Source organism: Melanotaenia boesemani, chromosome 5, assembly GCF_017639745.1.
Source record: "Melanotaenia boesemani isolate fMelBoe1 chromosome 5, fMelBoe1.pri, whole genome shotgun sequence".
Classification (NCBI taxonomy): Eukaryota; Metazoa; Chordata; class Actinopteri; order Atheriniformes; family Melanotaeniidae; genus Melanotaenia; species Melanotaenia boesemani.
In genome coordinates, this window is record NC_055686.1 from 14,144,335 (window position 1) to 14,288,513 (window position 144,179).

General features: G+C 40.3%; 1 protein-coding gene across 1 annotated transcript; it reads left to right on the forward strand.

Annotated features, from left to right (window-relative positions):
• The first annotated feature begins 2,511 nt into the window (after window positions 1-2,511).
• efnb3b (ephrin-B3b) lies at window positions 2,512-82,356 on the forward strand. Its single transcript, XM_041985404.1, has 5 exons — window positions 2,512-4,031; window positions 39,799-40,088; window positions 71,914-72,006; window positions 75,412-75,477; window positions 78,744-82,356. Exons 1-5 carry the CDS (start codon window positions 3,883-3,885, stop codon window positions 79,166-79,168), a joined length of 1,023 nt encoding a protein of 340 aa, XP_041841338.1. The 5' UTR covers window positions 2,512-3,882; the 3' UTR covers window positions 79,169-82,356.
• Window positions 82,357-144,179: the final 61,823 nt, after the last annotated feature.

The window sequence follows — 144,179 nt, forward strand, 5'->3', positions numbered from 1 at the left end:
GGTAAGTAATGTGAGAGTATGTGTGTGGAGTCTGGCAGCTGGTGCAGACTGTAACTACAGTCACCAGGGAGAGGATGTGGTTATGAAGAAGAGTTGAAGGTCGGTGCAATAAATGAGGTCAGCCTGAATAAATGAGCACTAATAAACCCCAACATACCAGCAATGAGTGAATATCAAACAGAGGACTCCACTGTCCTCTCACATATCGCTGCTCGCGGTGCGTTAAGGTATCCCAACAGGACTGCAGATCTGGTGCTTGTGGTTTCTTGAAGCTCAGCGGTTTTTAAAACAGAAAACCACAAGCCAGTTAGTTTTCCCACACAGATAGATTCCCAGACAGAGCAGAAGGTTTGTTTTCCATGCCAGCTCCACCTCTGAACTGCTGTTGTCTCTAAACCGGTCTATCCTCCTCCACTACATTTAGCTCTGTCATCTGCCCTGCCAAGGTTTCTGGAGGTCAGAGAAACAGAAACAGCTCCATCTCTGCTCTCTTTTTTCTTTCCTTCTCCTTTCTTTCTCTCTGTCCATCTCTTTAAAACCTCCTCCCTGTGTTTGTTTCTTGTTTAGATGTCAGAGTCTGCAATTACAATCCTTGACAAAAGCATGCTGTAATTTTGCCAGGCGGAGGAAATGCCTGAGCTTTCGTCTTTTTCTTGCAAATTATTCATCCGTCTGCAGACTCTAGTTTGCTCCCCCTGCATGATCACTCATCTGTTTTGCCGCAGTGCCCTTGAGCATGACACCAAATCAGCTTTAGGCGTGCTATTTTCTTTAGACATAATTTCCTCTTACTTCTTGATACTTTCCTCTGTCTCTGAGTCACTTTCATTTCCCTGGTTGTGCAGGAACAGCAGGAGGTGTTGGTGGCGCGACAAGCTTTTTCCCATCTCCGTTGATGTGAAGGGAAATACTTTCAATGACAAAGAATAAAAGTCTCTTCCTCTCCTTGTTTCTGTCTCTCAGTGGGTAGCTGTAGCTGTGTTGCACTTATCTACAGTTTGGGGAGCTGATGGATCACTACACTAAAGCATTGCTGGCAGGAGTGGGAGTCATGTGGATCAAAGTCCTCATGAAGGATAGGTTTCTTGGATAGAAATGTCATTTAAGCACTACGGTGTTGACAGTGAAATTCCTAAGTCAGAAAAAGAGGGTGACATATTAAATTATGTTGTTAAACGTCATATTAGTCGACAGAAAAATGTCAATTTCTGCAAAAATTTTCAAATCTCAGCTTTTAAGAGGACTTAATGTTCTGCACAGTGACCAATACTTTATTCTTTTAGATGTGAACTGTTGCTGTCTAAAATTTAAGTTGTTTTTCAGGTAAAAGTTAAAAGAAGAAGAAAAAAAAAGCACATATGAGGTTCCGGTACTTTAGTGGAAAAAAAGAGGTTATAAATGAACAGTTCATGCTAGCGAAGTATGGGCTTAGACTGCATGAGTTTTTAACCAAAGTCCCTTCAAATAATTCAACAGACTGCAATACTAAGATGCTGAAATCATATAAAATAATAACATAATTTTGAGGGGAATTTTGATCCCATGGCCCCTTTCCCAATTTCTATGCCCCCGTTTTCATTCCTTTTTCTTTTGGAGATCAAAGAGTAGTGGTCATCTAGCCATCCAAATGGCCACCAGCACCCCAGTTCAAAGGCTAGAAGAGCACTACTCCTTGATCCGTAAAGAAAAAGGGGCACCATTATTTTACAAAACCGAGTGGTAGAGCCAAGAGGAGGATTGGGCCTTTGTTTCTCCAACAACTCTGAGGCTCATGCACCTGAACCACCACATGAGGGCAGTACAGCCACAGCTTTGAAAGCCCTTCAGTCTCTTTCTCTGTGTAAAGTGGTATTAGTGGCTAGACAGGGGCCTCAGTGTAAACATTGGTGTGTGTGGCCCTCAGCAGAGCATGTCATCCAGCTCCTCACTGCTACTCATCAAGCTAAACTGCCCGCTTTGAAGTGGATGTCAGGACTCTTCCCTCTGTGCTGTCAACTGGTGGGCAGACAAAAAAGACCACATGCTCCCACACAGGCAGAAAGGATTCTTTTTGTTTAGACTGGGCTGTAGATGTATGAGGTGAGGTCAGTCCAGTGATTCCCAACATAGTCTTCTAGAGGAGACATTTACCCCACCTCCCCTCTTCTGAAATATGCAAGTAACTCAAGTTGTGAGTATGTAATTGCACTTTTTCCAAAATGATGTTATAGCTTTCCTTTAATTCAGCCACAGGGAGTCATGGTGGGAGCTCATGCTGTTCTTTGAGACACATTTCTTCTGTAAGTGCTGCTACAGAATATGGCTTCATTGTGATATTTGCATAATATCCTTCTAAAATTGCATCTGGAGCTTTTTTTTCTGTTCAACCTTCCTGTGACGCTCAGAAAATGCATTGAGGGCGCTGTTGCTCTTCCATTAGCAGATTTGAGAGCGCACGTTGGTGAGCGTCAGTGGTGGTGTGGGGGGTGTTCTTTTTTAGTGTTTGAAAGAAGGCAGAATAGAGCGCCGGGGAGTCCAAGTGTCCGAGTCGGGGTCCCCCTGAAACTTCTTAGAGGAGGAGGAGAGAGGAGGCGCTGAAAAGGGACTCGATACCGCCCCCCACTCCGCAAAAGCCTGGAAGAATTGCGCTCCGCCAGTGCGCCCTGCCTGCTAGTCGGAGGATGGGGATTTTTTTCCCATTCATCCACGTCCCCTTTTCCCTCCTCCTCCTCTCAAACAAACCAGTCGGTCTGTCAATGCGCTACGAGCATTAGGGCAAGTCAAACCAGTGGGATTTTGAGGCAGAGAGACGGATGAGATAGCGCACGAAGCGCGTTCCTCTTGCCGAGAAGCGACACGTTCAGCTCTCCAAATGACGCGCTACATCAGATAGACGTCCATTTCCATCTGGACTAATGCGCACAGCTCGCATCTTATTTTTATTTTGGTTTTAAATTACTTAACAAGTTTCACATCTGCCTGTGTGTGGCTTTATAAGAGTGCACACGCTTTTCTAGCTCTTTGGTTTGTTTCTTTCAGTTTTTCTTGTGTTATTGTTTGAATTGATTTTCGGATTTATCATCGATTTGGATCTCTATCTTTTCATTTGACCTATTTTCAACGAATGTATTTTGAAGGATTTACAGTCCGTATAAATCTATTTTTTAAACAAAGAGGCAGAATAAGGATTGTAATGCGCATAGACTGATCCCGCCGAGCATCAACATGTCTATGAGGATGGAGCTGTGGACACGAGTGACATCTTTTTCGTTGTAGACGTTTTACCTTCACAGTTTTGGCCTCACATCGACTGTGTTCCAACAAAAGACTAACAATATTCCTTTTCAGACCAGCCTGTGTTTGGAGGACGATTCTTGCAAGCAAACGAGGTAATGGGAGAGAAATCAGACAGAGTCGGCAAAGAGAACAAGGGAACATTGTTCGGAAAAAAGACAATTAGGGTGCACCATAAGGCAACAGAAATTGCTCTTTGGAAGCAATAATTTTCTTCTTTTTTTCTTTTTTTTGTCCCTTTTTTGTTTTTAGTAATTCTGATTCTGTGGAGTTGAACTTGCGCATAGGAGTACTGCTTTGGAGAATGGACGGCTAATGACAAATTAATGGGAAAGTCATGGGATTGGGACTGAAATAGTACGGCCGTGGACGCGCAGTAAACCCGTCGTTTCTGGAGCTCCAGACGCACGGATTTGAGCAAGTTTCTCCTTTATATTCAAGTGTTTCTTATTGCGATCCCGCACACTTTCACCCATTTCTTTTTGGATCCATGTGGTTTTGTGTAGCAGGCGCTCTCTTCACACTTTGACTATCTACCCATAGCCTGCTCGGCTGTTACGCATCCATTGTTTTGAGAGTCTCCTTGCAACAAGCGCAGCACATTATTAGATGGGGATGCATATGCTGGGTGTCAGGGTTGAAATGGCGTTTCGAAGAAGTGGGAATGGATTGTGGATCCTGCTGGTATTCTTACTGGATTTACTGGGGACGACGGCCAGCAATATGGAACCCATCTACTGGAATTCCTTGAACGAGAGGTAAGAGCGATGCAGACCTTGAATATTTGACTCCTAAACTAATAACTTCAAATTTGTGATCCAGAAACAACTCATGAGTGTGAAAAAGAACTTGACTGAGGAGATGATGTAATGGATTCAAGCAACTCCATTAATAAGTAAAGCAACATGGCATGAAGTTAAGCAAAGGGCAGCAGTTGACACAGTGCATGTGCAAACCTACTTAAACCTCTTTGAACGCATCATTGTATTTTTTTTTTTTTTAAAGATTTTCAAGCGACCAGTTTGTTGCACAGTCCTTCCAAAAATAACATCATCCTATCATAATTGTTTTCTAATGGAATCTAAACAGAGTAATCTAATAAATGTATAGATCTTGAACTGGAACTGGCCGCTCTGTAACAGCTGCTCTGAATTCGTCACACTCACATTGATTATTGTGGATAATCCAGCTGCAGTTTTTCTTACTGGAAAAGTCACCGGGCCAAAGAAAAGGTGGAAGCTGTGTTTAGTACAATAAAGACTCATGTGATGCTCTAATTGCTGTTGCTGGATGACCTTGATTAAAGTACAGGCCCCGGCCCTCAGGCCTCTGAAACACCCAGTGTGCCCACTCCGCAATGCTCATTTGCATTTTTTTCTTCTTCTTTTTTCCTCTGGTGAAGGTGTCAGGCATTAGCTGAGGAAATGCCATTTAAAACACCTCCAGCCCTAACGGCTGACACCACTTTTCTCACACCTCTGCCAATTTCCCCATGTCTTGAATTGACCTGGTGGCCTTAAGGGGGGAGCTTTAGAGTAATGAGGCAGCTTGTATGGAAGTAAAGAGATTCATTTCTGAGGATAAATTGGAACAAAGATATTTTCCAGCTTGATAAAACTGTCGAAACTGAACACTGTTTTTGAATAGCTTGTATTTCGTATTATGGCTACATTACACTTAACTATAAGGAAGAAAAGAGATATTTTGGGCTCAAGCCCCCAGGCCATCCTCAGCTCACACCCCTGCCAGAGGCTCTTACAGGGACTAGCTTGTTTCCAGTGCGTCCATGTGCTGTAGGCTGCCTGCCTTGTCCCTTCACCTCTCCACAGATGTGACTACGTAGACCCCTGCTGTGGAGCGAGCCGTGAAGCCCTTAATGAGGGCTTTTTGTCAGCAGCGGGTGGATTCACCCAACAGGGAGTAGAGTTGGACACGGAAGGGTAATTTCCACTGAGAAGCTAAAACTCAGACCTCTGAGGCCTTACAGGTGATTCCACAGTATTGTCTCCTAATGGAGTTTAGTGTTAGGTGTATGTTGGGGCTTAGTGAATGGGCCTGGCTGGCAATTAGATGGGTGGTGGCTTTGACGCCAGACTTCACAGTCATTCCCACCGATTTGCTCACTCATATATTCAAAGTACAAAGCCTTTTGTATACTATGAAGCTTATTCATGGAGCTTACTATTCATAGTTAATCAGCTTAGTCATTCCTTGAGTTTATTTTCTTAGTCCTTTTACATACTTTCTTGTACTTGTTTCTCCTTGCTCTCAACTTGACTAGAGCTTTACTTTACTTTCAGTCGCCTCAGGGCCAAATAGCTTTTGGCTCTGGGCTGAAATATGCTCAAAGCTTGTTCAAATAGGGTGCATCTTCCAATGATAAGCTCCTAAAGCCCACACACATTTGGTTTGTACTTCTGAAATGAGGCAAAAAGTAAGCAGAAGGAGTAGTCTGTATCAGTCAGGTGCTGGAGAGCAGGCATGGTTCACATCTTGTCTGGGCAGCAAATGGACGGTCACGTTGTTAACCTGTAGAACTCTGCTGGATACACTGCTTTGAAGTTCAGACCGTCCACCTGCAGCCTTGCTCCCACCTTCCCTTCCTGTCTCTCTTTTCACCATTGTGAGCCCTCATCTCCTTTTCGCTGTCCTTTTTAATATTTTCTCCCTCCACTGCTGTCTTTATTTCCTGTACGCTCCCCCTCTCTCCACCCTGTCTCCATTACTCTCTCTGTCTTTTTCCCCCTGTCAGTTTCCGTCTGTCTCTATCTCTTCTTCGCTCCGTCACTCCCTCGCTTCACTGCAGTGACCAGACGTAGCAAATTGGAAACATGTGTCACATCCAGCCACTAATTATGGCGCTACAGCAGCCACTGATGCACCCAAAAAATGTGTTAGGGATGACAGAAGTGAGCCGAAAAAAGAAAGGCTGGGGTGCGCTTGTGTGCATGATAAATAAAAGCTAAAAGTTTTAGGTTAATCATGTGCTGCATTGACACTTTTATTGACTCCTCCATCAGCTGAAATGACTATGGCCTGACGGAAAGAAAAGGAAACAGGTTTGGGGGGAGGAATATAAACAAAGACAGGTGTTGTGAGATGAAATAGAAAACAGAAGAAGGGAGAGGGGAGAGCAAAGAGGAGGTAAAGACACTCAGAACCCTAAGTAAATCAATACCAGTTAAGTCTCAAGTGCCAATACAGTTTCTGCTCGAGGAAGAGGGAACTGAACTGGAACGATCACCTTGGGAAGAACTCCCAACACCCACACATACATTATCCTTATCTCAGCATCTTCCATTATTGGTCTTACATGGCTGCCCTAATGAAAGATCGAATCTTACATTACTGCTCAGGAGTCTGGGGCATGGGGATGGAGCATGCGATGGGGTGCCAGGTCACTAACACAGGTCACATTGCTGGACACACATTTTCAAACACATGCATGAACAGAATATAAACTCAGATCAAGAGAATGTTGGCTTTTGTCACTCCTCTGATCACAGCTTATGGAATTTTGTAGGTTTTTGCCCTTTTGCAAGTTTGATATCAGCACCTGCTCTAAAGGCCAAAAATCTCTCAATTGCCTCCTTTTTGCTTGCAGCCTCTCCTCTTCTTATCTCTTTTCATACTTTAATAAACGATTGTAGATTATTGTAAACGGCTGCTGAGGGTGGGCGTCTCCTTGCTCGTGCTTGCGGTGGCTTGTAATACAACTATTCCCCCTAAGATCCACATTAAAATTTAATCCCCCCTTCCTGGTTCTCAATAATTCATTAATCGCAGACTAATTGGCGCCGGATAAAAGACTAGCTAACTAGGCTAAGTGTTTCAACTAAAAAAAAAAAAGAGGAGAAAAAAAACTGGAATTACTGGAAATCTTCATGGTAAGGGCATGGGACTGAGCGCAGAGAGTGCAATAAGTGTTAGTAGGTCAAACAGGATGTCATATCCAAGGAGCGGCATTCCATTGCCCAAAACTCCACACCCGTTTTCACCTGTGTGAAAAACGCCCTTTCATGAATAATGCATGCATCCGCACTATTTGGATAAGCCTACAGCCTACATCCTTAGGCAAAATGATTAGACAGTATCCACTGAGTAGTTTTCCATTTTAGCCAAGAGTATAAAAACAAGAAAAGGGAATGTTGTGGAGAGAAGATGAGAATATGAACCACACTGCTCAAGCCGCCCGTTAGCCCAAGCAGGCAACAGCTTCCCCCTCACTCTCTTTTTCTTCCTACCTCCCTCTCCCATTGGTGAAAAAGAGGAGTGTGCACGAGTTTACGAGCTGAGAGCAACAGGAGCTGTGAAAAGGAGGTTCAGCTGATGTGGCAGGATGGAAAGGCCAGGGGAAGGAGAAAAAGAAAGCAGCCAACCAACCCAGAGGCTGAAATCGTTTTACCCCGTTTTTCTTTCTTTCTTTGGGCATTGTGGGCAGGCAGATGCACACACAGGTATGCAGTTGGACTATAAAAAATCCAGACACGTGATCAGACTGATCTGTTGCAGCCACTCATGCTCGACAGATGCCTGTGCACAAGCACATAAATGAGCCTCACGGGGCTTGACCCTCCCCTCCCTCCCACCTCTGTTGGACACATGTGTAAAGACTGTGTGGTCCTAATGTATCTCCTTTGTTGCATGTGCAAGTGAGCATTAAACACACAGTAAAAGGCTGTAAACATGGGGGCAGATGCTCACGCACTTACACCGGGGAGGTGAGGTTAATGTCAGGCTTCACGCGGAATTCATTCATTATTTCATCACTCAATTACGTGTTTACTTGGCAGGGGCAGTGCACATTCATCAACATCATAAGAGCTGTAAAGCACTGTTGTAAATGTGCTGGGGTTAGCTTCAGAACTAATTTACTCCCCCCTTTCCCCTGAGCTTCAGAAATGACTTTGGGATTTTGGTAATTGTTAAAAGTGCTGATGATTAGGATGAAGGATATTAACAGCGTGCAGCTGGCTGAGCTAGTTCAAAAGTTGAACCACACAAAGAAACTAGCAACTTTTTTTTCCCATGGAAAAGTATGTATGGACAAAAACAAACAGGCTTACATGGAGTGGTAGTGGTAGCAACAGTAATCCAGGCCGCAGGTCTTAAGGGGGGGGTCACATGTGTCCCTCCATCACTGGGCAGATTGCCCTGGGTGGCTGAACCCAGAGCCCCTTAGCAAGGCCAGCCAACACACACACACACACACACACACACACACACACACACACACACACACACACACACACACACACACACCCACACACACACAGGCCTCTCATTAGCTTGCTTCACAGCACACCCTGCCTAAGCAGGATCATCCAATCCTCCTGGCAGCATTTGGACTGGGCCAGGTCAACTCCCCCCCACCATGGGTGACATGGAGAGTCAAACTGGTGGACTGGGAAGTTAAGACTTTATAGACTGGGGTATGAAATTATAAGTGCAACCTCTGTCCCAGTGTTCATCACCTTCTCTGTTTATTCTTTCACTTTCTTCTTTTGTCTCTTAGCTCTTTATTTAACCCATTTTTCCTTCATGCCCCGTCCTCTTTCATCTATCTTCTCCCTCTTTTTTTGCTCCTTTGCTTAGTTTAGACTCTGTATCACGAGACTCCCAGCTCTACTGCTGCTCGGCACATCTCCACAACGCTAGGTTGGGCTCATATCGCAGCAGTGGCTCCGGCATCATCCCAGATAAACAGCATAACAGCAGGAGGGAGTTAGAAACTGTTGTTTCTTTGCGTGCCTGGATTCTGGTTTGTGACAGAAGATGTGCTGGCGTGTGTGTGTTTGTACCACTAATACCAACCTGCGTGTTAAGAGTTACAAGTTCTCAGTTGTTCTGTATAATTTGCTTCAAGCAATATCTGGATTTTTTTTAAATTAAAATAAAGAAAATTAGTCATACAATCCTGGTAAATTATTTAAAAAACATAAACATTTTGTGAAAATAAATATTTTAGTCTTGGAATGAACTTGTTAAAAAGACGATTTTCTCTTCGTGTTTTACATTCTTACACCCGTTTCCCCCCTAATCTACATCAAGGTGGAGTTTTCATTTGCATATCCCAGTGTACAGTTATGCATAACTCGAAAATGCAAAACAAAGGCAAATGTTTTTGTGCTTTTATCTTCCAGCCAACTCTTCATTCCTGCCAAAATTCATACCGTTGTCAGCCTTTACATTCTGTCAATTTCATCAACATCAAAACTCCATCAGCCCCTTCTTGCCGTCTGCCAATGGACATCAACGCAGCGCTATGCTTGGACACAGGCCTAAAATGGTTTTGTAACTGAATGTTAAGACGAGAGCTTGTGTGTGTGTGTCTACACAAGAGAGACAAATGAGCGGGTCTGCCGGCAGACAGCTGTGCCTTGTCACAGCTGAAGTTTTGGCAAACATCTTCGACTGATATGAGCAAGAGGGCAAAAATAGAAGAAGTGGGTGTCGTCAGGGTGAGATGAGGCAAAGATAGAGGAGAACAGAGAGCTGACAGTTTCAGAAAGGAGAACAAAAAGCACGAAACAACGCGAGGGAAGGGAACTGAAGAGAGAGATGGATGGCTTGGAAGCATGGCCGGGTTTGACAAAAGTACTGGTTGATGTGACGCAGCTCAGACAGAGAGTGACTGATGATCTGTAGGTCACTAGCATGACTAGCTGCTTCCTGCTCAGCTACAACTGAGCTGGCCCCTCATTCCTCATTACTGACACGTCCCATAATATTTATCCCTGTGAAGTCCAGCATGAAACCTGGTAAGCTTTGAAGGAATTCACTGGCTTTTAGGGCAGAGTGAGCTCTTTGATCAATTTATCATGGAGAGATGGAGAGACTAGCAGTTTCCCCAATTTCTATCTACTACCTTTCATATTAGAAGATGATACATGCAAACACATATTGTGCTTAAACTCTGCATAGAGTATGCATGACACAGACTGAAATCTGCCACGTTGCAGAGCAGTGTGTTGATAGACTTGATTTGTCGAAAACTAAATCAATCCCTGTAACAGAAGAACTGCTGTTCGACTCAATAATCAATTTTTAAGTTTATTTCATTCCAAGATGAAATGCTGTAATTTACATTTAATGGGTTGAGCCAACATTGTCTTCTCTTCCTGTTTTTCTGCATGTTACCCACCAATATGGTTCAACCAGTGCAGAAAAGTCAAAACAGGGATGATAATAATGCAGCAAATGTTTGACATAGAGTTTTTTTGAGCTGTTCTTGAGGATCATGTTTCTTTTTCAAAACTCAACTTTCATCGTGGTCCATTGCCACTACAATCAAAGGGTGTGATGGATTTCACCCTGTTATATTGTTTGTGAGTCTTGGAACCCTTACTCTTTGATGCGCTTTGATTTGATGCTCCAAAACCTGATGCTCGCCAGGATCTTTTCCTTTTATTCTACTCCATTGTAGCTGAGGTGGAACACAATCTCAATAAGTCATGTCAAGGATAACACAAATATGCTGTCAAACAACAACATGGACCTAGAAATGCAAAGCCCACAGCCAGAAGCTGCATTTGCAAGTGATGAAGTGGTTACAGGTGGTATTTTCTTTAAATAACTCATTTTGCTCTTATATTTATGGCATAAGAAGCTGTTTCCATGAGATTTGCAGAAATAAACTCAGCTGCAAAAGTAAGCATACATGAATCACCCTGTAAGGAGCCTGGTAACAGAGCAGAACAGCTATACTCAGCCATGTAATGATGCATGGTTTTTATGTGTGCGTGCATGTGTGTGTGAGTCCATGGTGATGGCAGGGGGGTCCCTCTGGCTGTGTAATGGATGTCTGGTCTTTTGTGTGGGATATGTGGAGACCTGTTACTCCCAAGCATCTTAGCTTCAACATAATCTTTACCATTTACTTACAATGGGTCAGAGATGATCCTCATGCTAAGAGGCTTTGGTGGGAAACCCTGTCCTGGTCTACCCCATGTCAGTAACAACCAGTCATCTTGAAACTTGGCTTCCTAATAAACGAACACATTTATTGGCACATGTATTTGCAGGCCTAAGTCTCTACCTCAGATCTTTTGCAATATTCTCCATGCCTGACTCTCAGCACCTTGATTATTTTTCCAGGCTTCACGCTTTCTTTTCCTCAGATGCTTGAGTGTGTGCACGTATGCATAGTTCTAATTAGGAGTTAAAAGACCGTACAGTGAGTATAGAGCATCTGGCTTCGGCATTAGCCCATCATTGTTATAGTCTGTGGGGAAACTGACCTTGGCTTGCTTTGAGGGGAAAACTCATGCTTCATTTCCTGGGTTCTGCATAAGATATAATTTAAGTGGAACTGACATGAAAAAAAAAATGCAATCTTGTGATGGGAATGTCAGATTAAGATGAACTCTCATGTTTTGTAGGCACAGGTTTGGTCTTCATATGAGGGAAGTTTAGCCACCACTAAAAATCTTCTTTGTAGAAATAATGTATTGAGATGGAAGATAGCTCATGACAGATTTTTCTGTTTAAGTTGCTGGTTTTAAATATCATTTGTGACAGAAAGGTTTAGTCTCAAGATATTGAGAAGAAGAACAGTGGATTAAGCTGTGGTCACAGTTCATATTAATTTCAGTCTAAGTTTAATAATATTCTAGGATATGTGGTACTTACCTATATGAAAAGACCCATTGCATCTGAGCTCTATACCCATAATTTTAGCCTAGCATCAGAAATGGAAGCATGGTGAAACAGCAAGCCAGACTTCCCCCAAAATGTTTATCCAAGGAAATTTCCAGAGTAGGTATGCAATCATCATATTTTATGACTGCAGATGTCCCTGGGCTACAATACGAGGAGCTGTAACAAGAGGCTTAGCCATTTCCACTAAAACTAATATTTTCTGAAATTAAGTTGAACAAAAATACTGGCAATCATCAACAAATATAATGCCCTACATCCCTACCCAAATATTCTGTTATTAATTTAAGTTATTATATTTTGATTTTAGAAGTTTTGTTTAAGAACTTTAAAAGTGTCTACATTTATGGCTAATGGATAAGCTAATAGCTGCCTTGTCCCAGCTGCATACTATAAAGTTAGTTTAGCTAGATTTAATGTAATTGTTTCAAGTATTACCATTAAAATAACATAAAATGTGGCAGTTGCAATACATACGATAGAGTAGACCTTGGACAAATAGTGGTCTGCAGCTACTAAATGGAAAAGCATAGTAGCTAGCAAATTCTGACATGTTTGTAACAGAAGCAAAGAAGCATTCACTTTAAAGCTAGTTTATTAGACAGGTGTTAAAGGAGATTTAGAAATTATATTGCAGAAAAATTCAAGAGTATATTAGATGAGCAAGGGTTCATAAAATAGCCTCTATAGCCTACTTGACTTTTCATTTTGTTTTCCTAAAGTTGCATAGAGTTTCATGCCTGTTAAAGAGCTTTATTGTTCTCAAAAGCTGAGATTATTAGCCAAGCTATGAAACCTTTTCAGATGTGCAATAGATAATCTCAAAAATTCATGGTTGTCAGCCCAAAATGACTTTTCCCACTTCCTGAAAGCAGACATTTTGCTGATGAAAGTATTTCAGTCTGAAGCAATGATTTAAGTGTCAAATAGCTGAAGTCAAATAGCTGAGAGCTTCCAAGTGTTTTCTTTCTTTTTTTTATTTGCAGCATGAGAAGTCCACTGTGGTGCTTTGTTGTATAGAAAGAGCGATGCAGTAGATTGTTGTTGGCTCTTCCATATCCCTCATAAAATGTGACCGTGTGTGCTTTTGAAATGTCACTTTTTAGCAGCTTTAGCATTCTCTCTTCTTTCTTTCTCTTGCTTTTGTCCTCATGTCTTGCAGTCAACATTAACACACACCATTGTTAATATACACATGCATACACACATCCAGGCATGCATACACACAGTAGAAAGCTTGTATATACACACACATACTCATGCATGCACAGATGAAAAATGTTATTGCTTCCAGTGCTGGAATAAGTCCAAACAGAGGGGTTGAATTTCCTCAGAGGTACGCTCCACCTCCCCCTCTCTTTTCGTCAGTAGCATATCCCTCACTCCCTTCTTCCACTCCTTCATCTCTACTCTCCCTCCTTCACTTCTCCCTCCTCATGCTGCTTCCAATGAACAAAAGAGCTCCCCTCCCAGAGCTTCCACTGAAAGCCCTCACACACACTCGACTCTCTGGCTTCACACTCTCCCACACGCACTCTTAGCCCTCTCGTCGTCTGCAAAACCAGTCCACTTCTCTGCGCTAATCCCCCTTTCATTTTCTTTGTCTTTTCCTTTGCTTTCTTTCTCATTGCCTGACTCACCAGCAGTGTAAGTTTCCTTCGCTACATATCCAAGCCGTTATCATGTTACAGCTGGCTGGCAGAGAGTAAAATTTATTCCCACTTCTTCTTCTTCTTTTTTTTTAATTGCGCTCATCTCCTCCTCCTCCTCTATTCCTTTTTGTTCTTTTGTTACTCTATGTCTTTGTGGGTGGTTCCTGATCTGTGCTCTCTGTTTTTCCTCATTTGCTCATCACTGTCCAGCAGTAAAAAGAACCTCTGTACTAAAGACAGATTGAATAATCAAGATTGCCTATCACAGTGGTGTCAAAGCAATTTAAGCCTGGCTGTCAACACGAGCTCTCCGTTCACACACACACACACACACACACACACACTCATGCAAAAAGGTGTACCCCGCACCCTATTGCAAAGTTCTCCACAAATCAGGAAGCCATACCCTCATTAACTACCCTATCTTCTAACTTCCCAACCAAAAGTTGTTCTTTCTTTCCTCCTCTTTATCAGGCTTGCTCTCCATTGAAGTGCAGCTGTATTGCAGGTCCCCATCCACAGGAGGGGAGGGGGCAACAGATGGAGCGCTCTCCTTTCTTATTTTCTTTCATCCTTCCATTCTTTCCTCCCTCTCTCTTTCCTTCCCCACAAAGAAAATCAAGTCAGAAGAATGCTGGTGCTCACGGGGGAAAAGGGGTAGATGGGACAAAAGCCTTCCCTTTTGGACAGTCGCTCTCTTGTATTCTTTGGCTTTCATTTGATGGATGAGTGACATGACTGAGGGTCAATCTGCCGAACATGTTCCATCCCATGCCTTTTGGGGCTGTTTGTGCACCCTTATATGTATGTATGTGATGCTTGTGGCATGGATAATCATTCGGGTGTGTGGGTTTTCCAGAGAGTGCGTCTGCCTAACACACACAACTGTTTGCGTTTGGTTGCCCATTTTGCATGTCTCAGTAAAGCCACTGGTCCCTGCTAGGCCTAGCCCATCTGGAGCCTTAGTCCTGGGTGGCCGTTGTATATGTGTGCACTGTTTGTGTACACAGCTGAGCACTGCAACTCGTCCAGTCTCTGAGGTGCATTCTGGCACTTGGTAAATCATACACATTATCCGATTTCTCAAAGCCTTAATGCAGCTGCTGTAGAGCAGCCAAACGACGCCACTATCGTGCAAAAGTGCTGTAATTCAAAAGTATTTTTTAATGTTATCTCTTTTTAATCAAAACCTTAGCTTTCTCCTTGTGTCTAATCATTTTTGCAATGGGTGAGCTAACTCTATTATGGTGGTATTTAGCTTAAGCAAAATAATTCACTCAAGGTCTTGTTTAAGTGCCTGTGCAGCCTCATGATGCCCTTACATGCTGAATAGACTTGAGTTTTATGTGTGTGTGTGCCTGTTTGTGTTGTGTGGATGTCAGGCATGCGTCATGCGTGGGTGGGTGCTCTTGTGTACATGCCCTGCGTGGGCTTGTGTACAACCTCCCCCTCCTGCTGCTTATTGTCCCCCCTCCCTACCCTCCATCAACACATTAAGCATTATTTGCAAAACAACACAATCATGGGAGACAAAGCGAGGTTTTTTGAACGTGCATTAAAAAAGAGAGTGAAAACAACAAAAACTGGCCTGTACCACTTGACCCTATTGAGAGGGAGGTGATGAGGTGATGATGAGGTGGTGTTTAGAAGAAGGGGGATGCTAGCAAGGGGGAGAGATAATCCCTCCAGTCATGGTGGGCCCCCCCTGTACTCTAGCTCTAATGTGGCGCACTGGGCCGTCAATCACTCAACAAAGCTGTCTGTAAGGGGATTATGAACCCATGGACCCTCCCTTCTCTCCCTCATCCATCTCTTTTTCTCTCCTCCTTTTGCATTTTTTGCCTCTCTCTTCTCATGTCCTGCCCCTGTTTTCTACCTTCAAACTTTCCTGACGGTCCCCTTGTCCACTGTCCTCCTACAACAAAGTGCTTTGCTGTCTGAAGCTCAGTTTATCTTCAGCTTTCCATCCGTACCACCTCTGTCCTTCATAAGCCCCATTTCGCTCTTTCCAAAGCCCTTGACACTCTTTCTCTATCTCTTCCTCCCACCTGCAGATTATTCCTTACCTAGACAAGGGACAGGTGTTTGTTTGTGTGTTTCTGTGTCTGACTTGAAGAGTGTGACAGGTGTCCCGTGCTTAGATGGAGGAATTTCCTTTGCAAGCACACACAGGAAAAATGACTTGTGCAGAAATAATCCAATGATTTTGACAGTTCTAGACATAAAATAGCTACGACTTTAAGACTACAAGGGAAGTCGGACTTAGGTCAAATATAAGAACATGATACCGAAAATTACCAATACAAGCCTTCATTTTGCACCATTTTTTACACATTTTTGGCCACACAGAAATATTCTCTCTATACAGAAATACCAAGCTGTCATCTGGCTAAATGTCATTTTTACTTCAAATGTGATGAATAGCTTGCAGTCCTATCTTATCACTGTGTCTTTAACTGTGCTGTTTAAAATCCAAGCGCTGCCTCCTGCGGCTGCTGCAGGTGGTGACAGAAGCCTCTCTTCCTGTAGTCACCCTCCATTAATTCACTGTTTTCTGCACTATCTCTCCATCTATCTGTCTGTTAAATGTCTGTTAAGCTTAAGCGTCTATCACTGCTGAGACGAGCCTTCACTCTTCACCTCCCTTAACCGGTTGGCCCACCTTTACTCCTGTTGTATCTCTTGCTGTCGTGTCTGCTTTTGTTTTTAAATTGACTCTGTTTTGCATGGTTTGTGTCTAGTTGTTTGGTGCTCTGCTCCCTGATAGATAATCTGTGGAGTTTGGCTAGCAGGTCACTGTTTGTTGCACGAGTTCAGCTGGTTAATCTGCCTCAATCCCTTGAATAATCTCGTCGCTTTAATCCAACAATCGGCTGTTGGGTCTGCATGGGAGAAATGAAGATTTGTCTTTGTGCTAGCTGTGAAAAGGGGATTGAAAAGGTCAAGGCTCTTACAGTGCCACCGCAGTGTTTAATTAACGCTCAGTTTCATTACAGGTTGTAATCAAGTTCCCATCTTTTGCTCATTTAATATTTTTCTTAAGGGTTTATTTGATTTAAGCCTATTTTTTCTTTAAATTGCCATATTTTAAAGGTATTTTTGTGTGCAAAAACATGATAAAGTAACCTCTCTCTCTTTGGCATTTCCTCACCAGCTAAAGGCTGCAGCTTTTTAGTTAAGATTTATTGTGCCATAATCTTAAATCTCATTTCAATTTATCCATTTGAAATGGTTAGATTCAGACTTCTTGTTAACAATAATCACCCCGAAGGAGACTATAATTCAAAGTGACTTAAATGAAAAAAAAGAAGAAAATTGATGAAAAGATGGAGAAATTTAACAACCATTTATTTTACCATTAACAGAGTAAGATTAGACAACGATGAAGAGTGGAAGTGATGGAGAGGAGAGAAACTTAATGTGGGTGACAGGGTTGTTATCTGGCAGACAGTTGATGGTTTTAACAGCTGTGTTATCTTGTGTATCTTGTATTAGATTTAACTTCATTCTCTTACACGTGTTGTTCTCTGATTGATGCTTTGATTAAAGACATCCACTGGCAGAGATGCAGAAACAAAGCAAGGGGAGGCAGAGAAAAATCGAGGGGTGAGGAAGTGTGGAAAGGAGACTGAGTAACAGTGTTTTACTGGGCCAGCATCCAGTCTTACAGAGTACTGGGCAGAGGTTCATCACTTATCAGTTAATATTATTAAATCCTAGTGGAAAAATATTATTTCATTCACCTCACAACATGACAAATGTTGATGTTCTCCACAAGTCTGTCCTGCATTCACTCCTATTATATTAAAATCTGAATAGCTGATCAAATAACATGGAAATGCATGTCGTGTTTTTATTTGGCAAAATTACTGCCCTTTTCTGCTCATTTTCTTCTATGTGTGACGAATTGTCGTCTCAAAAAATGCAGGTACCATCACAAAAAACAACCAGGCTCATCTGGTTAAAAAGTTGAATCCGGTTCAGCTGAACCACAAGCCATAAAAAAGATCCTGCACCCATTACTAACCTTGCTGGAATCACACATTAATGCACTATTGCTCATCTGTAAGAAAGCTCTTTCTCTTCAGATTACCCAGACAAATGATAATGATTGCCTTTGTGATAACTCATAAACCATATGACGTATTATAAACCTTAATAATTCACAGATCTGTTACTTAAATTTGACTCACTGGACTAAAATTCACAAATGAACAAACTTTCACCTTGTTGGACTGATTTTAGTCTGAGCATTTACTAACTTACTTTATACAAATACAAATAGTGCCACAGTTACCAGTAACAATAAACACATAACAATAAAATCCTCCCTCTGGTGCAATCATGTACAGTTAAAATGGAAAGCGGCAACAAAAAGCCGCACTGATATTCCTGAAAGCAGTCAGAAAGTGATGTAACTCATGGCTGATATTAAAACCAATGAAATGGAGATTCATGTAGAAAGTATAGAAATACTGACAGCCGAATCTAAAGGCTGGATACAGACACAGGGGCAAAGCACAGCTCATTTATGTGTGAGTCATTACACATTGAAAACAACCGGGGACTGTAGGGCTATGGTTTACATTTACAGTTCTACATTTGTCATGCTTTAGTGCTATTAAAGTATAACCATGTAAGTTTGTTGCTCAAACGTATGAGGAGCTGTGGCCAAGCTCTGAAAAAAGGAGCAGAAGCAAAAGCTAAGATTTCCACAAGTGAGTCCAAAATCCATAAATGGTCTGCACAGAAGCCAGCGGGTAATCTGTGTGCACAAGGCTGCACTGATATTTTGTATTTCTAATCATTTGATCATAAATTCAATTAATAATTCTGTCCACGATTAGTTTTCATTGAATGATGCGATAGAGGCTGCTGGTTTTTCAGAGTTGTCCAAAACAGAATAGAGAGGAGGGAAAACAGAGGGTGGAATGGTGGAAGATGAGAATGTGTCATAGCTCTTATTAGAAACTGTGACTCTGATCTATTTGGTCTCATCTCACACCTCCTCGCTTTCATCACTTTCTCTTCCCCCATTCTCACCCTACTTTCTCCATTGCTCTTGAGTTTCTTACTCCATCTCTCTTTCATACTCTTCAGTCTATCACCACCAAGGAAAAAAAAAAAATCTCATGCTCCGTTTGGTGTAGCTTCCTTTGAATACATGCTCACATGCACACACCAGCATCTACTCCTGTAACTCAAACATACAGCCAAGAGAATAATAGAATCAAGGAATACTCTGAAATAAAGAGGAGATGGGGGGCAAACACAGGGATAAAGCAGACTGAGAGGGATCAAGAGCTTCATATTATTAATTTACCAGAAGAAAAAGAGGGAATTTCTTCTATAGAGCTCTACACAGACACACAATGGGGAGATTGGAGCAGGACGGTGGGTGGGGTGGGGGTGGGGGCAACAGAGGTAGAGATAATCCATCCTGCTGTATGAACCTTGGTATTAACTCTTTCATTGCACCAGCTTGGCCTGCTTTTATTCCTCCCTCACCATGCTTCTGCATCTAATTTTCTAATTTTACTTAAACTTCACTTTTTTCTCCTCTTTTCCTTCTTCATCTGCCCATCCCTCCTCCATCTACCTCTCTGCGGGCTCTCTCCCTAATCCTCCCCAACATTTCTTCCAGACCTATAGACAAGAATAAACCTTTGCACATCCAGCCAAGAGAGTGTGTTTGCGTGTCTGTGCGCACACAGACACACATATACAGAAGCTCTTTGTGTCCTATATGCATGTGTGACATGCCAATGTATGATTTTCGATGTGTGGCTAAGAGACTCATTTGCCCATCGAATTTGGCAGAATCTCTCGTCATCTGGCACAGAAAGAAAGAAGTGCATCCCACTGCGAAGGATTACATTGATTTACACACATACACACACTGACTAGTACATATTTGCGCTTTAAGAAATGGGGACACTTCTTCATACAGACAATAAAACTTAAGTCTATGTACAAAAGTAGTTTGACTTGAAGAAGAAGTTCAAAAGACCATTGAAAGATGAGGTTTAATCCATTACAGAAGAGACACATGGGGAGAAAACTTGTTGCTTCTTTGTTACTATAACCCATCTCTGCAGGATGTGTGTGGTGTTGTGAGGCAGCTTTCAAGCCTCTCTGCTCAACAAGAAGTGAAATGCCAGTGGAATGCATTTCTGTGATGGGCCTGCTGACAGCGCAGCAGCTACAAGTCCTCGGAGGAAATATTCTCCAGAAGCCTGTTACTGTAAAGTGTTCCTTTGTCTCTATAGAGAGACAGAAGGAGAGGCAAAGAGGTGTCTGGGGGGGTCAGACTTGTGTCTTTGTATGAACCTGATTGATAGGTGTGTCTGACCTTAAGCACCTCTTGAGAAATCCAACAAGTCATTTTCTCACCTTATATTTAGTCCCCTCTGTATCTTCCCACACATGCTCTCAGATAGGGCCTGGATGGAAACCTAATTCTGTCCTTTCTTTTTCTCCTTTTCAAAAACCTCCCAATTACAGCCACTCCATTTTCCACCCCCCAACCTCCCTCCTTTCTTAACGAGCAATCTCGTTAATGTCAGAGCGCCTCTTTCTCTCCTCCTTATTTCTCTCATTCAGGCTCCTGGCCCATAGAGAGAGAGAGATAGAGAAGGAGACAGAGATATGAAGAAGAGGGGATAGAGAAATCAGAGCTCGGCTGAAAGGGCAGGTTGTGCATGAGAGAGGTGGAGGGGGAGGCACTGAGAGGGTGTGGGCAGAAAAGAAGCCAGAGCCTGACGGAATAATGACCCAGACAAGTGTGTGAGATAACTGCCCTGGTTTCAGAGGGGACATAATTACATGCTGCACAGCCTGTCAGAAAGAATGAGATGAGGGGACTGTATTTAGTGATGCACCAGTGAGAGATTGGTGAGGCGAGGGGGACAACTAAATCTGCACCACAACCTGGGCGGCTGCAGACCTGTGTGTGGGTGTGTGTGTGTGTGTGTGTGTGTGTGTGGGATGAGTAATGTTAAGCCATTCAATGTTGTAAATTATTCAGAGGCTTCATGCATGGAAACATTATAATTCCATGTCTCAGTGTGAATTACCCTCTATTTTACCCTGAGGCACATATCCCACTCTAGCCCAAGGCCTCATGGGAGATTAAAGGGAGTAAATACTGTGGAGGCTGGACCAGCATATAAACCACATAGTGGCCAGAAATCCCAGCAGGATGCAGCACTTTTTCTGTACTCCAAAACAGGATGGGTCTGAATCGATATTATTGAATCTTTACCTACTTCTACTCTCATTTGTCCATAATTATGAAACTGAAAAGAAAAGTCCCCAAAATATGAACCATGTAATTAAAATTTGTGATCAGTGTGAGGTGCTTGAGGCCTCATCTTCCTGCAGAGCAAAGATTGCAAAAGTTCTCATTCAGATTAAGTTCTTTGGGATCTGTAAGCAAGGTGTTTTTGGAAGTAAATCGGCTTAAATACATCTGCAGAGGCCTTTAATCAACATTTTTTCATTACAACAAGCAAACTTCAAAACATAGAGTCTGGCTGAAATATTCCTTTTATCTCTGTGTAATGTTCCTTACTGAATGATTGAAGTATATCAGAGACAGCCATGATCTGAAGTGATCATGTTCTCTAAATGCAAAGGAAAGCAATTTCAGTCCTTCCTTTATTATCTCCTTTAATATAGGAAACACTGGTCCTCAACTCAGGTCCTCAAGGGTCACTGTTCTGTAGAGAGCTTCACAAGCCTCTTAGAGACCCATTGATCTGAGTCAGTTGTTTTACAGCAGGAAAACATCTAAAACATGCAAAACGGTGGCCCTCAAGGACTGTAGTTGGGGATCCCTACTCTGGACCATCCTTTGTGATTTACAAAGGGCAATAATTCAGTCTCCTGGTTTCTTGTGGTTGAAGCTTTTGAGTTATGATCTGTGGGATTCAGTTCTGCTTTTGGTCCAGTTCTTGTTAGATTTTAATTTCTCATGTGTTTTTGTGTGTGTGTGTGTGTGTGTGTTAAGATTCCTTGTTCTGGTTTAATTTATAGTCAAGCTGGTCATACTGCCTGTTTTTTTTATTTTTTTTTTTTTATTTTAGTCTATCCCCTTGTGTATTTGGTTCAGTTTATTTCTAACTCTTCTGTTGCACCTGGTTTCTGTTTCCTAATTACCACACTTGCACCTCATTAGTAATTAACCCCTTCTGTATTTCTGTATAAATCCTCCTTGGTTTTTTTCCTTTCTTGTTATCATTCATGTTCTAGGTTGTGTCTCTCCAGCTTTTCTCACATATACAGTCAGTCTTGTGTTTAATCCAAACTGTTAAAACATATTATTAGTTTTGAGTTGTATAACTTTTTCATATTATCATACTGTGATGTAAACTAGGTCAAAAAATATAAGGAAAAGAGGGCTATGAGGCGCCTTGTAGTCAATAATGAGAGATAGAAACATCTTTTGTAAAATAATGTTATGACTTTTCTGTTTCCATTAAAAGAAGATCAATTAGTATTCTTTCCTATGTGACCTAGGTGACTTGCTATGTTGATGTCAGCCACATCTTGTTTATTACAACTTTTATAACCAGAAAACATTCAGCTCTGCCATTTTCAGACATCACAGTGCAGCCTTGTTTCTTTTTTCTTTGCTCCTAACCAGCTAAAGGGAAACATGTCTCATTTGCATTTTCTTTTCTGCCACATTTGAGAAGTGAAAAAAAACAGCTATTGAAGGCATGTAAATTAATTCGGTAATGCCACAACAGAACATTGCTCACTAACACAGTCATTTATAAAGCAAAATACCAATCATGTAAAATAAGTTGCGTCTGTTTGAAGACACTATGGGATTTTCATTAAGCATGCATCAGGGTTATAAGCTAGCGGACTGCTATCCCTTCCTGTGTGTAGTGACAAATACAGTTTGTGTCCATTCACTAAGGGCTTGTCGAAAGAAATTCTGGGAAATAAACTGGAGCAAAACACTAAAATGACATGACAACAGGAGCAAATGTAGCTTCAGCAAAGATGTAAATTACAACAGAAAATACTAACCATGCACAGCGAATAGAGAGCTGAATTCTCCTGCAGTCTGCAGCTTGCGGTCTGTCTCGATGCCCCTTGCCTTTTCCTGAACTTTTTTGTCAGATTAATCGTTTTTCTCATGAGTTGGATTCTTCCTTGCAGCTGACGGTAACTAAAGTTTGATAGAGGCAGGGGTTGGAGTTGGTTTGTAGGGTGTGTGTGTATGTGGGAAGGGGAATGTTGGGTGTGAGTGGGAGGTGAACTTGCATGCAGCATTAGTTCTGCTTGAGCTGATGTGTTAATTAGCCAGCCGGGTGCATAGATAATTAATGAGAATCATGATTAATGACTGTACAGTATGCATGGCTAAGGCGGAACGCGACTCACTGATAAGGCGAAAAGCAGAGGAGGATCACTGGCTATTTACCCTCTGCTGAGTGCCCGACGGGTAATGTGTGTCAGTGTGAAACATGTTTGTCTGTAAGTGTTTGCACGTGTGTGTTTGTGGACCGATTTGTGACTGTTGCCAGGCGTGGGCATTGATGCCAGTGCGAGTTAGCAGGCCTGGCAGTCGGAGGGTCTAATAACAGACTGCAGCAGGTCAGGGGGCATTTAGCACTTCTAAACACGCTAGCAGAGCTGCCCACTGATGCCAGATCAGAAGGAGGACCTCACACACAGATCAACTGTGGAATGAAGGAATCAAAACAGATCTGTTGTTGTTTTACATTCTTTTCTTGGGTATTTTCTTGCTTTCTTTTTTTATGCTCTCAAATCTTTTTCTATCTGTAGTAAGTTGATTGTAAAGTGCTGCAAGTTCGATAAACTTTAAAAAGTTTTATTCTTTTGCCTAAATCAAGTCAGTTTTCTTGATTCTGGTGCATTAGAAAATCAGCCACCTCAAGTTGAATTTCATTTCACTGCTTTGACATTGGTGCAGGTCTCTTCAACTCTGGCCCTCGTGGGCCACCATCCTGCAGGCTTTAGATGCTTCCCTGCTCCAACACACCTTATTCAAATTAAATGGATCCATCAACCAGATGTCAAGTTCTGTACAATGATCCGTTAATTTGAGTCAGGTGTTGAAGCAAGGCATAATCTAAGATTACGTTGACACTGCAGGTCTTAAGTCTCAAATCTGATTTTTGGAGAAATCCCTTGTTGTGTGTGTGTGTGCGCTTGTTCACAATATCATTTAAACATCACACCTAAGTGTGAACTGTACATGGCCCTGAAGTGACCTGCATGCACAGAGGAAAACGTGACGTCACAGACGGCGCGCTGTGTTTATAGAAGTAAATATTGATGCTACACTTGTTAACGTGTGTGTATCAGTTTAGAAGTTGTTCTGCATTCAGAGCCGGAAAGTTCCGTCCATTGTTTGCATTAGATCTTCCTGGATTTTGTCTCTTTCAGTATGGAATTGTAATGTTTGTCTCACTTCAATGATGTGGAAGTCAGATGAAATGCGACACGACCGTTCACACTGAGGTCGCTTTGAAAAAGATTGGATATATATTACTGGATTAGATACCTTGCCTGGGTCAGATAAGAAAAAATTGGATTTGTGTTGTTCAATCTTTAATAAAAGATCAGATATGGGTCACATATATGGAAAAAAAACTTGGATCACTTTTACCTGAAGTGTGAACAGGGCCTAAAACCTGGAGGACAGTGGTTCTTTAGGACCGGAGTCCTGAAGTAGTCAGATATTTTCCTTTTCTGCTTTTTTATTTTTATTTAAGAGCATACAGTCATCATCATTCTGAAACAACAACAATAATAAAAACAACAGCAAACATAAACACATTTTAACCCCTCATGGATTAGAAATCCTTAGCGGTGAGGATTTTGATGTGATCAAAATCTTCACAAAAGCAACAAAATCCCTTTTGAGGTCAAAGGGGAAAAGAAAAAATGATCAACAATTAATGATTAACTAATTTCTGCAGAAATTTTGATTCCTTGCAGCTTGAGAAACTATATTGGTGTTGAAGAGATCTCGGGTTGGCAAAGCTATAATCACAGTTTCTCACTAAATGACCAAGCAATCTTAATCTTTCATTTAAATATGACACCACAGAGTAATCAGTCTTAATGGGGTGATTAAGTTCATTTAAACCCTGCTCAGATAACTTGCTGTGAACAGAAACAGGTGATCGGAGAAACATCCAGAGTTAAGGCCTCATGTTGAAGTGCTTTGGATCTGAATTATAATTCAGATTGTGGATCATAATTTTACAATAAAATATGTCTCCCACTCTTACTTCTAGCATGCTGCAGATTCTTCCTGAGTTAAACTTTTTGCCTTAATGGATCAGTGCAGAACGAATGGCACCAGCAAAGGGTTCAATGCTACATTAAATAAGGATAATAAGATAAAGGTGTGTTTAGCACACAGAAATATCCACTAAGTGACAAACATGCTGATCTATGATAGCGGGAGAATGCAATGAACAAACCAAATGATGCTCTTTGTTAATCTGTTTGCTTTGAATACTAACTCTGAGCTGACATCACTGCCCGTTGTAAGATGGAGTTTGACCACTGACACAATTGGGGCATTGACCTCCCATTGGTGCAAATTGCAACATATGATACCATCTCACCCAATGAGATAGGGGAACCCAGGGACAAGCCAGGAGGAGGGGGGAGGGGGGAGGTCAAGGGGCTGACATACCACTGCCCGCTCTGTATGTGTGTGTGTTAATCTGCTTTGTCTGGCTGGATGCACAATCAGCACTCAAGCATGACCCTTAACCTCCAACCTCAAATATAGCAGACGGGTGGGGAAGGTGTTTTCCTGCACCCACTCACTCTCAACTGCACTGCTTTTAACAGAGATTTGGAGCTGTTCACGTCGGGTTGCGGGAGAGAACAGAATTAAAAGGTGCTTTTAGATTTGTAAGAATGATGGGGAGGAGGTTGGAAGAAGAAGCAAGACTAAGGAGGACAAAGATAAGAAGCGAGTGAGAAGGAGCAGACATGAAGAACAGTGTGTTCGGTACTTTCTTCTCCCTCCTTTTTCTGATGAGGAGACAAATGCCTATTGTCATCTAAGAGATGCTGGAAAAAGCAGATCGCGCTGACGCTCCCTTTGTCTTCCGGTGCTGTGCTTGAGAAAGGATGACAAAGGCCATTTTCATGCTCAGCGTCTATCTCTGTCACCTCCTCCTTCTCTCCTTCTCCTTTTTCTCTCCTCACTTTTAAACCCCTGTGCTCCAGGCTGCCCTCCTCTCCTTTCTTCTGTCTTTCTCTCACACTGAGCCTGCCATCTCTTTAGTCATGCCTTCGCTCTCTCTGTCTTTTTCCCTTTCCTCTGCTATGTCACCGTGTCCTTGCCTTCGACCGGTCCCTCCTTCATCTCCCCACCACCCATCCATCTTTCCCTTTCATTTTCCCTCCAATCGTCCTTTCACCTGCCACCTTCCTCAGCGGGGGGTGGGACTAATTATTCCTTACTCGTGCTTTTCCCTTCTCCTTCTCCCCTTTTCCTCCCCTGTCACTCACACCTGTAGCTCCTTCTTTTCGTGCCTCATCTTAGTTTCCCTCACACTAAAATTATTTTTCTAACTTTAACACAAACTTACTTAAGTGAATTCTCCGTGTTTTTCTCTTATTTTTTCCACTTTTCTAATGTTTTTCCGCTCCGTATCTGATGTTGCACCTGTTTACGCGCCAGCTGCTTCTCCTTCTCCTCATCTTCGTCTGACTTTAAACTGTCAATCAACAAGTCACCAAGGCGTCTTCTTTTTTTCTTTTCTTATTCGTGCCAAGAACATAAACATGTCGACTACCCAAATTGAACCAGTTGCACTCAATTCAGTTTTTCTTCTTTGAAGCAAGCTGAGTGTTGCAAACCAGAGATTTGGGCGTCTGCGGAGGGATATGTTCATGGAAAAGCAGTTAGGAGGAAAAAACAAAACCACCTCTCTTTTTCTTTATCTCATGATTTTCTTGCTCATCACCAGCCAGTGGTCTCTCTGGAGTTTCCTGAAACAAAGGATGGAATATCAAAAGTATTTTTAGACCCTTTCATTTTTCATTACCATAATGACTTGTGCTCTGTTGAATCCTTTCATTTATATTTGACTCTGTGTGTGTTTGTATGTGTGTTCAACAGGGTGTGCAGGGTGTTTCTCTTGCTGCTCTGCTGCTCTCCTCACTTGGGAGCCCAGAGGTTCAAAAAGAGAGCACACACATACACACATATACACACACATTCTGCAAATCAGTCACACTCATCCCCAGCCGTGCCTCCTGTCTATTTATTCCTCGATTCATCCGATTCTTTATTTATTTTACACACCGCTTCCTAATGCAAATAGGTTTGCCTGCTCCCTGCCGAACTGCACAAGCAGCATGGGACCCACAGTGTGTTTCTGCCAGTGTGCACGCTTGTAAGTGAATCCATGTGCACGTGGGAGGATGGGTGAGAGTTTATATATGTGCGTGAATGTTTGTGTGTGTGTGTGTGTGTGTGTGTGTGTGTGTCTATGGGACCCAGTGAGTAATAGAGCCAAAGTCCTTATCTGTCACCAGAGAGCTGCCTGGCTCTCTCTCAGCTGTCAATCATCCAGCCCTAGAGACAAACACTCTGCTTCAAACACTATGAGAAGCAAAGAGAAGGGGGGGGGGGGGTGAGCTATGGATGAGGTAAAAAGAAAGCAAGAGAGGTGGGGAGTGAAGGAGAGATGGGGAAAAGATGGAAAGAAAGAGAAGAGGTGCAGGAGGCAGGTGTGGAGCGACAGGAGAGAAGTGAAGGACAAATGGGATAGAAGTTGGAATAAAAGTAAAGGAGAGGAGGAGGAGGAATAGGAGGGGGGAGTGTTGTGGGTTTTTTAGGCCCTGCAGGTAAATGGGGAATGGAACTTTAAAACACTTCACCTGCATGAATTAGACAGGCCCCTTGAAAATACCCAGGTGACTTTTGAAAAAGGCTCTCTTTAGACAATAAAGAGGGATAGAAGTGGTGTGGTATGCACATGGACGTGCTCAAGCACACACCCACGCACAGCAATGCACACACAATCTGATACACACACATTCTGGCTAAGCTATCAGCAATGAAATATTGGCATGACACTCTTCAATTTCCTGACGGGAGTGAATAGGATTTTTGACGACCCTGAAGGTCTCTCTTTCAGGTATGTGTGTGTGTGTGCATGTTAGGTGTATAAGTTTGGCATTTTTAGACCCCGCACACCCCTCTCTTTTGGATGCAGCTTTCCTGACTGACTTCTCTTACAGCAGGCTAACTGTTGATTTTACCACACGGCTCTGCCCCGGGTCGAGCCGGGACTGTCGCTCCAGCGCTTTCCCCTAAGCCCTTAAATCTGTCTTCAGACGTTTGGGCGGTAATAAGTGGAGAGGAAGATAACAAAAAAAAAAGAGGGTTTGAGCCCTAAATCGCTTTAAGATGCTTTCCACGGGAGTTGGAGGAGGATTCTGGGAGTCTGGTGGTGCTTCTAGCAGCCGTGGGGAAACAGAATGGAAGCTAGACTCCCATTTCCAGCGGTGGGTTAAGTGTTGCTTCAGACTTCTTTGCAATGCAGCAAAAACACACAGATGTCATTGATCTGCTCCTTATTAATGTTCCCCTGACATAAACCAACTTGTTTTCAATGAGGATGTGCCCACATGTTTTTAAAAGTGTCTGTTTAAGATAATCTACACATCTGTGGCAAATACAGAAAAAGCTAAACAGTGAGAAATTCACCATTTGTTTGTTTTCATGAGATTTTCTGACAATAGAAGTTATTGAATAACCGCAGCCTGATTCTTTAAACTGAACAAAACCCAAAATGTGTCCCCACACAGATAAACATTCAAAAATTACTTCCATGCCCTTTGACTTGCCTTGTAAAAGAAAGAAACGCTATGTCCCAGGAGTCCTGCATACTTGGTGGCCCCCAGGGGCCCCCTATGGATTACATTGCACTCCTGACACTGTGGCCTGACTGAGCTTAAGCTGAGTCGCCTTTAGCTAAAGTTTCAGACTCCCTGCACCCTGTGGCCTCTGTGGAGCAAAGTTGAAACTCCACACACATATTCACATGCACACACATTCACACACAACTAGTCCTCTGAGGTCACAGATGGGGAGTGTGGCCCCTCGGGAGAGTTGGCTACATGCATGAACGCATGTGGATGCCCTCAAATACACACAGGGAGCTCTGGAAATGTAGGTGACCCACTCTGTGCCAGGTCAGCATCTCACCTCACTCCTTTACTCCCAGTGGGACGAATAGTAGATGTTTCTCTTTCTGTGTGTGAGTAAAGTGCAGAGAATGAGAATGAAAGGCACTGCATGCATTAGAACCGTCATTCCTCCAGAGCCCAGGGTGACCTAATTAAATTAGTGAGGTGGTTGGAGTGAATGAGTGGAAGACCTTTCTCACACCATGCGTAAACACCAGCTGCCACTATCCATGGATGTATAGGTGTGTGTATATATGTATGTAATCATAAGCTATATACTTAAACACACTGAAGACCGCAGTGGGAGTAGTAGGGGGTCTGCACTGTATCTCAAGAGTCTCCTTTAGGGTCTGTTAAAAGGCTACATATATGAAGGTGAATCTATTTGTGGACTGTGTGGGTCTTCAATTCCTTTTTTCCACCCTTACATATTTGCACACACACGCAGAGACACATGTGGACACACACTAAGCTGTCAGGGCCTGCAGTGCTCCATCACCATACACCTCCACTAGACCACCTTAATGGGACCAATGCAGACTGCTGCAAATCATCTGGAGGACGTGCTAAAAAAAATAACAGGGCACGTGAGAGGGGAGGAGATATAGGAGTAGGAAAGGAACGGTGGTTCGAGATGGTTTAGGAGTGAAGACGATGTGAAAACATGAAAAAGGATGTTAAAAGTCTGACATTCATGTGATCACCCAGAGGGATGGTTAGGTTTCCTTTTAGAAACAAACAAAAAAAAGGGTCTCTGTGGCTTTATGGTTGCTGGTAAGTCATCAAGTTAATTTTCAGACATGTAAAATACAGCCAGCGGTAACTGATACTGTTATTCAAGGAGGAAATCTGTCTTTTTGTATGAGTTGAAAAAATTGTCCAGTTTCCTAGCCTGGGAAAAAAAAGTCAAAACCTATAAAACAATCATTGCTACGAAGCTGAGAACTTTTATCTTGATGTAATGTTTTCACATGTAGTGTCCTAATTTGATCTGGTGAGATCAAAATTGAGATTTTATCTAATTTAATAGTGAAGTTAGTTCAATTTCCCTTCAAAACAGCTTGTGAAATCATATTTGCCCACACATTTTTATGTGTTTCTTTAAAAAAAACAAAAAAAAACAAATGCTAAGGAGTTTGGCAAACCATTTTCTCTGGTCAGCTCTGGTGGCCTTATCAGTCACTGCTTACTCCTGAAAGAATAGAAAAAAATCATTTCATTGGAGGCAAAGTTAATATACGCCCCCGAGTGTAGGATGAGTCATGAACATTTTTTCCCAAATGCCATTAGTAATAGCTTTAAAATGAGTTTTCGCCATATGGGACCAGATAATGGTGTATGACACATACTACAAATGATATAAAAAAAAATCTGATTTGATCTCATGGGCACTTTAAATAAGAATAATGGGAAAGATAATAATCAGAAATCCATTCTGCACATTAAATAAGTTCTCTTAGGACAGAAAGATGTTCACTTATTAACTCAATGTGCAAATGAGCCTAATCACATTGTATTGATTATGCGTTATATATAGCAGTTTTTATTATAGAGCTTTAGTATTGCTTTAGCACTTTTAAGGACGATAATGCCAAAGAAAAGCATTTAAAAGTGAGCTGGCTTGTAGTTTGTTGTAAAGAAAAGAAAGATGCAATTGAAGAAAGATATGGAGAAGTGGAGGAATAAGAAATAGAGCAAAGAAGGGGCTTGCAGAGACATAAGAGACAGAATATAGAGCATTTTCTAGAACTCACTTATAGTTTGCAGGAGTCAGAAGAAGCAGTGAAGTAAAGTTCTGAGATGAAGATGCAGAAGTAGCAACATAAAAAACAGGATGCAAATGAGAAAGAGATGAGGAAGAAAAGAAAGAAGGATGTTTGCTTGAGAAAAGTTTCTCTTGACCTGAATATGGCTGCGTTGTTCAGCTTTGTTCAAAGAGGAGAAGTCTCTCTCTCTCTCTCTCTCTCTCTCTCTCGCTCTCTCTCTCTCTCTCTCTCTCTCTCTCTCCAGTTGGTTAGTTATCTCTAGTTTCTCTTCATGATACAGCTACAAGTTTCAACTTAATGTGATACGCTTATCTGCTGCATTGTATTGAACAGAATGTATTGAACACAGCATGAGCAGAGAGTTGAAGGGCGTGTGTGCGTGTGTGTTTATGAGAGAGACACACACAATGTGTGCTGCATTTGTGTGTGTGTGCGTACGTGGTCTTTTCAAATGCCAAGGCATCCAGTGTGCCTCCATCCCGTGTCTCTGTGGTTATCCGGAGTGTGATATGTACTGGATGTGACATCGACGCTGCAGCATGCTGGACCGCCTCCGGACAGCAAGATGAGTGTGTGTGTGTGCGTGTGTGTGAGCAATGACAAGGGCACAGTTACCTTCAAAGTCCCATGATGCCAACTAACTATTCAAACAAGGCTGCGCATCCCTTCCTGCTGACTGCTACCTCCCGTCTCTGTCTGCTTCTCCCTCCTGCTGGAAGACTCATCAGCATGGCTTTACCTTTTCTTTTCACCCCCGCTTTTTCTGTCGCCCCTCTCTTCTCCTCTCTCTCGCCATATGGAAGCCATTAGAGCCGTTGTTGTTTCTCACTAGCAACATTCCTGAGGGCTTTTCAACGCTCACTGACTTTACATCAACCTTGTGCTCCTGTCTACTTGTTCACACTGCTTCTTATGTCTTATCTATCATCTTCCATTTTCTATTTCTCCCTTTAACATCCATTTCACCTCATTGTATTTCCTTACATGTTGCCTGTAAATTATTTTGGAGACTGGTTCATATTCCTCATGAGGCCTGTGTGAAGCCATTTTTTCTTTCATTTCAACTCCACTGGGCACATTTAGGTAGCAAACTGGCTTGGTAAGAGTTAGAAAATGATGACGGGACTTAAAATTCACTTTGAAAACAGAAGCTTAAGGGTTATGCGACTCATGAGGAGTAAGATCATGGGCGTTCATCCGCTCAGTATAAATCTGACATTGACTCTCCTTTTCAGCTTTGTTTTTGACTCCACCAGCTAGTCAACGAATAACTTTCATTCTATCACTTCCAGTCCTCGTCGAACTCACATTCATTCCAGCGTTTCATCTATAATAGAAATGTTCAGAGGTATCTGGGCCATGGCTTCTAGAGAGACTCAAACTCTCATCAATTTACATTATGGCTCTCTCTCGCCCCTCTCTGTCCCTTCCTAACTCTTCTCTGTCTCCCTTTATCTCATACAAATGTGTCTCCATCTCTCTGCAGCTCTATACACACAGTCAAAGACCACTTTCTGCAGCTCTTCTCCAGGGTATATGGTTCTTTAATGAAGACAGTAATAATGATTATGGATATTTTAAAACCATCTGACGGGCCTATGCACTTATGGAAGCAGAAGCCACCGACTCTGCAGCTAAAAGATGTCAGATGATGCCGAATTAAATAGCTGAATTTTACCAGTTGATTGTTGCATCCTGCAACAGTTTAAGATAACAAATGATGTGTCAAAGTGCAGGAATGTTCCTGCTGCTTCCTTCTGTTTAAGAAGCTACAGGTCCTTTTCCTTTTATCTGAAACATGAATACAGTATTAATTCTGTAATATTTTACAGGATGACCCTACACAGTCACGCACCTGCAGATGATAATAGTATTTTTCTTTATGCAAGGCCTCAGGTTCAACTTGCAAAATGGGTTTCAGACAGCTTCCACAGTCATACAAGTGATCAAAGCTAAGGTCAAGATGAAAGAGCACAACATGAGTATAACTGAAAAGCTCCTGAATCTTTTATTGTAAACCTATCAGATGAAGGGGCAGGGAAAAGATGTAGGTGAGATGTGCAGAGCATGACGGGTCAGCGGGATGGAAGTGCTGTTCCAACAAATCCTGTTTCAAAAGACAGATTGAGCGTTTGGTGAATTCATGTTTTATATACACTGGAGCACATGTTTCAAATTAAATATTGTTGGTGTTTCTGAGCTGGGGAGCATATAGAGCTACTGATTGCTCCAGCAGAAGAGTGGAAAATGATAGTCTCCTCTCCTTCGTGGCAAGTGATTTAATCCAGCACCGAGGCTTGAAATAATATTTTTCTTAAAGCGGCTAAAGCCGTCCGTCAGTGGAGTGAGATAATTTAACTTTTCCAAATCTTTTCAATCATTGTATTCATACCGGAGGAGCCATTTGTCAACCTTTCTAGACTTCAACGCGTGTCTGATTGGACGTTCATTAAAGCTCATTGGAAGAAAACAGATTTTGGTGGAGGATTGGTTGAAAGTCTCATTTGTTTCATCAAATATTCCATGTGAGCTCAAATGACAAGTTTAAAATGGACGTTTTCCGCTGTGAGAGTGTGTGTGTTTGCTCATTGTGGCATTCTTTGGAAAGCACCACTCCAGCAAATGAGACCCAGCGGATTTGCTTTAGACAGCTACTAGATGGCCTGCAGGTGTTGCAGCTCAGCGGGTGTGTGTGCGTGCACGCCTGTCTTGCAGAGCATGTATTCCTCCCATGGCCGATCGGTTTGCCGCTCTTTAGAGTGCGTGCTCCCCTGCCGTGCATTTGACAGCGTGTGTACATTAAAAAGGGGGGAGGGAAAGGTCACTCAGGGCCCCAGTGTGTGTGTGATTACGCTGTGTATACCATGAGATTTGTGCAGACAGCTTTATGCGCAGGGCCCGCCATAAATCTCCCCCCGCCACAGAACTGAATACTGCCGTCGTTTTTTATCCTCTAATAGATCGGTCATTTGGTGTCTCTGCTTGGCTTCCCTCTCACACCAGGTTGTGGTTAGCTCAGCAACAAACCCCTTTAGAAGATGAGTTCCCGATAAAGTCAGCATAGATTTTTTTTTCTTGTTCTTTTTGCATCAGACATTTGTGCACGTGCCCAATTTCATTCTTTTTGTGTATGTTTGAAACTTTTATCACTTCTATCTCTTTTTCCTCCTGCTTCTTTTTCTCTCTCTTTGTACCCACTCTCTCACGGACTTTGGGCTCATATTCAGCTGACTATCAAACAAACCGCCTTCCCGTCAAATTCTCATGTTCGCACACCCCATCCCTTGTCTTACCTCGGCCCCACTGCACCTGCACACATAGATCTGGTCTGGACATGGCTCGGGTTGCCGCTGTGGAATCTGGGAAATGCTTAAGCGGTCCGATATGCTGCCCAGAGCAGGTAGACAACATTCAGATGTAGAGAGCAATGCATGCACCACTACTGTTGCACATTTAGTGAAGCTTACTGGAACTGGCAATGATAAGAGACAAACTCCTTGTCGTGCAAAATTGAAGAAGTTTCTGATTTGAAAGAGTGGGTGAGGAATGGAGGATGATGATCAGGAGGTGTAAGAGGTCGAGGCAGGGTGGGGGGTTTAGAGAGAGTGACACTTGAGTCTTCTCAGCTCAGCTCGGGGTCGTGGTAGGGCGACACTCGGGTTGAGAAAATGATGTTTCTGCCCTCATAAAAGAGCACAGAGAAGAAAAGGTTTGAAAGCTCACCCCCGCCGCCTCCCTCCATCTCCTCTTCCTCCGCCTTCCCTCTCTGCTCTCCCCCCTCAGTGTCACCTCTGGCCTCCTCCAACCTCCCACGCCATGTTTCAAAGTGTGGCCACATGAATGGCTCTATTGTTAACGGCTGAGAAAAAGGGAAGGGGAGACGGAGCGAGGCAGAGTGGACAGCAAGAGAGATGAGAGGGAGCGAAAGGATTAAAAAAAAAAAAAATCTACAGACACTCAGAGTGAAATGTGCCTAAAAAGAAAAGAGCAAAGAGAAAATGTAATGTTGCTCAGGGCTGTTTCTGAATGGGATGATTTATTTAGATGTGGCCATAGAGGAACTCTATAAAGCTGTTTATAGGTTCACCTCATTTCACTTTTTCCTCTCTGCTCTCTGACTCTTCCTCCTCTGGTCTTTACGTCCTTAGTGAAAGTGAGTTTTACAACATTGCTGCATCTCTCAGGTTCAGAAGACTCACAAACTATCCTGCAGTTTCTAACTGGACTTTCGATTAAAAAAAAGAAAAAAAACTACACATAAATGGTGATATATTACCCCACTTGATGCTTAAATGCAGTCTAGGTCTGTTGACACTAAAGTCACACACGAGGGAAAGTGTGAAAATGTGAGGTAAATACGTGCTGTTTTTCTTCCTGTACATCCTGATTAGATTGGGCCATGGTCTCAACAGTCCATTCTGTTTACAGTGCATACAGATGCTATCATTTAGTTACACACATGACAGGTAGGTTAACCTGAGTTAACTCAACAAACCTAACACTGAAGGTGGAGCCCATCAGAAAATCCAGCTCCGTCTCAGGAATGTGCTGGAAGTCACACTGACTTAAATCTCTCTTTTATTCTTTCTCTGTCTTTCTTACATGTCTTTACTTCCTCCTGTGTGGTGTATTTTAAGATATCTATCAGTATTTTTTCCTTTTTGTTGCTACGTAACTCTGTTCAATATTTTTCCACACCCTCCTGCTCTCTCCCGTTTTACTTCTTCCTTTCATTTACAAGCACTACCTGCCCAGTAGCATTTTACCTCTGAACATATCTCTTTCTTTGTGTGTGTGTGTGTGTGTGTTTGCGCTGCCATTCTGCATTGCAGCTAGGCTGTGACTCAGATAAACCTCACACAATGCGTCATGCAGGAAGCAAAAGGTGCTTGTTTTTCCTAAAAGTGTATGTGTCAGTTGATTTTGTTGTTCATGTTTGGGGCAAACTAAATCTGTGTTTTTGGATGTGGGTGGATGTGCATGGGCAAACCTTTTGTGTTTAGATCAGGGGGCATTTGTTTGGGCTTGTGTGTGAAACAGATTTTTCTGTGAAGGCTTTACTGCTGAAGCCTGAGGAACTACCACCATGTTTACATTTAATACTCTATAAATGGTGTGAATACCAGTCTGAAGCCAACAGGAAGGGGAGATATGTGTGTGTTTATAAGTGTTGAGTGAAGCTGAGCGCCTGCCTTTCCAGTCTAAGTATGGCCTGATAACCCCAAGTGACCTGGGTAATGAGAAGTGGAACAGTGGCTTCCCAGCAGGCCTCTGAGCCAGTCTGAGCTCCTCTGCCATTCAGTCTACATTTTCAAGTTTTCCTTCAGTGTAGGCTGTCAGCCAAACATGCCAACAGATAAAGCTCACATCTCATTTTAAAGCAAGAGGAGCTTACAAAGCTGAGAGGTAGATGTACAGTGGCTTGCAAAGACTTTTGTTGTGAAAGTATTCACTGCAAAGGTATACATTGCCCATCTCTTTTTCCATTACAACCTATAATTTAAATTGATTTTAGGAGCATGTATGTACATGTGTTCATTCCCCTTGATATAAAGCCCCTAAATAAGCTCAGGTGCTACTAATTACCTTCAGAAATCCCATTATAAGTTAAATAAAGTCCACCTGTGTGCAATCTAAGTGTCACATGAGCTCATTATATAAATACACACACCTGTGCTGTAACACCACTAATTAAGAGGCACCATCAAGAAAGTGACACCATGAAGACCAAGGAGCTCTCTATAGAAAAGGGAAATTTAGGCTTAGGTTATAAAAGAAAGTTCTCATGGAGCACCACATCCATCATCAAATTTTAGAAGCCACTTTCCCTGCATGGTGGTGTAGGATGTGTTAGAACCTTGTTTGATAGTTTAAATAGTGCTGTGGCTCCTACTCCTCCTTTTTGGGCAAATATGTTAACTTTAAATAAAATAAAACAAAAGTGGGTGAAGCTAATAAGTACAATGATAGTTCTCAGACTGTTAGGCAACTTCAAAAAGATCAAGTTTATAAATACGTTTAGCTAGCTCACATAGCCTGAAATATGTTCGAAATAATTTACTGAGAATTTTTAATAAAATAATGTTAGCAGGCTAAACTTTAAAGTTGGTGTTATGCCTGCTAAACATAAGCATATTAGCATAGCTAACTGATGTTAGCATTTAGCTCAATGCTCATGCTACAACAGCCTCAAGGGGCTTTTAGCATAGACAATTAGCCTTGTCAAGTTTTATTGAGGCCAGTAGTCAATTCTTCTGGAGGAGAGGTAGTGCTGCTCAGAGAGGGATAAAAAATAAAAAAAACTGTCAAGCCCAATTTAATTTATGTGGTTTTGGGCAGCAAAATCTGCTCATTTGGCAAGCTCCCTGAAAATAGAGCAGGAAATACAATTTTGTGTTTGAACATATGAATTGGTTTGAAGAGTTTATTTCTATTTTAATACATATTGTCAGTAAAATTCAGCTATAGTAAAAATATGAGACAAGTCACCTATCTCATCTTTTGCATTTGTATGCGTTTCTAATAGAGACACCATCGAGTTTCATTAAAAGAAATGTAGAATTCTTCTAACTTGACCCCAATGTTAAAAAACAAAACAAAAAACAAGTCACTTTACCTGTTAGAGCAGAATTAAATTACTGGTTTACTTTTCCTGTCAGTGCTAATGAGAAGCATTCTGGATGTAAAAGAAGTTCTTCCTTTTCTAGCTAACTTCATTACCAAAAATCAAATTGTCTTATTTTCAGTGCTTCCTAATATTATCATTTCAAAAGGGTTATGAAAGAAAAAAAAAAAAAACTTAAGTAACCTTCGATTTAGACACTAGATGTTTTATTTTAGTTGATAGTTGTCATTAAAATGATCTCACAAATAGTTCTTTTTTGTTGCATATGCAAAAAATAAATATATTTTTTAAATTTTGTGGTATTTACACTTTCACCATCATATTTTTACATAAAACCTGACAAATCTGCTGCTCCAAGCTACTGGATTGTCCTTTTCATTTTGGCTTCAAACCAAAACTGCCCACTCGGTTGGTTTTACAGCAAAAACCAATAACTGCCAACAGATGCTGGAATAAATACAGTTGGTCAAATATACAAGCTAAACACTCTGAGATGAATAGAACAGGATATGATAATAAGCTAAAACAAATTATTTTTTTTTACAGGCAAATGGAAACAGCTCCAGGAGTTACGGAAGTTAATTGATGCAAGCTTAAATCATTGTGATCAGCAAATCATGTAACAACTGTGACAGGCCTAGCTGAAAAGTGATTTTTTTTAATGTAACAAATGAAACTGTCAGTGTTTGCTTATCGACACTTGCACGATTAGTCTATTTTGACAGTGCTGTTATGTAACATCCTTCATTGTCCTTGTGTGCTTTGATTCCAGTATTGTTTATTCCTAATACTCAAATGGTTGTCTGACAGGAGAACAGTGAGAATAATTAAGCATGTCTTAATGGTGTAAATTTGTTGGAAAGAGAAACAGCATCTGAGGTAGAGGTAGCAAAAAACAGGCCCCTTAACTTCACAGACATTTGCTGCCTCCCACTTCCACATCAAAGTGTCACTTAAGATTCTGCGCAAATACTAAAACGTTCAAACCTCTGCTGCTATAAACAGACCAGTCTTCCAGTCAGTAGTAATTCTCCTTTCAAAATGTGATAATATCATAATGGTAGTGTATATCTTACTTTCTGTTTCCCACTGCTCACAAACAATATAAGCAAGGTGCATTAAAATAATCAAAAATCCCCAGGAGTTAAGTTTATACCTCAAAGCATTTGACCTTATTATCATCCAGAGATGACAGATGTGCTGTGAGGGAGATGACAGTGTCTGAGTCATTTGCTGAGTTTATGTCCTCCTGATGCCTATGTTTCACATTTTCAACTCTGGAAAGACCTCTGCAAGCTGTAGTCACACTGAGCAAAATGCTCCCCATGTCAGTAGATTAAATTCAAATGTACTTGTGAAAGAGCTCCTGACAACAAAGTGAATGACATGTAAGATCAAAGCTGTTCGCTGAAACCCACAAGAATTCTGCGCTAATAATAATAAACTGTACTAAAGCCAAGAATTATGGAATGAAATCATGTGATGCTGTAGATGACTAGCATCAAAGCACCAAACAAACAAACTAAATGTTCTTCATACCAAACTAGATGACAGAGTGAAACCAAGACAGCTAATTACCAAATTAATTAACTTTGCATACCTGAGGTTTGGCATTGGCAGCTTTGCTCTTTGTTCTGCCGATCTGCTGAGATAGCTGTCTGCCTGTTTCTTTCTCCATGGACATGCCTCAGTTCTCACTTCCAAATATAAATGCTGCGAAAAAAAAAAAAAAAAAAGAGCTCAGAGAGAAATGTTCTTTGCAAAGAAAAGTATTTAAAAAATGTAAATGCTTTAAACATGTGTTTTCATCTGTGTGTTGCCAAAATTTAAAGCTGGCCATGCAGTTTAAGTACAAAATTGTTTCTTCTTCTTTTCCTTTCCTGATATTTGTTATGAAATGTATAGTTTAAATAGAACCATATGCATCATTTCACATCCATGTGGACTTTGACATTAGCTTTACTGTTAGATATGTTTTGTGGAAAATATATTTAAATGACACTTTGTCATCTGCTGGTTGTCTCAAATCACCCATAAGAATAAACTCCATTAAATGAAGATACAGAAAGGTCAGCTTTGTATAAACCCAGAGACTGCATGATAAAAATTTATCATTCTTGGCTGCCAATGGCTCATTTTCAGTTATTTTTTTAGACAAAAAACCTACCATCCTATTTTAACAAAAACAAACAAACAAAGCATGAGTTCAACAAAGCCTCATTGCATCTTTTCCTCTTGAAGTTTTCATATATTTGATTGCTTACATACATGTTTTATTGCTGTCTTTTATCACACCTCTGAACTCAACGTTATTTATAAAGAGAAAATACTAGTCTTTGTTGGTTTTTGTGGTGGTTATTTTCAGTGTGTGGATCATTATATTTGTGCTGCTGGCGGCACAGCTCTTCCTCTGTATAGACACCTGTTTTCCATGAGGGAGGAAAATAAGAAAGTAGGAGAAATGAGCGCACTAAAGCCCATCTGTTGCTTGTTCAGCAGCAAGGACAGGTGGCTCTAAACTGGTTTATAAAGACTTTAATCAATGATTCCTGCCTTTCTTACTCCCCTGACTAATTTTTTTCTTCCTATTTTCTTGCTTCCTTCCACCCAGGTTCAGGGATGACAAGGGTTATGTGCTCTACCCTCAGATTGGGGACCGGCTGGACCTCATCTGCCCCCCTTTGGACACTGCTAGGTCCACCCCAGAGTACGAGTTCTACAAACTTTACCTCGTGTCGTCACGGGAACAAGCAGACCGCTGTGAGGTGATGGGACCGCCCAACATCGTGCTCACCTGTGACGAACCCACGCGAGAGCGTCGCTTCACCATCAAGTTCCAGGAGTTCTCTCCTAACCTCTGGGGCCACGAGTTCAAGAGCATGCACGACTACTACATCATCGGTGAGTTGAGGAAGCAGAGGGAATGTTAGGGAGTGGAGAGACCGCATGTGTGTGTTTACAAGTGGGTGTGTTGATCCTTATTGCAGGGTGTGGGTGGTGATGGGGGGGTTGTTATGATTGCATGGTTGATTTTGATTGTGCCTGAGTGTGTTTGTTTATTTTGATGATGATGATGCTGATTGGGCGGGTGTGTTTAGAGTAATTGGGTTTGAGGATTGTGTGTGATCCAGTTCGCAGATGGATGCACTGCCAAAAATGACCAGTGTGGGCTCCAGGAGATTTAAGGGTATTTCTTCCAAATAAATAATTTAATTTAAATGTCACATTTCTGTTGTATTTTAAATTTGAGTTTTTTCCCATTTGATTTCTTGCAGTGACTCTTAGTTTGCCACTTGTGTGGGATTTGTGTTTACATGTGTGCCCCCGTGTCGCCTCTAAGGGAGTCTATCATTACCATGTCTTTGTCCTGTGTGGCTGCTGTGCAGGCCACAGGTCTGTTTATTGTTAATGGCAGCCGTGCAGTGACCGCAGATAGCAATGCAGGGTTTTGTTTTGGTTTATTCAAAATGTTTGTTTGGAGTTAGACTTTGTAAAGACCTGATGAGGTCATCAAGTCGAGCCAGACCAAGTGTTTGTATCAGATGGAACAATCTGCAAGTAAAAGGTCGCGTCAGATGAAAGCTGGAGGTTGTTTTTAAACACAGACCAAGAGCCAAGAGCGTTTAACGCTCACAACTAGAGTAATGCATGCACACACACAGAGCTCGTGCGTGCATGCGCATACTCCCGCCGCCCACAAGTTTCCAATACAAACACCAGTACTGTAAAAACACCTCAGGAGCATCAGTTTGAGCAGGATAGACAAAGAGAGAGACCCTGTTTTATTCCCACAACTCTACGCCCACGCACCTGCAAGCTCTATTCACTCAGGTGTGCAAATGCTCTCGTCGTTTCTTTTTGTCTGCTGTTGGGGGGAAAGAACTGAAAGGATAGGATAGGAGGAGTGGCGCCAGGAGGAGGAAGCTGGGACATAGATAGAAAGAAACAAAGAGAATATAAGATCTTTCGAAGTCTGTCTAGTCCCTCGTGCCTCTTTGTGTTCTATATTTATTCGCTAGTTTTTGGTACACTTGGCTTTCACTATCAGTCCTCCTACCCGGCATGCTTGTAAAAAGAGGTGAGGCACTCAGCATGCTTATCCTGCACCCTGCTTCAATATCTGTAAACAAATATTTCTCTTACATTAGATGTGGAAGTGGCGCAATGTTGTCTGTATGTGCGTTTCACTGTATTGAATGTGCACCCAGGCAACCAAAAATACCAGAAGATGGTCCTGATAAGCCGGGATGAAGGTGAATACAGTTATATATCTACTGATTTTCTTTACTCAGTGACTCACAGATGTTTAACAGCAGAACCAGAACAAACCATCAAATATGGCTGCAAGCTGACACTTAGAGGGTGCATAAAACAGAGTCTCAGATAGCTAAATTTAACTATGTTCCTGATTTAAAATCCCTTGGTGCACTATTAAATACTGCATCTTTTGAAGTCCAATATGCGCTCACTACTGTGTAGAAGTTCACAAAACATCCTACTTGACAAGATGGCAGCCCACAGTGTTTATGGTATAGACTGACTGTATGAATCATAGATATTTTTGTGATTTAAGTGCTGCCTTTATTCAGAAGTCCAACAACTCATAGCTTCAGAAAACACAAGTTTACATAGGTTCTTCTTCTGCACTGTGTTAAACAGAATCTTGGGCGTAAAATCGAACGACAGGATCTTTTTCCAGAAGAAGATTGAGCTAAACCATAACAATGAAGCTGTTGTTTTTCTTTGCCAATTTTTCCTTGTTACAGGAGTTACAGGAGTGGCAGTAGTAGAGTGGCTTGTTCCACCATCACTTAGACACACACAATGATTTGGTTTTGCAACTACATCTGCTAATAGTTCAGAAGTGCACCAGCTTTTACTCCCCAGTCTGCTTCCATACCTTACATACAAAGGCGCAGCATCATGTTAAAGATTATTGGTAGGGTAAAGAACTGTTTTCGAATATTTTCATTCAGGTCCTCATGTTCTCAGGTGTTTACCAGCTACACACCATTCACCATAGATTTTTAGTTTTCGAGAACAAGGCTGCTTTGTTTTCTTTTAATCTTCCGCATTTCACAAATGTCGAAACCGTCCACGGTTCAGATCTCATCTTTACACGATTCAGCGGATAGCGACTATGTGTCGAACACACCCTGTTGGCTGCTTTTTGTGCATAAAGCCATAACAAAACTCTCTTGCCTTGAAGCTAATGCACTTGTATAACGTGTTGGAAAAGCAACAGAAGCGCAGGGCCACATTCGTGCTGTTTTGTTTGCCTCTCTTCTCACAATCAGTAGTCTTGAGACAGAAACACCTTTATCTCCACACTCACAGACCAGACTGATCGATTGACAGCTCTGGCTCGATCAATTGACGGCTGCGACACAAGGTCACACACACACGCTCACACACAAAGAAAGATGTTTACTTGCGCGTTTGAGAAGGGAGGCTAGGAGAGGTGATGAGATGGGGGGGGGGAGTTGCTGGTCGGTGAGAGCATTTGGTAGTGATAAGTATTGATAACATCTGTAGATTGTGTGTGTATAGTGAGCAGGGATCCTTTTGATAGTTTATCATTAATGGGTTGTTGTGAGTCTTTCACAAGAGGTTTATGTGCGCTTAATGAGGGTGTGAGATAATTAATGACACTTAATCCAACTGCTGATTTAGAGCTATATATCTGTTGTGCCTTTTGTGTGCTAACTGGCCATGTCAGTGGATATTACAAAACACCAAAAACTCTATAAAACCTGGTTAGTCAATAAGTGTAGCTAGAGCAAGTATGTTTGTTCATGAATGTTAAAGCAGTGGAAGCCTCAGGGTAATCTTATTTTAATTAAGACCTACACCATACTGTAATTTCATTTGCACACTGAAGAGTGGGCAGCATGATTAATGCATAGACAGAGATGTGAGGGTGTCTGGTGGAGCAGCAGGAGGAAGCAGGTCAGTGGAGGTTCATTTTAAAGTTAAACTCATTACCGATTACCTGTAACTTGCTTAAATCCCACCGGATGAACAGTTTCCTGTGAATATAGTAAACACGTAACGTCAGAACAAAACTCTGTGTTCTGATTTCCACTTAGAGATCATCAGTAAAAAGCATCACTGATTATTGAAAGAGAAACCAATTTGATTTGATAAAATCTATCCAGTAGTCTGAGAAAATCTAAATTTGACATGTTTTTATAGTCTCTAATGCATCACAGATGCCACTGTTTTGTAATCAGATTACTTGAATCTCATTAAGTGTTATTCTCTACTTCCGCATCCTGGCGAGAGGAGAGAAAGAGTTGGGAATTGATTTGTCATACTTATTGATTGATGTTTTCATTCTTAACATGAGGTCAGAGTTTATGTAAACCCATCTCTCTCCCTCCGTCTTTCACCCACTGTTTTGTCTGTTGCTTCCTCAGCTTCTCCACCCTCATGTCTTTCACCATTCAAATCCTTCCACACACACACACACACACACATATACACACTTGCTCAACGCATCATTCTTACTGCAGATCATGCCTTTCACTGCTTTTAAAGAATCTTTTGACAACAGGCAGCCTTGTGTAACAAACTCGGTGTGTGCATGCTCATACGCACACACACAAACACATGCACTGTTGGAGAGGCGTCTTGATGACACATCTGCTTAATGAGAACTTCAACTCAAAGCCATCTCCTTGCAGCTTACTGTGTTGGCAGCAGAAGATGAGAACAGGAGAGATTCTTTTAAAGATGAGATTGATTCAAAAGGTCAATTTATCCAAATTACACAGAAACATCTGTTCATGCAGTGCAGTCTCACTCCAGAAAGTTTTACAATAAACACTCAAAAAAGTTGTTTAACCAATTCCCCCAACTGGGAAAGCTGAGAACAGATGGTAAAAGTGAGCCAAACTGGGCTATAATGACCATTTTGGAGGCATTGCCTGAGGTAATCGTACTAAAACCTCTAATTTTGTTCTGCCTCACTTTATTTATCAGAGTTTAACTTTGGAGAGATTATGTTCACATATTTTACTCTGATTTGATAGAGGTTTGTAGTTACAGCTGCATCAGTCCAAAGGAATATTCATCTTGAAAGATGTTTTTTGGTGAGTTTGAAGCTTTTTTTATTTGCGCTTTGTGCCATTTATCCTTCACCAGTACAACAAATCCTGATATTTACTAGAGATGCACGATAATGTTTGTAATTTTTTTTAACATAGAGGTATCAGTCTGATAAGTAAAACTGAGCCAATATGAACAACTGATATTTATTTACATCTGTTTTTTGTTTGTTTGTGTATGTGAGTCGGGAGGAGGAGGTATTTGTTTGGACATGTGACAGTGATAATGATGCAGCACAGCATTGTGGGGCGTTTAACTGCAGCAGACAAGCAACGTCAGCAGTGTGGTCATTTTTCACGGTGTCGAAAGAAGATAACAAAAAAAGCAGAATGCAATACTTGCAAAGTCAAAACAATGTGAGGAGGAAGCCGCATCAAATCATTCAACACCACTAATTTCATATGTCATCTAAAAAACCACCATTCAGAGGTTCTCACACAATGGTGGGAAGCTAACACTGCCAACATTAGCTTTCATTTTGTACAGAATTTGAACATCGTAATCTTTTTAAAAAAGATATAGATATTGGTAAGCAACATTTATCTGCCATAACAAGTAAATTAATATTGGATATCAGTATTGGCAAAAATGTTCATGTTCCCTAATAAACACATTTTAACAAATCTTTCTTCACTTTTCATTACAATGCAAATAATTAGATTCATGCAATGTTTTGCATTACATAAAGCTCTCATGCGTGATAAAAATTGTAGTTACTAAATAGTTAGGGCATAAAAAACATCATATTCCTTTGTTTTTCCTTTACAAATTGTTACACTCTTACCTTTTCATTACTCTAAACTATCACATGCGAAATTGCACAGATATTAGGTGTTTGAGATGTTTCTAAGGAGGTAGGAGAGTGTGGATACTGGTGTTTTACTGACTGTAGGACTCTCTGTAAACTGTTTTTATTTGAAGCAGTTGCCCCGTGAAACCTGATGACAACTCATATTATGGATTATCCAGAGGTTTTCTTTTTGTAATTTGGTCAAACATATCCTGAAGCGTGGAGCTTTTCAGATTAATTTTCAGTGACAATGTGCAGCTTGTGTGCAACATTTATCCACAACAGAGCCTTATGTTATATAAAGATGGATTTGTAAACCAAGACACAGGGAAAAAATGATCAGAAGGGTGCATGCACTTCAAACCAAAAAGCCAAAAGTGTTACTTGAGTGCACTGAATCACTTTTCTTTAATTCTGCAGTAAAAATCACTTTTACTTTATGATCCGATGTGGAAAACACCACCCATTTTGTAATAAAACTGGCTAGAATAAATCACAAAAACTGTGCTTTGCTAGCAGTCAAACAAGATGCAGTTAGCTTTGGAGACTGAGTAATGAAAGCAAGGAGTGGAAAGATGCAGACAGGCTGACTCACATTAAGGAAAGGAAGAAGGGAAGAGAAGTTTGAATACTGTGTACATGTTTAAGGATGAAAGGATTGAAGTAAGATGGAAAGAAAAAAAGCAAGAGAGATATGAGATGACAACAGACAAGCCGAGGTTTGTCATTGTGCGCGTGGCTGTTGAGCCACTGCATCTCCTCTGTAGGGTGACACTGAAACAGCGCGGTCACTTTCAATCACCACTGCTGCTGTCAGGGGAATGGGAAACACACACATGCATGTTATCGTGCACACCAACTTGCAGCGAATGATTGCAGGCTTGCAGTCAACTTGCATATGACCTCAAATGTGAATGATCTGTTTCATTCCCTTTCTCTCTCACGCACATACACTTTGTCAGTAATCTTTGGTGCTCACACTAACATATGCGTGCTCACATCACCATACACTTGGGCTTTCTCATAAATATATGCAGTCACACACACACATTGGCATACAAGCAGATCTGTGGCTGTAAATACACACAAAATAACTTCAAAATATCTCTCTGTCTCTTTCACTCACACACACACACACACTCACACACAACTATCCCAAAAGACTGACATATGTTCACATACACACAAAGTTTAGTCAGATCTGTCGTGGTGAGCGGGTCAGTTGTTGTGGGACTTCAGCGTTGATGTTATTGCATTCTGTGACAGATGGCAGTGTTTGTATAAGCGTGTGTGTGTGTGTGCATATTTGGGGCAGATACAGGTATGTTTTGTGTGTGAGTATGCGGCCAGCAGGTGCATGCATGGATGTGCAGGACAGACACAAAGGTGCTTTACTGTCTTGATGTGTGTGCATGGATGACTCCCCATGGTGTGCTTATGGAGCAGGGCCCCCGGGGCTTTGCACAGCTCTGGTTATTGCAGTCACACAATGACAGAGATAAACAACCCCACACCGTTAATATGAATAATAGAGAAGCTGACTGGATCCTGCAATCCAAGTAATAATTGTGTGCTTGTACATATGTGTAACTCTTTGGGGAAGTTTTTGACTGGTGTTGTAAGGTCTCTTGGTGCACGTGGTTTTTATTTGCATACAGTAGCATCTCACTCTCTTTTCAGGTCATTTTATTTCTTGCAGTTTTGTGCTCTTGCTCTTGTTCTTCTCTACCCATCTGTCTGTCACATGTATTTGTTTAGTCTATTTAACCCTTTCAGCCAGAAATGTGGAGCAGATTGTGGCTAAGAGTGTGTGTGTGTGTGTGGTCTAATTGCTGGACACTCAGGGGCAGACGTAGAGAGTGCAGACAGCAATGTTAAAGTGCTCAATAATGCAGAGGTACTCACTGGTTTATTTATCAGGGTTAAGCTGAAGTAAATGACACAGAATCCAGATGGGGGAAAAGAAGGGAGGACAGCGAGAGAGAGAGGAGAGAATGATAAGGAGTGAGGCACAGATGAAACGATAAAGATGGAAAACAACAGCAAAACAGGGAGTGAAATAGACAGCAGAGGACAGGAGACAATAAGGGAGAGGAAGCGTAGAGAAACGCTGCACTGCAGTCTAAATGAGCTACACCTCTTTGCCACTCTCCTTTATGATTTCCCATGTACGTACAAGCATGGCTGCATGGGTTTTGTGCACAACTTGCCTATGACTAGTGAGAGGACCAAAAGAATGAAAGAAAGGATGGAGGGATGGAAAAAAGTTGAGTGGAGGAGGTGGAGGATCGAGGGACTCAGGGAAATCTATATCTGTTGAATATTTGATCAAGTTTAAGCTCTCTGATTTGAGCCTCCTGCCAGGCTCTAAAGCAAGCACAGACACAGGGGAGAGGAAAGCAAGAGATGTTCCAAGGAGGGAGATCAAAGGGTGAAGGAAATAAGATGACCACATGAAGTGAGCAGGGAGGATTTCTGGTTCTTTTTTACTTGTCTGTTGACAAATGAAAGAACAAACCTGAACCTTTGACTTTACATTTGCCGATTTTAGTCATTGAACGACAAAATTATGTTGTCAAGGCAGCTCCATAACCATTTGTACCAGTGCTTGAGATATGCAGGGCTCAGTGCAGTCATCATCCCAAACAGTATGTGCCACTGTTGAGAAAATGACACTGTTACATCGCAGGTATAAAACTGAAGTTGCATGTGAACTACACTGCATATTGTCAAGCATGGCAACACAATGTTGTCCGTAACATTTACAAAAGCTGTACCTGCTTGGGTTTTGATGGCTTGCAGAGTTGTCTGGAGGGCAGACCTACTTAACACACTCCTCCCTGCAGTTTTTTTTTTTTAATGCACCACTTATGAAGTGTGTGCCTAGTTTGGCAAGAATTAGGAAGGGCACAAGCATCCAAAAAAGCACCCAGCCTTGGAGTCCATTTCATAGGGGTAGCTGTTTGTTGTACCTTTTGGTACAGAAATTAAACTTTTGTTTAATGTTGTAGGGGACATTTTGCTGATATGGGTTCAAGTAAACTTGCCCAGTTTGTCTGCAAACTGATCAACCCACCAAAGTGAAGATTTACTCTACAAGACAGGTGATTCATTGGTCCAGTAGAGCTCTAACTTTCAAGAAGCTTTGGTACTATTTTGGTGGCAAATGCTGGCCCAGCCTCTAACTTAATGTTGACTTTTTATAATGTTTTTTTCTATTCATTTGTCTGCACACAATCTCACCTCATGGTGTGCAAATAACTCTTTATTCTTCCCCTAAAACTCAAGAAAAGACATCTGCAAACAAGAGTTTTTCCATACAGACCACCCTGAATCAAGCTGTGCTAAACTGTGATACATTTTTCAACTTCAAGTATGTTTATACTTTCACATTTATTTGTGGCCCCCAGGGGACATGCCTTTAGTGTGCTTCTAGCAAGTCAACTATTTTGAGGTGGGTTTGAGACTGCTTTTCTAGCTTGCAACACATTTTTCACACTCCACCAAACACATCAAATTCTTAGGGCGAGCTGCCTCTGTTAAACTCTCATGTGTGAAAATAACCTCAAATAAAGTGCAAAAGTGGAAAATGGAATAGAATAGGCCAGGAGAGGTTTGGTGCAATAAATCCAACTAATTTCCCCCCTAGAGATAAAGTTTATCAGCATCTCTCGGTGGATAAGGGAAAAAAGGATAGCTGAAAAGATGACTTAATTTAAAATAATAGTACTCAACTCAAGTGTTAAATGATTACACCTGAAACTCCCTGAAGGTTCCTTGCATGTATCTTCATTATATGCATAGAAAATACAGTATGCAGACCCTTGCAAAAGTACTGTAAACATACGCCATATGTCGACCTCATATTTATGGTACAAATAGGGCAAAAGCTGGCTTGTCTGTTAAGATTAAAAAGAAGACGGACAGGAGTGAGTTGATGTGAAGTGACAGTGGGAGAGAATGAGGGATATTTGGGCAAGAAAAAAAGGAGAGGAAAGAAAGGGGAGGAAAAAAGATGAAAAAAAGATGTGTGCTGAGTGTGAGTAAGAGAAAGTGACAGATCGCCTGGCTGATTTAGGTCAGCAATCAGAGCACCACTACTGTCTGCGAGATTGTGTGTGTATGTGTGTACATGTGTGGTTGTCGGGTGCCTTTGTGGGTGTTTGTGTGTAGCTTGCGTGACTGTCATATCTGTGCGTGGATTGCTGAGGGTGTTGTTTGTGAAAGTTTGTGTGTACAGTTTTCGGTGGTGGAGTTGGGATTGATTGCATGAATGAGTGTGAATACGTCTCTCCTGCTAAAGGTCAGACAAGAAGAATCCCTCCCTAATTGGATTGGGCCTGGTTAACATTGTATGATTCATTTAACCTTCCAACACTGTCTGTATGGCTCACACATACACAAACACATGTACACACAGATACACAAACTTCTCTTGTTCCCTGTCGCAGCTTGACAAACAAAGGCGACATTGTGCTGCTGCCTTCTGCTGAGGGACCTTTTGCAGAAGGATGTTTCCCGGCAATCAGGCATAGAGGGAGGGGGGTTAAAACAAGCGCACCTCTCGACTGACCTCTGCCATCAGTAGAACGTATTACCCTGCTAATATAGCCATGATTTAGTGCCCAGGTTCACGCAAACATGACCTCTGATCATCATAATGAGCATGTTCACACAGACAGATGTTTGGCTCAACACACATGCAGACACGATGTGTGTGTTTGTTTTCACACACTGATGAACTTAATGATGAAACTTTTCTCAGTAACCCATCTGTTCACTATTTTTTTTTTAAATTACACATTCTCTTTTTGTGTAAAAGCTGCCTCAAGCAAGGTTAGCTTAGCTTAGCATGAAAGTAGGAAACAGTGAAGCTTTGCCTGGTTGTGTCTGAAACTGAAGACAAAACACAGAAAAATGTTTGAAAAAGCAGAGAAGATACAGGATCCTACTATCTCATAGTTTATTTCCTACATATATATCCCATATATATATATATATACTAACCTTAAGTTAGTTCTATAGGCTTTCTTGAGGTCTGTCAAAGTTTTGCTTTGGCTGATGTTTCACTCATATCCAGTCCAGTCCCTATGCCAAAGGAATATGTTTTGTGTGTTTGTTAAACCACTTCACACTGACCTATAGGTCTTTCAATTATAAAATATTCCTTAACTAAAGAGATGAGTGTTATCTTTTGTCTTTTGTGTACACAGAACAAAGAACCTTTAGTCTGTGTCTTTAGACACTTTTTTTATCAGCAGTTTGTCACAAAAGTCACAAAATGTTTGCTTTTCTTTAGCTGCACCTACAAAAATGGGAACGATAACACAGTTTGGCACACTTATATATTGTTTTTGTAACAGCACTGTGTTTTTTAAAAAGTTATTGGCTCCTAAAATCCAAATCCAGCAATGACCTGACAGAGGCCTTTCAGTTTACGTCTACTGTCATTGAAGCCTCATCAGAAATGGTCTTCACAGAAGGGTGGCTGTCAAGTTATTAAGGGCAACAGTGAGAAAAGTCTAAGTCATGCCAACGGATTCAAAAACTGAACTGAAAATCAGTGGCAACAGGTCTGATGGAGGGATGAATCCTTTTTGCCTTATTGTGTATTTCTATTATTCTTTGCACATTACAGTAAATTGTTGCAAATACTTCCTGTTTGTCCTACAATATATAAAGAAATCAGGGATTTCTCAGCACTTGCACAGTAAATTCTGTTTCCTGTTCATGTAACTAAAGATGAATAGACAAGAAAACAGCCTTAAGCAATGCAAGGGAGATTTACACTCTGGGTTCCTGACTAGCATCTGTGCTGCATCTCTAATTAAAACAGGAGTTGCTGAGCACTTTAGACGATTGCAAACTTGCAGTTTCCACTTTTTTTCAAAGCTGGGCTAACCACATCCTGACTTCAGCTCTGCATTTTATGCAGAATGTGATCTTTGGTATTGTTAAATTTTACTCTAAGGATAAAGTCTTGTTAGCCTGTTCCTTAAAATATACTTGGTTTTTCTCTAAGAAGACATGGCTGGTGTTTTTTTTTTATCTTTTTCATGTAAGTAACCTTGCAGACATGATCTTTGGCATGCGTGAGGCAGATTATGGTGTTCCTGCGGCACAATTGGACCAAGCACCAGCTGTTCAGCAGACGAAGATGGAGAGGAAGAGGAGGCGGGTAGGAGGAAAAGTGAGAGAGTGTGTAAATTATAGGGGAAAGTGACAAGCTAGAATAATTTGAGCATGCAGAAGAAGAGCGGGAGGAATTGAGGGAGGCAGGGGAAGGCTCGGCTTTTGGACGGGATGAAGAGAAAAAGGATTTTTGTGTGCTGTGAGGAGACAGTAGAAGGAGACAGTGTTGACACTCAGCGGAGCAAGAGGGCCAACGGCTCAAACACACAAGGACAAACAATCAGCTGCAAATCCTTTTTACCCACCATTTAAGCAGTCCTAATTACCCCCAAAAACTCCACAAAGAACATCATTATCACTCTGTGTGCGTGCACGTGCATGCTATGTGCGTGCATGCATGTGCGTATGTGCTCCACTTGTTTATTGAAGGGAGATTCATTAGTGGACTGCCTGTGTACTTGTTCCTAACTAATCGCTATTGTTGTGAGATATTTTGGGTGCATTACACAAACACAAGAAGGCATTTTTTGCCATTTTTTACCCCCTCCTCTTAATGTTGGAGCCCAAATGATTCCCCTCCCACCTCTCACTCCCTCAAAACCTGCTTCAGTTTTTACTTGAGGGTCAACCCAAGCCAAAAAACTTTAATTTGATGCATGATGTCGGTTGGATAATTATGTAGAACGCAAGTAAAGCATGGTCCACAAATGCCGGGAAGTGGAGCGAGCAGTGGAACTAATGGCTCTGATGTCGTTATGGTCCATGCAGGTCTGTGTGATGTGTTGCGAGGGTCAGACAGGGCGAGGCGCGTTGCTCACAAACCAGCAGAGAGGTTTGGAATCTTGAACACTGTATGAAGTGAGCAAGTAAGTGATATACTGCAGAGCTTCAGACAAAGATGACTGTAAGTGGTCCCTGTAGTTTTAGTATTATTCCTGTCTGTTCCCTCTAGGGGGAGGGCTTATTGTCCATATTAGGACCACACATCTGCTGCTGCAGTATGCAGTGATTATATATTGATGAAGGGGGAGGTTAGAATAATTGAATTCCCTCACCGAGGCGGGGAGGCCTTGGTCTTGTTTCTCCGCTTCAAACAATCTCAAGTGGTTGGGTGAAGGCGGAGCTTGTTTTCCCACTTCTTTCCGTGTATGTGTGCATGTGTTTGTGTGTAATACCCTTTTGTCCGCATGTACCCACCTCCGGCTTCCAGCTTTAGATCCAGGCCCTAACCGCGGCTCCAGCCCTGCTAACCATTGGTTTAATATATGCAATTAAGGAGCTAATTAGAGTAATTAATTCAGCCAGGGCCAAGGCCCAGCCTGGCCCCTATTCACAGCTTTGGAACTGCCATAATCCTCCTCCCTCTGCACACACACACACAAACCACACAAAGAATAACACACACTCAGACACCGTTATGCCCTCATTATGAGCGGGGTCTTTGTTGGCTTTGTGTGTATGTGTGTGTGTGGTGCCAGAAAAGTCGGAGATGAAGAAAAGAGTGTAAATAAAGACAGAGAAAAAGTGAGGCAGTCAGTTTGGTATAATGAGTGAAAACAGTGAACTAATTCATGGGCACCTCCAGCCTCGCTTGGTTGCTCTCTTGGTGGCGCTGCAAAAGAAGAGGGCCCTGTTGTGGCAAATAGCATCTTACCTCATCTTTAGCAACAGTTCTGCTGTCACTGCTTCTGGAAGCCAACCTCCTGGGAGGAAAGGCCGGGTTTAATAGAGAATGCACAGTCTTGTTTTATTGGTTTAACCTTTATTTATCCAGGTTTGTCCCTTTGAAGATTTAGGAACTGTTTTTACAAGCCTGACCTTGCCAAAAAAGCAGCATTACATTATTGCAGCTCAATTTTAAATCATTTGAAGCTTTAATTAAAAGTAAAGACTTTTTTTTTTCATTTTATTCTACAGTACAGCAAGACAAACAGGGTAGTTTGGGAGTCTTTAGTGATTCATGTGCACGTCATAAACCTTTGATAGCTTCCATTTGGCTCGGCTCTTGTTATAAAGAAAGAAGAGACTAAGTCATTCCAGGTTTGTTATTTCTGGAGTGTGATTAGGAAATGTGTGATGAATTGAAGATTAGAGGAGCGGGACAGATTTATCGCACTCTGTACGAGCTGCTTTAAATGGATTACTGATAAAGTAATCGAAGAAGTTTTGGCGACGCCCCAAAGAAAAAAGGTTGCTCAACCCGTAAATATGACACCAAGTGACACATTAGTCATAGTTTATTTAGGGTTTGGGTGTTATATGGAATAATAACATGATTGTGCCTGTTTTTTAGGATTGCGTCTCTTAAAAAAAAAAAAAAAGTCTTCTAGTGGAGTTTGTATTTTTAGCTAAGTAGATTTTTAGCTAAGTACCCCTCAATGAAGTACTGACACTGAGGGGCACTCTGTTTCATGAGTGGAAGGAGTACACCTCCCTTATTTTAATCTTTCCACCATCTAGTCAGATCTTGTTATTTGAGGTTTTGTCAGTCAGTTTGTGAGTGGAAATATCAGCCATCTGCCATGTTCAGGCATTCTACTGAAGCCTTTAATAAAAGAGAAAATCAGGCCTATAAAAGAGCTTCAAGAAGCCCTCAGAGGTAACACTGGAGGTAACACTGGTGGGCTTGCGGTCCTGCAGGAGTTTGGTGTGTGCTGTCAGTGCTACATGCAAGTGGCACATTTAAAATATGAATTGGTCCCCCAGTTTTTACACTCGAAACCCACATACTTGAACCCGGTAAAAGTTTTACTGAGGTGGGAAGCTTTTTCCTTCTCCTTCTCCGTTTGTATTTGTCTGTCTCTGTCTTTTAGTATTTCTTTCACCCCGTCTCCAGCGCTGTTTCTGCCCAGCGCTCTCATTACTCTTTGAAACGCTCTCTCACCTCTTTTTTGGTCCTCTGCCGAAGTCGAATGCAGCACGAAAGACAGATTTTAACCTGCAAATTTCCCATGCATGAGTCAAGAGATGGTATCAGTAAACAAGATTTTTTCTTTTAGTGACTTGATGTAGCGTGATGATAAATTTGACACATTGTAGGGAGAAAAAAAAGTTAAAACAGAGCAATATATTTTTATTACATAAAAGCTTTCTGTCATAAATAACTCATGCATGCACACTGTGCTGAAGTGCGCTTGAGTGATCGTCATTACAAGTAAAGTAAAAAGCATAATAATCAATGATAGATCATATTATTGTTTCAGGGATTAGGCTTCATGGTGAGTGCACATCATATTGTATTTCCCTCAAGGGCACTGCGCTTGAACAATGGATCAGTCCTGTGACCTTTTTATTTTATGGGTCAGTCACATGGACTGCTCATTGTCAAGTTGAGTTTTTTTAATCCAGAAACATTCCTGTAATGCTCTGCCATTTCTTTACTTGTTATATTTGCTATAAAGCTTTGTTTTACCCGCTTGCTTTTATCCACTTTGACTGAGAATGATCTTATCGAGCTGATAAGAACTTGAAATTGAATACTGAGGTGGCACAAAGACACAAGTATCTTTCACGCGTCAGACAAAATAAACTAGACATCAAACAGCCAAGAATGCAAACATACCTCAGGACCGTTGGACTAATAAGCACAAGTTTTTCCTGTCCTGCATGAGCCAGACATCAGCGGATGACTTTGCTTAAGCAAACGGAACTGCAAGATTAAATGCTAAAACACACATTTATGGAAGAGATGCGATACAGACGCGCTCCCATGTGGTTACTTCATGACATGCTTGTGAGTTGCACACAAGTTAAAACGTAGACTAAAAAATACATAGTACAAATACACCTGCATGTCTGAAAAGCAAAGACAAACAGATGCCCAAATGTGCACAACCGGTAAAATAAAACAAAAACAAGAGACATACTGCCATGCAGCTACAGATTTTTTAGCAAGCTGCTTTAATCATAGAGGAGCTCAACAAATACAGCTATCATCAATCTCTTTCCCTTACATTTGCGCACATATCAAAACATACACACAGTAAGTGTACATCCACACACACAAACAGTACATAATTGTCCCTATGCTTTCTGCTGTCCATCATCTTCCCCTTCATATTCCACCTCTCTTCTCTCCACTTTCTCTCTCTCCAATCTCTCCCTCGAGCAGTATGCAGGCACAGATGTCAAGATGTATTATTTCGGCTGGCTGGCTCTCATGTTTTGTATATGTGTGTGATTATGTATGTGTGTGTGTGTGTGTGTGTGTGTGTTTTTCTTCTGTTTTCCTCTTTTGGAAACAAGAATGGTGGAGGTGGGGGTGATGAAGTAGAGGAATTGGACTGGTAAAGATTAGTAAAACATTTCACAATTCCTTTGTATATTACATTACAGACGAAAGAGCACACACACACACACACACACACACACACACACACACACACACACACACACACACACACACACACACACACACACACACACACACACACACAGATGTACAACTCAGATTTCTGGTATTACAGTCATGGTTCAAGGACATTTAAGGCAATCAAACACATACACACACAGGCACACACTGGCGAATTGTGTAGACACTGTGTTGATCCATTAGAGGGACCTCCATGCTCGTCAGGATTGTGTTATAGTTCAGTTTTGGCTGGTGCATTTAAACACTAAAACCGAGCCAGGTTTAAAGTGTGTGTGTATGTGTACAGTATATGACATAGCTGCTGGTTGACAGAATGGCATGCAATGAGAGAAGAAAGCTTGAGGCAGGAAGAAAAGAGACTGTTTTCTTTGTTCGCTGCGATTCTTTACCGTAGAATTGAGGCCCTAAAATGGATAATGGCAGTAGTCAGGTTTCCATGGCTGTTTTTGATTTGCATTTAGAAGAAAAAGTTCTACACATGCGCAAAAACATTTATTCACTTGCTTTAAAAAAAGAGAAAACTTGACGCATGTTTGAGGGAACGAAAAAAAAAAAGCTTTTGCCATTTTGCTTTCGCAAAGAATAAATCAACAGTGACTCAGCTGTTTCTGAGTTAGCAAACAATAAACTAAAGTGACTGACCACCAATCTTTCCAGACATAATGTAATATCTTAGATATTTCCACAGATGTGCATAATTCCAAGAGAAAATCTCTTTTTATTTCCTGTTGTGGATGTTCATTGGAGCTGTTTTATTTATTTATCATTTTCTCATCTCAATATTTGTTTCCAGTTAGGAAAACTACTTCTTCTACTGAATTACAACTATTAGTGATGTAACTTATACTGCCACCCTTTGTTAAAACTACACAGCTTAATTTAGTTGCCTTAAGCATGTCTGATATCTTTCTTTCTTTCCTTTTTTTCAACTTTAAAAACATTGCTTCAAATTTGCTTTGCTTGTTATTAGAACCCTTGCTGTTCCCTCCTAAAATGGTCACATTGTCAAAATATAGTATTGTATAGATAGTCAAAATATTCCTTTTAAATAATGAGACAAAGTTTTACAAGATTTAACAGTGTTGGAGAGAATAACGAAGCTCCTGAAGCTCTGTAGAAGTAAAGCTTGAGCAACGCTAGGCTTTTGAGAGAGAGCATCTCTAGCGGGGGTTACACAAAAAGAAGTAGCTTAACACACTAGTGCTGAGATTGACCTGGTGGCCAAGGGATTAAAGCATGAATTATGAATAACAGACCTTTTTATACTGGCAGAAAGTTCTAGTTCTATTGTTATAAGGCATTTCCCTTCATCTCTCTATGCATTGTCGTCTAATACCAGTCATAATTCATAACCGTGTTTTACTTTCAAGCAAATAAATATTTTTTTTTTCTTCTTTCTTTTTAAAAGCTGCTTCCATAAAGCAGGACTTAAAACTTTTAACTTATGCATGTGGTTAACTAGTAATCATAGATAACTAATTCATCAACATTAAAATAGTATTTTCTGTCAAGCATTTACTCTGTTGTTTGATCAGTGAAGCCGTCACTCGGAGTGGTGAATTTGTGGAATGATGATGACGTCGTTGTTCACACTGATTGGTTGATGTAAATAGATGAACTGATGAAATGTCATTTTGAGAAGAAGAAATTGACCTGTCAAGCAAACTTGTTTTAAGAGACTTACATTCCACCACTTTGAGTTGATGCAATGCAGTGATAATAACATTGTGAAAATTCTTGTGATTAAATCTTTGTTTTAAAGGAGTGTCTCACTCTGTTTCGTAAGAACTGTAATTTACAGCTGAATTTTCTGTTTTCATGTAAATTAACAGTAGATGCCATCAAATAATTAACAACAGATGACTGTAATTTATTAGCATTAATCGGTGTTTCCTTGCCAAAAGACCCCACTCACACTCACTGACATTATAAGTGGATGATGGGAGTCTGATGACAGTCCCTGTTGTCATACTGGTTAGGACAGAGAAAACTGTGCTATGTTTTTAAGGAAGTATGAACTTGCAAGGGAAAAATAATATGCTGAGCAAAACTTCCTCTAGAATAACTCAATTATAACCATGTTTCATTGAGCCAAAAAGTAATGAAGTGTAATGTAAAAACACTAAATAAAGGCTTGAAAAAATTTTAAAATAACTTTTAAGATAGATAAAAAAAAAGTCAAATATAAATATATATACATATATATATTTCTTTTTACTTTTCAGTGTGCAACTTTCAAGACTTGCTTTGGTTTTCTTTGTTTGCAGTTTGTGAAAATGTTTAGAAATTTAATGCATAAAAAGCAGATTTTTATTATACTGGGAGATTAGATTAAATTAACATCTATAAATTACAACAGATAGACTGAGCAGAAAATGTAAAATACTCATGTAATTGCGGATAGTATTCCTCTGTTAGAAAAGAATACTTTTATACTACAGTATTAGCCACATGCTTTTAAAGTTACTACTATTTCATGAACTCTAATGCACAATGACTGCATGTACTGCTGTTGATACACTCCTCAACACTTCCATTAGTATGTTGTTTTTAGTAATGCTATTACTGTAGTTACGCTTCGTATTACCTTATTAAAGTCCAACTTGCAGCCACTAAAAGTATTATTTTTCTGCAGCAACTAATACTACTGTTGTTATAACCAGCTAGGCAGCTTAATACAACAATGAGATCTGGTCTGTTGCAGAAGACAAAAGGCATTTAGCTCCCATTTTCCTACTTAATCAGCACCCTTTCAGCCAAATTATATAAAAGATAATTTTCTTTATTTAGGGAGTAATGCTGACTTCATATTCTATTTTCCATTTTTCCATTTTTAGAAATTAGGTTATTTTTATGTAATCTATGTAACAGGTCTATGTAATGCCTTTTAAGTGAATTAAGTTCTACAAAAATCTTTAAAATGTGTCGTTCATTTATTCACACAAACCATGATAGAGCACTTATTATACATTTGCTGTCTTTATATATATATATATATATATATATATATATATATATATATATATATATATATATATATATATACATAGAGGATCTGTGGTGTAAACTTAACACACATCCATTAATAACACATGAAAATACAACTCAGTTTGGATTGGATATGTGTCACATCTCAAAAGTTGGGCGAATTAAAAAAAAAAAAAAAAACAAAAAAAAAACATGAAATGCCTCATGTTTTTGAAAACTAAATTAAACACAGTGGTGTGCTTTATGCCATCATTACACATAATTGAGCTTGCCCACCCACAGCAAAATTTTAAGTGATTATTCACTTTTGCTTTGTATCTGCCTCTAGATCAACACCCAACAGTTTTCCAGTCTTTGACTGCGGTTTGTTTTCCTATATACCAGGCCAGCCAGGACAAGAGGGCAGCCAAGAGTTTAAACAGCCATGCTTAATGATGTATAATATAGATAAATTTTCTTTTGAGAAGCATTTTAGCTAAATCTTAAATAAAGTTTTACTTAATTGCAAATCCAATAGTTTTAAAGGTCTTTCCTTTAGGTCCAGACACGCCTCTGAAGCGGGCAGGACTTTAACACTTTATCACCGTAGAAAGTGACAGGAATAATTAGTTCTGTGGTTTTTTTTGGGTTTTTTTTTTTTTGTGTGTGTGCATCCGTTGCAAAGGGAGATGAGAGACCCTTAAAGGTGCACATGTTTATTAGATGGTGGACCTCAAAGCTGAACTCAGCCTCATTAAAATGTTTGATTGTGTTGTTGTTAATGTGCACATTCTTCTTTGAGGGCATCATTTATCACTCACACACACAAACAAACACGCTCGTGTTTCAGCGGCTGGTGGTTTTTGTCCTTTCTGAGCTCTCACAGAGTTCATTAAAAGCCTTAATTAGACTGACAGTTTTGTGTAATTACAGTCTTTAAGATGTACAGCTCCTCTGCAGGCCCACTCTGTCACTGCCTCCTTCCAAAAGTCATTGTCTGAGGAGGGAAAACCGGGTCTTTGACAGTGTTCATACACAAGTTTGTGTGTATTTAGCAACGTTAACCTCCTGTAAGTTCTGAGTCGCTGACATTTGCCATTAATATCACCAGGAAGAAATTAAATTCAAGAAGCCTTTTTCTTTAGAAGACCCTGCCTCCAGTGGATTCCTCCTTTTTCCTGTCTTTGTCTCAGGTTTTCACTCTCACTCTTCCTCCACCTTCACACCCTTCTGCTTCACTCCCTCTTAATTTAGAAACCTCTCCCGTCTCGGCGGCCATCTTCCCACTCGCTCTCACTTTCTCTCTCTCCCGCTGCATGCTACAGATCGCTGTCACGTTCCTCCCTTCAGACTGTTTGACCCACTTCCCTCTTTTCTTCATCATTCCAGGCTTCCTGTTTTACCAGACCTTTGTCCTTCACTCAAGTAGCCCATAACTTAAGAAAAAGGACAAAACTTTTTCAGTGTTATTTTTATTTTTTTACTACCTTATAGAGGAGTTTGGAATAATCTCCAAATTCCCTCTGAGCCTTTAAGACGATGGAGCTTTTGTTTTAGGTTTCCGTCATATTTTTATGGGACTTTTTACAGATGGATAAATAAAATAAAATAAAATAAAATAAAATAAAATAAAATAAATAAATAAATAAATAAAGACAGATTTGGGTGGGGATGAAGCATCTGAAAGTGATACTTCACATGGTTTTACTACTTTATTAGTTATTAAATTTGGATTTTAAACAAAATCAAAAAGACACCAAAGGGTCTCTGAATAACTGCACTCTAAATACTCTTGCAGGCTACTGAGTCAAACTGTGTTCCCGGCATTCCCTAAGCAGTTTCGTGCCAATTTTTCAACAAAGTCTGTTTGTAAAAAGTCAATATAAGCTGCAAAGATGATTCAAAGTCACTTACAATGAGGAAATCTTAGTGTCTCAAAGGGAAGTTTCAGCTTCGGATACACACAGCGATTCATGACTTCTCCTTATTGTCGAATGGTTTGCACCCTGTGGCAAACCAGAACTCATGCAAGCTGTGAGGGTCGCCTCCTCCGCTTCTCCGGCATGTTGGTGGCGAGACGCCAGAGCTGTAATCCTGCAATGACAAACAATGTCACAGTTAGGTTCTGCCTGAGAGGAAGCTCCCACAAAGACGGGGAAACATTAAGGCAATAATTGAAAGGAGAAGGAGGAATAGCAGCTTCGAGTCAGGAAAATGATTGCTGCAACACACACCTTTTTTCTTATTTCCCTGTGTGATGAAAGTATGACAATGACAGGAGACGCAGAGTGGGGAGTTAAGGTGTAGTTGTCTCTTGTTTTCCTCTTCACTGCACAGGATTCATGCTTAAATTGAGCCAGTAAATCAGACTAATGTGAGACTGTGGGCTTTTATGTAGTGATCGTGTGCTTATACAGGTGTGTAAATGGGCAATTCTCTTTGAGTTGTGTGTGTGGGAGTGTGCAAGTACAAGGCATTCTGAGGAAGAGCGAATGGGAGGGTTTTGAGGGCGATGCAGCGGCCCAAAAAAGACAACAGGATGAATGATGGAGGTACTAATCTAAGAGGAATAGAGGGAGTCACTTTTACAGTCCTATTAGTCACGACTGCAGTATCATGTTACCTGTTGTGTTTCGCCCTCTCCAACCGTTGTGTAACAGGTGTGTGTGTGTGAGAGAGTAGGACCGCCATAATAAAACACTTAACTCTAGTCCCCATGAGCATGACCCTGAACTAGAAACATCAAAGTATCAGAGGCAAAAGACTACTAAAAATATATTATGGTGGGTTTTTAGTAACCAAAATGTTGCTAAAATTGGGACTTAAATGCTTCAAGGCATTTTTCAAGGACCTAATTTGTCTTTCACGTTTCCACTGAAGTCGAAGCCAACACAGACACAAATAGCAGCCAGACCTAGAAGTGCTCTGAAGCGGTACTATCAAAATTGATCAATGCGGGTGTTGTTATCTGTGCCTTAGAAGGTAGCCACGGTGAAACAATCGGAGATTAACATTTCTTTGTTTAGATTTACTGCCTCCTTGTCAAACTGTGTTCCCTCTCATTTATTCCGGAGCTTACTCGACCACCAAAGCTCGTACTGAATCAATGTCTTCCCAATTAATTGAAGCCAGCATGAAAGGCTGAGTTTGAATGTTTTGTTTGGCAACACTAACAGCTATTCCTCTTATATGAAGTTTATAGATTTTATTAGTTATGAAGTTAAATTTGAGATGATGACTTTTATAACCAATCAGAAATGTTAACCTTGAAGATTTCAGCTAATCTCAAATGTACTAACTTTGTACCAGAGCCACACTTTAGAGGTTTATGTATTGGCCCCTTAGACCTTTTAGTGCCTGATTCCAGCAGTGGAAATGAAAGGGGTCAAGAAAAACAGCCTTCAAAAGACCCATGCTCCTAGAAGTTTCCTGAGGTTGCAGTGCAGCTAAGGAGGCTTAGTCTTTATGCCACGAGGCAGTAAGTGTCAGCCTGCTTTTTCTCCTCCAAACATTCATATGAATACACTGTATGTGTGTATCCTCAGCCAAGCATACTGGAAAACACAGACGAAGGAGCAAGTGCTGGACTTTGTTGGTTTAACCCAGATCCAGGCAGCCGCAGGAGGAGTGGACAACCGGAGGTGTTTCGTTTTTATTCTCGGAGCGACTTGGGAATAAGAGAGAATGGGAGGAAAAAACACGAGTAAAGAGCAGGAGAGACAGCGAGAAGGGACGATGAGGCTGGCGCTGACCCATTTCTCCAGGCCTCCAATCTTGCGCCTGATATCATGGAGAACGGCAACTTGCTTGCACACAAAGCTGGAGATTGACACATGCTGGCAGACACCAGGAGACAAGAATACGTATAGACAGACATACATAAACACTGGGGTCTGCAGACAGCTAGATTCACTGCAATAGCTTCGAGTGTGACCCCTGCAAATCTAGCATCACCTCTGCCTAGCTGAAAAAAGATCCCATTTACACCTTCAAACGCGACCATGGACTCTCCGGCCCACTCTGACAGCTCGTCCTCATTTCCTTCAACCCCGGCAGCGTTGGTATGCGTCATTTACTGAGCCGCATAAGGCTTTGCATGCCTTTTAAAAGGCTTAAAAAAATCACTGCTGTAGAAGTCACTCAGGGATTCGCTGATAAGCATTCATTAAGTATTGATAAGTAGTCATTGAAGTATTCATTCAGTATGCATGGAGGTCCACTCAGAGGTACACTTGACAGGGATTGCAGGGATGGCAGTTTCTAGTAGCTTTGAGGGAGCTTGCAGATACAGTTACTACACACACACATTCACACATGTACATATACAAAAAAAAAAAAACACACAAAATGCCCTCGCTGCCCCGGGACGGAAACATTGACCCAGTTGTAAGGAACATTGGTCGTGACTGTCCTACATGGCTAGCACTTTACTGACGTTACACAAGGCTTATCCACCCAGTCACTAGGCCTCCTTTTAATGGTCCTGTTCCTTCTTTTCTTTTGCTTTAGCTCTTTTTTCTCACGGCTTTGTCCCTGCCGGTCTTTCTTTTGCTTCATTATGCATGTCTATGCTCTGGCAGTCACATTTAGTTGATGTGGATTATTTTTCCCAAAATGGGGAGTCAGGCTATGATTTGTTTCCTGTCATTTAATTAGGCTATGAATGAATGAGAAGAAATCAATGTCTGTGATTATGCCCACTCATGATCTCCCTCTCTGACAGCAGTAATAACTCTCCTCCTCCCTTTAACATGCATATATATCTATGCATTTATACAAATGCCTCTTGCAGAGGCTGTAATCAGCTTTAAGATGTAGTGCACAGATAGTTTATTGACATATGGACACACATACTTAGTGATGCAGAATAAGGCTCCAATTGTCCACAACTGTCAACCTGCCACGCATCAACCAGATTATGATGCAGAGGATTTTGTTGCACACACAAATACTTAATGCCGTTCATAAACATTCCTGACCTGTGCCCACATGAAACAGGTTACCTTGACATGCAACAGGATAATTCTCGACTGGATGATCCTTACTGCAGATTCAGCACTGTCACACAAATTATGGTATGGATTTATGCCAGGGTAAAGTGACAGCAGGCAGTAGTATTTTTTTAGGCCTTTAACAATGTTTTTTAGTCAGCACATCAGAACAAAGCCATGAAATGGCAGCAGATCTGTCACAAGCAATCAGACTTTTGCTGTCAGCGCTGCGTGTGCATGTAAGTGTTTGTCAGATGGAGTGATCAGGTACATTCCTCACTCAGGTCCTTCTTTTTGGAGCTCCGATGGGCAGCAGGGGGGGTGAAAGCTGCCACTTAGGGCCCAGAGTGTTGTGTTCTGGAGGTTAATGCGATGTGATTGTGAGTCGCCCACTCTTCAAGCTCACAGAACATTGAAAGACGGAGACACAGTGGGAGGGAGCATGCAGCATGAGAGGGAGGAGGGGGATAGGTGGACAGTGGAAGGGTGATTGTAATAGAACAGGATGGATGGAAAGAGAATAACTGCTGAGAATTAAAATGTCATCGAGCACAGAGGAGAGATCAACCGCACGCAAGCAAAGATATTGAGATCATTTCCCCCCAGTGGGTTTTGTGTGTGTGTGTGTGTGTGTGTGTGTGAGAGAGAGAGAGAGAGAGAGAGAGAGAGAGAGAGTTGCGTGTGACAGCTGATGCCTGTAGTTTTAGGAGACGGTGTCTCCTCTGAGGAGGCATGAGTGAAATTGTTGGCTTGCGTGAGAATTTACTCTGTGTGTGCCTCTCTGGTTGGCATGTGATTGATCATGCGAGTTTAACCTGTTACAATGACGTTGGCCTATGCTAGTTCCCCTCACTTCATGTGCTGCAGCTTGCAGGAAGACGGTTTAAAAGCCACACATCAAAGTTTTAGAGATGAGTTATAATAAATTATACTGTCTGGAATTAAAATCAGAATACAAATTGTGGAGTATTTCCATCAGAAATGACAGAATTAGATTTTTTTTTTCTTGGAATTATTCTGCCCTTAGGAAGTGCAGCATTGATCAAATTAAAGAGTATAAAGTAGTGTGGAAAAGTCGCAAGCTATGCTTCATTTCTTTATACTTCATTTTCAAGGAGACAGACTTTCCTTTAATCTTTTAAAGTGGTCTTGAGCAATAATTTTATTGGATTTCTGAAGGTCTTTCAGAATTTTCTTTGGACATTTGCTGCTTTTTCTTTTTTTTCTTTTTTAACTCATTTTCAGTCCTGTTCCACTTTAACATTTTCAAAGAAATGTCTTTTTTGCTTGCCACTTAACATTGACCTAGGAATCAATTGGGTTTAAAAAAAAAACTTTTAAATGATAAACTTGGCACAGAAGCACCTTGTTGTAAAGGCGACTAATCAGGCTTCCCAACAATGGATATACGACACCAAATGGTATTTTTAAATAAGAAAAAAAAAAAAAAAGATATCAACCAAACACATTTTTGTGCCAAGTTTATAACTACCTTGGTAACCCATAGTTACCAAAGTATCTTCATATTCTATATTTGGTTGTTTAGGTGTGATTAAGCCAACAAATCTGCAATTTTAGTCTCTACCACTACCAATTTCACACTTGTAGTATTTATTCTATATTCAAACCACTCACATGCCATCATGTCTCCATGCAACAGAGGCTCCAGTCATGCAGGTGCCCTTGCTTGTAGCTGATCCAATCTGTGGATCAAGAGCTACCACAACATACTCAACACTGGGCCTTTTGTCTATAACAATAGTACAGAAAACTTGCACCCTTTGCAAAAAAAAAACAATTTTGGAAAATCTCATCCAATATTGGATGTAATGGTGTGTTGGGTATTTAGAGGTGGAATGCAAGTGAAAATAATACTGGGCTCATGTGTGAGTTGTTTTAAAGGGGGAGCTAAAATAATGCCTGTTCTGTTTCAGTACACAACTTAATGCCTTTACCACTAGGCCATGGTAATGGCTTGTGATAGCTTCGTTAGTGCGTCATAGCCAGGTTATAAAAGTGTCATAAGAGATTTATGAAGACGTTTTTAGTTACAGGAAATTTGGACGGTAAGATTTTTTGGAGGGTGGGGGATAGACTAGGTGACACAGAGAGAAGTAGGGAGTGAGATTGAATCCTTCAGTGCCGCCTCAAGGGATAGGAGATTGTTTTTTTTTTTTTTTTATGCTCCTCATCATCTAGGTGACACACATGGACCTCATGGAGGTTTTAGAGAGCAAAGGAACAGGAAGGATTTGGTAAATCCCACCCCAAAGATCATTCTACGCCTGCTTACAACACAAACACGCAAACTTTTGGGCCACCCGAGTGACAAACTTAGTTCTGTGGTTGTCTCTGGAGAGTGTGGTGCAAAAGCAAAACAAGTGCATCTAAAAGGAAGATTTTAAAAGCAAAGCTACAGATTGGTTGATTTGGACAGATGGGAACACTCATCTGCACAGTGACACAAACAAACCCCAATCTCAGCTTGCATCATGTGGCCTGAGCAAAACCTAACACTGCATTTACACTTGCCGTTATTGCATTTATTAACCTGACACACTCATGACACAGCCAACACAGCATCACACACCAGAGGCTAATGAGGATGTCTCTGCCCATGGAACATGAGAGAGCACAACGAGAGTGTGCTTTGTTCCTTCCTGGCTCTCCTTTGCTTGTTTATTTTTTCTATTTGTTGTGTAATCTGCCTGTTTGCTGTGCGCAACAATCCCAGTTTTGCTCCCTTTAATGCTGCTGCCATCATATAAAAAAATAAATAAATAAACTTTGCTGCTTCAAGCTCAAAACATGTGTGTAATTTTAGAGCATAGCAGAGTAGCTAGCTTGGTATGCTGCAATAACTTGGCCACACATACAGTATTTATTTAGCAGTACATAAAAAGCTCCACCTCAGTCTCTCCAATCATTAAAAAAAAAAAAAAGACAAGACAAGACTTAACAACAGCACCCGCCAGATTTTCAAGCAGTAGGAGTGACATTAATCTGCCTGAGTACCATTTTAAAAGTAATAAGAACATCTAGAATTAGACTTGGGACAATAAAAGGGTGTGATTTCAACTGAGTGTACAGACAGGGGGCTCATCACCCTCACTTTCCACCAAAGATTTTATTTTGTTTGTGTACATTTCTGTCAAAGTTGGTTGTTCTATAAAGAAACTCTCATTCAGATGTGAGAAAAGAGCAGTTGAGAAAAAATGCTGGTTAGTTTATTGCTGTTTTATTACAGCATGAAGCTTTTTTAGACAGCTCTTTAGTTTTTATTTGCCCTGGGTTTTGCCTCTCAGGCTCTAAGAAAATTGCTTACTGAACCTCTGATTTGGTGGAGGAGGATTTAATTGCAGTCTGAAAGAAAAAGTGCAGGTACCACCCTAAAACACTCAATGCTTGTCAAATGAAAAGTATTTTCTTAAGTAAATCTGCAATGGCATTGAAACATGTTGGATGCTTGGTCATGCAGTGTCATGCAACTGAAAACATCAAAATGACATGTTTTAGAATTTTGCCATCTTTAACATCAGTTTCTAAAAATGACATATTAATCTAGGAGCTAAAACCCCAAAGCAAAAGTACATTTCAGTCAACAAGATATGACATCAGTCAGTAAAAGAAGCATATCTCGTGTCTTCTCAGCAGCGTAAAATGTGAGCTCTCTTCCAAACTACTCCAAGGTGTAAATGATAACATCAGCATTTTACAAACTCACATCCCTCATATGGAATTGAATGTTTTGCTGGGGAAGGGACTGCTGTCGCTCAGCGTGCAATATATATTCAAAGCTGCAAAATGCAAAATTCAGAGGAGGAGGCAGAACAGCATAAGACAGCAAATATGGAGTCCAGAAAAGTGTATTAATGCAAAAATGTGACTCCTGGAGTACATAACTTTCCTTCTTCATCTGCAGCTGGCATCAATCACTCGGACCTGAGGTTCACGCTCCTGAATGAGTCATCATCCAAGTCTGATTATTTGTCCATTTTTTACACTACAGTTGGCACCCTTAAGGAGTGAAAATGGAGGCAGAGAGGAAGCTTGGCCCAACTTGACCTTGTTAGTAAAGCAGAGACAGAGAGAGAAACTCTCCTCCTCTGTGTGATCTTTTCTATGGACTAGATACACACTCCCCCTCCGCCTGCATGGCTGGCCTCCTCCTCGTGTGCAGGGCCACGGCTCTGTGTTTGATTGGGGTTGACTGCGGAATTATTTCATTAATTAAGTTTTCTACTTCCTCCGCCTCTCCCTCCTGTCTTCCTGTTGAACGAGGGTGGCAGAGCGACGCCCTTCTTCTTCTCTGTCCTCTGGCGCTTCTCATCTCCCCCATCACTGCTGATCATTGTCTCAATTACTCATCCCTCCTCTCTCTCCCCCGCCTCCCTCTCGCTTTTTCTTCCTCCTTTCTCCTCTTATCTAATCTGTTTTTTTTTTTTTTAACTCTCTCTGTCCTCCCAAACTAAGGAGGGAAAGATTTGAAGCACGCCAACTCCTACATCGCCTCATCTATGTCTCTCATCTGGATTTCACAGATGTTTGGTGATTATTTTTCCCTTGATTTGCTGATATCTTCTCCCCCTCAAGTGCTTGGAAATTTTGAAACATTTGCGTTTCGTAGCTGAGATTGGGAGGAGCACACTTTTGGATCCAAAGGCGAAACAGCTGCGGATCTTTGTCCTCGCTTTGTTCCTGTGAAATTGAGATTCGCAGAAATGGTGGCACCTCTAACACGCCTAATGGATTTAAGAGAATTTGTCATGATACAGTTCGCTGCTTTAACAAAAACTGCCTTTGTGATATTTGTGACCTGTTGATTGTGATGATTAAAAAAATAGCATGCATTTGCAAAATCACAAGCTCTCCTGGTTCAATTTGGCTCTTCTGTCTCCGTCCCTTTTTGTGTCTCCCTCTTCTTTATATCCATTACTGCTGCACTTTTCCATAATGGAGACATTAGAGTCTTTTACCTCGCTGCCATCTATCATGTCATTTAAACTCTCTCCTTACTTTCTGTTTTTAACCTCTCTACTTTTTTCTCCATTCCTCCCCCCTTCTTCCTCTCATCTCCCTCCCACTTCCCCTTGGCCCTCCATGATCTCACATTGTCTTCTGTCTCCATCATATCACCAACAGCTTGTCACAGCCAATCAGCTTCCATGCCTCGCCTCTCCGCACGACTCCTTTCCCCTCCCTGGTCTTCCTCACCTCCCTCGCCTCTCGTCACCTTGTTTTCCTCCTTCGTGTGTCAGCAGTTATTACTCTCAGAAATCATAGTTCTTCTCTCTTTTCATAATCCCGAAACCCAGTCCTGTTATTTCTCCCAGTGCCCCCTGACCAGGGTTATAATGGAGGCTGAGCACATGTGATCACTCTTATGTCATCTACTAAATCTCTGTTCAAAACTCTCTTATGTAAAGAGTGATATTTTTAGGGATTTTGGAATAATAATGTAAGAAGAATGTATTCAGAATTTTTCTCTGTTTTCTTATCTTTGTCTTTATTTTTCAAGCACAACATGCTTCAGGATAGGTGTATGAAATAAATTTGTTTAAAAAAAATACTTGGTAATGTGATGCAGCTATGTTGATTTAGTTTAATAAATAAATAAATAATTATTTGTATACATAATTATAAGCTTGTACAGGAGCTGAATTTTAAGTAATTGATGTTGTATTTGTCTGTTTATAAGAGAGAAATCCGTCCCCAAAAACATAAATTCTACATCGTGATAAGAAGTTTTCTCATTTTGACTTACATGACTACAAAATATTATTCTGTTTTTGACTGATTGCGCAATAAATGTTACATAAATCTGAAAAATCAGAGAGGATGGAATTGAAAGGGGAGCTGGACAACAAAGCATCCACAACAAAATGTCATGAATCTAAAGCTAATTTAAAAAATCTGATTAATCTTCATAACATGATGCTACAACATGAGCATGACATCTGAGGTGAATAGCTTTGAAAAGCATATAAATTTAATTGTGAGCCCTTTTATAAAAGAAAAAAAAGAAAGGCAAATACTGTGCTTCACACAGTTTCATTCATTTGAACTTCTTTAAAATCCGTGAAAATGTCCTTGGAGTAAAGGAAGATATTTCAAAGGTTTGGGGCAGAATAATACTCAGAGTTGTAATGATTTGGCAAAACAATAAATAGTGAAAATACTTCAGGAATGTGCAAAACTTTTGCACAGCACCTTCTCATCTCAGTCTTCTGGTTTTCCCACCACACTGCTGTTTGCCTTGACCTCCACCTGCTCTTCTCCTCTTCTTGCTTTCACACTCGGCCTCCTGCAGAGATGCAGAGATATAGAAAGAGCGAGGTGTTAGAAGTAAAGCTGCTTCTTTTTCACACCTTCCTTTCTCTCTCTCTCTCTCTCTCTCTCTCTCAACCCGCCATCCTTCCCTTCCTGCTTCACTTCAGACAGCCTAATCTACAGCCTGAAGGAAAATGGCAGAGGAAAATGATTTCACTCTCCCCATATATACATATATTTAAGGATGGTGAGGTAAGGGTTAAGCTCTAGCAAAAATAAGGATATGTGGGTGGTGTGTGCAGGGGTGATGGAAGGAGAGAGTATGATTACTGGATTTTTTTTTTACCTGGTGCTTTATGTTGTCTTAGACTTTGAAGACAGTTAGAGAAATTTGCACCTGTGTGATTTGGAGTGGTGAGTGAAAACACAGCCAGACATTTTGAGAGCATTTGTGTTAAAGACTGACACCAGCTGTGCAACTGATGGTACATCAGCTGAAATAAGTGTGATCTTCAGTATGAATGCCTCTCATTTTTGTCACTTCTCACTTTTCCTTCCTCTGTGTTCTCATATTTCTGTTCTTCTATCCTTCCCTCACCCCCAGTCTGCCTCTGTTTGCCGTCCTCTTCCTAAACTCTCTGTCACCCTCTGCAACCTGCAATGCACTGGCTGAAATGCTTTACATAAGAGGGGAAATGTATGCATTTAAGCACAAACACATAGATTACAATCGAATCCAATTATCTTTACTTTATTCCCTTTATACCCTGGCTTTTGCCCTTATGTTTGATGCTTAAGATTTAAACTTGTGGGGTCCTGTATTTTGGACACCTAAGAGTTTACCGTAACAATTACTGATAATTTATAGTTTTTAAATGTATATTACTGTGAAAAAGTATTGAATTGTGCCTAATTTCCTTTATATATTTTGTCATGAAGGATTCAGACTTTCTTGTAATGTGTTGAAGTCCTCTTAAACAATAAAGAGTTTCTATTTGGACTTCTACTTTTTCACTTATTTTCAGTCTTGTCCTTGCACTATTTTCAGAGGAATGCAAATTTTTTGCTTATTTATCTATTTTTAAATGATTGATTTGCTTATTAAGCCTCTTAGACAAACCTAAAACTCATTCATGCATGAAAAGGCACCAAACTCAAAGAATGACCCAGTGTTTTGTCTACAAATCACAGACAACTTATCAAAGAACCAATTTTAAATCTTGTCTTTGAGAGAAAAAAAAAACCAAATTTTGACTTTCAAACTTGTTAAAATAGTACAAACTGTACCTCCTTTTACAGTACACAACACCCACACACTCACACATCTGCTTTCTGTCTGCACTTTGTCTGCACTGATTATTCTTCTTTGACTCCTGAACGGGTCCTGAATTTGAAATGATTTTCACTGAATTGTTGCATTTTATTTCCTCCAGCATGAAGAGATCCTTTCATAGCCTAAAATGCACATTAAGTCCCTCAATTATGAATGAAAAGAATTTCTTTAATTCTCTTAATTAAAAAATGAGCAGTGATAGTAATGGGGGTATTACCAATGGCAGCTTTGACTCATCCAGCACAGTCTGTATTCTAATAAATCAAGTCCAGTTTTTCACTCAAATCACACAGTGATTTGCGTCTCAGGGGCTCCATTTTATTTCATATACGCTCTTGATTGGATTACCATCCTTTTTTTCCCCCCATCAGCCAGTCTGCTTCTACAGATTGCCCCCCACCCTCCCTTCCTTCAGCTTTTCCTCCAGCCCGAGCAGCAATTGCAGTTGATTGCGAGCGGTTGAGTCCATACAGCTCGGCGGGGGTGTTAATGAATTCCAGCAGACTGCTAAATGAGGACTTATTAAAGTGCTGCAGCCGCGTAGTTTGACATTTCAGAGCTTCTGGTGAAGTTTTAAATCGCTGCCTCTGCAAATGTCACTCGCTGACTCTCTGGAATGACTGACCAGTGTTTGCTTCGGCTGTAGACTGAGAGAGAGTGGGGTTGTGTGGCTTCAGTGGATGACTAGGGGGTTGTTTCTGGGTCTGTACCCCAACCTGCTACTTGGTTAATTGTGCAACTTTGTGTTTCTATCCCTCCAGCTACGTCAGATGGGACACGTCATGGCCTGGACAGCATGAGAGGAGGAGTGTGTGCCACGCAAGGCATGAAGGTGGTCCTGAAAGTAGGACAGAGTAAGTCCTCACACCTCTGTTTCTGTTTTATCTCCATCGATAGTCCATGTGATGGACTGTTCTTCACACTCACTCTCTTTTGTTCATCTCACATAATCAAATCACTTAACACGCAGTATGATTGGCTCATGCTGGCTCCAGTCCACCACATCTACGCGGAGCAAAGCAGCACACATTCATTAGACCACCTTATCTAGCTTGCAGCCTTTTCCACGTTAAAATCATTTCTCTAATCTTCTTCTGTCTTACACACACATGCCACACAAGCACACACACTCTTGTGCCTTTCTTTCTGCACGTGTGTTCTTGCTGAGCATATTAGGGCTCGTTAAGTGGTGAGAACAGCGAAGAAGTGTGGGATCAGTCAGCTCTAATGAGCCCTGTTGACTCCCTTCTCACTCTGACTTTTAACTGCTACTGACTCATACTGGACGCACACACACCTCTATCTGTGCATAAACATTAGCTTACACATGCGAAAATATTAACGCACAACACGGACGCAGAGGTGTCCACGCAGGCATGTGAACACACACAGAACACACACATTCCCATGCAGCAGACCCGCCAGCGAAAACACGATTACAAAAATGACTCCATTTGGCGTTGAAGCACACAGTCAGTGATTTTTAATGACTCGCTTCTAATTTGTTTGGAAAATATTCTTAGGTAATGACCCTCACATGCTGATTTTTCAAGGAAGCAGCACAAAAAAAGGCCAGTTTAAGCATTTTCACTGACCTGCACATTCCCGCTCATAATAGGCACCTGTCCTTCACATAACCGCCCTCACATACACACACATAAAAACACTCGCCTAATTCTATTTCTTTGATCTGTGCTGCGTTATCAGGCCCGGTGTATTGAATGTTCTCTTCAGCAAAGAGCCAAGTGGCGCTGTTGTGGCTCTATCAGCCCGTAACATCAGCATAGTCAGCTTAGCTCAATAGAAATACCACCTCACACGCTTTATTTCCCCTGGCTCTTTCACCACACGGGCAATGGAAAAGTTACCTTCCCCTTACACACATATATAAACCCCATTGCCAGTTTTCTTTCCCCTTTCCTTCTTTTTTTCTTCTCTATTCGCCTTTTCATTCAAACAAACTCACTCGCTTCCTTTTCAAATTCCCCTTCTCCCTCTTCTCATCACCTGCCTTTAACTTTGCATGCCGGCCTGCTCTCTTTCCAGCTCTTTCATTTCCACGCTTTTCCACCGTCTTTCCATCTTATCTGCTATGTGGCTGAAAGGTCACGTCTGTGTTGTTTGTCGTCTAAATAAGCTGCATGCCGCCTTGCAGTGATCTCCAATGAGATATGCCGCTCTGCTCTGCTTTGAGGAACACACATATTTACACCTTTGTCCCACTCACATACATCGACCTGTCCTCTGTTATTTCTTTCTTTATCTATTTTGCGTGCTCTCCACATTTGTCACATTCACGCACACACTTTTTCATGTCTCCCTCCACTGGCCCCTGCTGACCACACAGCAGTTCCTATTGATCCTGCCAGCACCACCCCCAACTTCTGTTTGGCTTACTGTCAAAAGGGAGCCGCAAGCCAATAGCCTTACACTGTTCTAAATGTCAGAACATATAGGTTGATGACCGAAAGCACATGAGCTCATAGATCAGTTTATGCAACCCAAAAAAGTTAGAATGTTGTGTAAAATGTAAATAAAAACAGAATGTAATGATCTGAAGAGCTCATAAGGCCATGTTTTGTTCACAAAAGAGCAAAGGAAACACATTGAAAATTAGATAAATTACAATTGTGGGCAAAAAAAGGCTAATTTTGAACTCATTTTAAACCGTGTAGCATAACTTTTTCTTTAAATAATTGTCTATAAACATCTTGAAACTGAGGAGACCAGTTACTGGCAAAGGCATGTCTCATTTCTGTCTAAAATAGGATACTAGCTAGGAAAGATGTTTGGTCAGCAGCATATGTTGCTGTGAAATTTGTACATATATTTCAGCATAGATGGTATCATTCCAGATGTTCCACAGGCACTAACATACCCTGATACCATCAGAGATACATATACTTTTGAACTGAGCACTGATAACAAACCTAATGGTCCCTTTGATTTTTTCTGACCTAAGAACAGTTTTTCACTTTGCCTCTGTTCATTATAAATGAGCTTTGGCCTAGAGATCATGTTCACATACAGCTTCCTATTTGCATGACAGAGCTTTAACCTGCATCTGTGGATGGCACAGCCTTTTTCTTGAAGGATTTCCATGTTAGGATCATGCTTGTTTTTAATGCCGGTTTGTCCAATATTGATTTTTGCCTGTGTCTCCTGTGCACAGAGATGTCTTCAGACTCTCAGAGTCTTTTGATTGTATTTCTATATGTGATGACAAAGTCAAAGTTTTGTGAGTATACACAGGGGATCATTATTTGTTAAGATTTTTTGTTGTTGTTTTGTTTTTGCCAATTTGCCTAAACACTGCCCATCTTTACATCTGAGAGATTTTACCTTTCTGAGGTGCTCATTATTAACTTAATTAGTTTCAGTGTATTCCTCCAGCTCGTTATTTTTACTTACTTTTTATTGTCCCCATCCCAACTTTTTTGAGATGTGTTTGATTAAGTAGTAAAATATCTCACTTTAAACAATTGATGTTTTCTATTTTCTTAAATGCATACAATGTTGTTTTATTGCATTTGCAAATCCCAGCATTACAACTTTTTGTGCTGTACATGACTAAGAAGAGTAAACAAAGATTTACTGCGTTATCATCCATGAACGCTCCATGTCTATATCTATAATGTCCTTTTCTGCAGCTTAAATAGTCAGTTACTTCATTTTTATAAAATGTCACATGAACTGCAGATCTGAATCATCACAGACCAACATCATACTCTTCTTGGTCTGCATTTTACTTTGGCCAGATGGCCCAGAGGCAAACAAAATAAGTATTTTCTGAACCATCTCTTTCGGCTTTGTGGATGAGCACTTATACAATGGCTGCATTTTGTGTGTGTCTGTGTGTGTGCGCATGTACCACATAAACGCACTTTAATGCCATCACCATCACTGAGGGCTTGCTAGACAGATGGCCTGATTTAGCGACTACAGATTACAAGCCGTTATGGCCTTGTGAAAATTCACTCAGGCCAAAACAACAAACAGCCTCTCTTTAGTTTCCCATTCAAACAAATGGAAAAGAGCTTGTATGCGCGACATCGAAACCCTGTCAATATGTGTAGTCCTATAATGAGAAGTTAAAGGAGGGATGTGTTTATTAAACCTCCTCAGTCTCGATGACTTTTTCTGGCTGTGTCTCTTCTTTGCTAATGTCATCTGTTGGTTCCAGTTCTGAGAGATTTGGTAGTGTTAGGAGATGGATTCTATAATTCCCCTCTTATTCCACCCTTATTTTTCCTCCCTAGGCCCATATGGACTCCCTCCAAAGAAGGAGCCTCCAGCGGGACGCACCACCACCAACAGAAACCCAGGTAAGCAGGAAACCAAATGGAGATAATCCCCAGCAGATCCATCCACAAAATGGATGGAGGGAATAAGCAAAGACGGGTAGATATAAAGGAAAGCAGCAGGGAGAGGGAGGGAGGAGAGCGACAGATGGAGAATGTGCAGCGGTGACATCTGCGGATCTCTGTTTAATTCCATATTTCTCTCTGCCTTCTATCCCTCTCCTCCTTCGTCTCTGCACCCGGCCCTTCCAGCTAAGTGCTGCGGGCGGGGAATGGATGGCTAATAGCTACCTTGGGAGAAGGACAAGAAAAAGAGAGGGAGGAAGAAAGAAGAAAGAGCCAGGGGGAGGAGGAAGGCAGAGAGGGCGAGAGCAGTGGCGACATTTCAGAGAGTTATTGTTGTCATTAGTTTAGACGGCCTGGATTCTGTAGTTCTGCTGAGAAACAGAGAAATAACGACAGAAAAAACATGAATTACTATACGATGAGAGAAGAGACGAAGAGGCATAAGGGAGTGATAGAACTGTGAGTAGATGTGCACAGAAGGAGAAGGAAAAAGAAAGGAATAATTGAAAAGCAAAGAAGAGAGAGGAATACAACAAGGAGATGAAAATGGCAAGAGGCTAGATTCATGCTTCATCTCAAAAGTTATTTAGTGGAGGGGAAAGAACATATTTCACTCTCAGCTGCAGTCATTTCTTTTTTTTTCTAGCTTTTTGTGATGTTAAATTTGTATACCATAGCAAACGCGTGAATTGCTGCATTCACACCTTTTCCATTTACTGCCTGCATATATGTAGGAGCTACATGTGTGAAGTTTGCAAGAATAGTATTTATTGTCTTTGCTTGAATGTGTGAAACTGCTAACACCACATGAATGACTTAATCACACACATAACAGGGGATTTCACACATTTTTGACTCTCAGACTGGAGCATATTAACACACACTTAACTGCACATTTGAAACGATTTGTTTTGACTCCCAAAGCAACAGTTTTGGCAAAATTCATCGTTTTCATGTGAATCATCCCAGGTTATAAACATTTTTTTTTAGAAATCATTGGGATAGGAGCTGGGTAAAGCACAGTAAATACTTGTCTTTCTCTGTCACCTAATTTGCAACTACTTCCACTCAGCCAAATCAAAACACACTGACAATTATACACTCACTACTAATTCACTCTTTACAGTCCATTGAGGACAAACGTCCATAAATTTGTTTCCTATTGCAGAATAAGGCGCTCCTGATGATTGTTATCAGCATAGTGTGAGGAATAAAGCAGTATTCGTTTTCATTATGCAAATTTGCTTGTGGGCTTAAAACATGGCGGCTTGGATAGTTTTAGGTTTAATATTCTGGCTTTCCTCAAGGGCTATATAAATATTTTGTTGTGCAAAACAACTTAATTTAACTGGATAAACTGAAATCCAGTTATTTCTGTGAAATAAATAGTAATTAATTAAAACTGATAAAGCCATTGTTGTTGACAAGAGCATGATTTGAATTTTAGTTCTTAGCCAAACAACAACATAAACACATCCTATTCTGTGTGTTCTTCTCCCCCCTGGGGTTAATAATGTATTTTTTATTTAATTTATTAGTGGTTCATAGTATGCAAGAAAAGAAAATCAAGCTGTTGATATAGATGGGTATAGATTTGCAGCCTCCAGTGTAAAAAGACAATTCTGAAATCATGCATTAAAGTGTGTGATTTTCTGGGGAAAGTAGCAGTAAGATGCCATCATGACACTGATTTAATTTTATTTTAGCAAATTATTGGAATTGAAACTAAACAAATGTCCATTGCATTGCCAAACGGTTAAAATTATATTACAAAGAGCAATTATTTTTATCTGGAATATCATCTTTGCTTAAAAAGTTGAGTAGAATAGAAAAGACAGCGGGCTCAGAAACATTACCTTTCATTTCTGACCTGTTGCATATTCATCTCCAAGATGAAATTCACAAATGATTTGAAAGAGAGGGTAGTAAAGGGAAAATAAGGCCTCAAGACAGAAGAGAAATGGAAAATAGGGGGAGTGAGAGAAGAAAGAGAAGAGGTAAAGGAAGAGGATATAATAGAGCCAGTGAAAAGCAGCAGTCATAATGGAGATGGAGAGTGAGGGATGTTTGGTTAATGGAGGGAGGAAGAAAGCAGGAGGAGGAGTAGGGAGTGTAATCCACGTCCGGCATTAGAGCTATGCTCCCATTCAGTCCGACGCAACAGGGGGCCAGGCAGGACTTGTCCTTGTCTGCTAGCACGGTTGTGTATGTCAATATCTTAGAGCTGAGCTTAGAGCAAGGTAGGTCATTATGGCTAAAATAACCCAAACATAGATAGGACCACGGAGCAAGTGAGGGGGGTGAGGAAATAGAGGAGATGAAGGAAGAAGGAAAAGCAAGGGATGTGTGCCAAGAATAATGATGGACCAATCCAAATGCTCTATCTTGGCCTTAACCAGTTTACAACTCGCACTCACACGGTTCCGAGCTGGACCCACCCCCGTTCTGTAAACACAAGCACAGATGCACACACATACACACCTCCAGACCAGCGTTCACCTGCTGAGTACTGACCCGACCTCCTGCAGAGACAACTGAGAACTCACAGGCTGTGATGATCTCTGGTTTCAGGGAGACACGTAACGGATGGAGAGAGAATTGAACAGACTAACAGAAGGAAAGCCTGACAGACAGTTTGATAAACAGACACACAGATAAAAAGACAGACAGGCGGGCAGGAAGGCTAGCGGGCAGTCAGGGTGTGTGGTCAGGGGGTAGAAGCAGAGCTGGGAGGCCCCCTTTATGTGGTTGACTGTAATACTAAGTAAATACAGTTGTTAAGGTTAAGGAAATAGTGTGTTACCTTGATACACACTGTGGTTTAGCCATGCTTTCCACAAAAGCATATACTGTAGAGTGCAGCCACACTCACTGCGGACATTCCTCCCTGTTTTATATGCACTGCTGTCCACTTCATCACATCAATAAAGAGACCACAAATAAGCTTCTGTGAGATTTGCTGCATACTTGCTGCATTCCACTGGGTTAAGTCAACGCACTTCTCACTGAGCTAAACCATCGGCCTTACTCATGTTATTGTGGTGCAGAGCCATGAAGAATGGTGTGTTTCTTTCAAAAGCTCATGAAAAGCTCAACTTGTGATCAGTAGCTGTGTTGTTGCTCTGGTTTATTTGTCATGATTAATAGGCGGATTTAGTAGAAGTAGTGAGCGAAGCTTAGATACTGTGCACGTTGGAGTAAGATTGTTCTCTGTTTTTTTGCAGGTGGCGCGGGGAACTCCACCCACTCTCAAGGGTCCTTTGATGGAGGCAGAGATGAGAATGGGCCCCTCCAGCCTTCTAACATCGCACTCATCGCTGGTGCAGCGGGAGGCTCCGCCTTCCTCCTGCTGGTCACCGCTGTGATCTGCATTGTGTGCTACCGGCGGCGGCACGCAAAGCACTCGGATACCCACCACCCCCCACTTTCGCTCTCCTCCCTCACCAGCCCCAAGCGGGGAGGTGGTGGAGGCATCACCAGCTCTAACAACAACGGCTCCGAGCCCAGCGACATCATTATCCCTCTGCGGACGTCGGACTCGGCCTACTGCCCGCACTACGAGAAGGTGAGCGGGGACTACGGGCACCCTGTCTACATCGTCCAGGAGATGCCGCCTCAAAGCCCGGCCAACATTTACTACAAAGTATGAGACAACCGCTGCTCTGGCCGACTGGACACACTCACCTCCCTCCACCTGTTACCAACCAATCCCCTGCTCCAAATGAAGCCACAGAAAAGCTTGCCATCACAGTTCTAACCCCTAATCGCCTCAATACTACCAGTATTGTCCCTTGGACCCCTCACCCCCTCCCACTTTTCGCCCTGTGAGCCTGCAACCCCGGCCACAGTTGTGTTTCTAGCTGAATAAACCACCCCAACCCATTTTCACACAACTGGGCCATTAAGTGTGTACAAGGGGTAATGTCTTAACCGTACAGCACCCTTCTTAACAAGGCCCTCACGAATGGGCAAGAGGCTCTGAGTGCCCCTGTCTTGTTAACTCAGAGCTCAATGAGCCCAGCCCGTGTGTTACTGAAGCACCATCCCCTTTGCGCCAGCGCATATGAGCAACACACACTCTTTTTCTAGTGTGAGTCTGGCGCTGTGACATGTGATGTTAAAAAAAAAAAAAGATTAAAACAGAACTTCAACTGAAAGAGGAAAAAAAGGCTCCACCCCTGACCCCACTCAGCACCGGAGAACTCTGATTCCCAGAGGCCACACCTGCCTAGCCCACCACCCCACCCCCTCAAGAGCTCTGTCAGCCAACCAGAGACCAGCCCCTGCCGCTAACTCAATGATAAAACCCTAGTTTGTTTGTGTTTGTTTCTTCTGAGAAAAAAAAAAAAAACAGGGGCCTTGGACTCACCCAATCGGAACGCCCAAGCGGCGCGTTTCTAACCAAGCCAAGGCCTGAAGAGGCCTGACCAATCGGTGACACTCAGAATCTTGTATATTTTAATAATATGTGTGTGAGACTGTGTGAATGTGCATACAAGTTGGATAATAATTATGGCGCTACTGCTCCACATTAGACGTGTGTGTGCAGTTAGTGTGCTTCAGCAAGTTTGCATATGTGTGCTTGGGGTTTAGTGTGTGTGCGTGTGCTTTGTATGTGAGTGATTGTGTGTGAGTGTATGTGTTCTTTAGACTTGTCTTAAATACCAAAACACAAAATAGTGAGCAAATATCAAAAAAGTGAGATTTTTTATGGCTATCAACACTTATAGATTATATATATGAATATCCAGTAAATAATTTCTAGATGTTTCTTTTCTGTTTTCTATCGTTTTATCATTTTTACCCACTCTGTTAAACTACACATTTTTTATCTGATATTTTTTTTTGGTTTTCACAACTTCGAGTGACCTTATTCCCTTCCCTTTCCCTTTTGCGTTGTTTATTAATTTAATCTCTTGTTTAATTTACCCGACAAGCAGAAGTTGTTTCTCTCTCCTCTCTTTCTCATTCACTCCCTCCTTCTCTTCCTCCTCTCCCCTAGGGTCTACTCTGTGTATATTTTTATAGCTCCTTGTACTATGCTGTAGTTTTGAGGTCTAGACCTTGTTTGTGGAAGTGTTGAGGTAGAACCATTGATGAAAGTTTTTTTTAATTTTTTTTTTGTTTGTTTTTCTTCTATTTTTTAAAAAAGTTGCAGAAATGAAAAGAAGCTGGGGTGGGGGAGAGGTGGTGATGGTGGGGAAGGGGAGGCAAGAGGGGACGAAATGAAAAAGATGAACAATGGAGAGAAAGCTCTGTCTCAGGAGGAGGAATAAAGCAGCATCTGAATGCAGAACTTTAAAAAAAAAAACCTAGACGGAGAGAGGAAGGGAGATGAGGAAAAGAAAGGACTGTGAAGCAGTTGCACGCTAACGACAGGAAGCTGAGGGGAGGATGGGAACGGCAGGAGTGAGAGATGAAGGAAGGATGGAGAGCGTGGATGAAAGAGTGGCTGGCGAAGACAAGAACGGAGAGTCTCCTCAACGGAGGTGAAGGACTGACAGCCAAAACGGATTTTAGTGGAGCTGAACTCTAACTGTGGAAAGGAGAGACCTCATCACAAACACACACACTCACATCCACTGTGATGTAACTCCTTCACACTTTACGTTACCATGAGATGACACATTTCGGATTTGTTCCTGTTTTCCGCCAAAATTTGTGTTGAAACGCATCTCTGTGTATCGCACAACACACACATGCTCTCATTCATTATAGAGATGCACAACCCCAGACAGCCAGTACACAATATTTCTCTCTGTTCAACATACAGACACACACCTAACGTAAATTTCACACATTTTAATGACTGTCACAAATGCTTACTGATTGCATTGAATGACACGCATTCCCTCTCGCTTGTTTTTCCTGCAAACGCATCCACTCAATACACACTTTCACCCACACCCGAAACAAAACATGATTACTTTCAAAGGATTGTCTCTGTGATTAAGACTAACCTGATGGACATAGAAGGGATGAAAAGAGTGACTGGGTGTGTTGTGTTTTCTCCTCTCCTTAACATGCTCTCACACACTTTCGTACACACACACACACACACACACACTAAAGGCCAGCACCTCGACCTCAGAGAGCAACGGCATGTCGCTGTGTTCAGAGGTGAAATATGTTCACATGTGCATACTAATAAAGCTGTTTTGTGTTGTTCAAACATGTTTATGGCTTATGTGTAAACTGGGTAGCAGCAGAAAGCTTATCATTTGTTTAGACACACACACACACAAACACACACACACATATACACGCAAAGCCTCCAGTATTGTTGCCATGTTTCCTGTGTGAAGCCAGTGTTAAATCTGAACCTTTCAACATTTCTCTGCAGTTTTTGTATCAGTATCATATAATATTTTAAGTGTCACATTCATCTGAAATGACTTTGTTCAACACATGATGATGTTCAGATATAGTTTTTGTACCATGGCGGAGGAATTTGGATTGTATTTGATTGTATCAAAATTGAGAGAAAAAAGAAAAAAAAAAAACACTTCAAATTCTTCTTTTTGTGCAACTACCGACTTGTGTTTTTTTTTTTATGTATCCTGTTAAGTCTGTGTCTATTTAAACATGCTCAGAGTACCTAAAAATCCTCCCAAGCCAAAAGAAGTGTCTGTTATTCTTTTTTTCTGAAAACCTCAGCAACATTTTGGAGCAGTCAGACCCAAAATGACTATTTTTTTGTTCAGAAATTGTTGCTGTCGCAACGAAAAAAACAAAACTTCTTGAACTTTGGCGAAAAAAAAAAAAAAAAAGTTACTACCCTGTTTTCTGTCCATTTCACTCCCTCTCCCTCTCAGCAAAATGTCAAGTATCTCCTGGACTCAAAGATCTGTTTTAATTTTTATTTCCATGTTGATGTAATTTCGAAGTTGTTTCTCTGGCTTTCACTGTTTGTGTTTGGTCGACTCAACGTTTAGGCTTTTCTAGAAACCGCGGATGCTGGTTGTCATGCTTAAAAAAGAAAGAAGAAAGTGCTGTTTCTATGGTACATGGGGCAGAGAGAGAAAAAGAGATCAGTTCCCTCACCTCCTTGTTGGTGAAAGTAGTGTGTGTGTGTGCGTGTGTGTGCTTCTTTGTGCCAACAGCCAGTGAGCGGAGACCACGGATGGAGGTGGCTCTCATATGTGATGTGTTAAGACTTTGTATTTGGGACACCTCTGTGTGAGAAGGGTTTTTTTGTGTCCTCTCCTCCTCTTCTTCGCTCCTCCTTTACCCTCTTGTCTACTCATCACGACGACCCCCTGAACCCCACCCATCTCCTCCCTTTCTTTACCCCTAACCCTCCCCTCGAACACACCTCTTAAGAGAGGAAAAAAAACTAGTACATTCCTGGTTTGGAAAATGAAAAAAAAGATTGAATAAAAAAACAAACAAAAATGTTTAAGCACCACTCTTTTGGTCCTGTTGTGTGATTCATTATTGCATGAGGGTCTGCTGAGGTCTTTTGTTCTGCCAGTGTGTGCAAGACAGAGATTGAGAGAAAGTTCCTGAGGCCCACTAACCCTGCCTTTAATAGCAGGTCTCTCCCCTTATCTCTCCGTTGGGTTCGTCTCAGCAGGGAGTCTTTCATTGCCTCTGCTAATAACACCGCCATTTCAGACACACACACACTGGCTCTCCCACTGGTGTTATCAACAAGTTATCAAACCAAGCTTCGTTAGTGTTGAGTGTTGCTTGGCAACGTATTGACAGAGCTGATTTCATTCTCTGCCTCCCTCTCAACACCCCTCTTCCTCCTCTGTTCCCCCTACCCCAGCTTTGTGGCACATTTCTATGGCAACTGCCGTCTTTTGCGCCCCTCCAAAATTTACTTCATCCGGTTATGGATGTGCCTGTTCGTGTGTGTGTTATCAAGGGCCTTCCAAAGCATGGTGTACCACCAGGGTGGCCCAGGATAAAATGACCAGGCAGCTGCTTTTGCCCTTTGATCTCCGATGCATGAGAGTAGATTACCATCCGTCACACACATCCATCCGCTGATCCCACCTACATAAACTCCACTGCATGTCCGCATACAAATGCGGCCTTTTTGCAATACCACACACCGTCATTGATCTAGGAAGACACTTGTCATCGCCTCTGTCATGACAACGTGTGAGCGTTTTGGAGGCCAAGCACAATGCAGGTTGGAAAACAGCAAACATCCATCCAGCCAGCGACCTGCTGGGGCTGCTAATCTACCAAACACCTGCAGTCACTACATTCTTCTGCAGCAATTTTCTCATTTTCATCTCCTTTCCTTTCCTTTGTACACAGTGCAGCAGGAAGTATTCACCTCTAATCTTATAAAACTCAATCACAGGCAGCTTGTAAAGCAAAAAAGATTATTTACTGCAACTGCGATTTAGAATTTAGATGTGCTCTCTAATTAGAACTGGCTCAGCAGTCTGTTTATCTCAACTGATTCCTGATATCAAATACCTTCTTCACAACATGAATTTTAATATTATATATAATAATATAATGACATTTTGGTAGTGAAGCCTGCATTCGTAATACCAGAAAATGCCCTGAAACTGAAGCAGCTAAATAGAGTTTGTCATTTAGAGGTTGGTGGTATTAGTTATATTTTTGTCGCAATTCAGTAGACGAAGCAGTGTAAATTGGGAACAAACCTAGAGATTTAAATCTCTGAATAATTAGGATATTATATCATCTTTGGGAATAAAGTAGTATTACAAATCTGAGTTTGGACTCAAAGAGCAAAGTGCAAATAGGAAGTCCAAAAAAAAAAAAATCATTAAGAACAGGATGGGAAGAAAGCGAGAAATCAATAATTGCTGAAGTGTACTTAGATGAGTCAGTGGCACAGCAAACAGGCAGACAGGTGAGTGCTCCAGGTTTGGGAGAGTTTCCAGGACTGGAGGAGATAGACACAAGGTGAGTTCTCCAGGAAGACAAATGGAAACTGTAGGTGCAGGTGTGGCTCAGAAGGTGGTAAATCTTAGAGTTACAACAAAGGTCAGTCTCTGGATTTGCAGCAGGAAATATTCCAACTAGGTTCAAAGGGGACATGACACTGAGATAACATTATAAGAGGAACTCTCACAGAGAGGTAAGACAAGACCGGCGATGCAGTAAGGGGAAAAAAGAGAAGTGAAACGGAGGGAAAAACATCGGAATCCAGAGACTTGTGACAAGTGGTCAGTCATGTGTTTGTTGTTTGCCTGCTCAGACCAGAAACAGCTGATAAGAAACTTCATTTTAATATTGACCAGGTTACACACATTTTGCAAAGTTGTTTCCCATTGCCTGTAAAGCATATGAAGTCGCTGAAACAAACCTAAACCACCTCAAGTAAGTTTAATAACTTTTTTAAAAACACTTTTAAAACTTTTTATTCACCCTTTTAAATAAAAATCAAAAACAGCGATGAACACCTACTGACAGCAGCGGGTACATGTTGCACACTGTCAGCAGCCAAATGGTGGGAAACTGTTAAAAAATCTGCACACTTCCCCCTCTCAGTGGTTGGAGTCATAGGTAGATGAGTTGTCAGTTCAGGAAAATGCTAATGCTAGCTGGCTAGCTAACAGCACTTGGTTGGTGTAGAGCGAAAATCATTTTAGGGACATAGTTGTGTGGCATCTCATAGCAGTTTTCATGTCTCCATTTACCTCCTGTCAGAGTAAAGCCAACTAATCAGTAATGGTATGTGAAAACCCCTGAATGACTGCGCAACTCCTTTAACACAACTGAAAGCACAAATTCCCCTAATGACCCAAACCAGTCATCTATGTTGCAAACAAAAAAAAAAACAAAATTTTTTTAGTCGATAGAATTAATAAAATCATTCAAATATAAGATTTTGGGATCTTTAAAAGGGATGTAAAATGATAAAATAACTCATGTTGCCTTAAAATGTCTCCAGAAGAAGAGAAATCAAGAGGTAATTAATGCCTTTTGGTGTCCATTTCCTCATAGCAAGGCAGCTGATGTCCTATCTGACTTTCAGAATCTCATATGGTGTGTTTTTGTCTAGTGATACAGCCACAACTTCCCCAGATCAGAAACCATTCCAGCAGTTTAGCAGTCGATTAGTTCCACATGTGAACTAGATGTTCAGTATGTATTTCTGATTTACTCTAACCAGCCATCACTGCATTGCACAAGGAAATGGGCAACAATAAAGAAGATAGAGCTTGACAACAAATTGCTAACTCTAAAAGCAAGCCAGTAGTGATAATGTTCCTTGAATGGCTCACATGGAAACCAGCAGCAATATTCCCTTCAAAGAGGAACTAATGCTAATCTAATGGCTGTTAAGCCATAATGAGTTTGCTTGCTTCTTTTTAGTCGGGTTTAAAGGAGGCCTGTTCAGACTATCGGGACTGCTATGGTCCCCTTATCATTACATGCTCATCATTACTCCTGCTAATCTGTTCTGCTATATGCACACACAGATGAATATTAATGCCATGGAGGATGATAGCTGCGTGTGCGTGCCGCATGAACACACACAGACAGATGCAGATAGGCACCAAAACTTAGAACGACACAGCACACAAAGACGAGTGCGCACACTCTTGCATCTCTCTGTGTGTTGCCAAGTGAGACGACTGAGCTTCCTCTTCAGCTCCGCGGAGGAAGGAAAGCCTGATGTGCTGCACACACAGAAACACACATACACACACATGCTGCCTTCTCTGATACTTTATCACAGCAGCAGAAGGAAGGAAAGAGAAAAGAATCAGTTTTAAGTGAAATCAATAGAGATAATCCCCTAAATTAGATTTTGAAAAGCTTTGCTGCTGATGCACAACTTAAAACCAGAGGATTGGCCCACTTGACTTACCAACGAAACAATCCTCGAGTAAGATGCGTTTACCATGGGAATAAGCGAAGGTCAAGGAAAAGCGGAGAGGAAGAAGTGGGTAGAAAGTGATGCTCAAAATCAAAGAAATATACCCAGGAATCTGCATAATGAGTCAGGCTAACATTGCTGTGATTGCAATGTCAGATTGATTAATGTAATGTAGTGTTTTATGCCCCCCTCCTCCAGAAGAGGGAGGCTTTGCAGAGTGCAGGGATGTTTTGCACCTGACAGTCCTGAAATGTCATGTCATGAAACGAGGCGAGATGAAGGGTTAAAAGGTCAAGATATTTGATTAGATGCAAAGGTTTTGTCATAGAAGAGGACATAGTATAGTGAGCGAGTAATTAAACCTCAGCAGAGGAGGAATCGTCAGCTGAAAATCCAGGATTTTACAGTGCTGATGCTGGCAGTTATGTCTCGGTGCCTGAAAATTGCTCTTGCTGCCCTCCTACTCCTCTCTCCTTCCTCTGTTTTCTGTTCTCCTCTCTGTCAAACTCTTTCTCTCTCTTCTTTCGCCACCTGACTCTCACACCTCTCCGTTTTTCTCCTGCTCTCCCTCTCCTACCTCTCCAAATCTTTCAGTTTCTAAACACAGAGTGAGAAAAATGTTACAGTTAATAACAGGTCCGATGACAAGTGCAGCTGCGATCTTGCTAATGTGGAGCTGATACTCGGAGAGAGGGAGGAAAATAGCTTGGTTACACAGTGGGTGGGAGCAGGATGGGCAGGTTGTATATGCGTTTGGCCAGAGGATATAACAGCATTAATTTCAGACGATTAACTTGTTAATATTCCTGAGTGGATGGAGCCACTGCAACCCTTGCTGCTGCTGACAAGCTAAAGTTTAGCAGTGCCTCTGCTTGTCACGCGAACATCTCTCCTGTCTGCCCCCAACCCCTCCAGCACAGACACACACCATGTGCATGCATACAACCGAGGCTCTTGGAAATAAATAAAGTAGGCTGTGTTCAATAAAAAAAAGAAAAACTTTGTCGCCAAATTTGATACTCAGCTACTTTTAAAAGAGTCCGTCCTATTCCCAACTACCTCTGCTGATTTTCTCTAGACGTAAACAGTTCTTAAAATTAAGACAAGCATAATATTCTGTTCCACATAGTAACAGCATCAAATTGATAGTTTGGTATACATCTTGCATGAGCTGCAATTGTCTAATCATGATTTACATTAACTAATCATGGCAGGCTTGCCAAGCTTTGGATTGCTCTGGTGTGTGTGGAGGCACAATTCACAGGCAAAAAGAATGTGTTTTTCATTAAAACATCAAAATAACAATTTAAATTAATGCTAATTTTATTAATGTAAGCCCATATTGCAGCATGAATCAAAAAATTGTATTATGGAGAGGAATGTAGTGATATTTATATGTTTTTCAGCAATAATGCACTAATGTCAGCAGCAAAAGTTGAAGCTTACTGTCTCCATCAGTCAGGCTCATATGATTCTCAATGCCAAACATATCGTCACCTAATGTTGTGTTATTTTTGGAGGTTAAAATAATAATAATAATAATAAAAAGCAAAAGATGTGCACTTTGCAGTGCTCATTATAATGGTAGCTGCTCCTTCCTGAATTTTACATTCCACTAACCCAAGCCTATTTTAATGTAGAAATAGCTTTGCATTAAACAAAAATATTAGCTGGCCTTCACCATCAAGGCTGTTTCTCTTCTAAGAGAGAAAAAAAACTATGAGAAAAATAAAAACATTAATCCAACCTTTGCCTGTTCTCTGCTCATCTTGTTGGAGCATGTTTTTCTGTAGTAAGCTCAGCGCACAAAGAGGGGATTAAGTTAGAACAAAACAGCCAGGCTGATATTTAGTTTCCCTGCCTTTCTTCATTCTAATAGCAGTCCATCTCAGGAAAATGTAGTTCCTAATTATTTTCACTTCTCCAGCAGGAATCATCAGCTTTGAATGATGGTGTTTTACCTTGGCCCAGAATGTTTGAGTCAGTCTTCTCACAATTAACCCATCAAATACATCTGCACAGTGAGGATCTCTTCTTTTTTAATGTTGGCCAAACAGGCAAAAGTTATCGTTATTGTCGTAAGCTGCAGGTGTGAAGAAGCAAATCTGGTATAATCAATAGATTATAATTAGAGAGTTACTTCTGTCTTCATCTGTATGAAGTGAGGGACCAGATGTCAGATGCATAAAACTTTTAGTTGCATGGCAAAACTGTCTAAATGAATTATTTTGGCCAGATTAAAAAGGTTTTATTACAATTCAGTTTATTTTTATAGCACCACTTTACAATAAAGACAATCTCAGAGCACTTGACAGAGAAAGTGACCAAGTTCAGTACGAGTTCAAGTAAATCAGGCCAATTAAGTCTAATTTAACCCAGTTAAGGCTAAAAACCAAACAATGAAGTCATAATTATTGGAAAACTACTTTCACGAACTGGATTTCTGCCTCATTTATCACCATAAAAAGGAGAAGACGCTCCTTTATTCTGACATTTGCACATAAAAACTTTATACCACAAGGAAAAGGCAAAAGTGAAGGAGAGCAATTTCCCCCAATGTGATGTAGAGTCTGTTCAGTAAAGTTTCATTTGGTGATGCCAGCTTTAGACACACAAGCAGAACAAAAAACCACAGAATGGAAAAAGTAAGAACAGAGGTTAAGAAAAAAATAAAGGGATATAGTTTGATGACAAACAGGAGGCCACAAAGTCTATCAGTTCACATGAGGACATGGTCGGGGCTACAGAAAAACCAGTTCTACACACAACTCAAGAAGCTAAAGTGGAACAAACTCACTGACAGAAACAACAGCCTAAACACTGGTTAAATAACCAGAGCTGCCTCACACTGTCAAACAGATGCAGTTATTTCTAACGCCTACAGTCATATATAAATGAAGTTTATTATAAAACTTAACGATGATAAGCAAGCACTACCAGACCGAGCCTGGTTTGTGAAACTGGTTTGTTAAATGTTAAATTCTGCTGCTGTTGTGCTCCTCATGTCAGTCTTTATATGTTTGCAGGAAATGGCGTGTGCATAGCTTACTGTATGCATCTGACCCCTGCTGTTTAAACATATAATATTCACTTGGAAATACGGCTTCACTGTAAACTGCTAAAAGTTTGACATAGTTGACCAACTCACCAAATTTACATAATATTGCTGCTTTTGTGGTTTTGCACACAATAATGTGATTTCATAGTGTCATATTTAACTTTTTAAAAAAGGATAAAATGATTCCAATATGTAACATAATGACTCTGTGAATATACTTTATCAGGTGTTATTCACAAATACAGTTTCACCTTAGGACAATACACAGCTGTAGCACAACAGCTTTATTGTTCGTAAATATATTCCTCACTCTCACACTGACACTGAGAGCACATAAACAAACCCAGGTAGACTTTACATAAACCACACTCTCAGAGAATTTCCAATCTAACCCAACAAAACAAACCCTTCAGTACTCGCTGGTGTGTCATGATTGAAGTTTATTTCCAAAACACCCTTCTATTGTTTCATGCACCAGTTTGCCAGGCACCTCATTTATAGAAAAAAAAACCTACTTAGATTTCAGGTTCATTGTTAAAGCGAAGGAATGTCCTCGCTCTCTGACAAAGAAGCTGTGTTAGTGACATCGGGGTGGTCTTGCAGATAGAGAAACCTGCAGCTGAAGCATTTGTTCACCAACATCTTCCCCGCTGATGTGTCTTGCATTTTGTGCAAGGAGGAAAAATGCATAAAATGACCACAACTGAAGGGAATGGAGTTTTCTTATCAAACGTAAAGGTTGGTGCCTTTCATAGTGTTACATGACTATTGCACAAACGTAAGATATATTCCACCTCCTTGTTGGTTGAACTGCTTCATACACTGCTGCTGTTACACCACTTAAAAAGGGGGAAATTTATATGAAGGGACACATTGCCTAAAGGCATTGTCAGTCAGTTGATGATGAAACAATCACTGCACACAGAGCACTGTCAATGATTTAATATACAAAAATAAATATTTATATTACCAATAGCTCATTATCATACAACAGCTCAGAGAAAATATTTTACCCAAATGAAAAATCCTTTAAAGCCAACATAATTCTGACTGGCAGTCTACACTATAGCAGTGTTTTCTATATTAAAACCTTCTTCTGATGGATAAATAGTATGTCAGGTAAATGCAAAAGAATAAAAGCAGTTTCCCGGCACATAAATATAGGATAAAAACAAAACTTCAAAAGTGTCATGGGCTGTATATTTATTGGAGGCACTGATAAGAATGAAGGTGGCACTTCGCTCTCTTTCAATCTTTCTTACTTAAATGGCAAAAATGGCATTTTGTGGTCCTTATCACTGTAAAACCTCCATCAGTGACAACCAGAGCAGCAATAAAAAAAAGCTTTGCTATTGTAGAATCCCAAATCAGATCAGTAAAAGCCCCACTTACGAAGAGGCTTTAGGGTGAACGGGTGCCAGACTGGCAGGATTAGTCTTAACAGCTAAAGCATGCAATTTGCTCTTGCAATTGGTGATGAAGGGGGGCTTTTTGGATGAGAAACGCACATCTTTTAGAGCTTGTTTGTGGCTCTGTTTTATTTGCATTCATTTCTAAGGCTGTGATGGAAAATGTCCTTGTGGTACAATGTACTGAAGCACAAAAATATGTAGATATCCCTCACAAAGCATGACCCTGAAAGTAATTTTTACCAAAGGAGTTGGGGGAAGGGGAGAAAGAAAGACGTTTCTTCCATGTAGCATCTGCTTTATCTGTAGATGTATTTGAGTTCAAGTATCCCTGGAATTTGATAGGAATGTGCTGGAACCTTGTACTGCGCAGCCAAACTAATTAACAATGAAAGACTTGTTCTGTTTTTGTAGAGAAGAGAAACATGTAAGATACAGAACAGTTTTCATCATACAAATTTGTTCATGTCACACCTATTTCAAGCCTTTAATGCATCATCGTTGCCGTGAGGAAGTGTGTTCATAACAAGATGAGAGAGCGCGTGAAGAGCTGGGAAGTTTCTCATGTCTAGTTCAAAGTTTAGGGCTAACCACAGGGAGGTGGATTTCTACCTGCACACATTTCCACGATCAAATTGTGTCAGGAGACCTTTCTCTAAATGATGCCCGAACAGAGTTCAAAGCAAATCCTGTTCAAAGGGAATCTGATTAGAATTTCACTCAGCCAAGTCTAAATGTGATCATGCCAAAGTCATCCTGGTTAGCACCACACCCTTTGACATGCTTGCAAAGGGGAGCTTTGGCATCCTTAAAGACACTTTTCAATCCATCAAGGAGGATTTCACACCACTTGTGCTGCGGCAGCCTCCCATTAGCCTCTGCTGGTAGTAGGAGCAGCCAGTAAAAGTCGAATTTTCTCCCTCCCTTGCCACAGCTGTCTGGCACACAACCGGATCTTCGAACTTCCTGTGACTGGTTTCCGTAACCCAGAAACAAGTGTTAACAGGATATTAAATCGAACATATTTTACCATCAGCAACATCCCACTGTGTTTTATTTTTTTTATATTAAAGTCATCAATCATTTTGTGACAGTTTGTGGCACTTTTACAAAGGTCAATGTGCCATTTTTAAATGACTACAGGCGCCCTCTGCCCCTGTAGAAACACTGCAGTGATTTTTATGGAATAAAAAAGGCATCTGTAAGGTTTAGATGTGACATCTGTTTACCAGGTCCAAAATGGTACAACCTAAAGCATTACCAAGAAATTACTTTCCTTTTTTTAGCTGTGTTTAGATAGGGAATGTAATATAAAGGTCTAAAGTGATGTCACGCATTAGGACAGATCATGATCACAGCTAGCAACTGATTCAGCACACCTGGAAAAGACCAGTGGAGCGCCAGTAAGTATGCTGAGTTTAAACGAATACTTTGAGTTGTTGTTTTGAAATGTGGGACCATCTGGGGAGTGGGAACTATGCCATCAGCCCTCTCAGCCATAACAAATCCTAAACTGCAAACAGCAGTAGAAGAGTAAACTGAACAAAGGCAAGCGAGTCCAACCAGCTGAAACAGCCACTATCCCCACCAGAGAGCAAGATAAAAACCATTCCTGAGGGGCAAACGGGAACATTTGCAAGGAACCTGTGGTGAGTTTCACTTTGTAACGCACAAGAAAGCTCGAGTGGACAGTTGCCGAAGTGTTGGACTTTTAGGAGGCTTGTATTGGAGTTTTCTGAGGATGGAAGATGAAAAATTAGCTGCAAAATAATTATGAAAAAAAAAAAAGTGGAAATTGTCTTTGTGCCCCCCCCCATGCATCATAACTTTTAAAGGTTTCAGTGGACTGTTTCTTTTATTTTTGTAACATTTGTTTTATGGAAAGTGTCAGAAAGCCTACATTGAACAAAGAAATAACCAGTCAATTCATTTAAATGCCTAAACCTTACTAGGTGCCTCTGCTGTCTAAATGCAACCAAACAGTGTGTGAAAGCATAAACAGTACAAGTGAAAACAAAACCGAGTTTAAAAAGTGATATTCTCAAACAGAAGATAAACCTGTGTAAGTCATTATTACTATGACACAAATCTTTAATCTCTTAATATAAATTTTGGCTTTACTCATCTGGAAAAAACACACTCCATATGCCAGTCAGGTTTCACCCTGGACAGAATAACAATCCAGTGCGGGTATAGCACAGATGCAAATGAGTGTGACAGCACTCACACTTAAGAGTCAGTGAAAGCTTCATTCATGCATTACTCTAAATATGCATAAGGATGGACCTTTATGGCTGTGTGCTTGTGGATGCATAGCCAGAAGTAGCAAACAGAGCAATATTAGTGGAGACCACAGGGGCAGTGTTGTGCAGTATAGCTTGCATGTCAGCATCTATGCATCTATGCAACATTTCCAGCTAAAGGTAAAAAAAAAAAAAAAAAAGAAGAAGAAGATGAAGGAGCCCTGATTAATTTAATGGTCTGAAACTAATGCTGAAATAAAGGAGTCACCTCTGAACTCTGAACTATCCTCTACTAGACTACCCTTCTAGTATATGTATTGCCAAACAACCATGCCAATGTAGGCTTGACAACGTTTGAAACAGACATACCTCTTAACCACATAACAGGTTTGTTTTTGGACTGTGGAAGTACCTAAACAAAATGCACACAGGAAGGCCTCATCCCGGATTCAAATTAGAAGCCACACAACTGTACCACCCCAAAACACTCTGTATTTAATTTCTTTTGGTGTCCATGTACAAGAGAAATCATGTCTAAGAACACATTGAATAGATTTTATAAACATGTATGATGCTTTTGAAATCTAGTGATATTCTTATTTTCTGTATTCATGTTTAAATTATTGTCCATTTTTGCCCACAGTGAGGGAGTTCTACATGTTTTAATCTTCATATTAATACCAATTGGAACAGTAAAACTAGCATTTCTAAAATCTATTACTGCCTAATGATTCAGCATTGATTGGCATGGAAGTGAAATATTTGAAAAACATAAGAACATACCATTTAAAGTCTTATTACCTCGAACCTTTCATATGCTGTGTATTATAATTGGATCTGTTTCTAAAATAGCATTACTTTGCTCTATACAGTACCTGAATAAGTCAAGCCAATGTGACTGAAGCAGCAAAATTAAATTCAACCAGGATTAATTCCATTATTTACAGCTACTCTTTGACAGTTTTGCAAACTTTTGCTAAGACAAAGGCTGAAGTTACGTAGCCTACTGTGTTTCCATGCAGTTCCTGACAATATTATAGACATAACCAGCTGTTCTCATTGTGTCTAGCGAATTGCATTGCTCCTTCAGCGATCTATTTACAGCTTATCTGAAACGGTGCTAAAAAAAGATGAATTCATTTGTAAACATGTGAACAGGACTTTAAAGTAAGACCTTGATTCTACTAAAACAAAAGTAAATATCTGAGTTGAGGTTAACTTTTCTTCCAGTCTGTTCTTGGAAGGTTTTGTTCTAATAGATCAAGTCAATAGACAAAAAAGTGTGGTCACAAGTTTCCAGTTAAACCTTAGTTTTCATAAAGCCGTGTACAACCTCTTATAAGGATCTATTGTCATGTGGATCCAGCCAGATTTTCCTAGATGCCCAAGGAACAATATTCCTGTTACAGTCCAGTTTTTAGTCATGGCCAATACAAAAACTGCTGGGGCTTTTTCTTTTTGTTTTTTACTGATGTTTTTCAAGCTGTTGCAGCCAGGTGGGAATCTTCATCCTTTTTGTCAGAAATGGGCATACGAACAAAGTAGTGTCAGTGCAGCAGTGGAGGATTTTCTCCATTAGCCAACAGCGGATCCAGACTGTTATCAATAAAAAGAAGCTACGGCCAAGAAGCTCTTTAGCAAATAGCTGTAACCAACCGTTTGTGTTTACGTCTGCTGCAGCCAAAGAGAGTAAACAGAGTGTGAGAACGCAGTACAACAACTGCTAAACAGCAAAACAAGCCAAAAAGCGAGCCACTAACCTCCCTCCCACCCCCCAAATGATCTAACTCTCTCCTACCCACTGCAGAAAGAGAGGAAAGTGAATGAATCACCCACCTCTCTCTCCATCTCTCACCCTTTCTCCCTCCCCCATCTCTTTATTGAGGCAGCTGCACCCTTTGACCTTTACGCTTGTGGAATGTGTGTATGTGTGTGTGAGTGAGTGTGGACCAGTGGAGGTGCAGGCCGACGGTACGAGGGAGTAAAAGTGTGAAGGCAGGCAGAGAGGAGAGAATAGGGGAGTTGGTGAATTTGGGAGACGGTGAGAGAAGGGAGGAGGGGAGAAGTTGCTTTTTCTCCTAACTACAAAAGCTGTCAGGGGAACAATAGGCATGGAGAATGGTGTGTGTTCAGGGAGGCACTGAGCCGTGTTAGTGTGCGAACCGGGCAGAGTGGGCATACAAGAGGGGGTGATGGAGAGGGAGATGGAAAAAAAAAGGAAAGACAAATGATAGGGATTGAAATAAGATGAGAAAACTGAGGAGGAGGAAAGAGGATGATGAGAGAGGAAGATATACAGAAGATGGGGTGAGAGAGCTTGAGAGGGAGTTGGAGAATGATGGGAGACAGGGACTGAAAGACAGAGGGGTGGAGAGGGATATTTGTTTTGTCTACCAGCTCTCTTAAATACTGAACTTCCGTTGCCAAAGGAAACAGAACACAAGGCCCAGAATCGGGACATGTGTGTGTGTGTGTGTCAGAGTGTGTGTGAGGCCAGCATACCAAGGGGGCCCTTGCTCCTCACTGTACCAATAACATCAGTATGGTTAGTGCTTCACATTCACCAAGGCTTCATTAAGTTTATCTGTGCGAGTGTGTCATCGTGAATGCGTGCCCTGCATTCAAACCGCTCACATTTCAGATTACACACTGTGCAGCTGGCTGCAGACAAAGGTGTGCGTCGTGCTTTGTTTCAAAAGTTCGTGTGTATGGGTGTGTGTGTGAGCAGTTGTGGGGGGTGTTGGTAGTCGAGTCAAGACTTTGAATATCGTGTGTAGATCGGGGGGGCTGAATGATAGGGAGTTTTGCTTTGTAAAATAGTAAAAGTATTGATTTTCAAACTGGTGTGTGAGGTGTGGTAAGTGGCTGGTAATAGCAGGAGGAGAGTGTTGTGAAGTGGTGTAGGTTAAGAAGTTTGGCTGCTGGAGAGACTTTTTATCTCTGGGATGGGGGCAGGATTGATGGGTTGAGATGGATGAAGGGTCAAAAAACACTTCAGTGTCTCTAAATGGGAAAGAGAGGTGTGAAAATCACTAAAACCACAAAAATAACAAAGACACACACGCACACATATATATATAAAAATATATATATATATATATATATATATATATATATATATATATATATATATATATATATAACCACTATATATACACAAATTACATGCATGTGTGACTTTGATGCTGAAAAAACATTTAAAGCCGCACACGTCCTCCAAAGCTACATGTCCACCCATATTTCACATGTACACACATAGGCAAGCACATAGATTCGTTTTTTACAGCATATTATGCACCAACATGCACAGCTGCACTTATATAGCCACACAAGCCTCACCACAGAGTTCTTGTGCATATTTTAACACAAGATATACACTGAATTGCATATAAATGATGGTGAGTGCACAAACATTCAACCTAACAATAGTAAAGGAACATGATGTTGCGCTGCTAAGAAATACTTATGCAGAAACATGGATGCCTTACAGTCACTTAAGTACTTACAGAATTGCAAAGACACATCTCCGAATTCTTTATATACTCTTTGACACATGCTTTAATGAATGCATGGTAAAGTGTTCGCACACTTACACATGCTGCTATATGCACACTCAGTCATGGAGCAAACAGGCCTACCCACAGGGCACAAACAAGCTTACATGTCACATATTGAGATGCACCAGGTATATTGTCACACAAAGTACCAGCCCAAGAAAATCTAAAAATAATTAATTATCTATTGACTGGATATTAGAAATTGTCATGTTACGTATTGGCTCACGGTGTCCCATTCAAGGAACTGCAGGTTTTTAGTTTTTATCCCAGGAGGCTGCAGCTTGATACAATCTCATCTTATCACTTGCATTAAAAACACAATTTTCAGAGTATTGATGTCCTGTTCAATTATAGAGCTTATGAGTAGTTTTCTGAGTGTAATATAACACAAAGAGTAGACTGATGAGTTTGTGAAAATACATGTTGCTATTTAGCCATTTTTGGATACCACAACACATCCCTCTTTCATGACATGACATTTACAGTTTGTAGGGGCGGCAGTGGTTACAGTTTATGGTCTACAAACCATATTATTTCCAAAAAATAAAATCTTATTACATACGATTACGGAACTGGTAGATTTCTTCTTTTGGGTGCAAATGTTGCACTTTTCCCATTAGCTCTACCTGCTAAAGGATGGGTCTTTCTTAGACTGGAGCCTATTTCAGCTGACAGGGTAGAGGGTTAGAGCAGTGAATGCTCCACATATGTTGTCAGTCACTCACTGCGTTAAAACAAAAAACTATATGTATTCATATCTATGGCGAAATTAGAGTAACAATCAAACTTAGATGTTAAGTTTTTTACTTAAATATAAAGAAGCTGGAATCCAAGAGAAAATCCATGACTGCAGCTACATATAAAACACTTTTAACAGCAAAGTGATAATAGAACCCAGTCACTACATACTTACATTATATTACATTAAACTTATATTAAACTCTGGGAACATCTGGGAGAGACTATTATATCAAATCTCAGAAGATGCTGGTCTGACAGCAGAGTTTATCGTTTGATGACTCAGTTGATGACTCAATTCCAGTGAAACCTCAAGTCTTGGTTGTGTTTTGGCACTCAGTCTAATTGGTACAGGTAAGAAGATCATGGAGAAGATCCTCCATCTTCTCCAGAAGAAGAGCTTTTAACTGATAAATGGGGACAAATAATGTGTTTGAATTGAATTGAACACGTTAAATTCAGCTTCTCAAGACCCTTTTAGAAATGAAAGTGACCTGTTTATTAATAAAAGTATTTAGTCACTTTCTCTGTTTCTTTTCTACAATTATCTCACAGCTTTACAATGACACATTTGTGATCATATACTTCTACTTCAGTAAAAAAAAAGGATAAATGGTAACATAGCAAGCTATTTTTTTTTATTTTTTTTTTAAATTTTTTTATCATATCTCACTGTTTTTGGCATTAAACAAGCTTAAGGTGGTCTGATCATAAATATTAACCAAGGCTAAGTGTGCTTTCATATTGCATGTAGTACAAACAACAACAACAAAAAAGCAATTTGGGCTGTGTTGCTTTGGGGAAGGTGTTTTCAAGTTACCAGCAAGACAATGAATCTGCATCCTGATAAGCGACATGTCGACACAAACACAATTTCAGGTCTGTTTTTCCAAGCGTCTGTGTCTTGAGTGTCTGACAAAACATATTAGCTTCTTTTTAAATCAATCCCTCTGTCATATTATCATCTGTTTTTACAGATGCATAGAGAAAGTAAAAATCTAATATATATTTGTTTACATTTTTTCGGTCTATTTTTGGCCATGTTTTCAAATTTAGCTGTGATTATTGTGTTCTTGGTTCTTCAGACGTCTGTGCAACCTGAGCTCTGTCTGAATGGTAAGACTATGTGTTGACACAGTGTAAGATTTGTGAGTCTGAAGGCTTTATAACAGCATATATCTTTACAAGGAAGGATTCAATAAGTCTGGAATGTTGTCATTTAGTCTTTTAAAGGGGTGATTGCCAGTTTAAAAGAACAAAACAAAAACCAGCATAATTTACCTTGTTGAGTTGCTGTAAAATTTCAGCAGTCATGCTTATTCAAATAATAAGTGCCCTGCACTTCTTTGGCTTGCTGATTCGAACCAGGTGTAGTAGTTGTCCCCATGTTGTTGCATGGAGCCCTTGTGATTGCCTTATTTGACACGCAAAATTAGCAATCAAAGAGACAATGCAGCCGACGGACATGGCAGTTACACAGAAGTACCTAATCAGTGTTTCAGGAAGCTTTGTTTTCATCACCAACACAGTACTGTGGAGAGTATTTTGGACAAGCATTGTTTCAGAGGCTGAAAAATGCCAAATAAGTGTGTATGGAAGGCTTCATTCAACAGACCTGCTTCGAGCATGCTGCCTATAGTGTCTAAGCACACAGAGGAATAACATCTTAAGATCTGTGAAATCCTCCATTGCTTCTGTCAACATGCCAACATGCTCAATCTATGTTTTTTTGGAGTTTTTTTTTACCCCTCTGATGAAACAGGTGGTCTCTGTATAGATCCTGCAGCCCTCCCCCTCTCCCATGCTCTCACACACTCCTGTCCCTCTTAGGTTTTCTCCATGACACCTAAAGGAGTATTTTTTCCCTCACAAAGCTTTAACAGCCTTCTCCTCTATTCTCTCCTCTCTTTTTTCCTGTTCCTCTAAAAACCCTCCACCCCCCCTCTCCATGCTCACCCCACCCCCAATTACACACAACAGCTGCCAGTGTCCTTTGGAGGAAAAATGATGCGTGTCCAAAACAACTGATCTCTCTCCCTCTCTCGCCTTCCCTTTTTCTTTTGCTACTCAAACTTTTCTCCCCACCTCGACCGACCCCCGCTCTGCTCCTCTGGACTCCCTCTCTGCAGTTGAAGCATGCACCACATACCACAGTCAGGCAGGCAGAGAACATGTTGATGGGAGATTTCCTGACTGCCAGGCGTACACATGTGAAGGTCCCATCCTGCCGTTATCACCTCGCCTGACAGATACACTGATAACACCATAGTGCACAAAAGCATGAACTCACTGACTTCGACACACTCACACACACAGGTAGGCCCCACATCAGTTTTCCATGCACTGTACAGCCCTTTACCATCACTTTCTAATAAACAGGGAACTGCAACAGGTGCTTATTGCCAGTTAACCTTCTGCAGTAGACAATGATGCACCAGCTGCACTAACAGTGAACAATGGCAGGTAACTGTTATGGTTTCTGACTTTTGTTGTGTTGACGTTAGTTTATTTCTCAGTCTCTTGGATTAATACCTTATTCTGTTATCATCTTCAGGTTATATTGTATTTGTCCTGTTCTGTGTTCTGATTAACTTTGAAAGCTTTGGCTCCTTTTATGTATTTTGTTAACCTTATTTCCTGTTCTGGTTTCACACCTGGGTTTCAATTATTGATTGCCACACCTTACCCTCATGTGTAACAATCTTCTTCATTTCGTTCAACTACTTCTACTCCTTTTTTGTGGAGGCTGAGGTTGATCATACAATGTGCCTCTACTTCCATATGAAGCTAATAGTTCCTGTTCTATTGATGTGATGTGATTATTGTCATCATTGCAGATATGTCTCTCAGTCTGGCTGATGAGAACTAGGTCAGTGTGTAGAGGAACAATGTGCAGACAGCTGATGATGTAATTACTGATAACTATTTGTGTGTGTCAAGAACTGCATAAGAGATAATAGTTCTGTGTGCTATAAATGATGTGACAGAGAGAAAATTCTCTGAGCTAGTACACCAGATTACTGTGAACTACTTTCCATGGTATTTGCTCCCTGATCAATTGGCTTAATAAATCTCAGAAAGACTATTTTGTTTGGTTTGAGACTTATTCATCAACGCTTATTTGGTAAGAACAAATAGTTTCCTCCACACAGATTAAATGTACCGTGTTAATGTTGGAAATTAGAAGTACTTGGTTAAGGTTAGGAAAAGGTAATCTTCACCAACATTTTCTACATTACCATGAGTCACTTTCCTTCTCATGACTGCTATGTTGCCAGCTCAGTGAACCATGTACATCCTAATGTAATGCTTCAGGGATACCCTCTTCCTTTTACACTGATGCAGCATGTTTCTGACCAAGTTAAAGGTAAGGAATGCTTGAACAGCTGCAGCTGACTGGTCCATTAGAGCAGAATATTTGGTGAAATAACCAGATAAGAATCATGACAGATTAAGCCAGAAGGCTGATTGAGCTCCTGACTCATCTTTGTTTGGGGTACAGAAAAATTCAATGTCTTCACACACATTACAATACTGGTTTCCTGTTTTAAAGAGGAGAACAACTGCTAAGCCGAAGTATTTCATTGTTATTTTCATATTCCACAATGCGAGTGTGCAGCAGGTGAGAAGAGGCACACTCAAACACACAAAACAAGAGCTATGGTACCTATAGTAACAAACTCCCAAAGCCTCTTGTGAGGCTTGAGGTACAATCGAAGACTGAAGGAGGTGAAATATGTGTGTGTGTGTTTGTTGTATTCACCTAGGTGTTTAAAGAGTTTGTTAAAGGTCTTGTTTTATTTTGTCCTCTGCGGCAGTGCGATAGGGGGAATTTCATTATGCAAATCTATGTCTCTCTGCTGATGAGCATGCCCTCAGGCTTCTGTCTCACACACAATGGCACTCACACACACAAACACACTGCATCCATCACACACCCTCTCGCATATAAATACTCTCATCCATCCAGCCTGTTTCTTTTTCACCCACACACTCTGATATGCACATATGCTCAGACACTCAGGGAAACATGCGTGACTGTGCCACACAGACATGGTCACGCATATCATGTCTGAGACTGCAGGCACAGCAGGGGAGTGTGTGTGGCCACATGTGTGTGTGCGTGGTGAGGCTAAACGTCACTGCTTTGGGTTACAAACCATTTCCCCCTATTTCCTTGCACACGGTTGCACTAGATACTCTTTTACACACATGCATGCACACACTCACACTAGCAACAACAGATGCAGTGACACACAAATAATACTAATTATTACACACAAACATGACAAACATAAATCAATCACACATTTTAAAGTATATATACCTATAGACAAATGTAAATGCTTGGTTCACAGAGACACAAAAACACTATACTACATGTGTGTGTGCAAAAGGTCAAATGACCCACTTCATATATACTCACACACCCACAAAAAGAGATCCCTACCCCATGTGGATGTGACCCAATGACCTTGCTGTCACACAGTGCCCATCTGCCACAGAGAGGCACAGAGGAAAGGGATGGGGGTGAGGGGAGAAGTTGTCTTCAGAGAGGGAGACGTTGATGGGGGGGTGGGGGGTGGGGGGGTACTTGAGTGTGTTGAGGAGGAGGTGGGGTACAAAGCAGCAACTTGGGATAAACAGAGCAAAAGAAAGAATGTGTCTTCACGGTAAATTTTGACTTCACTTTGCACAGATGTGAAGTTGTAAAACTTTTTAGTGGTTTTAAGGCCCCCTATCTTTATCAACTCCCCCTTCTTACCATTACAACACACACACACACACACACACACACACACACACACACACACACACACACACACACACACACACACACACACACACACACAAAAGCACAATTCTCAGAAGCCAAACGTATGCTGTTTACCTGGGGCTGATATAACCAGAAACTCCTGTCCTCTGATTCTGTTAAACTGCAGCCATCTCAGGATTCCTGCAGTAAATAAAGAAAAGACTACTGTCCTGAATGTAGAACAGAAGCAAAATAAAATGGATAAAGACATCAGGCATGGGAGTGCTGATAGAGGAAAGACTGTTACTGGTAGGAAAGTGTGTGTGTGTGTATTTTTCATGCTACCTTACTAATGGCTTTGGGCTATCAATGAATAAAGAGAAATTGTAAATGCTGGGAGATACTATCTATTGAATTTAAAATTATAATAAAAAAATACATTTTTTGTTGCTTTTTTTCTTATCATTTTAATGAAATAACAGATGTAGTTGCTTGTAAATATTAATAAAAAATGTGCTCTATTCAAGAAGACATTTGAACCCATGAAAGATTTTTGGTGCACAAGCATTGGCCCAAACAGAAACAGAGGATGGGTCTACTGTGCAAATCTGTTTATTTATTCAGGCATATATATAATCTGCTGTCACATCAAGCTGTTATTGCTTTTTTTTTAATATATTACACATCATATATTGCCATCCACTGCCAATATGATAGCTGTTCCTCTCTGAACACAGCTGCCTGAAAACGGCTTGTAAAACCTACAATAAAGTTTTATTTTCTGAGCTGGCTGTTGTTTCATTATTTCATTGTTCAGTTATAGTTTCTTTTGTGGATTAATTTTCCTTTTAAATGCCAGCTATAACCATACGGCATATTGAACAGTGGCATCTTTACTCTCAAAATGTCAGTATTGGCTTTTAAAATTCATAAATAATGAAAACCGGTGGATAATTGAACAAGCAACAGAGAGAGGAGTGGAAAGAAAGGGAAAAGAGGATTGACAATGCTTTCAGGCCATCATCCAGGATGAAAGAGGGAGGAGGGAAGCAGGTTGTGGAACAGGAGAGCAGAGGGTACGAAGGATATCCAGAGGGGACCAACTGTAGTGGTGTCAGACTGGGGTGCTGCCAGCACACATCCTGCCAACACACCAGGAGCCAGACATACACACACATGCACACGCCCCCTCCAGTCTGGCCTTAAGTAAGTGAACGTCCATGCCAACTGTACCTCCACCATCACACATCTACTTGTAACCCCCCTGCATAACCCCCAAACACCCAATCTGGAATCAGTCTACAGAGACAACCCTGACGCCAAGCTCGCCCTGCTGCTAGCCCTTCTTGTATTTCTTTCACTGCGTCAGAGACACGGGTCGACTGAGCTCCCGCCACAATGACTGAGAGCACGTTACAGTGCTTAGAGGTTTAAACACATTTTTATGCTGTGAATTGTTTGAGAATATTTGTATTCTTCTGAAACACTGGAACACAATCAATCTGGAATTTGTATACTGCTTGGAGGAGTAAGTTGTGAAGAGACTATTTTCCATGCGAAAGCATAAGCTCTTTGTGTGTAAACCAGCAATTTATTCACTCTCAAGGGTGAAATGATGGTTAGACAGACACTGCTTACCATTTACAGCTGACTTCACTTCTGCTTACAACTTCCACTGCATGCCAACTCCTCTTATTCTTTTCTGTTTGTGTCATGTTTCAAAATTCATTGTTAAAATCCCACAATTCATCAGTAAACCTCTTCTCAGCCCAACCCCCCATCTCCAAATAATGCTAACCCCTAACCCTCTTAATGCCTTAATCATGTTTATGCTAATTCCATTTGTATGTAGCATGTGAACATAATGGATGATGCTATCATCTGTGGGACAGACCAGCCTTATATTTATGCAGGTTTCTGTACTGCAGAACAGGGAGGCTGATAAAGAATATGTATGCAGTCTGCAGATGCAAGAAATGTTTTTTTTATGTATTTTAGGCAAGCTAGGCTTCTAAATCTGATTATGCAAGGAACGCAATGTAACCTAGGGAGTTGTTCATATTTAGAGACTCAGTTTAGAAATAGAAAATCCTAGTGGGAAAGATCTTGGAAAAGCAGTGCTACCAGTTTAGCTTAACCATTTCTCAAAATCATTAAATTACAATTTAAAGAAGATGTGAGAAATGGTAAGTTTTTGAATAAATTTATGTTTTGCATCTACAGCTTTGCTTTTGGACATGAGGCTTAACTTCATGGTGCTTTAAGCAAATTTCGCAAGCTGATCTCACGACTAATAGCTGTAGCCCAAAGCAGTAAACAACAATTTCCCAATAAGTCTTCAAAAATGGAACAATGACTGCATTATTTTACTCATTTCGCTACACATGTTATGGATTACGACATGATTATGCGTCTTACCTAAAGTTATTTTCTTTGCAGCTGTAACTGTGATTAAAGTTTATTGCTGGGATTATGACAAACTTGAGCTAATATTAATTTTAAGTATTCATATTTACTGTAATAATTTGTTGAACACTTATATAAAACGATTTATCTTTTGCCAGTCAGCTTTATGCAATACACCTACATGTACAGTTGCAAATACAAATAGAAATTGTGGGCACTCTGGATGAACCTCTACCTGATACATCTCACTAAGTGATGATTGTTGCTTTGTCAGACATGCTAGTCTATTGATAACCCTTTAAACCAGCCGGTGCCAAACTCCATGCTGGTGCTGGTTTTCGAAAATAATTTTGAACTGTTTGGCACATTCAGACCAAAGGAAAAGAAAGTAAATTTGGAGCAGAAGAAAGGGAAGAATGAATATTGCAACAGTAAACAAGACAGGAAGACATAAGTGGAACTGGATGTGGTGTTACATGTGCTTCTTTCCAGCCACCAAACATTTTTATTAGATTTATTCTAGTGAAACTACATTCAGAATACACTGACTGTACATCAGCATGCTACAGTAAACATAAAGCACTGATGAGAATGTCAACTTTTTCATTTTTTCAGAAAGTAACCAAATAAAAGAAAAATCAGGACAAGTATTAAGTTGTTTGTTTTCTGACACCACAGCAGAGCGTACTTTGTGATGGCAACGCAATATTAAGGCTCACAAACCAAAACAAGGCAATAAACTGCTGCTGCCTTTCATACTGTACATACAAAATTAAATAAAAAAATAACACAATACAATTGGGTCCTTATCAAATACCCACATTTAGGCAATCTTGACCCCTTACCTTTAATTCAGTTTAGACAACTTCATTAAACCTTAATGGCAATTCTAATTAAGCCGTCCACAAAGATCATACAATTAGCCAACACTGTCAAGTAGATTGCTCCGGCTTTGGTGCTTAAAACGGTTTGATTAGTTCTGCTTTAAAACGTTACTGCCTAATTTTGCTTTATGATGGCTGATAAACAGTTAGGGTTTGATTTGTCTTTTACTGGCTGCAGTCGACCCATTTGGGTGTTCAACAATACAGCAGCAGATCTTGCATGAGTTCATGATTGTTTTGACAGCATTGCTCTTCTGCCCTCTTAATATGTGTACACTTAGATGTCTTGATAGCAAAAACAAACAAACCCTTAATCGCTGTAACTCTGCTGCTAACATCGGAGCAGGCATCCTACAATTTGCTAAACAAACTCCATCCTTTTCTCCTGTAAACGATTTCCTATTATAAACACATGTTGGAGATGAATCACTCTTTAGTTCAACTCTCTGAGAGGACATTTCAGACACGTTCCCCCTCCTGTTTTCCATTTGGTTGTTTAATTGTCTCAGCGCTGTCAACAGACTATCAAGGTAATTAGCCATGACTGCACAACAACACAATCAGACAGACAGGAATGAACTGCAGCCTCTGAACATGATACTTGGAGAGGGAAAGGGTGGGAATGACTTAATGCGGACACACGTATGCACACACATCCGGCCGCTCATATACACTGACATACTGAGTCCCCCATGCAAAGTCATTACCGTACCCTGAGTACATAGTTCCATGCCACACATTATATTTCCTCCACCAACCATAACCTTCCACCCACCTCCTCCTTAATCCGTCTACCTCTTACAACTCTCTTTGCCTCCTTCTCTTTCTCTCTCTCTCTCACACACACACATAGTTACAAAACCAAAACCTCATTTCCTCTGTGCCTCAAGCTATAGGAGCAGTGTTAATTGCAAGAAGGTGGGGGAGAAAGCATGTGTGTGCTTTTGTGTATGTGTGTCAGTCTGCAAGAACATGAGCTTTATAGGTGTGTGTAAGTCTTGCAAATGAATGCATTTTGTAATGTGTTAGTGTGTGTGTGTGCGATGATTTCTTTTAAGTGTGTGGGCAGTCGCTCCTATGCCAGTCTGGGCTTAGCTCCAGGGTTTCCTGCACCACCTGGGCATTTGAGTCCTAGTGCCTGTCACTAGGTCCCAGCTGGAGTGTGTGTGTGTGTGTGTGTGTGTGTGTGTGTGCATACGGTATGTTTATGTTTGTGTGAGTCAGCTGAGGAAGGAGCCAGCCAGCAGCAAACACCATTGTCTTATCCTCTTTGAGCCAAGGGGACCTATACACAAACACACATACTTACACACACACACACTGTAGTGTACATCTGGCTCCCACCTCCGTCTTCTTTTCCACCCACTGAATGGATTCTTCCCTCTGAAAAACATTACCAGAAAAAAAAGACAAAAGGAATTAAGAGGGTGGGGAACAAATTCGATTTAACAGCCACCATTAAGTAGCCAGTGAAGCTCGTTGTGCCCACTTGCGTAGACCACACATACACCATTAGTTGTTCAGGGCATGGCAGATTTAAAAGTACCTTGACTCAAAGGTCATCTACCTCCATTGAGCAGAACTAACATTAGATTAGCTCTATAGGACTTTGTGAGTGGATAAAAAAATAAAGAAAGAAAGGGCAGATTATTCTGAGATTATTCTGACGGTGCGGTTGCTATCAGCTCTGCTGAAAAAGTTATAAATCTGCAGTTGCGGTTTATGCTTTCGAAGTACATTGTGGCTTAAAAATGTATCAATAAGAGATTTGAGAAGGCAAAACCCATCAAGTTAATCCACCATTAAAGCATAAAGAAAAAAAAGAAAAAGTGGCCTATTCTGTTTTAGGCTTGAATGCAGTAAGTGTTTTGGACTCATAATATTCATCAATCTACAAAGCATCAACCCTTAACAACCTAAGGTTTAATTTAAAAATACCTTCTAGAACATGAGGCTTTTAATGGAAAACCATTGATACATTAAGTCTTCAGTTCAATTAATCATTGTGTTCTCATGTTTATTAGTATTTCATTTTAAATTCTAATTGTGTGAAATGAAAAAACAGGTAAAATAACTCTTGTGTTTTGCAGGTTGTCATAAGTTATAATGGTGGTAGAAAAAGCAATTAAACATTGAAACTTCGGAGATTTTGACCTATGGTCTATAATGTTGTTGACAGTACCATAACTTGATCTGCAACAATGTTTTATACTCAGAAGCAACCTGGAAGTCTTCAATAGAAACCACCAACCAAGGTTAGCCACTACCCTGCAGTGTTTTAGTTGTTTCACTACTTCAACACAACCAATTCAATTGAAGTTTGATGTCTCCATCCTTTATTCTACTTATAAATCTACTATACTGTAGGTACCACATGAGCACATTTTGAAACAAACAAATCAACAAAGCACTACCTGCAGCGTAAATGTCAAAACCTAAAACCCACCCAATACTCCAAATACAGGTGGATATTCCTGGCTGTAATTGGTAATAATGTTTAAATAACTGATTTTTGAGACAATAAAATACATAATCGGGTGCTATACTCCTGTTAGTGGACACGAGAGGTGTGATAAAATTAATGACAACAGCAAAAGAGGAGTAAAAGTGTTATAAGAGAATGTCCTTGATGCTCTTTGTTTGTAAAATTGCCCTCAAAATGATACATTTTCTCTGAGAGAGTATAGAAAAGTGTGCCGAAGCTTTGGCTGTGAAAACAGTTTTAAGAGCATTCACGTAGGGGTCAACAGATCGCTGTGTACAGAATCCCTTCAGGGTTGAAACAATACACCCAGCCCTCATACAATAATGCTTCTGGCCTCAGGCACCCCACTCAAACACACGTAAACATACACTGCTGTGTTCCCTGTGTTCGGTTGCCCCAAGGTTGAAACTGTAAACCTAATCACTCTGTACTCAGTGGACTCCTGCACTCAGCCAGTGTAATCGCTCCGCATTTCTTTTGTCTCTGTATGTGTGTTGGTGGAGGTGAGGTGGGGGTGTGCTGTGTTGATTTTTGAATATGAGCAGATGTGCTGTACCTTTTGCAGTAGATGTGCATGAGCTGTTGGGTTTTTTTTTTGTTTGTTTTTTTCCTATTTGCCCCTTTTTTGTGAAGATTTGTGTGGAGCAGCATCAAAGTAAACTGCTGGAGTGGGTGTTAGAATACCGCATGTGTTTTCCTTTGGGTTAAACTTGCAGTGTTTTTGTCTGTATTTATTCATCTGTGAGGATACACTACCTCAGTGCTAGTTTGGAATCAAGCCTAAACCAACCCTGGATGCAGCTAAATATAATCAAAATATTAAAGAAGAACACCCTTAGTCTTATAATACCTTAATCAATCCTGAAAAACATTGTCTTTGTTATCAGAATAACGTGCATAATAGGATAAAAAAAGAATTTGAATATAATCTATATGCCATCTCTTAATAGCTCCATAGGAAATGGATTATCAGTGTTATTTTTAGTAGACTAATGTTGATGCCCAAACAGTTTTTGAGTATGTGATTTGCTCAGCCTCTCTCTTTTTTAATGAATATGTCAGTTTCTGTATTATAAAATTATATCTCCTCATTTTCTGTGTTAAATGGTTGATTCAAGTCACAAAATAGTATTTTGTTTTTGGTATTTTTGTCACGTAAATGTTGTTAAAAATTGACAATAATTAAATGTAGCATCAAATTTTATATTTGAACACACAAATGCCTATAAACATGTAGAGAATGATAATGGATGTTTTCATTCAAATTAATAAATCTACATTTTCACCTTTAGCAGCTGTCATTTCAGTTTAATGCAGATGCAGCAGTGGCGGAGCTAGACTTGATACATGGGGTGGCCAGAAGGTGGGCAAGCTTTTATAAGGGGGTGCCGAGGTCTTTATAATTTATTTTCAGCTCCAATGTGAAAATCTTGATGAGGTGAGTTGATGTGTAGTCCCTCAATACACTCACTGTAAAACTGAATATGAATAGTTTCACCACATCATCTTAAAACTAATCTACTGCTACTATATAACTAGCTTAGCAATGCTATGTAGCTTCATGCTAACATAAGATGATAGCCTTAACATGATTGAATGTACTTGTACAGGAACAAAATCTCTTCTAGAAATGGGCAGCCATATTTTAAAATGATGATTAATTAGGAAACTACTTTAAAAAGTTACTTAAAACTGGTGTAGTGACACTGGTGATCCATGAATGACTGGAAAGATGTTTCTATGTTCCTCCTCCAGTGACCTTTCAATCACCTGAGGTGCCATCTGGGGAGTCCAATCAGATTTCAGAGGTGGCCAGTACCACTCCTTTAGCTCCAGCCCTGAAAGTCAGTTTATGTAGCAATTTTTAGAAATAACTCAATTCCACAGTTGAATGTTTTTGAAGAGGTGCTTTAAATTGGTTAAATTCTTCCAAAATCCTTTACTGACTGGTTAAGCTTGGCCAATCAGAAGGTAAAGGTCAACATTTATTGCTTTAGTTTGGTCAATAACAATGAAATCAATGAAAATAAAAAGTCAAATGCCGAAGAATATAAAAGGTAAATGTTGTTCTGTTCTGGCACATTTAAAGCTGAAAGAAATTGGGATTGGCTAGTTAGTTAGTACACTTTATTTAAATCACACACAGATCCATAATAAAAAAAAAAAAAAAAAAAAAAAGAAAGAAAAATAATATGAGATAAAATCCAATGTCACAAGTTTACACGAAGGCTAAAAAACGCCAATAATTTCACAACTAAAACCTAATTAAGCTTAATGCAGGTCAGTCAGAGATTGGACAATAATTGGACAATTATTTCTAGAGTCTTTTAGCCTGCACATATAACTATATATGAGATTATGAAACACAGCCTGACAAGTGGGTACACCTTCACTAGCATTTGGCTTGCAGTGCTCCATTGAATATTTGATTGAAGAATGTATTAGTTTGCTGTTTAAGGGAGGAGAACAGCACACTACAAACCGCAGGAATGGTGACCCCACTGAAATCCCCACCAGTCTTTCCCCAGTCTTGGGTCTGCACCAATATCAAACGTGTTTGATATTATCACAAGTCGCAGTGACGTAACACAATCAACAACCAATAGATGAGCTCTGTCATAAGCAGAAACAAGAATCCTGACCGTCAGAACAATGGCAACAACGAAACAAACAAACAAATAAGTAAAAAATAAATAAATAAATAATAATAAAATAAATTTAAAAAAGGATGAACAAGAACCATTGATGAAACATTGTAGGTGGACCGTCCAGAAAGAGGAGCGGATGGTGGAGCTTGAAGCAGATCAGCCCTGCCTCTTCGATATCAACGGTCAACTGTCAATTTGTAGTCTTGTAAATAGTGACCCCACAAGATTCACAGTCTTTGTAAAATCTCAGCCTGAGACTAGGCTAAGACTTAAGACCAAACACTTAGCGTTAGATGTGAGCAAGTGTAAGCTGATAGTTTTCCCAGTCTTACAAATTTTTTCAAAGTCTTCTGACTTAAGCCCAACATTACGCTGCTGCTGTAAGGCTAGCGAGGATGCAGACAAGCATAACAAATATAAAAAACAACACCAAACCAGTCAGATTATTTTTTTTTTATTATGGCTTGGAAACTATATTTTTACTTGTCTGTTTTGCTGCTACATACCAACGAAGAGTTAAAACTAAGTTCAGCTTCTGCTTTGTTATATATTTCTACAAAGTTACATTCATTTCTTAGTAAAGCATGTCAGTTGTCATTGTCAGTAATGTGATGTTTCTTTCAGACTGGCTACCGTGGTAACTTTGGCTGAATGCATAGAGACATCTATGCTCCCAGTTTTAGATTAAATTATCTGTAAAATGTGCCTCGATGTCACAGGTTATTTTTTTGATGACATCCCAGAGAGTGAGATTGGACTTGAACAACATTCAGATGCTGTCATGAAGAAATATTTCACCTCCGCTGATGCACAACATAATATGGAATCTAATCTACTAGTGAACTGGTCAATACATGAAATGTTCATTCAATGAGATTAATTTCTCTTTGGTTTGTCTGAGTTTGACATGATTTCCACATTATTATCTCAGGCCTAAATACACTATTGAAGCGTGAAGTTAAAAGTTTACGAGCTTCGTGCCGCTGAACCTAAACAGCAGGTTGATATTAACACTACATTGCACAGCTATCAGTTTTCTGGTTGGATTTCTCTGTTCATTGCTTTTTACTGCAAAGATTTTTATTTTCTTTGCATCTCATTTACAAAACCTGATCTTACTAACAATCCATTGGTATATTTTTCTGAGTACGAACTGTCAAATGATGCATAAAATCCCCCCATTTTTTCTTTGTTGAAGAGGAAAGATTGAGTTAGAACTAAAAGATCAGTAGCACCATTATTGTACCCGTTATCTCAGAGAAGAGGTTTAGGTTTTGTCAAACCAGCTAACATAAAAAAGCCTGGTTGTGTTGATCTTGCTTCGTTGTACACCCCTCTGGGATTGTCTTCTGTGGAGTTTATTCTACTTGTCCCACGCAGTCTCTGCTCTGTCACTCTTTCTGTTCATCTGCGAGACTGCTTGCTTGAAGGACTGTCATTGACTGTCAGATGCTGTGTGAGTTTGTCAGAGAGCAGACTCTGCAGAGGGATCAATTATTCATGTGCATTGTTATTATGTGCCACGCCAAGTGTATGTTATGTAAAAGATTTCCCTTTTTTCCCCCCTAATGTTTATATTTGTTAGAATTATGTGTGGCTGCTGAAGCCTGCTCTGAATCGTTCCATACGTGCAGGTTTTGAAATTTTAATTGCATGGCATGGTAGTGTTAAAGTATCATTTCATGATGTTGATGGGTGCTGAGTAATGACTCCTGCTATAACAACACCTTGTTTGGTCATTGTGTAGGCCTACTGTCACCTGGGAAGGATGATTCAAAATTACTTTGAAATGTATCTGAATTTCATAACGCACATTCTTTAAATGCTTATCTACTGTTTTCATGTTCATACTGTATGTCCTTATGTGTAGTAGCACATCTTTAAGTATATATTTATCAGGGAAGCATCATGTACATATGCAGAAATGAGCAGAGTGTGTAATACGTGTTGGGAGCCAGCCGGGGTCCCATGAGGCTGATTAGTGGACCCTACCAAATGTCATTAGGATATAATGAAAAAGCAGCCTTGGTACTAATGCATAATAAAGCGAATGGGCTGTTACAATACCACAGTGTGCAGACTACGCCTGTTGGCACATCAGCACATCATTGGTTTGTGCGCGTGGGCGTGTGTGAGCCGCCATACATAGAATATCCAAGGAAAAGATGACTGAAACAGAACTGGCGTAGACGGCTTGCCAGCATGAGTGTATGACTGAGAGAGAAGGGAAGGACTTAGTTGAACCTTTAAGAATTAGCCTATATAGCGAAACTGAATCTGATGCACACCAGAATGATATTTGAAAGTACTTATGCTGTATGATGATAAATGCAAAGTAAGTTGGTACATTTTCTTGAATGCATGTATGTCCTGCACAACATCACTGCTTGTTCCGTTGCCATTATAGTGATTTGCGGACTTATGTGGCAAATGACTTGTGTAACAGGCAGTACTTAAGAGATGTGGCTTATTTCTATTACTTTGAAAGTGGTGAAGGATAAATGGAAATTGGATTGATTTGATTGTATTTACTCATGAAAGGGCTGCTATGTGCGGTTGTAAAGTCATTTAATGCAAGACGCTGATGTAGATTTAGAAGCATTGAATGGTCAACAGCTTGGTGAATTCTTAAGTTAATTAGCTTCTGTGTGTGCAATGGCATGATAAATCTCTAATATTTCCCATTACAGGCAGAGTCAAAAGAAAATCTCCCTTTCTTTGGCTGATACAATAATCACAGAGAAGGAGAAGTAATATCTGTCAACTGTGTCATCATCTTACTACTGTAGCCTTGACTTCACTATTGACTGCATAAGAAGCATTGTGATCTGCTTGTGTCTGCTGTGTGTTATGGCCTTGTGAGTCGTTCTGTGGAGTGCAGTAGCTGCCTATTATGCCAACTGTTAAGTATAAGAAGCATATTAAAAAGTCCTGTTGCCCTGCATGACTAAACGGCTGCCTGTCTTTCTTTCTCTTTGACAGGGACCCACACTGAAGGGCAAACTGAGATGCGTTTATAATCCATTCTCTCTCTCCTCCTCGGTCACTGTCACAGCATCATCTCTTTCTGACTGGATCCAAGAATGATTGAATTTTTACTTTCATTTAATGTTACTGTCCAAAAGACAACAAGAGGCAGAAACATGCTCACAAACACACAAATCTACACACACGGCCGAGACTACCCATTTAATTAAGCACTCTATGAATAATTCTGTTTGAGCCTCTGGGCTGAAGATAATTATAACGATCAGGATAATAATGTTTATTTTGCTTTTTTATTGTATTAAGACATCAATATCTCTGCAGTGCAGTGTGGACAGTTTGCAACTACACCCCAGCGCCTGAAGCAGCACCTCTAATACCCAAGTAGTGGTGTCTATCTTCGTGCATGTGTAAAATTTGTCTTTGGTATTTGTCACAAGTTATTGTAATTAGCTTTCCTCCCGGATTTAATTTGTGCTTTTTTCATTTCCTGGATGAAACTTTGGCTGGATATCAATAATCCAAAGAGCTTTTAGTACATTTTCAGCTTTGTGATTATCCACCTGTGACTTTGAAATTTATGACTGTTCTCACTCCCGGTGGAAATGGCACAACCCATAATCCCCAGTTTAGCGGATCAATAATATATAATGTGATTACAGTTTAGCTCACTGGGCACAGCAGCTGTTCTCTGTCCTATGTAGCTTCTATCAAGTTCTGATTAGTCAATGATTGTCTATTCTTTACCGGGCATATGGAATCAGCAGTGTATTCGCTGCTACTGTATAGTCATTGATTAACCCCGCCAACAGATGGTGGAGCAGTGATTGTGCTGTATTGTTGGTCTGCACTCCAGCATATCGCAACACACTGGGTAGTCTTTTTCTAAATGGGTGCAATTTGCTTTTCTGCCAAGAGATTATTGTGGGTATTTTCTTTTTTATTCTTTAGCTGAAAGAGTGGCAGAAATGGCAAGATACCAGACTGAATCATGAGCCAAATCTTTTCCTGAGAAGCATTTGCACTTTAAATGTACTTTAGCATTCTGGTGGATGACATTATAGTTCATTGCTTCTCTCATTATCATAGTCGCATCTTGATACTTTTAAAACTAAAATCTAATCTTGAATCTGTTAACCTCGTCTTCTACCTTTTTTTCTGCCTTCCTCTCTGAAATGACATACCAAAAATAAATGGGGAATATCTTTACAACTATATATAAGCTAGGTTTCAACAGAAATCTGAGACACATGAGTTCGCTACAGAAGTTTGTGTGACTGTGTCACAGTAAATTGACCTAGAACACAGTAGAAAATTTAAATGGATATCTCCTTTTAAAAGAATACCACATTATGCAAATTATGGAAATTGCACATAATTAATGGTGTCTGAGGCTCCCTGACAATAAAACTGTAACCATTTTTTGTATTTATCGGTACTACAATTGAATTGATCCCTGAGCAAGTGGAAAGCTATCATTGCTACATACAAAGGCTCAATGTAAATGCTTCATAGGACTGCAGTGTCTGCGCTAATCATAGATGGTCTCACTGTCATGTTCTAGAGTTATTACAGGTAACTAAATGGGTAAAGTGGGTACATGTTGAAGATATTTGGAGCTGCAGTACACCTGCAAATGGATATAGATTTGCTGTTAGCTTTGTTCTTTATCTTAAATAATCTTAAATCAGTATTGTTCAAATCAATGAATCCACATACCAGGGCTGGAACTATACTTTTAAATCTGTATGTTTCCATGATGATAGCTATCTTATTTGTTTGAAGTACTGTTTGCATTTTGTGTGTATGTTGTATAAATTTCTATGGATGTGCACAATGTGGAGGTGACCAGTAGGGGCAAACATATATGCTCCTACTGGTCTACATTATTCATGGTGAGAATATGTTTTTCCTTAAAGGGTTTTAAATACCAACAGTAATGCTGCAGTTGCTGCTTTTTCTGCCATGATCTTATCATTTACCATATGCTCCATGTTTGTTGTACATATCCTGTAAATCCATACATTCTGTACTTAGTTTGTTGGGGCGTTTACTGTCTCACTTGTCAAATACTCATTTTCTCAATTACTCAATTTCACTAAAGATTGGCTTTAGGTGTTCAGTGAAGTTACTGTTGTGTAACTGCACAATGTTTATCTGCATTGAAATTCAGAAGAAGCTGAGTAGTAAAGTGAAAGAAAAGTGAAAGAAAACAACTTGGCATGTGTGTTTTTATCAAGTAACTGAAAAGAGTGAGTGTACAATATACCTTGACATATGTAATGCTAGTACATTTAGCCATTTACAGCATTTGACCAAATATTAGCAATATTAGCTTGACTAAAGAGCCAAGAATAAATAAGTTGTCAACTTTAGCATCTATCTCTGAAACAGAGAAGAGAATCTGCAAATCTGTTGCACACACAGAATTTTACAAAACAGTCTTTGTTAGGACGATCCATTTATTAAATTTTTTGGAGATGTTCTGATCCAGATACTAACCAGAACTATAACTCAGCCATTTAACCTCCGTTTTTCAGCTACTGTTAACCCTTATTGCTTCCAAATATTCAGAGTAAGATGTTTATACTTGAAAAAAATATTTTAATAGAAATCAAAATTACTAAATTTTTTTTAAAAAGACTATAGAAATAAACATTGCATTTCTATTCTTAGTCCACTGTTGATCCTTCCCTCTGTCTTTCCCAAAGCTCTAGGGTGTCTGTCCAGACTCTGAGTCTCTTTGAGAGCATTGTCCAGAGATGACCTGTCCCTCTGGGCTTCACCGGCAGAGAAAAGTCCATCTGTGGAGCCGGACAAACTGCAGCTCACCCACCAGTCTCTGAGGCTGATGGATAGGCCAGACACTGAGTTTTTATTTTTTTAAGACATGCAGACACACACAAACACATATGGAGGCAAACTGAGCAACAGACTGACCATGTGTGTGTGTGTGTGTGTGTGTGTGTGTGTGTGCGTGTGAAACTTGAGAAACTTTCAACTGTCTTTTGTTTCCCTTTAGCGTCCACCTCATTTGATTAGTTGCCTTAAGGGGCCCAGTGGATCAATAACTGACTTTGGTAGACCCCTTCAGCTCTTCAACCACACACAAACACACAAGCACACACAAACACACAAGCACACACAAACACACATGCACACACAAACACACATGCACCAAAGCTCTGCTGCAGTTAATTTAGGCCAAGCTGTCAATCTTCAGTGTGGACAAGTCCAGTCTGGCCAGACCTATCAGGATCCCTGGAGGGGCTTGTGAGTGTGTTTATGTGGATGCGATATTAGTTATCTGCTTGGTCCATCTGTCTTGTGTGTACCAGTTAGTACATGTTCCTTGTTATCCCCGCCAATGATACCAGCGTAGACCTGTGGGCCACCATTCATAATCCTTATGTCACCTTTTTTAAAACCTCCAATTAACTTATTTTAATGACTAAACAAATTTATTTTAACTAGTAATTCACTTGTGGTGATGTCACTATCCAGTACAGCCATAATCCCTTACTGTGTAATAAGTTAACCGCTGTCCTCATGGGAACTTTGACATTAATGTGGATGGAACCATTTTATCATCCAAATTTTCCCAAGTGATCCAGTAATTGAAACGGTTGGAACAAAAGAGCCATTAGGCAACCACATGCAGCTTTTGAGAGGGGATCAGATATTCAATGATGGAAATGAAAGCTTTACTTTGCTATGTTTATTTATTAATCTCATGAGCTACATATCCACTTTTCAAGCATTTCAACAATCACATCAATAAATAATTGAAAAGTAGCTTATGATAGCTAAAATTTATAAAATGGTTTAAAGTACAAGTCAGGAAATGTTTGACCATTGTTTCTAACTTACCACTATCTAGCCTGACTGACAACATAAGGTTGAGCCACAATGGCAGGCAATATCAACAATTTTATCCCTTTATCGAGCAGGAAAAATCCATATCTGATGGAATGGAGACAGTGGTTATTTTATATTTAGCTTTCTGAATTTTTCCCAACCATCATCCTGTGGTACTTCAACTTTAAAATCAGACTGAAAGATGCTGCTCCATTCTGATTGAAAATGACCACAGGCCCATGCATTTCAAAGAAGGGGTCAGCACTCATTCCTGATGGTCATTTCAGCGCCCTGCGTGGGTAGCTTGTCCAATCTAAATGGAAACAGGGTGTTCGACAAACAGCCTGTCCACCCACTTGTGGTTTTCACCCACAACCTTGTAGACACCACGGCAGCTAGACTAACCCCACACACTCAATTTTCACACAGACACGTGCTTAAACTGCCATTGTCACCTTCTAAGGGTGCTCTCCAGTCACTGAAACAGCCTACAACCCATGGTGCTGTCACTCACTTCTAGCTCCGCCCGTCTACTTTTTCCTCCCACGCACATGTAAGCACAATCATTGGCCGCCCACACGTGCCAGTTAACCTTCAAATGAGGCAACACGGGTTGTCGTGATCTTCTGCTCCCACCATCCAAAGAGGCCAACGTAGCCGTGTGTTGGTATATTCTCGCCCACACTGACTGGCTGATGGACTGCTGAACCTAATTGACTGACTGAATTACAGACTAACCGTATAGATGACTGACTGGATAAACACGTTGCATGCTGGGATAGCAGAGGCGTGGGAACTTTAAGGAAGCGGTTGAGTGTAAACTGCTGTGTGAAGGGATGGATTGTATTATAAATGTAAAGGACTTGCCCAGTAAGCATAATCACAGAAATATCTTGATTTGCTTATATGGTTTCTACATGGGTGTAATTATTTAATTCATATATTAGTTTTAGTCTTTCCTTACAGTAAAATCTCAACAGGTGGGAAGCTACCATTCTGGTTTCTTGTAAGGTGCATGTTTTATAATATATTTTAGTAATATGGCCTAACAGTAGCTTTTATGTAATTATATCTATTATCATGCAACTATTAAAATAAGAAAAAAAGAGCCTGGAAATTTAATGAAAAATACTCAGTAATCCACAGTGGGAAAATTATAGTTATAGTGTTTTGATTTGTTGTGTTTTTTTTTTTTATACAAATTATTAATTGTCCATCTTTTGTTCCAAAGACCGATGGCTCTTAAGTTTCCGTCTTGCAGAAAGATACGTGAAGAAGCCTCTGACTGCACACGCTATTTCCTCACTTCCTTTCTTGATTCCTTGAAAGATAATATGGCAAAAAACTCACATGTCCCATCTCCAGGTCTTTTCCTTCTCATAAATTCTATTAACACTAATTACTGATACTATTACTAATAGTAGTGTTATTCGTAAATAAAAAGAATTACAAATATTGCATTATATGATTAAAAATTACTGTTACTTTCACCAAATGAGAAAAAAATGCAAATATTCATGCAGACTTACAGTAAAAATTGCATGTGTCTATATAAGAACTCCCAGAAGATGCCATTTAAATGTTAATTCTTGGATGGCTGAAAATGTGGAAATATGACATTACTTTTAGTGTCACCCAGCTGGTTCAAACTTTAAGTATATATTTGGTAGTTTGAAATCCAATGAACTCTCAAAAAAAAAAATAAATAAATAAAAAAAAATGCTGCCTTCATTGTACATCCAGAAGTTGGAAGAAATGCAATATTTAAACTCTTTTTTTGTTGTTGTTTTTGCTATGAACTACAAATTTCCATCAGCAGTTAAACAGTTCATTTAACTTGACAAATCAGCTTTTACCCAGTCCAAATTTGGAAATGACAGTTTTACCTTCGTCACTGAATGCACAATCAAATGCTCCACCGTTACTGACATAAACCCATTTAACTTGGCTTGAAAAGTACTCTGTAAAAGCAACTGCTCTTTAATGTTCTAAAAACTTTAACAAAACACTGAGGAGCACTGAGGATGGTTCAAACCTTGAACCAAAGTGAAATTATGCCTACACTGGACATCAGTACAGACTGTCTGTCTGAATTTTGCATGTAAACCTTTAAAGCCTGACCCAAGAGAACATGTGGTGAAAAACTTTTCATCTGAAGTTTTTTATGTGGCCCTTTAATAAAGTAAAAAACAAACAAACAAACAAAAAAAAAAAACAAAAAAAAACAAAAACAAAACAAAACAAAATAAAAAAACAAATATGATGCAAAAGGTCTCAAGCTGTATCAAATATGATACATACAGCATTATAGGGTTAAGAATTATATAAACTCATCTCAGTTTAGTGCGGTAGCCTGAGTTTGGTTGTTGTGTGTGTGCTTGTGTTGGTTCTGTTGTGTCCAGCCAAGTCTGTTAAGTTTTCTGTTATGTGTAGTTATTTCAGGTCTTGTTTGGTGTTTTATCTCGTAGACTTGTTTCAGATACCTTGCACTTCCGGTCTTGATTGGTTTCACCTGTGTCTTGTTTCTCCATTGTGTGTATATAGTCTTTGTTGTTCCATCGCCTGATGCCAGATCGTCATGTCATGTTATGTGATTTGTTCAAGCCTGCATTTTGTATGTCTCTGAAATAAATCTTTTAATTGCATCCAGTGTCTGAAGTCCTGCTTTTGGGTCCTCTGTCTATACCTGCCTTAACAGGGTCTCAGGCTTGTCCCAGCTTGTCATACAGGAATATTATGTTTCAAGGATTATGTGTACTTTGGATCTCAAGTCAGTGAAAGTACAAAAATGAGCTAATCTGTATAGAGGTGCAAATTCATCTTTATTGAAGAAAAATTTGTTATACTGTCTCTTTGTGACATACTTTGGTCAAAATAACAGAATCATACCTTTAGTCCTCAGAAAAATTAGTCAATTAGTGGGGGAAAAATCTATTTAAAGATGTATCATGAAGACATAACTATGTACTAATGGACTGAACAGAACATAGAGCCTCTTATTCCTCACCTGCTTCATATTTTCTGCTCATAAACTCTTTGTTTACAGCATTCAACATACTAGATTTGGTTTTTAAATGATACAGAGATTTATCTGCTATTTTTTCCAGCTCCAAATTTGGTTCCACTTCCAGATTTGGCTCAGAATGGTGGTGTAATGCTCTTGTATGACATCCAATGGTTTAAGGTCAGTGCATCTTCAAAATGTAAAGGGTTAGGGTTAGGTTTGTTGTTTTCTTTTAAAATCTATTTCTAATTACTACAAATCCTTTAATACAGCATCGATGATGTGAAGCTCTATTTCCATAGCCTTCAGTCCTAAGTGCTGACAAACAAATGTCTTTTACTTTGACTGTGATGGTGAACATGTCAGCAGAATTTAATACATCTTTGAAAGAGAAGTAATTAATTCACTTAATATACCTCACACTGATTATGCTACCACCTCCAGTTCTCACACTGTGCTCAGTCCTCAAAGTAACATTTAAAACCAAATTAAAACTCCATTGTTTCCTTTGCAAAAAATGATGGACAGTCATTTCAGTACCAGTTGATATGCACCACCTATCTAGCCATTCCTTTGAGTAAGTGTGTGGTGTCTTTTTTGTTTTTTCTTCTGCATGTGTGTGTGTGTGGTGAGACTCATGCCCGTTCGTGGGTGATGATCATCTATTGTGTACGTGGCAGCAGCTCGAACACTTGACTGCACAACTGTTTCTCTCTCAGTGAATAAATTAATAGTTCATAAATAAGCAAATAAATTAAAGAATGGATGGGAGGAGAGAATGGGAGGAGAGGAATAGGGGCAGGAAAAACTTTCTCATCAGAAAAATTTAATTTCTCACTCCGACACCCACGAGAACGGGGGGAGGGAGGCTCAGGCGGCGGGTAATGGATGTGGGTGTGTGTTTGCGTGTGTGTTTGCATGCGTGTGTACGTGTGTGTTTGTGCAAAATGATTCATTTTCAGCTTTTCTATCACACTCTCCTGAGCACTGACATGGCATGTTTTTTTTTTGTTTTTTTTTCCCTGATATCCACATTTGACAAACATCTGTGCCTGTTACTAAACGCATTCAACACTAGATGGCTGACACAGTCATTATTAGAAACCAGGATGCTGGTGCTTGTGCAGTTTTAATGCCTGTATTGATTTCATTCAGTATGACCTTAAACATGTGCAGCATAGCCCTCAGGTGCATGCCAAGAAGAGAAAATTGGTAAAAGGAAGGTAGAAATGAAAGGTGCATCATAGTCCTGCTGCTCAATTGTCTTGTTTCCCAGTTCAGTTCAATCACTCTATACTTATACTTCTACATTTAAAACTAATTCGACTTAACCTCCTCAAAAACAGAACTGAGTCAGAAAATCCACAGTTTCTAATTTAGGAGAATGTAGCTCATCTTAGCTTAATAGCGCCATTATAATGATGACTGTAATAATCATAATTGTCTTATTTATGCCGTTATTAAGAATGTCATATTATTACATGAATAATATGCGAAGTTTCTCTCTGTCTAATGCTTTTGTACCAGAATTGTGAATGGTGATGGTGAAGGAGATCACGATAATGCACTCTCAAAAAGTGGTGTAAATTGAAGCAGCGCAGTAGATGGTAGGTATGAGCGGATCGATCCAAGTATCGACAGTATTGATACCAAGGTTCGTATCAGTATCGATCAATACCAGTGTGATTGATATTTTTCTTGCCGAGAGTTTTGGGAGCAAAAAGCCAAAGAATGTCAATGAGAGCCAACCTATAGTAGTTTTTGCTTTTCTTTAGCTAGTTTGCACTGTTGGCTTTATTTTTCTCAGACGGTTGTGTGTGATAAAAGGGAATAACTTATTCAAACATATTGACATATTTCATTATTTTGTTGATGTTGTTTTATATTGTTTACACATAAAATTTAAATTTTGCAGCCATTCAGTTTAATGAAAAACAAGTTTGATTTGACAAATCTTTGTATTGTGTTTTATTCTGATTATAATTATGACAAATAATTAAAGGCAAAGTTATTAAAATATGTGAAATTTAAAGCAAAAAGTATTGGTTTCAGCAGTACTTGCCCTAAAAGAAGAAACAAATTTTTTGTTGGTGACTGTTACTATTATTAATGTATCTATAGTAATTACAGAAGTAATTCCTTTGTGACTTAAACTTTTACATTAACTTTCACTCACACTAAAATAACTCCTGATTTCCTTCTTTGTTTTAATTTGTTTCTTGTAGCTAGCACACCTAGCGCTTTTAAGGTAGCGAGTGACAGCAGGGACAGCCAATAACATTAGCAAAAAACAAAAGAGCAGAGCCAATCATACAGTGTACTGGACTATAAGGTGGGACTTGCAGCGGCAATACTTTGCAGATGAACTTTACAAAGCTGTGATCTCTATTGGTGCAAAGGAAAGTAGCAGGGACAAGTAAGACTTGCTTGACATGGGACATGTCCTTACTATCCCTGCCCATGCTTATCCACTGTGCTCTCATTTGTTAGAATGAGTTAAAGCACCTGGTGTGGGTTAAAAAAGAATAAGAAAAAAAAAAACATCGATATGATTGTGTCTTAGCTATTCATGCATAGCATAAAAGATAAAAAAAAGTCATGATTTCCAGCTATTTATTGTGACTCTGCTATGCTTTGGAAATGTGAACAAACATCCTTATCACACATTTTCTTGTATGACTGGTCTGTATTTTACAGCTCCAAGCCATACTGCTGTCACTACACAAAGACTACTTTGATAAATACTTTTCTAATTACTACAATAATTTAATTTAAGTCCATTCTTGGCTTAAAGAAGTTGTATTCCTTTTGTACAATGCTACTTAAGAATTCTAACAACAGCCTTTTTTTTAGTTTTGTTCAACAATTTTTTTTTTAAAACACTACACAATTGATTAATATTGGTTGATATTGCAAACACATCCGGACTTATTGCCATTTTGTCCAGATGCCTTCATAACAATGAATCTGTTTTAACCAGTTTAATTAATTAGTTGTTTCAACCCTCGTGTAAGCTTGTTCCAGCAACCATTTGTAGGCTTCTAGGGTTTAAATTATCACACTAATGGTGGAAAAATTTGTTTAATTTTTACTAGCCATCATGTACAGTTTTCAGTTCATTTTCATTCATCAACTGCCTCATATCTTAATTCTAATCCTCCAATATTGCTTCACAATAGAGGGTTTCAAATGGATAGGGACTGTTGATCTGTATCAGTATATACTGCTTCCAGTAATCCACGATTGGCTGTCAGAAAGAGAAGCAGCAGCACCATAAATTTGATATGATAGCTGAAGGTTTGGCTGGTTTATGGATTTTTTTCCCCCCCAGCCTTTAGTGTGTGACAGCCATGTTTTCTAGCCAGTGGCTGGTGTGCATTTATCTGTAAACATGATTTGCAGCAGTGAAACTTTAAGCTGAACGATATACAGTGTGGCTGAAATCTTCAAAGATGGATGGTGATGCACATCAACAGCAGTAAACAATGCAGACATTGATGTGTGGGAGACAACATTCTGTTATGCTTATTCATGTATACTCTTGATGCATAGCTGGCCCCCTACAAAGAGAAGGGTTGATGATGATGATGAACAGCTGCTGATCACCTGCTGCGAGTGGCACAAATGGCCTTATATTCCCATCTGAGCCTCCCCTGAAAGCTGCGTTTCTGGCAGCGAATGAAGAAATGGCAGAACTCTAACTTTAGAAAGTAGTCCCAAGTTAAATCCCCACTTGCATCCCCCCTTCCCCCCCTTTTTATTTATTTTTTTTTATAGTTTTTTTTTAGATTGTAGGATCCTGTGTTCCATTTAAAATGTCATCATCAAAGTCTGAGGAATTGAGCTTTAACTCTAGTAGAGTTGTTCCACCATGTGTGGGCTTATTACGGCTTCTCTAAAACTCAATAGGTTTGAGAGTGATCGCACAAAATTAATATGGTTTGATGTGCTCTTCTGTGTTTCATGGCTTGGAAAGCAGACCTCAAGTTTGCTTGAATGAAGTACACTTATATGGGAGATTGGTAGATATGGTAAAAACTGTTCAAGATTAGCAGTTAAACAGGCAAGATGAAAGCTGGACTATGAGTAGCTTGAAAGTTCCCGCAGGGAGTGTGTTGCAGAGCAGGAGCATAAACTAAATTTATTGCTTTGAATCGCATTTATTATATTTACAACTAAACAATCACATCCTGCCCTAACGCCTCATTTCACTATGCTGATTTAGACAAACACACCCAAACACACCAGTAAAAGGCTGTTTTTGTTTACGATTTAAGGAAAATATGTTCTAATTTCCGGTTAGCTGCATATAAAAAGAAAAAAAAAAAAAAGAAAAGAAAAAATGTGCCATAATGATAATGTGAGTGGATGAGAATTTGCAGAATGCAATTAAAGCCTTATTTCCCTTGCTAGTCATCAGTGTTTCCAATAAACCATGGATTGGCCCAGTGGAGATTCTTGGCCAGGCATTTGGGCTTAAGGATGACTCCTTTGGGTTGGAACGTGGCCATGCTGGTGAACAGCTATGTTGGTTTTTGTTTGTTTTGATCCACTCCTTTGCACAGCTTGCTGTTTGGAAGACTTTCCAGTGGATTACATATACCATGAAAAGTAGATTACTACACTCACTGGATTCTGACCAAAGGCTGCTGACGGACGAGGTCTGCTAAGACTACTCCGATTCAATTATTTATTTTGGCGCCCTGCTTTTGGATGTAAGTCCTTGTGACTGATTGAATTCCTAAGAAGCCTCTTTGAGTTTTTATTGTCCCCAACCAAAAATAAATTGTATGCTCTGTGGAAAAGACAAGGCCAGACTAAACATTTTGTCTCACTTACACAGACAAAAGAAAGAAGCTAAATTGCCCAGTTAAGCAAATAACTGTGGAGAAAAAAGCCATAAAAACTATTTTATGGACGTTTTTGCAGCCTCTCCTAGTGATGACCTTTCCTAATAACATAGCTATCTTTGGGAATTTCCCCCCCCCTTTTGCTGTGTTTCCAAACTTTTTCTCTGCATGTATGATTATCCTGAGTTTGCCCTTGAAGGGAGCAGCCGACAACAGAAGCTGCAGAGATCCTCCCTGTAAAAGTGGTTTTAATTATTAACGCTGGCTCTCCATACTGGCTGAACTCCAGGCTGCCCGTCGACGGCCACCACATTTCACTCACTCACTGCCATGAATTATTCTCACACTCACATGCATGTAAATGCACCAACACATTCCCTCCAAGAGCACATACCTGGAGGCATGAGACCCACAACAGCATATATGCACACATGCCTGCCAACATGCAGCAAAACAGAAGCCATTTGAAGTATTTATCATACAAGTGAGCGCACAGGCATGGAACGTACACAAACGCGCACCCTTAAGTAATTCCACTCCGTGTTCCTGCTGTATGTTATCGGACACATTACACACAAATACACACACTTCACCCAAGACACAATGGATCCCCGAGCACATGCAGGCCATTTGCAGTATTTCTTCCATTCAGTGTGTTCTGTTGAGCTGTCAGCAGGCTGTCTGTGTGTTTAGTTGCCAGGCAAACAGCCCCACCTCCTCCCAATAATAAAATATGCCTTTAAAATGTCACTCGCTCCCGAAAGTGCAAAAGCAGAGGCAACAAATCGATTCACATTAGTTGTTCAATTGACTTTGGCTTGAACTTGGCTCCTACTCTCCCTCTGTCTCATCCCAAGCTCCTCGCTTTTCTTCTCCCTTTCTGTTTAATCCTCCTTTTTTCCACCCCTCTTTGTCTCACTGCTGCAATGCCCTTTCCTTGTCATCTATAATGTTTTTTATGTCGCTTTTTTGTTTACAGGTTTGCAGATCTATCCACCTTCTCACTTCTGTCTCATCTCTTCTCCATTTTCTCTTCCAGCTAATCTGGTGAATGAATGCTACAGCGGCGGCTTTGCCACAACTTCTATTCACTCTCCTCGCCGACCACCATTGTGGCAGCACTCATTTCAATTTTCACCTCATTTTAGACTTATCACATTGACATCATTAAGGCTCTTTCTCAGCGGCGCACTCATTCGTTATCCTCTCCATTTTACACCTTTCTATCTCCCTCTCCTTCTGTTTGTGTGTGCCTCCCTTTCTCTTTCTCTCTCCCCCCTTATCAGTCCCACTCATTGTCACAGGATTTAAAAGGCTCTCTTTGAGAGCAGTGAGTGTCTCAGCTTTGGTTTTTCATCCCAGTGACAGAAACCTGTTGGAGTCGTCTTACAGTGAAAGAGTGGGACATTTTTGCCTTTTTAAAGGGGATGGCAGGGAGCTTGTATACCTGAAAAAGTGACACATAATTCATTCTGTTTGTTCAATTCAGCAGTTATTTCTTTTCCCTGTTCAAGCTCGGAGGAACAATCTAATTTCAATTACAAGAGAACTCAGAAAAGAACCTTGTCTGGCATTTGAGAAGAAAATCTCATAATTTTAGCTGCAGACTGATATCAGAAAATGTGTTAAAATTCAAATCCCTGCAAAGAAAATTAATACTGTATCAAATGACTTGGTGTCAAATTGAGCAATTTTATTACCAAGATGTGCTGCTTTAATTTCTGGATATAAAATAAATTGGTACAAGTCAAAGGTTATGCCTGTGTCCAGGGGATGCCATCCAGCTGCAGTTAATACACTCCAGTTTAAATAGATATCAACAGAGATGAAGTATCTTGGGATAAAACTGACAGCTGGCATAAATAACATTGTGCAACTTAATATGATTCCATTGCTTCAAAAAATAAAAAATGACCTAGACAGATGGAAATCATCAATCTTACACTATATGATCATGATTTCCCAATATTGACAAGAGTATGTCTCTATCTGGAACAATCCATCTCTAAAGATAGATAGAAAACCTCCCCTGTAGAAATTGTGGTTCCAGGGGAACCTGGATAAGATTAGAGACCTGTATAAGGATGGGTCCTTTCTATCAAGAAATTAGTGTGTGCTTGGGCCAGAAAGAGAGAGAGGATATATTCAGTAACAGCAGACGCTTGAGACAGCAACAGGTGTCAAACCAGGAGCGGGAGAAAATATGAAAAAAATCTTTTCTGAGATGCCTAGACCTGCTCACTCAGCCTCAGTTATTTACAATATGGTGTTGGATGCCCAGTGTGGAATACAAAAAAAATTAAGATTATTCTATTCTATTCTATTCTATTCTATTCTATTCTATTCTATTCTATTCTATTCTATAGTCATTTAGCAGACACTTTTATCCAAAGCGACTTATATTTGAGAGTAAGAACAACACAAGCATGAATTCAAACAAGATGGGACATCATAATTAAGTGATAGTCAGACCGCTTTGAGTCCAGTTGGACCAAGGTGCTGTCATGTAGTGCTAGAGGCAGTGCATATAATTTTTTTTTTTTTTTTTAAGTAATTTTGTTAAAATACAAGATCACGATTTCATCACACAATATCAACTTGGGCATAAGTGCATGATTTCATCACATCGGACAGAGTTTGGTAGATCGTTCCACCACTGGGGAACAACAGAGGAGAAGAGTCTAGCTACTGTTTTTGCACCACGTTGTGGTGGGAGCACTAGGCATCTTTCGCTGGCAGAGCGTAACTGTAGAGAGGGAGTGTAGCTCTGGATCAAGGAGTGAAGGTAGACCAGAGCTGTTTGGGTTATTGTTTTGTAAGCCAGAAGCAGAGCTTTGAATTTGATCTGTGCTGCAACTGGAAGCCAGTGAAGAGCAATTAGCAGGTCGAGTGACATGAGCTTTTTTGGGCTGGTTGAAGACCAGACATGCTGCTGCGTTCTGGATCATCTGCAGAGGTTTAATTGAGCATGCAGACTGGCCAGCCAGTAAGGAGTTGCAGTAGTGAATGCGTGAAATGACCAGAGCCTGGACCAGGAGCTGGGTCATGTGTTCAGTCAGGTAGGGTCCGATCCTCCTGATGTCGTAGAGAGCAAATCTGCAAGACCGGGCAACCGAGGCAACATGGTCCTTAAAGGTCAGCTAGTCGTCTACCATGACACCAAGATTCCTGGTAGAAGACATAGGCACAAGTGTGATTGAGTCAAGCTGCACGCTTATCTGTGGCGGTAAGGAAGGATTGGCTGGAAAGACAATAAGCTCGGTCTTGGACAGATTTAGCTGAAGGTGGCGATCCTTCATCCATGTGGAGATATCAGCAAGGCATGCTGATATTCGCATTGAGACGGTTGTGTCGTCAGGTGGGAAAGAAAGGAAAATCTGAGTGTCATCTGCATAGCAGTGGTAGGAGAAACCATGAGAGCTAATGACTGCACCGAGTGAGGAGGTGTATAGTGAAAAGAGAAGAGGGCCAAGCACCGAGCCCTGAGGCATCCCTGTTGTCAGCCCATGTGATCTGGACATTCCCCCTGCCAAGATACTTTGAAGGATCTTCCTGTGAGGTAGGACATAAACCATGAGAGGACAGATCCTGAGATGCCAAGCTCCGAGAGTTTGGAGAACAGTATATGATGGTTGACCGTGTCAAAGGCAGTAGCATAAGGACTGAGGATTGACCAGTGGATCTGGCAAGCCGTAGGGAATCAGTAACTGACAGGAGAGCAGTTTCAGTAGAGTGGCCTTGCCTACAGGTTGTTGTCTTGGAGGAACTGTGAGACCTGACTGAAGACGGCACGCTCTAGTAATTTAGACATGAATGGAAGCATTGAGACCAGCCGGTAGTTTTCAACCTGGGCTGGGTTGAGTGGGTGTTTCTTTAGCAGCGGAGTAACCCGAGCTTGCTTGAAGGCAGAGGGAAAGACACCGGATTTAAGAGAGGAGTTGATAATATGGGTTACTGCAGTTTTGACTGTAGGTAAAATGCTCTGCAGGATGTCAGAGGGAACAGGATCAAGAGGACAGGTTGTGGGTTTTGAGCTGACTAGAAGTTTAGAGACTTCGTCCTCATTTAGACAGCGGAAAGAGCAGAGTGAGGCACCAGTAGCTGGTTTGGTAAGGCTGAGTTGGTCAGGCTCAGTGAATTGGTTACTGATGGTGGCAACCTTTTCAGTGAAGTAAGAAGCAAACATTTCTGCAGTCAGCACAGTGGGAGGCTGAGCAGGTGGTGGAGATAGAAGAGAGTTAAACACCATGAACAGTTGTCGTGTGTTGGGAACTTTGCGGATCTTGTTCTGATAAAAGGCTATCTTGGCCGCCTTTAGGCTGGATGTGAAAGTTTCAAGTTTTTGCTGGTACTCAGACAAGTCAGCATATGGCAAAGGGACCTAATTACAACATTGGCGAGACTGCATGGTAAAACATAAAAACAGATACCGGGTGGTCCATCATAGATGTTCAGGGCAAATTCACACATTATAAAATCATACACAGGTACTATAATACACCAGCTAGGCTTTATAGATGCCAGTGTTCAAGGAACATGTCCCACTGGCAGAAGAAACAGTAAAGGAAATTAACGCGCATCTAAAACACAAATATGAGCAGGAATTCAACACAAACTAAACAAGACAAGTTAGGAAACTAGAAAAACTCATTGAAATAAAAAAACAGCTGACATGTAAAGAAAACAATCAATGAGCAGCTGGGCAAAAATCTGTCAGATTGCTGGGCACAGTTTTCTGAAAAAGACTGAACTTTCAGTGTAAAGATGTCAAGATAAAATTACAGCTCCTTAAAAAACTCTTTGATAAAGAGAATTCTTACAACTACAAAGATGGCTCTTGCATCAAAATATCTTGTTAGTCATCTTTTCCGATGTCATTTCTGTGCTGTTAATTAATAAAATTCCTGACAAAGTGTTTGTTCTGATATTTGTATCCCTGCCTGTCTCATGGGTGTTGAGAGTGGAGGCAGGGGTGGATCTGCAGGGGGCCAACTCCCACCCTGTTTTAGAGACTTAGCCCCCTAATTGCCCACCCAACTTTAATATCCTTAAATTATACTTAAAAAAAAACATATCTTTTATCTTCAAAAGCCTCTCGTAGCATTAAAATAAAAGATGGATTCACAAAAAGTAATTATAAATTTAATCTTCTGGTTCTTAAAAACATAGTTGCACCCCTGCATCAAATACTGTCTGCCTCCTGCTGCGTGGCTACATGCAGGGATGTTTTTTAAAGTTAAATAAGTAACGAATGAAATGTCTGAAGACGACAGATGGTTTTGGTTCAATAAGTTCATTAATCGCTTCCTAATGGTTGCTTGTGTGATTTGTTGTATCATTTTCCCTTGTAACTTTGATTTGATTTGAGTAAACACAAATGTTTATGAAGAGATTAGATGTGAAGTTTGGAGAGTCTCTTTTTTTCTAGGGGCTGAAGTTTCAGTGACTGTTCTGAATGATCAATAACACAACAATTAAGGCTGATCAATTAAATCATGTTACATCCTGACTGGGAGACTGGGAAAAGAATAAGTAGTCTAAATATAAGTGCTTGTGGGACTTCTGTGCAGGTGGTGAATCATTTCTTGTTGTAGATTGGCTGTGATGTGATGTTTTATTTTCCATCATTGTTTCTTTGCTGTTTTTGCTCTGTTTTTAACAAAATAAAACTATTTCAGTTGCAAATCTTCTGAAAAGGACTTCAAAAATAAAGTTTTGATTATAAGTTAAATGTACATTTTTCTGTATGTAAAAGTTAACATTTCCAGGTATCTGATTTTTAAATCTCAAAACTAAATGTGACCCTTCCCCTCTGACAGGGGCTTTAACTTGATTCAGAATCTTAATATGGGATTTCACCAGCATATGTGTGCAAATCTATTGGTTGATTTGGCTGGGATCTCGGTGCTCTTGTACCACAAAGTGATTCTTCTTGCTTTGACCTCAAGTATCTGCACATAATCACTTTGGTTTCTTCAAATCTGTGCTGAGCTTTTTAAAAATATTGCAAGTTTTTGCAATATTTAAGGAGTAAATTATTGAAAGACAGCCTTTTTTATAAATGATTGGAAGTTCACTTAAGTGCTCATAAGAACAAAAATGAAACTGCTACATCTAATTTAAAGAAGCAGGGTCCATCATGTGAGAATTTGTTGGAGAAAACAAAAACACAAATGCTGCAAGATGTCATGCACACCTTTTTAAATGCTTGGCAAAACGAGCTTGTTAAATGACCATGTGCGGCACAGACGCATTTACATCTACACATCCTGTAAAAACAGCATTTGACTCCTACAGGTAAGAGAACACACTTCTTTTAGTTATGGCAGCACCGTCCACAACCCATACAGAGGAAACCACAGAAATCTGTTCACGCAGCTTTCGTTGCTGCTTCTGTCAAGGCACTGTACTCCGGATAGAAGGAGGGAAACTAACAGCAGGGAGACTTTTTCAGCTGTCCAGTATGAAGAAAAAAATAACGCGTTTTTACCTGCATGGGAGCCCCAAATCAGTTCATTTTGTTCCCTTTGAATAGAAATGATTTGAGTGACTATAAGTGATGGATTTTAGTGGAACAATTGAAGTTAAAAGCAGCCTCAAAAATATTTTCGAGTCAAAGTGGATTCGTCATTTTTATCTTTTTTAAAACGCCCTTTGTTCCTAATGTGTAAAAATCACAACAGCATTAGGACCCATTAGCTTAATTAGTGTTTTTATTTATTTTTTTTTAGTGAACATTAGTTTAAAAACACATAAAACATGCTTGGAGTAGCAGTACCAAGAAAATTATATCTTAGTTGTAATTTGCTAGTGTTATTTTCGCTAGTGGAAAGAAAGGGGTAAAGAAATTTCTGAGTCAGTTTGGCAAAATTCCTCTTAAACAATGAATTACCTGGAAGTAAAATTTTGAATAATCCTTGTTTAAAGTGTATCATGCCATGAGCTCAACCTGCAGTACTGTATTCTGTTCTACATTTACAGGCTCATAGCTATATGTTTTCCTGACTACCAGCATCATCTTATCTTCTAGCCAGCAGCATCCCTTTATCTGCAACTTGGAAAGAAACGCAGTCATAATGTGTGGTACTTCCTCTTATCTCTGCACGTGTTTTCTCAACATTAAATCAGTTCTGCCACAGTGTTAATACTTGGTTTATCTACTTTTGTTGTCCGCATTAGAGCAGGGCTGCCAGGCCTACGAGCCCTCCTGCAGTTTGCTACATCTAAATTTTGTCTTCAGCAGGGCTCTCTTCAGCTTATCTGAACAGCAGTGTTTTCACAGACGGTGTTTGACACAGAGGACCCTATGGTTGGTTCGGTAAACCTGGCAGGTCAGAGGTCAAGTGAAGTGAAGCTGGTAGAGGGGGAGTTCAGGAGGAGAGGAAAGCAGAGAGTAAAGGGAAGGAAGAAGGGAGTGGAGGAGGGTTAAGACCCGACTGAAAAAGCGACCAAAGTTAATGCTTCGTCATCTCCTTCGCTTTAACCTTGGGCTAAACTAATATGGCCTCTCTTAATGAACAACAGTGGCCACATCTGCATTGTTACTAAGGAATCTCTGCCATCTTGGATCAATTTGAGGTCAAATAAAATCTCAGTGCCATTGCCATTTCAGTGTCTCCAGTGTCCCGTTAGCCACACCGCAGGCTTTACAAGCTGGGAGTCACAATGTACAACTGTGGCCCGGAGGGAGAAAGCAAAAGCTTTTCCACACACACATAGCTCACCTCCCATCTATAAACAGAGGCCCAGAGAAGGGAGTGGTCCTGTGGCTTGTGTTAGGGTGGGAAGGAAGGGGAGAAGGTACAGGTTAGAGGCTGGCGACAGTGGCAGCGCCGCGGTGAGGCTTACGAGCTTGGCGTCATGCACCCAGCGTGTCGTACCTCCCTGCTGTAAGTGCCTGTAAAGACGCTTTAAAGTCCAACAGCCCTTCTCAACAGGAAATTGAGGTCTGCTGATGGACGTTTTTTTATTTTCTTACTTTTTATAAACATCAAAACCAGCACATCATAATTACATTCACTCTATGCATATTTGTGTGCATGCTTATGTACGTGTGTGTGTGCAGCTGTCTGTCCGGCTTGCTCATGTTTAAACTCTGACGCACACACCAACTGCTGTTTTTTTGATTGTGTTTGTATATGTGACGCTGTGCTAAAAGTCCAAATGAGGCTGCCACATGGGACCGTTTATCTTGCGACAGACCACTTCTGTCTAATTAGTGTGAAGCACAGTAGAGAAATATAGGCGACCATAATTAAAGTGCGGAATCAAGATTTGTGTGTTGCGCATATGGTGTGTGTTAGTGTGTTTTGCTCACAGTATGTAAGGCATGTCTGCATCCCTGTGGTGTTTCAGGTATCAGCTATTGCTGCTGTCAGTCTGCAAGCTGCACGTGCTTTACCCACACCTCATGTCTTTGAAATAAACCAAAAGAATCAGGCTTTCCTCAGGGTGAATGAGCTTAAACCATCTACTTCACATGCACAGGCTGGATCACAGGGAAGATTTGCAGTCTGTTTGCATCAAGGTTGTGTGGAAAAAAACAAAACATGATCTAAACTCTTGAACTCATTAATCTTTCATTAATATGTCCAGGTGAGAACGAAATAATTGACTTTACAGAAATCTCCCCCCAAATACAGCCCTCTCTGCTTCAGACAACTGCAGTATGTTGTGTCAGGAGCAAGAACATAATCTGAACAGGAAATTGCTTTGGAACGCAAGGGTTTATGGGTACACAGAGACAGATTATAACGTCTTAAAGCCAAGTCACTGATGCTTGGAAAGCATAACAGAAAAAATAACCTAGGGCAGATTGCAGTCTGGGCTGATGCTAAGACTATTTTTGTGTGTAATTTCTTTAACTTTTTTCCTTTCCTTTTACACCAGGGAAGCTTAATCATAAGAGCAAAAAGTCATTATGCTAAGGTAGTTTATCGGACTAGAATCAGATCTGCTTATTTCCCCCCTAGAGATGCATTTACAACTCACTGCGAAGTACCACTTAAGAGGGAAATAGTTTGTTTAATGTTTACTTTTTTAGTTATCCTAGCTCACCTTTTCATTTTATGCTTTGTCCTTTAATATAAGCGCTTACTATAGAGAGGAAACACAGCTTAAACACAGCAAAAAACAAAAGAATAAATAAATAAACATCTTTTTCTTGCATAAACCTCCAATCTATAGTAATTTTAGCCAGACAGCTTATTAAGATTGTATCTTGAACATTCAGCTTTGCAATTAAATTCTTACAAATGACACTTCGCTGTCTTTTTTTTTCTTTTGTTGTGACATTTCATTTCTTTATCTTCACCGTTATTGCTGTGTTGCACATGGAGAGTTTGGAAAAACAATTGTCCTCAGCATCGAATGTGATAAATGAAAGCCATATGTCTTTGCGAGAATAGATTGAGCCCTGTGTGTGTTGACAGTACATTTTGTCCCAGTGGGGCTCCCATCTAAGCCTTGACATTTTCAGACAATATTGCGGTGTTGAGCCACAGTTAGGATTTCATAAGTCAAGCTAACACTGCAGATGTGTGTGTGTGTGTGTGTATCTGCTAGCATAACCATCATCTCTCTCTGTCAGTCTTTCAGTGTCTGTGTCACAACACTTATTATATTCTATCCTGTGTGTTAGTGTGTGTGTGTGTGTGTGATGTGCGCATCTGCCACAAAAAATACTTTAAGTCTTTTGAAAATGTGTTTTGTTGAATTACTCTTCATCTCACTATTTGTCCTTTTGTTTCATAAACCTGTCTGCTTTGTGTCTGAAGTAAGATGACACTTTTTTTTATATTTGTCTCCTTTTTTCCCCAATTTTTATAGTTTTTATCTCAGTGTTTTTCTTGTTTGTTGCTGGTGCCATTATAGTGCACAGTCCCAGAGGACTTGATATTATGTGTTGTGTGACAAATGGACTAATGCTATACACTAATGCTATACTGTTGTACCGTTCCCATGAGCAGTTGTGTTGACAAACAGACTTTCTTCTCTTCCATTGTCACAGGTATAAAGGAAAGGTCTGGTGAGAGGCTGTCAGAAGCTTCACTTTTATGCAGACATTTCAATTTACCTGTATGCCTCCACTGACGTCTGTCAATACATAATAAATTCAGGTGTATTTCTGTCTCAGCTAACACTTTATTTTTCTGATGTTAGAGCCTGTTTGTTGCTGAATTTTTGCTCAAATAATCTTACAAAATGGATCATAATCTGACATGTATCTTGTAACTTGTTTTTATTATCATATAGGCAAAAACATATGCAGGCTGTTTCACCTACTCATCAATTAGGGATAAGGGAGTTGGGCCACCCCTCTGATTAGACGGTGTTAACGCACTTTATTTGTCCAGCAAGGTCTGGAAAGCTTGTAAAGTTTAAGATGATTTAGGGGGAACAAAATAGCACATTGAGTCATTTTCAGTCCATGAAATGTGTACTTTAAATCTGGAAAACACGCCTCTCTGCAGCACTGATGTGGTGTTACAGTACAGTCAAAAATTAATCTGCTTGAGTTTCAAAATTCCTTTCAAAAGAAAAATAACATATCATTTTTTCAAAATTTGACAATTTCCTGATATTTGAATTAAATGTCTGAGCCATGCTTTGGCTAAAATGCAACAGAAACTACAATTAAAAAAAAAATGTACAGCTCTTTTCATAGCAACTGGTATAGGTGGGGCTACCACAGAATGTAAATTTGGGCACAAATTATACTAAGTGACCCTTAAAGCAGGTTATTGCCTTATTGCCCTCTAAGCTTGGCTGTTTGTGTGTGAGCTCAAACTTCAACAAGCCAAACTGAAGAAATAAAATTTTAAGTGGATTTTTTGTTCTAAAATACTTCAATTTCCCTCGTCTGCAGTTTGGCCAAAGACAGCTCGCATTAATCTCTTCTGCAGATATGATCTTCTTGGGAGTCGTGCAATGAACTTGGCCCAGAGTGTTAAGACACAAAACAGCAGACAAACACCAAAGTGATGTTCCTGCCAATCAGCAGATTAAATTACTATTCAAATTCCTCCACAACATATCAGCTCTGTAAACACCCAAGGCCCTGCTGTCAGTCTGTTCTTTTGTATTTTTTGGTTTTAGTAGCTGTTAAGAGCTGCTGCATACATGGGCCACTTTTAATAAAAATATAAGTGATATTAAATAATAAATAAAGCAGCGGTCATTTTTAGCGGATTTCTTAAGCTAAATTTGTTGTGTAGCCACTGATGGGAATTTGCCATTTAACAGCAAATAAAAACTGGAGATAAAAGATGAAGAAGCAGGGTGTAAAGTCAGAAGGGACAAAAAGGGTGGAGCTGGAGAAACATGGTCAGTCGCAACATTTCTTTTTAGGCCTAACATGCGTGTTGTCACATTTCCCAGAACATAAAGCATCAGTCTGTGCCATCCTTTATTTTATTTGCTGATGGATTGTTCCTAGTCAATATGCTGAATTTTATTTTAAAAAAGTGCTGATTCGTCTCTTTTTCCTCCATTTTTTTTTCCAACATAGTTCGGGCTGCTATGTCGTTGTTAGAAGAGCTGCCTCTAATATTCAGTTTAAACTTATTAAATTAAATATGAGAGTTTATAAAATGCTGCCGTGCTGATCTGATGATGATGTTTGAGATACCGCTATGCTATACTGGACATAGCTTTAGATGGAAGTACAGCACGTTTACGAGAACCTTTCAGGGATGCGACAGTGTTTGTCCATTCTGGTGGAAACACAACAGAGAGGAAAAGGGAAGAGCCAATTCTGCACTTTATCCCCCTTTCAATACATAATGCTCGCTCGGGGAATTCTCTGAGCTGCAGCCACAATCATCGCCTCCCTCTCTCCCCTCCTTTTGTTTCTCTTCCTCTCTCTTCCCATCACACTATGCTGTTTGCTTTCTTCCTCCACTTAGAATCTGGTGTGTATCTGTGTGTGCTGCCACAGTTATTTATCTGCACAGCATGGGTCTTGTGTGAGTAGTGTTCTTCAGGTTTTATGCATGTATATTTTAGATGTCTGATTTTTACGCCTGTCCTCATAGCTTGGATTTGTGTGCGTGCGCACTTGTATGTGAATACCTGTTGTGATCTGAACAGTGTGTCTCAAGCATCTGTTTTTGTGTGTGAGATTACTGAGATGATCTGTGTATATGTGTGTGTCTTTCCCTGAATTTGAACATATGTTATCATTCTGCCTCATGCCTTTTTGTTAACGCATTTCCTATATTTTTCAATCATCTTCATGTCATCTTTATGCAGGTGTGTGCATGTCTACTTATATATATAATCTTCAGCATGTGTCTCTATTGTAAATCTCCTGCATGACTTTCATGCCAGTATGTCTGATTTTCCTGCTTGTCTTGCAAGGTTTTGTCTACTCAGCATGAGAATGCATGTTTGCTGGCATGTGTGCATGTTACTGTGTGTGTGTCTGTCTGTCTTGTGTATTAATACGCAGAGAGAAACAGCTGGCGTGGCTAATGGTGGTCCCTCCCGCGTCCCTCCCAGATCCTGTCCTCTCCAGCACGCTCGGCTCAGCGAACTGAACAGTGTTTCCTCTTCTTCTTCTTCTTCTGCTGCTGCTGCTGCTGCTAGTCTCTCCTCAAGGCTTCAAACAGAAGCAGGTGTGAGTTCATCTGAGATTGTTGTTTGATATCTTGAGTTTTTATGAAATAGGAAAGTGAATATTTAAAAGGCTAAAAAGGCTGAAAATAGGTGAATGTGGGACTAGTGTTGAGGAATTATTTATGGCAATGATGAAAGAGCAAAGATTGCATTAGTGTGTGGAATAGTAATGTAATCACCATGCAAATTTAAATTGAAGCTAACAGCATGGTCTTGAAGTCCAGAGAGAATGAGAGAGGAGTGGAGGAGTAAAACTAAGAGAGCGGTTCAGCATAAGCGAGTTCAATTAGTAGAATTTACTCTATTAATTAGTGCTATTAGTAACAATATGCTATGGTGTTACTTGGTGAGTGCGCACGTTTGGTCATTTGTGACTCTAAAAGTTGCTCGTAAAGATCTGTAAATAAGGAGCTTTGAAAAATGAGTCGAACAAACACAAAACCGTCAATGGAGATGTGTTCCACATTAGCATTTGTGAGTGCATTCCTGCTTTTAGTTGAAACACAACGCTTCCACACCACTCTTTACAGGCCAGTTTAATCCCAGTGTGTGCACGTTTGTGCACGAATGGCTGTAATGAAGTGGGTGCATTTCGGTGTCCTGGCTTGCGTGTCTTTTCTTCATAAAAATGCCACTCAACTCCTCCACCGAGGAATCAGGAACAGCTGGCGGCAGTTTTTTTTTTCTTTTCTGCCTTTCACTTCTTCCTTTTCAGGCCACTCTAGTTGCCTCTTCACCAATCTCTAGCTCTATTTTTAGCTTCCTGCACTCATTTGTGCATTTCTTGGTTTATATCCTCACTGTCTGCCTGTCTTGAGCTTTATCCCTGACTTTTTTTCATCTTTTTTTTTTCTTTTGCCAGATTCGAAAAACTCACCGGCTTCTGCTTTCCAAGGCCAGGCGCTTCGCTTTTCACCAAGCCCAAAACACATGAATCATTTTTATTCATGATCAGACAGGCCTCTGAATGATGCTGCTGGAGGCCCAAGGGTCCAGCTGTGCATTTGAGGTCTGTGCAATGATCGATGGTGAGAAACAGGGTTGTGTTTTTATTTTAAACTGCTGAACTTTTCATCTGAATTTTTCCAAGTTCAGATGAAAATAATTTGTGAGAGTGAGGTCATCATACGCTGGCAACACATGAACAAGCACATTTTTCTACAATCATACGCACACTGTAGCTGTAAGAATGAGGAGAATGATGGAGAACCAACAAAGGAAACCTTAAAGCACCTCCTCCCTCCTTTCCTTCTTACACTAAGGCTGAGCAGCTCATTAGCACCCTCTGCTGGCAGGAAGCATCACATCAACCGGCCACTTGTTGCCTCCACTCAATTGGTTTAATTGTGTTCTCATTTATACATTTCACCCTTGATTATTATTAATTTTTTCTCTGTCGAGGTTGATGTGACTTTAATCCACAGTGACTGGCTGTCATGATGTGATGGATGAAACAAAGCCTGTAAGCAAACACAATGCAAGACAAGTATGACATGCTGGTGTGTCTGTGTGAGTCACTGCGTGTGCATCCCTGTTTGTGTCTATGTTTGCACTTTGCTCAATTATGCCTGCCTGCGAATGAATTCGCAACACCTTCTGTGTGTGTGTGTGTATGTTTTTGCGTGTAACATGACGAACATGTGGTACCAGCTGAAGGAAAATAGCAGGACGCGGGACAATGTGTCATAATTATAACGTGGGTGTCAGAGTGAAAACAGAGTTAAAGTCAGATGAGGTGATGTTTACCAGTTTGAACAGACAAATAGAGCACCACACTGGTGTCAGCTATCTGTTTCCCACTTTTACTTTCTCCCCCCCTTCTTTCCCCATCCCTTGTGGCCATGATTCCCTTGTCTGTCACTTCGCGTGTATTTATGGGTGTGTGCCAGCACGGTAAATGTATGCAGCTGCCCCATTTCTTCCTCTTGCTTCAGATATGATGGAGGGGGAGGTGGGGGGGAGGCAAGTCCCGCAATAGATACAAGCCTGAAAAGAAGGTCAGTGTATTACTTAAGGAGGGAAGAAAGAGTTGAATGTAAGATCGAGGAAGAAAGGACAGCATACAAAGAGAGGGTGAAAACTGAGGGAAAGCAGATAAACTCACTAGATGATTGCGTAATACTGCTATAAATCACAATCCTAGATTTTTGTCAAACTTGTACTTTGCTGATGTGCATATCATGCACAGTATGGTGCGTATGGTTGCCTGTATACAAAGCTATGCTTAAACCCAAATATCTTTAGATATCTTTAATTAAGATTTTACAAATATCTGCCTGGATTTTATTCTAAATTTCCAGACCAAAAATATTGATTCTTACCTCTGTCATTTTGATGTTTGTCAAGATTCCACCCTGTGAGACTAGTTGGATAATAGGTATTGATGCTACAGTCATTTTCTTCTCCTATCAGAGAGAAGAGTCTCTTCAAATGATGCCTTTAACTAAAAACAGCCAACAGCATGATTCTAGGAGGTGTGCTTCAGATGTGAGGATTGGTTTAATGGGAGGTATGTTTACATGGATATGTGGTGGTGGGGGCGGCAAACAGATACATGCAGGATGTTGGCAGTGGCAATAATTTGCTGTTAAGTAGTTGCAGCTAAACAATGCATTTAAGATTAAGAGATTAAAAACCACTTGGTTAAGTTAGAACACGATCGAACCCATCCACAATGTCAGTCCACTACAGGATAAGCCCCCATTTTCTAGTTAAAGGGGGTGACACATTGCAACCCTTCACAAAAAAAGAAAAAAGTATTGTTGGCACCCATCTGTACAAATAGAAGGATTTTCTAAAGTGTCTGTAGCCTTTTCTTGAATCTGAATCCAGTGTCAGATTTGTTATATACCCATGTCCTTTTAAATCCATCTAGACTATCCATTCAACCTTTTTTTAAACACTTTTTAATAAAAAACTAAACAAAAAGTAATATCTGAAACTCATTGCTTGTTGAGGAAACAGAAAAATGGAGCTTTCAGTGTCAGGCTCATTAAAATCAACCTCTTCCCTCTGAACTGTAAATGAGATGAATATTAAAAGAAGTAATATGATGATTAAATGTTCGTTTTATACATTTAAAGAGAATTGATGACATGTGATCCAGTTTATTTGAGCTCCTTATTTCATGAGATATTTGGTCCTAACTATACGTTTATTTCAGAAGTTGATCACATGCTGCTTGGTTGCACAGCCACATTTGATTCTCTAACAACCACTTTTCCAGTTTTTACAAGAAAATGTAAATTTAAATTCAAATACAATTTTCAATGTGAGCACAGGAAACATAGCAAAACAGAACATAAGATTTTAGAGATCAATATTATTGAAGAGCAGCTTGTTGGTGTGAATTTTGTTGTAAATGACGAAATTTCTGCAAAGTCATGCAATAAATTTATTAGCTTCAGCATGCTCTTTCTCAAACCTTAAAGCAGAATTCGGTAAGCTTCAGAAATGTAGCTGATTTTTCTTTTAAAGGTTTATTAAATACAACTTTTACCTCCCCTCCCTCCCTCTCTGCTGTACTTGAGCTTCTACAGTCCCTTCCTTTAGAGAAGCTGACATGTAAGCACAGGTTAGTAACCATGGAGACTGTGGACTCTGCACTGATTAACACCAGTTCTGGCTCTGACTGGTCGTTTTTACTCATGGACGTTGGATTATTTAAAATTGCATTTATGGTACAAGGAAAACTTATTTCTGTACTGTATTAGTTTATTCCGGTAAATAAGACAGTTTTTTTTCGTTATTATTATTACTCACATTGCCTAGCTCTGCTTTAATTATAGATAATGTAAACAGCAAGAATTTAATAGAACCACAGAACATAATCCCAGGTTTTGCAGGATGGTCCAATTTGTCATGTTGCCTAGAATTGAATAAGCTGCAGCCATAATATTCTATCACCTCTGTTTCTAATTTAACCTGTGAAAGTGATGGCCAGTGCTCGCTTAAAATGAAACGCCTTGTACCTGAACAGCGCATTTCTCTTAGCTCATAATGAAGAATGAAGAAACGTTAACCTTTTATCAGCCTTGGAGCTTAGTGCATCAAAGAACCTGTTATCTCCACAGCCCAACGCTGTAGAGAGGTGAATGACAACATTGAAAGAGAACGGAGACAGAAAGGAGAGAAGAGCCTCTAGAGACATATTGGAAAGCTGAGAAAGAGGATGAGAAGACAAACAAAGAGGATATTCAATTTCAGACATTACAATTCAATCAACATTATTCTTCCCCAGGCAGCAGTAACTGCAAATGCACATTAAAAACACATAAAAACTTCACAAAGATAATATTACTCCCTCTAAAGGTCAGGATTGATTGGAGATGCTGTGCACCTATATTATTATTTCATGTCAGCAATGAAAAAAAACAAATGTTGAAAAGAGGACTGGGCTGAGAGTGAGAGAAAAGACTAAAACAGTGTCATGACTATGAATAAGAGTTGGCAAAATAGGAAGATTGATAAAGGAGAGAGGCTGTGGAAAAAAAGGCTTAGCAAAAGTAGACAGGAAAAAGCTTGTAAAGAGGATGGGGCAATAAAAAAGCTGATAAAAAGGGAGAAATGTGCTGGAGCTTGTATGAATGAGAAATTATCTAAAATGATATAAAAGGCCATAATGCAGCTTTCATAAGAGCAGGAACATTCTCCATGTGTAGTACAAGCTCTCTCTAAATCTTCCTGAAAACACATATCTCCTTAAACGTCCTCCTTGTTTGTCATTTACTTTCAAATATCATAAAAGGTGTGTGTGATCACATGTCGAGCTTTGTGTGTTTTATAAAGGGCATACTTGAGTGTGTGCATTAAGTGATGTTTGCTATAGGCACTCAGCCGTCCATGACCGTGAAGAGGTTCAGTGTGTTACCATCCATCCAATATCCAGTATCATCCTAATTTCACTATTAAGCTACACGGCTGCAAGCTAGTAGTGGATAATACTAGTAAACACACACATCCACACCACAGGCCAAAATGAAAGTCTTTGATTTTCCCTCTACAGTGTTTTGGCTCAAGTGGTCCTCCTCACATGCTTGTGTTTAACTAAAATAAATAAACATGTTTTAATTTACTACTAAGAACTATCTTTTACCTTAAAGTGTACTCCCATTCCTAAAAACAGACATCTTTCTAATAAACGGCACTATAAAGAACTCACATGAGACCACATTTTTAGGGTTTCTACTCCCGCGGGGGCATTTTAGGGTGTCACGGGGTAGTAAAAATCCAGTCGACTCGCACTTACGCAAACATGCACAGACACAGCACCATAAAGCAAATTTATGATGGCTCGATTTATGCTGTACTTCCATGCTCAGCCGCACATAGCTCCACATAGGGTTCATATTTGTCTTTATACTTCATCACACTGTGCTGCTTTCATAGTGTTTTTTTTTTTTTTTTTTACAGGAGTAGCATAAAAATGAACCGTGAAGTGAATCTCCCTCTGATGTCATCTTGCATGAATTTTGAATAAAAACACAGAAACCCTGTTTGGACTTTGGAGAGAGGAAGTTAAGGGGGTTTGAAGGACATGATTTTCCTGTGATGCCATGATAATTTCACAAGGTGACGCCTCCAGTGGCAGCTAATTATGTCATCTTTCATACAATAATCAGTCAAAGCTTTACTTTTCTTCTTCTTTTTTTTTTTTTTTTTTTGAGCCACATGAACCTTCATCACAGTGAGGGGTGCTGTGAACTAACCAGCTCCTGTTTAAAACATGCAGCAATGCTAGGTTGTTCAGAGCAAACACTTACTTTAGTAGAAAACACAGCAGTAAAGCAATTACAGTTCAAAAGACTTTATATAGGTTCATCTTTTTCAAAGGTCTGCCTGCAGTAAATCACTTGGAAACAACTGCATAAATTAATTTTTTATTTTCTGACTCATGGTGTCATGCAATTTCATCAAATCAAGCTAATTGGCATGTTCACCACTATGCATTTCTTTGCTTTGCATTATACACCAAGCAGCTAACATGAAAAACATACCAACCCTGACCTTAATCTTAGCGCTGAACTCTTGAATCTCTGCCTAGTATCATCATAATAGGCTATCAGCCCGACTGTTATACAGGATTACTTATCACCAAAAGGTATATCAAATGTTTAAAATACAGATATTTAAGTATGGAAAGAGCACCAGAAACTATCTGCGCTCATTTACTTTAAACCACCAATTGATTTCAGTTTACAGTGTAAAATGAAGTGTTTTAAAAATGTATTTTTCTTACAGAACATTACCACTAATTTTTGAGTGAGCTAATCATTTCCCTCTTTACAGACGATGATGAGGCGCAGGAGTTGGATCAATCATAGAGCAGGTGGTTCAACC

Coding starts and splice junctions, on each gene's coding strand:
- efnb3b (XM_041985404.1), top strand. CDS start 3,883: ATGGGGATGCATATGCTGGGTGTCAGGGTTGAAATGGCGTTTCGAAGA. Junction 4,032..39,798: donor TGGAATTCCTTGAACGAGAG/GTAAGAGCGATG, acceptor CCTTCCACCCAG/GTTCAGGGATGACAAGGGTT. Junction 72,007..75,411: donor GGTCCTGAAAGTAGGACAGA/GTAAGTCCTCAC, acceptor TTTCCTCCCTAG/GCCCATATGGACTCCCTCCA.